Raw genomic sequence first — 144,179 nt, forward strand, 5'->3', positions numbered from 1 at the left:
CAATGAGAACCGTTCCCATTATTATCTTCTAAGTTCATAATAATATTCTTTGTATGTTTCGGCACATTTGTTAATTCATCTCTCATACAAATAACCACATTATGAATTTTTAATTTCTTACAATATTTAACAAGTTGCAAATTTGATGTTGTATTCTTTCCAAATTCTTTCAACCACTCATCAATGCTCATTTATTTATTAGAAAGATATAATCCATTACCTCTTTTCGTTAATTTTACACCTGCTTGTGCTATAGAAGAAAGCATATCTCCAACTAACAATCTCGCTTTATCAGGCAGACCTTCAAGTTTTATCAGCAAAATCTACAATTACACCACTTCCACTAATTTGTTTCTCCAACTCTTTGTTATGTCTTTCCAATTATTTTTGAGCCTGGAGTTGAGCCTTCCTTTCGTTGGCAGTTTTCACCGCTGTTGAAATACCACCCGTCAATGCTCCAACCGCACTTAAACCAGCAAATAAAGGAATTAGAAATGGGAGAAATCCTCCACTCGTCTCTCTTATTAAATATTTCTTCAACATTGGTTTTGTCATTTTAATTTTAAGTGAGCCAGTGTCATTCAAGATTTTAACCTGTTCTCTTGTGAGCAAAACATCAATTCTTACTGCTCCTTTTCTCTGAATTGTATTAACGTTAATCGTACAAGGCTTTTGATTTTGAACACAAGATGATAGTTTATGAAGATTGATTTGATTAACATATACCCCAGTTGGTACTTTGCCACTCATTTATTTAACAAAAAATTATGTGAGACTAATCATCACACCATTATCTGTATTAATCTGCAATTCTGTTTCTTCCAAAAGCAAACAATATGTATCAACTTCTTCACTCTCTCCTCTTTCAATGTATAGGGAAGTATCCACTCGATTAGACTTTATAGTTTCCTTTTGAGCGCTCAGGTCAAACGCATAGATTGTATACAAACTTTTAAATGCTGTCATATCCAAAATAGGTTCTTTATTTCCATTACTTTCACACACCTTTTGGTAAGACTTGTATGCTTCAGCAAAATCATTTTTTTCCCAATTAATTTCCAATCTATCTCGTGGATAAAATGTTCCATCTAGAGAAACGCGAAGTTGTTTCACCTTAGCATTATCACTCAATGCATTATTCTTATCAGTCGCAGTATCACCATCTGGCTTTTTAAAAATCATCCACAGATATCGTGGCTTTCCTTCCAGAACACCCAAATTCCACGTGTAAGTAGTTTGGTTGAGTTTAACGTGTTGACATCTTCTTTTGAGGTATGATACACTGAGTGGTTTCTTTGAGTTAAGTCTTCGATTCAACATCTCTTCTGTTTTAAGATTAGGAGTATATTCACTGATATACCAACTCATCTCCTCAATTACAAATTTATTCTGTTCACCAAAAGCACTACCAACACCAAAAAGCAATCTATTTTCATTATCATTCCTTTGTAGTTGAAATCTAATTTTAAGACCATACAGAACTTTATCATGATCACAAAATCCAAATATACCTTTAAGACGAACTGCCACAGTAAAACTATTTTCTGCTTTTGTATCGTCATACATTCCTTTCCTTTGAGTATATCCAGGGTCTGTGTTTGTTCCCGTTGACATATCAGGAATAAAACCTTCGACAGACCCCTTTCCCATTCTATCACTGAATGTATAGAGTGTAAATTTCATCATTTCAGATACAGCAGAGACATAATCAACCGCTTCAACTTCTTGTGTTCCAATATACAAACGCACACTATCAAACATTTTCCAGAAGAAATCATTTACAAGTGTAGCGTTTGTGTTATTCCCAGCTTTATTGAATTTAAATTTACACAACAAGAAACTTTCGGAGAGATTCAAATAGGTTTGTTGATTATTTATTTCAAAACTTTTTGTACCATTCGTATTCCAGTCTGTTCCAGTTATTGCATTTACCTTGAAGTAATCTTCTTTTTTAGTGGAGTTTGAGATAATAATAGTATCATCCAAATCATAGATACTATCAATTGCTTCCATACTTGTATTTATTTAGGAAAAAATATGTTAAACCTTTTGAAACCCTGATCCAAGTATTTGAATTATTTTCTGTCGTTCTTGGGGGGACAACTGAGTTTTGCCTTTCTTAATTTCTTTTATAGCTTGTAATTTATGAGATTCCTTCTGGGCATCTTTTATGCTCTTTACAGCACCTGCTACAATTCCCACAGCAGAAGCAGTTGAACCAATTATATCTTTATGTTTAAGAATAGTTGAACCAATACCCATTAGAGTATCAATTATCCCATCTCCTCTAAATTGATGTCCAACACCCCTTTGTCTCTTAGGTTTATAGTATCCTCTACCAAGATGCATACCTTCACCCTTGTAGTATGGGGAAAGGAACATCCCATCCCCTGTAATTATTTTATATTTTCCCAACTCGTGTTTCCTCACAATAACCATCGTATTTATTTATTGGAAAACTTCACGTAGGTGAATTCTGATGGATATAACTTCTCCATTAAAAGAAATCACACGATTATCTTGGTCGGTTATCCTAAAATTTACTCTGTGTGTGGTTTTTCCTGACACAGGTAGATAAACCAAATTTTTAGGTTCCATATTGAATTTATAACCAATTGGGGTTGAGTATGCGCTGAATGAAAATATTGTATTTGTTTTTTTTCCATCATTATAAGCACCATCAATCAAATCACAGTGAATTAACACTGAATTTATTCCTGAGGATATTTGAATGACATTATCACTGTAAAACGTCCCATTAGTTTCAATCTTTTTTGAGGAGAAACCCAATAACTCTCTAAATGAATTATCAATTGTGAAATCAACCTTGTAGTTATTTTTAACTTTAATCGTTGATTTTGAAGTATGTTTTTGAATGTCTATAACAATATTTTTTGGTTCATCACCCTGTTCTTTCATAAGACGAGCAATTTCGGAAGATATTTGAGAAATCTCATATGCTCCGGGTGAGACTGTTATCGTTTTGTATCCACTTCCCGGATTATAACTAAACTTGTCATTTTTCTTGCTTATATTAAATAAGGTATTATAAGTTTCCATGGACAATAAAGATGCCTCATATTCTTTTGTTGTGTCAAGTTGTAGTGGGTATGGGAATGAAGATGTGTGGTCGCTTGTTGTGAAATTCAAACTCAGGATTGTGCTTCTCATTTTATTTAATATGAGATAAAATGTCTTTATATTGAGATTTATTAATTATTTTCATGTTCATCAACTGGTCTAAAATGGCTGATGCTTCATTAAAACAATTGTTATTTCCAGCCTTCTTACTACCTAACAACAATAACAGTCTATTAACTAATTGCGATGGGTCATTTGGAAGAAAACTAACACCTGAACCAAGGATACTTAAAGCCTGAATAATGTGTTTCTCCTTCTCATTCTTCCTACTTTTACCAGAAAGAATAACCTTATAATTTAGAGTGTTCAGCAGATCAATATATACTCTATCATCATTATTTTCCATATCCAATGGTTTATCAATATACTTTGATTCATCCCTCACAGTTGAACCTTGTCTTCCATCTTTTGTGAGAAGAAACATTAATCTCGGAGTTAGTTTAACAGGGGGTTGAGCAGAACCCAAGAACCTTAATTCATCATTAAATATCAATACCTTTTCTTGAAGAAGATGAAATATTGCTGGTTGTTCTGTTGGAATGAGTCCTGCTTTGGTTTGTGAATCCTCTGAATATTTATTGTTTTGAACAGCATTCACAATATAATCAGGGGGTTGATTAATCTCTTCCAGTTGTTGAAATAAACCTTCATCATCATATTCTAATTCTCCGAAATGCTCTAATTCTTCCTCCGTCATTTGATCAAAATCTTTTAACATTTTAAGTTTTTTAGGAGTATATTCTACTGTGGGAACTGTGGAAACATCTTTCATTTTTTATTGGGAAGTTTTTAAAAGTGGTTTAAAAAATTTCTCTTGTTTTCTTTCAAATGCTTCTTCGCCCGTTAGTTTCTGTCTGCGTTTCTTCTTTATGTCTTCCTGTTGTTTTACAACTTTTGAAACCAACTCTTGATGTTCCTTAAATCTTCTTGCTCTTTCTTTTGCATCCATTTATTTATTGTAAAATATAATTTAATGAATTGTAAAGATCAACAGGGAAATTTTCCTTTTCTTCATCATTCAAGTAGATGTGTTCAAATAAATCCTTTTCTTTAAATATTTCATCAAATTCTTTATTAACATTAATGCGAGTTGTAATTTCTTCTTCACTAATACTTGCATCTCTGCTTTTCATACGTTTGCGTTGAGTTTCTTCATCAACATCAAAACCGAATGATAAAATCTTCACTCCACTCAGATGTTTAATAATTTGTCTCGTTCCTTCTGGATTAGTTTCTAATATCCCAACACCACCAGATTTTAGTTTCCTTAACTCACTCTTACAATGTGAATATTTTGTTGTACCAAGAGAAACCTCCTCAAACATTTGACCTTCATTCCTCAATCGCATATGTTCCTCCACTGAAATATAGTGATAATCTTCACCTTTTACTTCTCCAGGTCTTATTGCTCTAGTTGTTGTTGATACAATGCGTATCACGGGGTGTTTTTCAAGTAAATTTACAATATTCTCATTTGTACTACACAAGAACCTTGATTTATGAAAGTTTTTTCCAGAAGCAGATTTACCCACAAGATTTACAATCATAGTTGTCATTTATATCATGCTTCCTCCTCGGTGGGTTGAGTTATTTTCTGTAATACCACCAATCTTTTTTGAATCTCACTGGTTTCCATATTTTGACATTTATTTTGTCTCGCTCTTTCCTCCCTCTCCTCCCTCTCTCTCCTCTCTTTCCTCCCTCTCTCTCTCTTCTCTCTCTTCTCCCTTTCATCCCTCTCTCTCTCTTCTCTCTATGTTTTTGTAATTAGGGCTTCAAGCATGGCTGAAGCCCTATTGAATTCGTTAGTATTATTATTATTATTATTATTATTATTATTATTATTATTATTATAACGGGTTTTTATGTTCTCCTGACCGATTTTGTGGCGGATCTGGAGGGAAAACTGTCAGATGAAATTCAACGAAACTTAACAGGATTATTACTCACCACCTGAAGTTTATACTATGAAACATTTGATGACGTAGGTCACGTGGTATGGCAGCCATATTTGATTTTATCCAAAACCTAAAAACATCTTCTTCTCCAGAAGGGATAATCAGACAGCCTCAATCTTTTGCACACATTTGCTAAGTTCGATGCTAATGTGAATTTGTTAATTTGGTCGAAATCGTTACATAATTAATATGATTTAAAATGATGCCGATTCGCCTCATTAAATATGCAAAATATGCAAATGAGAGTTGAAAAAATTTAATGACAGATTTCGATAGTACCGAAACAGGGGACTCCCAATATAGTTATACTATGTCTGTATTTGACCCCAGTGAGCCCCCAGCGCCCCCCAAAGTTGAAAATGACCCATTTTTGAAATGTCATAAAATGAAAACAACGCTTGGAGTAAATTCAATGAAACTTATCCATTAAATTAATCTCCACCTGAAGTTTATACTTTAAAAATTTTGATGACGTAGGTCACGTGGTATGGTGGCCATATTGGATTTTATCCAAAACCTAAAAACATCTTCTTCTCCAGAAGGGATAATCTGACAGCCTCAATCTTTTGCACACATTTGCTAAGTTCCATGCTAATGTTAATTTGTTAATTTGGTCGAAATCGTTATTTAATTTATATGATTTTAAATGATGCCGATTTGCCTCATTAAATATGCAAAATATGCAAATGATAGTTGAAAAAATGTAATGACAAATTTAGATAGCACATAAACAGGGGACTCCCAATATATTTATACTATGTCTGTATTTGACCCCAGTGAGCCCCCAGAGCCCCCCAAAGTTGAAAATGACCAATTTTTGAAATGTCATAAAATGAAAACAACGCTTGGATGAAATTCAATGAAACTTATCCATTGAATAACTCTCCACCTGAAGTTTATACTTTGAAAATTTTGATGACGTAGGTCACGTGGTCTGGCGGCCATATTGGATTTTCTCCAAAACCTAAAAACATCTTCTTCTCCAGAAGGGGTAATACGACAGCCTCAAACTTTTGCACACATTTGCAAGGTTCCATTGGAATGTTAAGTTGTTAATTTCGTCAAAATCGTTGCATAATTTATATGATTAAAATGATGCCGATTCGTCTCATTAAATATGCCAAATATGCAAATGAGAGTTGAAAAAATTTAATGACAGATTCTGATAGGCCTTGAAGAGGGGACTCCAAATATGTTTACGCTATTTCTGTATTTTACCCCAGTGAGGCCCCAGAGCCCCCCAAAATTTAAAATCACCCATTTTTGACATGTCGTAAAATGAAAACCAAAGAAGACAGACAAAAAGTGACCACAAATTCTGGAAGATATTTTAACGTTCTACAAGTTCGCCATTTACATTAATATGCAAATGTGGAGTTATTGGACTTTTTTGAGGACTTGAAAATTTGTCCAGCCTCGATTTGTCCAACGTGAAGTTTCTTTCTCTATCATGTATTGCTATGGGCTTTTCAATCCTTCATTGAGATAACATGAGGGACCCCGTAGCTGGGCCACATTGCAGATTTGAACTAACTTTCTAACTCGGAAAACCCACATCATGTGACAGGGTGATGGTGTTGAAATTTGTTAAAATGGAGGCACGCCTTGAAGCCCGGGATTACTGGTTTACCAGTTTTAATTATATATGTAATTATATATGTAATTGTTTATAAAACAAAATATATCCCTTAATATCTCATCTTGTTTCACAACAATATATTTATATTTTTCAGTCGTGTGCTTCATGTAATCCTCAAATTTCTTTTTACTACATAATGTAGAACAATTATCTCTCCAAAAATTATTGATATCTATTGAATTTCACTTGAATAAATTAAAAGTATTAGCATTGTTTCTGATGGAACGACGAGGAAGTTGAAAGTACGATTGACTAAGATAAATACAATTACAAGAAGAATGTCTCCCTCTTGTGTAGTAGCTGTCCATTACCGTTTGGTTTCTCTCATTAACACAATCATCAAAGATAACGAGGTTCTTTTTTGATTTATCCAAATCTTGGGGAGACGGTATATCATCCGTATTATCACTAAGAATACAAGTTATCGGATTTGATTTATTTTTACATCTCTGTGTATCACAAAATAGTTGAATTATATCTTCAATGTTATAATCATTTCGGTTTTTTTGACGTTTAAATAAACCGATTATATCTTCTTTTTGAAGACCAGCATTAAAACCTTGTGAGAGTAGTTGATACTCTGGTTGAAAACTCGACTTTGTGAAAATTATTAAATTATCATAATCTAAAAAGTTGGGAGTGAGGAGCATTTTTAAAAGTAAGCAGGTTTTTCCACATCCACTTGAACCAACTATGAGACATCTTAATGAATTTGGGAGATTTTTATGGTTGTTAAATTTTATCTTATTTTCCCAAATGGGTAAAAAATCATTCATTTATATATTTGGAAAACAGGTTATTTAATTTATTATTGGCTTTTTTAGAAACTCTATATTTTATCCTAAGTTCAGGTTTAATTTCAAGATAATCCATTATTTTATTTATACAATATCTTGTGTTGATATTTCCCTGAAAATTACATCCATGAATAATATATAACAACAATCCTTTGAACATTTCTCTTATACGTTCAGTTTCTTCCCTTGTAAGGAAAGGTGTGTTATCACCCTCATACTTTACATTCATTTCTCTAATCAATCTTGTAAAGTAATTCATTTTTGGTGTAAATCTAAAATAATTATTTTCCTTTTTATATTTTTTATTATCATTAATTAGAAGATAATCACAGAATATACATTGTTTATAAGCTTTTGACTCTGTGTTTAATCCTCGTCTTTCACACGCAGGACAATTCTCAAATTTGTCATATGGAGAATCAGGAAAGTCTAGCATATTTATAAAGTAAAACTTTACTTAAACTGAAATTCATCTATACTTTCAGTTGTATATTGGCTCATATTTAATAATATTACCATCGATATCGATATACTTTTTTTCATTATCAGATTCAACGACAATATTTTTTATATTAAAGGTAATTTTAAAATGATCGTGAACTACTATTGAACGAAATGTCATTTCACCTGATATATTAACATCCTTTATTTCATCAGGATTTACATCTTTAAGGTTGTTGAAAAAAATACAAATTTCTCCTTGCATATTACAGATGGTCTTATCTTTTCTTTCTAAAGCTTCATCCATAAGGTTTTTGTTTTTTGATACTTTTTCTTGTTTCATTGCTTTTTCTAGTTTTGAATATATTACCAGAAGGAGAGGAGAAACTTTTGTTTGAGATACTTTAATTGATGTTCTACCAGGTATACTAAAAGCCCTTCCACTGAAGGAAATTGAAGAACTCATATTATTTACCATAATAGTTTTTATCCAATAGTTGTCATATTTATCTTTGTTCAATTTTACATCCTTGACATATTTCTCAGTATCTTTAACAAATGAAGAGATTGATTGAAACTTGTCTTTTGTGTCTTGAAACATTGTATTTATTAAGTATGCCTGGTGTTGGCTTAATGGTTAGGGTGGTGGGCTTAGGATCCGAGAATCCTGAGTTCAAATTCCACTCGACTGTTGAATTAATACCAGGTGGGGTTGACTCTGCCTGTCATCCTTCCGAGGTCGGCAAAATGAGTGCCAGCATGCTGGTATCCTGTGTCGGAGTGGCGACCCGTCCAGGATTGTACCCAATAGCCAAGGAGACTGCTTCGGCAGCACCAACGCTCTGCACAGAGTATGGTCCCAGTGGATGGATTAAGTGAAAAAGTTGGAGGATAAAATGGTTTTAAGCACAGATTCACCTATAAATTAAACGAAATTTTCATCAAGAAAATTTTAGTTTAAGCAAAGTTTTATTATATAAATATGGTGAATACAACGTACTGCGATGTTTGTAATCACGAATATAAACATTATAAAAAACACGTTCGAACCAACAAACACACATTTAATCTATTTCATCAAATATCTCCTCTTGAGTTGGAAAGAAAACATTGTGATATCTGTTCAAAGGATGTTTTGAAGAGGAGTTATAATAAACATCTTCAATCACAAAAACACAAGAAAAATGAGTTTAAAGTAAAGGGAGACTATTATATTGAAAACACTGATGGGGCATTTAAAGGGCATATAAAAATAAGGATTTTTCAATTTGGAGAACCCGGTCCATCATCAATAGCTGAATCAATTGAAATAGTGAAACCCGATGTTGAAAAATTTATTAAAAAGACATTAAAAGAAATGAAAACTTTAAAGTTTTATATGGGAGTGAAAATGAATATGAAAAGACAAGATGAAGAACATACTCCTTATATGAGAACAGATCTTCATTTTATAACATCATTTCAAGATTTTTTGAATAGTGGGGTTTATGAAGAACTATCAAGACAAGAGGAGGATGTTGATAATACAGTGGTAGGAAGTGGATTCAATATTTAAAAAATCATCTTTTTAGATATACACATTCTAAAATCAAACCCTCCTAAAGCTTCTTCTTATATTGAATTACCAAAAGAAATAAAACTAAAGAAGGCAGTTGTTAATATTAAGAACAATGATAATAAATGTTTTCTCTGGTCTGTTCTTGCTCACTTTCATCCACCAAAATGTAATTCAGAAAGAGTAAAACAATATATGAAATATGAGAATACCTTGGACATTAAAGATTTTAAATTCCCAATGCCACTAACAGATATTCCTAAATTTGAGAAAAAGAATAATCTTTCTATTAATGTATATGGATTAACGGATACAAACAAAGTTCAAATATTAAAAATTTCAAACAACTATAAAAATGAAGAAACACACATTGACCTTTTATATTTTAGTGTTGGAAAGAATTCACATTACACATACATCAATAATTTATCAAGATTAATCTCTTCTCAGGTATTCAGAACAGCAAACAAAATATATCCTTGTAAGCGATGTCTTAATTCATTTCATACAAAAGAATGATTAGAACAACATTCAAAATATTGTAGTAATCATAAATCAGCTGTAATTACAATGCCTAAACCTGGTGAAAAGATTTCTTTTGAAGATTATAATAAATCTATCATGCACCCATTTGTGATATACACTGATTTTGAGTGTATCCTTAAAAAGATAAATACTGCTTCTCCTAATCCAAAAGAATCACATGCAAATAAATATCAAAAACATATTCCTTGTGGTTTCTGTTATTATATCAAATCATCTGTTGGAGAAAAGTATAACAAACTTGAACATTATCGTGGAAAAAAAGCTTCACAAGAGTTTGTAAAACGATTAGAAAAGGATTGTATAAGACTCACTAAATTAATGAAAGAAACAAATGAACCGATGAAATTAACCAAAGAAGAAAAATTAGAATTTAGAAAGAACAATATCTGTCATATTTGTGAGGGGGAAATTAAGGAGTCTAAAGTTAGGGATCATTGTCATCTTACTGGTAAATATAGAGGTCCCGCTCATTCCTGTTGTAATCTTAATTATAAATTACCTTCTTTTATTCCAGTCTTTCTTCACAACAGCGCCAACTATGATACACATCTATTTATAAATGAACGTTCAAAAACACCAGGGAATATTTCTGCCATAACAAACACAAGTCAAAAGTATATTTCATTTACAAAAATGATATTCACAAAACCTTTAACTCGTATTAGGTTTCTAGATTCTTACAAGTTTATGGGAACACCACTAGCCTACCTCGCATCAAATCTAAGCTCCACGGACTCTTTTCCAAATCTTAATTCATTCTTTCCAAAAGAGGAAATTCTCACTAAAGAGGAAATTCAGATTAAAGAGAGGATTCAAAGTAAAGAGGAAATTCTAATTAATGAGGAAATTAATGAAGAAATTCTAACTGAAGATGAAATTCTAATTATGAAGAAAATTCGAACAATGAATGAAATTCTAACTAAAGAGGAAATTCTGATTAAAGATGAAATTCTGATTAAAGAAGGAATTCTTACGAGAGAGGAAATTCAAACAAGGAATGAAATTCAAAGTAAAGAGAAAATTCTTACAAGTAAGGGAATTTATCCTTATGATTATATGGATTCATTTATGAGATTTAAAGAAACACAACTTCCATCAAAAGAAAGTTTCTATAATAACCTTTATGAAGAAGAGATAAGTGATAAGGAATATAAACACGCACAAGAAATATGGAAAATATTTAAGATAAAGAACCTTGGAGAATATCACGATTTATATCTAAAAACAGATGTTTTATTGTTAGCTGATGTGTTTGAAGCTTTTAGATCACTCTGTCATAATAAAAATTGTTATGGATTAGATCCTGCCCACTATTTCACAGCTCCTGGTTTAGCTTGGAGTGCAATGTTGAAAATGACAAAACAAGACATAGATTTAATCAGTGATGTTGATATGCTTTTGATGATTGAGAAGTCTAAGAGAGGTGGAATATCACAAGTATGTTCAAAAAGATATGCTAAAGCAAATAATAAATATCTTCCAAATTATGATAGTGAAAATTGATGTATTTTGATGCTAATAATTTGTATGGATGGGCAATGTCTCAATCTCTGCCTTATGGTAAATTAGAGTCGGTGGAAGAAAAGGATTATGAAAAGGCTTTGATGAATATTGTTATTTCTTCTCAAGAGGAATTGAATGACGAAGAAGAAGGTTATTATTTTGAAGTTGATTTGAGGTACCCGAGTGATCTTCATAATAAGCATAAAGATCTTCCTTTTGCATGTGAGAAAGAAACTCCAAAGAAAGAATGGTTAAGTGATTATCATAAAAGTTTTAATATTAAAGGTAAATCAACAGAAAAGTTATTAACAACATTCTATGATAAAGAGGGATATGTTTTGCATCAGAGAAGCTTAAAACAGTTTTTGAGAGAAGGATTGAGAGTAGCTAAAATTCATAGAGTTTTAAAATTTAAACAAAGTCCTTGGGTGAAAAAGTATATTCAATTCAATACAGATATGAGAGCAAATACAAAAGTAAAATTTTAAGGGGACTTTTATAAATTAATGAATAATGCTGTATTTGGAAAGACTATGGAAAATGTTAGAAACAGGCAAAACATTAGATTCGCAACATCTTGGAAAGAAGCTTCGAGATTGATAAATAAACCAAGTTTTGAGAGAGAAGAGGTTTTTTCAGAGAACTTTTCTGCAATTCATATGAAAAAGAAAAGTATTGTAATGGATAAACCAATTTATATTGGAACAGCAGTTCTTGATTTATCAAAGATATTGATGTATGATTATTTGTATAAGACTTAAAGAAAGAGTATGGTGAAAATGTTTCATTGTTGTATATGGACACTGATAGTTTTATCCTAGATATAAAAACTGATGATGTTTATGAAGATATGAAGAAAAATATTGGAGTATATGATACAAGTAATTTCAGCAAGAAGAGTGAGTTATTTTCCAAAAAGAATGAAAAGGTTATTGGTAAGTTTAAGGATGAGTTGGGTGGAAAAGTAATGAGTGAGTTTATTGGATTGAGAGCAAAGGCATATGCTTATAAGTATGGTGATCAGATTGATAAGAGGTTAAAGGGAATAAAGAAATATGTAATAAAGAAATCAATAACTTTTAGAAATTACTATAATTGTTTGATGAATAAGAAAGAAGAATATAGGAAAATGAATACAATAAGAAGTTATAAACATAACATATATAGTGAAGAAGTAAATAAAAAGGCATTAGGAGCCTTTGATGATAAGAGATTTATTTTAGATAATGGAATAGATTGTGTTCCATATGGATATTGAATGATAGAGTGTATAAAATAGATTGCGTTTTAACGATGGGAAGATGGGTTAGGGTTTTTTTAAGGGCTACCGCCGCGTTTTTTCGCAATATATAAATGGTTAAACCAAGTATTAATCAAACTAAAGAGTGGAGAAAATCTCAGTCTTGGTATATAAATGGAAAACATAATGAATATGAAAAATATCAAATAAGTCTTATTGAAAAAATAACTAAAACAAAGGTAAATAAAACAAATAAGCGAATCAATTTAAAAAGTAGTAAGTTAGAGGATGTAAAGAAAAAAATGAATATCCTTGAATGGACTGAAAACTTTGATGGTTATCAATTGAACAATGAAAAAACAATTTACTATAATCTCAAAATGATATGTGGCTCAGGAGGTGGTCAGTTGAGATCATTAAGAGAAGTTTATCATTTCGTAATAGCACAAAAAGGGGTATCTTAAAAAAATATAAAGATTCAAATGTTTTGTTTGTCAATATTTTAGATGGGGATTATTGTGCAAAGAAAATTAAACTATTGAAGGAATTTGAGAATGAACAAATCTTTATAGGTTCAATGAGTGAGCTGTTCAACCCCCAGCTTAAAAGGGGAGACAAATAAATATACCTTGGGATAGCCTGGTTATATATATAATATAATAACTTGTATATATATATATATATATATATATATGTATATATATATATATATATATATATATATATATATATATATATATATATATATATATACCTGTATGTATGTATATATATATACCTACAAAGCCTGGTGTTGGCTTAGTGGTTAGGGTGGCAGCTTGGGATCCCAGTGTCCTGAGTTCAAGCCCCGTTGGCTGCTGAATTAACACCAGGGGGTTGACTCAGCCTGTCATCCTTCCGAGGTTGGCGAAATGAGTGCCAGTGTACTGGTCCCGGTGTATGCCCCGGTTAGAATAGGTGTACCATATCTCTGTGTGTCGTAAGAGGCGACCAGGAAGGGCATCCGGCTATAAAACATTGCCTCCCAAAAAGCTAAACCCCTGCACAGCAGGGAAAAACGGATAAAAAGGGGGTTTCTTTTTAGGGGAAAAAAAGGGAATCGCTGAAAATCCCCCATTCATTTACATGGGGAAAAGTGAGCCAGAACCAGTAAATCCACCCTACTCTTATCAAATCTCATCCAGTTCCATCTACTGATAACTACTCGGTATCCATTTGAATGAAAAGTACCGAAAATGCGGTTTGAAATCGGAAATCCCCAAAATTCGAGGGGGTGCTGTGGGTGAACAAAGATCTAAATCGAAAATCCAGCTCAATAGTTTGTGCACAATGTATTCCAGATGATTAGTGTGAACTTTCATGTCCATCCGACCATAACCCTAGGAGGAGTTGCATTTGGCGCGAAGGCACCTCCAGCTCTCGCATATTATCGATTTTTGCACTAATTGACCTTTGACCCCTGACCTAAGCGAAATCGGTCAATATGTCCTGAGGCAAAGTTGTAGAACTCGTTGAGTACCATGAACCTGCAAAGTTTCATTCGTATCGATGCACTCACCTGGTCGCTAGGGGGCCTTCAATTTTCGCCAATTTTCACGCATATCCTAAATGTAGGGGGTGATGCGGGTAAAGTATTCCGTATATCACAAAAAACTGGAATATATTTGATCATCACCTGTAGATCATTCGTGCCAAATTTCATAACCCTACGTAGGATAATGGCTTTCGGAATTGATTTCGCGTGAACGGTACCGATTTTGAAGGTTTTTCGGTTGTTGCTAGCGTCCCGAGCAACCATCACAATTTCCAAAGCACTAGGTCATAAGATGTACCTACCACCCGAGTTTGGTCAAAATCCGCCCACGTTTACTACCAATTATGCTGATGACAAAAAAACAAACATCCAAACAAACATCCAAACAAACAGACAGAATTACTGACAATAAGGGTCACCTATTTCGGCGACCGAATTACTGACAATAAGGGTCACCTATTTCGGCGACCGAATTACTGACAATAAGGGTCACCTATTTCGGCGACCCAATTACTGACAATAAGGGTCACCTATTTCGGCGACCCAATTACTGACAATAAGAGTCACCTATTTCGGTGACCCAACAAGAAAACAAGCACAGTAAAAACTGAGTACTCCCTTCCTTCGGCACCCGGCGATGACGTCATGCATCACCAGCATATGGAATTTGGAAGGAGCGGTGTACAACAAATCCTCGAGCACCTGACATTGCCGTGGCCAAGTGAGCCTATCAGAAAAATTTCTGCAAGAATTCACTTCTCCTTAGAGAGACCTTTTTAAAAAAATATATACATTGTCGAGGCTCGTATGAGAGGTAACACGCAACACACAACAAGGGGGCAGGAGACGAGAGGGGCGGGAGAGGGAAGGACAAAACAGTGGGAAACAGAGACATTAGGAGATCTGTGGAAGGGAGAGGGATGGGGTGGGGAAAACGGGGTAAACGAGATGGACATTACAGGGACTTTTAGGAAGGAAAGCAGGGAATTTGAGAGAGGTGGGTTTGGGGCAGATTAACGGGGGTAGAAAAGATCGAGGATTTGGATGGGGGATGATAAGAGGTGAACAGCTGTTTTGAATGCCTGGATGGAAGAGTGAGATTGAAGAGAGTGTGGAACTTGGTTCTAAAGGTGGAAAAAAAGAGAACTGAAAGAGTGAAGGTGAGCAATGATTCATGATTTTGGTAGTTTTACCAGAAGGGGATTGCTGGCGGACCTTGAGCGCCCTGTGGAAATGTGGGGGTAGACATATCGCCGACAGAGCGATATGGGGGGGGGAGGGGGGCGAGACCAGAGAGGAGATGGTGGAAGACAGAAATGAAACAGAAGACCAGGAAGGAACTGATGATGATGAAGTAGAGGAGCCAAGTGAATATGTTGAAGAAGAAACAACAACAAATGAGGAAATTCTTGATTTTATGAAAAAGGCATCAAGGATTTATGATGGAAAATCAGTCAATATTGGAGAAAGACAAAAACTAAATGCAAACATAAACTCCTTAAGCAACAACGTAAAATATTTGATGACTTGATAGGGATGCCAGATGATAAACAGTTAAGCTTGTACATCAGTGGTGATCTTGGGACTCGAAAAACATTCCTGATCAATACACTCATTCAAGCACTGTGGACCAAACCACATGAAATCAGGTGGAGATGTAAACAAGGAGCTCCTCTTGGTAATGTTGCCAACAGCTTCTGCAACCAAACACCTGAAATTGGGGGATACAATCCGTGGGAAGTTGAAAATGATGGGTGGTGAAGACTTTGAGAAACCTCTGAACTTTTCAAGTGATGTTAAGCTTCCAAATTACTTCATGCAAGTAAAGATCATAATTCTTGATGAAATAAGTATGGTGGGACGTAAACATTATGTCATTATGTCCCACATTATGGGACATTAATTTTTCAACATAAACCAAAGGTTAGAACAGATTCTAGGAAAACAAGACAGACCGTTTGTAGGTTTGAGCATAATAACAACTGTCTATTTATTTTAAATGCCACCTGTTCCAGACAAGCAAATGTTTGAAACACCCAAAATAAGAAGTACAAATTTCACAGCTGTGAATACATGGAAATGATACATCAAAATGTACATCAGGTCAGGTATGGGAGCATGTGCCAGAACAGCACGTCGCTGCGTCCACTTTCCGCCGGTACTCCAGGGGCCTCCGTCTGGCCATCCCCCAGGCAGATGCCAGGCCCATCCCCATCTCCTTGAGATGATGTTCAACCTGTTGCAACCATGAGGCACGTGGTCGACCCACTGGCCTCCTCCACTCATGAGACTCCCTCGCTGAGAGAATCTGGTGAGCAGGATCAGAGTCAGGAAAACGAGCCACATGTCCATACAGCCGCAACTGACGCTCACGGACTATGCAGGTAACGAATCTCATCAGAGTCTCTCTCAGCAACCGCTCGTTGGACACAAAATCCGACCAGCGATAGCCAAGGATTCTCCGAAGAGACCTGGTACCAAAGGAATTAAGTCTCCGTCTCAGATCCTTGGTCAGAGTCCAAGTCTCGCACCCATAGAGCAAGACTGGAAGTACCAAGGACCTGAAGACTCGGACTTTCGTCCTCCCGCACAGGTACCAGCAGCGCCACACCCCATGATCCAGTGAATCCATGACTCCCCAGGCCCGACCCAGATGTCTATTGACCTCTGACTCGCAGCCAGCAGAGACATGAATATCACTGCCAAGGTAAGTGAATCTCTCCACGACCTCAACATCCTCACCACAAACAGACACAGACAGGACAGCAGCATCCAAGATGTCACCGAAAGCCTGGATCTTAGTTTTGACCCAAGAAACCCGTAATCCCAACGGCTCCGACTCCTCATTCAGCACCTCGAGGGCCCCCAAGAGGATGTCTAAAGTCTCCGCAAAGATGACTGCATCATCTGCAAAGTCAAGGTCCGAGATCTTGACATTCCCAAATGACGCACCGCAACTTGATCTCTCCGACATCCTCCCTAGAATCCAGTCCATACAAGTGCTGAAAAGTGTGGGGGCAAGTACACATCCCTGACGAACTCCAGTAACAACTGGAAATAAGTCAGAGATGGTACCACCACACTTCACAGCACTCTCAGTACCAGAGTAGAGTTCAGACATCAGATCGATCAGTTTTGGTGGCACCCCACGAAGACCAAGAATCCTCCAGAGGACATCCCGATTCACTGAATCGAACGCTTTACAGAGATCAACATAGGCTGCAAGCAGCCCCTGCCGAAACTCTCGTCTGTGTTCGGTGAGGAAACAAAGTGCAAGGATATGGTCAATCGTTGACCTCTTTGGTGTAAAGCCTGACTGCTCTGGACGCTGGTGCTCAAGCAGATGGTGGCGAACCCTATCGAGAATTATCCGAGCAAAGACCTTGCCCGGCACTGAGAGCAGCGTCACCCCTCGGTAGTTGTTGCAGTCTTGGCGATCACCCTTCCCTTTCCATAGAGGGACAACAAGGCCCCTCTTCCAGTCAGTTGGGATGATGCCTGTGTTCCAGGCAGAGCACAAAACTGCATGCAACGACACGAGTGCAGCATTTCCACCAGCCTTGAGAAGTTCGGCATGGATGCCACAGATCCCTGGAGCTTTGCCCCGTTTCAACTGGTTCACCGCAGCCCGTGTTTCCACAAGCGTAGGTGGACCACAGTTGATTCGAGGGTCAGCAACAGGGATTGTAACATCCTTGACGTCCAACTCGACAGTTGGGGGATCAGCCTGGTATAACCGCTCAAAGTAACCGGCCCAGTGGGCCTTCACTTCAGACTCCTCTGTCAAGAGCCTACCACTCTCTGCTCGAACTGTAGTGCTCCGAGGGATGGGCTTGGATGAACGTAATGCGCGAATTCCCCTGTAAGCGGGACGAGAATCACCTGTCCACAGGTGATACCTCTACAGATTCCTCGCACATAGGCCTCCTTGTCCACCCTCAGTGTACAGTTTTACGCCTCAGCTCCCTGAACAGCTCAGCTCTGCCATTTAGCCTGGCCCTGCGACTCTAGTCAATGGTATCCAGTGTCCCTTGAGAGACAAAATTCTTCTTTGCCCTGCGGTGAGCTCCAAGGCATCCACCGGCAACATCAAGGACGGTGGTCTTGAAGGCGCTCCACAACTCTTCAGGACCCCCCAAAGCACCCAGACCCCCCAAGTGTCCACTCAGCCTGTTCGCAAACTCCTCAGCTACTCTCTCATTCCTGAGCTTGGCAACATCCAGCCTCGGCTGGGATGGTACCATTCTCCAGGATTTAAGGTGCAGCTTTAGAGTTGCTACAACAAGCCTGTGGTCAGTATTGAGGAACTGAGCACTCCGGTAGACCCTGCAGTTCTGGATCATCCTCCAACGACCGTCAATGAGGACATGGTCAATCTCCTTTGCCACACCGCCAGCGTTGGAATACCAAGTCCAGCGATGAGCTTGTGGGCGCTGAAACCATGAACCAGCCACCCTAAGTCCATGACTTCTTGCAAAGTCAAGGAACTTAGTGCCATTCTGGTTCATAGTTCCTGACCCATGGGGACCAACACACACCTCATAACCGTCCCTATCAGTTCCAGTCGATGCATTGAAATCCCCCAAGACTAGAAGTGTATCTCGTCTGGGGCACTGGTCAACCACAGACTCGAGTGTGGCGTAGAATGCATCCTTCACGGTGAGATCACTCGCCTCAGTCGGAGCATAAACAGAGATCAGGGAAATGACACCTAAGGAGTGACGAATCCTTAATCTCATAATACGCTCGTTGACCGGTGTTACCTCAATTATCATTGGGGTCAGCTTATTGGACACAGCTACAGCAACTCCTTGGGTATGGTAACCATCAGAGCGACCAGACCAATAGTAGGTGTAACCACCCACCATTATCTCGCCGCAATCCGGTCTCCGAACCTCAGAGAGAGCTGCAATCCCGATGTCCAAACGCTTGAGCTCAGATGATAACAGAGACAGGTGATCATCCTCTCTTAGGGATAGGACATTCCAGGCACCCACCCGAAGGGACCGCCTCAGGTTAACCCAAGGAGACCGCCGTCTGGTGGACGACACCTCAGCACCACTCCGACGCACTCTCCCGCAATCTGACCCAGGGATGTTACCCCGTGGTTTCCCTCCTATCAAAGATTGGGGGTCCCGAAGGCTTTGCCCCAATCCCGTCATCCGGTGAGCTGCCCTGCGAAGGGAAGCTGCACAGGAGGTACTCCCACGGAATGGGTTTTCAGATTTTTTTGCGTTTTTGCGTTTTGCGGAATGAAGGGTTTTACAGTGGCCGGAGTGCAAATCCTGCCACCAACCTCCTAATAAGAAGTGACCCAACTGCAGGAGGACGTCCGCAGACACAGTTGGGCACTAGCTATGGATGGCCGTTGGCTCACAAGGAGCTCCTCCGCCCTTTGACAGGTTTTGTTTTTAATCCTGCTCAGTCATATAAATAATAATCAAAATGTACATGTTAACTCAGAAAATGAGATCTAAGGACGACATTGCTTTCTCTGAACATCAGACACGTATAGGTCGGGACAGAGTATCATTTGAAGACATAGAAGTCCTCAGGTCTCGAGTTAAGGAATGTCCAACGAGAAATGAAAATGATTGGTACAAAGATAAGCAGCAAGTACTGATTGCAAAAACACATGAGGTCAAGGATGCCTTTAATGATGAACATGTTCAGAGGCTACATGGAGATTCATATATTTTACTGGAAAAATATATTGTCGTACCCAATGAGTTTACCCCTATCTGGACGGGTAGCCAAACAGTTCTCCCTTGGAGGCTTGCCGCCAAGATTCTCGGCGATTCTGACATGCATGGGACGGGAGGGCAGCAAATGCACACAGCAGATGGAAGCACAACACAGGGGTACCCACAACAAATCGACAAAAAAAGCAACTTAAATAAATACGAGGTTGAATGAAAATAAATCAAATATTTACAATGGTAATCATTGAAAGGGTAATAATCAAAACGGAACACGAGACAAACGAAATCTAATTTTGAGGCGCCACCACACATATTTAAATACAGACAAGTGGGACAGATAAAACAAAGGAAAAATCCTCCCTTCCTCCCGGCACTTAGCTGGGGGTCCAGAAGTAAGTTTCAGTAGCTTCAAGGTCACCAAACCGCTTGGTTACTGCACGGGAAAATGCACCCAAAATCGCGTGCAGCCTCCTCTGGGTGGGCATACGTAAAGGAGGCAATTCGGGCAGCGATACTCGACACCAGGGCTCAGGAACCGCCGTACAACTTCTTTTGTCGATCGTGCTTGCCAATGCCGCTGCCCTGCAAATTGGCGCCATCTCTTTCCCCGATGGCACAACCCAAAGCTTTGAGGCTGTTCTCACGCGATCCAGCCAACAGTCAATGGCCAGCGTCTTGCTCTATCATGCGAGCCAATTCGCTTCAGCATGAACACAGGAATTGGGCAGCCTTCTTCACTGTGCTGAGGGAAAGCCAGCCATAATGCCCTTCTCTTTCAACCGCCATCTTCTGCCTCTCTCGCTTCTGTTCCGCTCCAAACCTTCATCTCGACTGCCCTCTTTGTCGCCCAACATGAAACTCTCTGACTAACCTTACTCTCCTCTCGGCTCTGACGTCATTCCCATCAATCATCCACTCCGGGAGTGTGGTTTTTCTCACTGTATCCCTGGAGGTGGGGCTTTCTGCCTCCTTGGACATGTAGCTCAGTTGTTGTTTTAAGGACATAATTCCTTTTATCGCCGGTCTTGAAATACAAAACATGGAAAAAGGTCACAGGAGGAAATTACATACTGAGAGAAATTATCCTTAACCCTTACTTAATTAACACAGCACCAACCCCATGTGGTGACATGTAACACTTAAGTTCACAGTTTCCCGACTCCATTTGCATTGAGATGTCTTCTACAAGTCCACAGACCAAGCTACTCTATGCAATCCTATCTTTAGAATGAAATTCCTCCATCTACCCCACAAACATAACAATATGCTGAGGAAGAAAAGTTCTGTTATGCCTGATCTTAGCAAAACCAACAAAACACAGCTCAAGGGTCTTTCAAATCTTCTTCACCTAATGAGTGGTGCACCTATTAAAATTACAAGCAACATCAATAAAGTAGACAAGCTAACTAACGGCGCATTTGGTTATGTAGTTGATGTGAATACCAAAAATAGTGTAGCATTGTTTGGTGTAGGTTAGATGATGAAACTGGTGACTGTTATATTTCACGTACTCCTCTTCCTTTCTCCTTCGGTCTCTATTTATAACCGTTTTTTATCCCCATACTCCCAAGGCCCCAACTGACTTCACGCTAAACTTATCATAAGGCTTCTCCTTGCTTCTTTCAATAAGCTAACTCAACTACCTGCTAAAACTAATGACTTTGTGTGTGACTTTTAACCAACTTTCGAAATCTGAATTTTCTTTATTCTCAATTCAGCTGATAGATATTGCCTCAGGTTTCATTGGTGTAATACATACTTGGCTTTATCATATAATGCAGTTGAAAGCTTTTCTGTTGGTGTACATGCTCTAGAAGAGCCAGTAAAAAATGATTGTTGATAATTGCTGAGGCATTGTTTTTTTTAGTTTTCCTTTATCGGGAGCATATGTTGTCTTTGTGAGCATTGTGGAGTTCTCCACGATATTTTAAATCCACTTCAAAGTAATATCCAACTTTTGCTTCATCCAATTCTTTCTGGATAGAGATAATGATTTTTTTTTAATATTCGTTCATAATTCTTCTCCTGGACCCATTTAAAGCCTCCACCACTATAGTAATAAGCTCTCCGTCTCAAGCTCAAGCTTTGTCTCAAGATTGATGTCTCAAGCTCTCTATGGTAGAGCTAGAGACATCGCCCATCCATAGAGATTGTTAGCATCATAATACATCAAATAAGAACTATCTTTCGAAGTATCATAATAAGAGAGATATTTATTATTTGCTTTGGCATATCTTTTTGAACAGACCTATTCATTTACACAATCAGCAAGATGAATTTTCTGGGACCTATTTATGTGCTATATTTTTGTGTTTAAAATAAAATTTTCTTGGTGCAATCTTTTACTAATTCATAGATACTTTTGTCTTTAAAATAAAATCTTGGTGAAATCTCATATGGATCACTCAAAAGATTTTATTTTGAACACAAAAATCTATACATTACTAAAACTCTCATCTTGTGTGTGTATATATATATATATATATATATATATATATATATATATATATATATATATATATATATATATATATATGTATGTATGTCTGTATGTTCCTGAAATACAGCCAAAACGGTACACGATAGCACAAAAAATTTATGGCCACCTTCCTCACCATTCGCCTATGGTGTGCAGTATCAAGTTTCGTTCAAATCGGGCAAAGAAAAAAATATTTAAAAAATCAATTCCCGATTCAGTCAAGTACTCTTCGGGAGTATTTGATCAATGCAAACAACCTTAGCGGTATAGTTCGCTGGAGCCATCTTTTTTTTTCTTGAAATGATTTTTTTCATCAACCGCTGTCACAACGGGAACCCAATGGGTTCACGGGTCGTCTAGTATAATACAGGGTGAGTCAGAAGTAGTGCCCGATTTCTGTCAGTTGATTGTTTGTTTGCCATTTGTATTACAGTGTACAAGAAGGTAGAAAAAAATGAATGACATGTTTATCTAACCATTTATTCATTAAAAAATATTACGGAACTGTACCAAGCTGTTTTACTTGCAATTTCAGCCTTAGCTACATTCGTTGCCGTTTTCGGATGACCGGACTTCTTTGCAGTGGCTACCGACCCTGTTGCTTCAAGTTTCTCGACAATCAATCGTATGTTTCTTCCCTGAGGTGGGTTAATATCGAATTCCTGTGCCAAACGGCATGCCGCCATCGTTGGTTGTTCATTACATTTGTAGTAATGTTTCACGGCCGCAATGCGTTGATTCATTGAAAGGTAATTCATGGTTCAATTTGGTGCAAATTCAGTAACTTTCCAAACTCGCAGCAATAACCTGCAAAACAAAATCAAAATTAAATGAATTACGAAAATTAATAATCTGCAAGACAATTATTAACAACATGACTTCCCAGAAAGAATCTGACAGCCGAAAAAAACAGAAATCGGGCGCTACTTTTGACTCACCCTATATATAAATCAGCAAGAAATTTCACCAAAACATTATATTTTAAAGATAAAAGTATTTATAAATCAGTTAGAGATTTCACTCAGAAAATTTTATTTTTAACACAAGAGTATATTTCAATAGGTCCTAGAAAATCATATTTTTTGGAATTTAAATATGGTGAATATAACTCATTGTAAGTGTTTGTTGTAAGTTGTAAGTATTTGTAGTCCTTATTGCAAACACCACAATGAGTTATATTCACCATATTTATTTTACAAAAAAGATGATTTTCTAGGACCGATGTGTATATCTACTTTTGTGTTTAAAATAAAATGTTCTGAGTGAAATCGCTAACTGATTCTATAGATACTTTGTCTTTAAAATAACAACTTGGTAAAATATCTTTCTGATTTATATACTACATTTTTGTGTTCAAAATAAATTATAATGGTGAAATCTCTTTCTGATCACTCAGAAGATTATATTTTAAGCAGAAAAGTATCTATAAATCAGGAAAAAATGATTTTTCTCGGACCCATTTATATATTATATTTTTGTGTTTAAAATACCTTTTTCTTGATGAAATTTCTAACTATTTATAGATACTTTTGTCTTTAAAATAAAATCTTGGTGAAATCTTTGCTGATTGAGATATGATATTTTTGTGTTTAAAATAAAATTTTGTTCAGATTTAAAAATGAATTCAACAAGGCTACTGATTAATATTTGTTGGGTTTGGAGTTTATTCAAAAACCTTTTCTTATAACTTTCATCACCATCGAAAATGTTGATAAATAATATGTTGGGGTTTGGTTCTTGGGCTAAATATCTTTGTTGAGTTGAGACAAAATGATAAACCTCCCTCGGTGTTCTGCTCTGAGTTCCTCCTGAACCACATATCATTTAAAAATTGTAGTAAATTACTCTTCCATTGTTTTGTTGACATCCATTAAATCTTTTTAAACCTCTCAGTCTGTGTGTTTTAGTGACAGTTGTCTTGGTTATTCCTTTGATGATACTGACAACATTCATTGTTTTCCATTTCAACACAAAAATTGTGATTTTCTCTACTCTTTGGTTTGGTTTTTGCTTGGCTCTACTTTTCCAGAGTTTTGAGGTCATTTATATGGAAGTAATTTTGCTTAAACTGATATTGTTAATGGATGAGATATCTGAAATACATAATTTTAAATATAAAGTTTTATAGCACAAGTGAGTATTATTACAAGGAAAGTGTGCAAAGGAGGAGGCCATTTGGCCCACCATGCTTGCGCCACACCAATACCAGATTTAATAAATCTGTTGATACCCCTTCCCTTCGTGTACAGCCTTTTGACTGCTGGTTGCATCATTGGTTAGGGGCACGGATATGCCGCTTATTGGTTGCATCATCGGTTAGGGGCACGGATATGCCGCCTCTATTACCAGTTCACTGGTACTCATTTCACCGACCTCAGAAGGATGACAGGCTGAGTCAACCCCCTGGTGTTAATTCAGCGGAAAAACGGGGCTTGAACTCAGGACCCTAGGATCCCAAGCCACCACCCTAACCACTAAACCAACACCAGGCTTCAAGCTATAACTATTCATGGAATATAACTATTCATAAGCCAACACCAACTATAATTATTCATAGTTAGGGATATAAAGGGACGGAATCTCTGTTCAAATGGGGGTATAACTGGATAAGAGATAGAGGGTGGGGGGTGAGTGGTCATGGGTGAGGGGTGGGGGTAAAATAAAATGGGGGGTGGGGGTTAAAAACAGTTTTTGATGCATAGTCAAGGCTGATGGAAGAGCTTAGTCCGAGAAACAATTTAATGCGGAGAAGCTGGTGCAGTATGAGTGGAAGAAGTGTGGGAGGAGAAGGAGAAGTTGGTGCTGGAGATGATCTGATTGTGAGAAAGAAAAATACACTCCTTTTATTGACAGGGTCAAATAGTCCCCCCCCCCCCAAAGTTTACATTGAAATCAATGGGGGGAATGGGATCGTGCAGAACCAACAAAATTCCCCCACTTACTATTCACATGCTCTACTAGTGAACATTTCAGCCATTTTGCAATACATTGAAAATGTGAATAATTTGCCAATAAATTTCATTGAATGTATTACCAAATCGTTATGGTCTTATTTTGTACACTGCTCCCTCCCGATTCTGTCTCCATGTGCTGCATGGTGGCATCACCAGATGTCAAAGGTGCCCCGGCGATGTCAGACGCTGGAGGGTGTTGTTTATTTATTTATTTAGCAAGGGAGCGGTGTACTTTGAATGTACTTGTTCTTGTTTGTGGTTGAATTCAATAACCAAATATGCAACTCTTCTTCAAATCTCATCAATTGGATGAAAATTGACAAAATGAGAAATTCGGCCTATGTTGATATTTTGGCCGGTGTTGACCTCAAAAATAATTTGTGGTTGGATTCAGTAAGTGGATGTGCAAATCTTCTTCAAATTTCAAGTCAATGGGATGAAAATTGAGGATTTTAGAGATTTTAGCTTCAATGTTGACCTTTAGCCTACGGTGACCTTTTGGTCTATGTTGACTTCAAAACCTCAAAATTAATTCGCTGGTTGAACTCAGTGACCTGAAATATATATATACTCTTCAAATTTCAATTCAATCGGATGAGAATTGAGGATTTTAGAAATCTCACTCAAGTTGTCGACCTTTGGCCGAAGTTGACTCAAAAGCACATGGTGGTTGAATTCAGTGAACTGATACGACAATCCTGTTCAGATTTCAAGTTAATCGGATGAAAATTGACAATTTTAGAAATTCTGGGCAATGTGATGTCAAAAGTAGTTGGTGGTTGAATTTAGTGACCTGATGGGCAAATCCTGTTCAAATTTCAAGTCAATCGGATGAAAACTGAGGATTTTTGAAATTCTGGCCAATGTGACTTCAAAAATCGTCGGTGGTTGAATGTAGTGACCTGATGGGCAAATCCTGTTCAAATTTCAAGTCAATCGGATGAAAATTGAGGATTTTAGAAATTCTGGCCAATGTGACCTTAAAAATAGTTGGTGGTTGAACTTAGTGACCCGATGTGCAAATCCTGTTCAAATTTCAAGTCAATCGGATGAAAATTGAGGATTTTAGAAATCCCACTCAAGTTGTTGACCTTTGGCCGAAGTTGACTCAAAAATACTTGGTGGTTGAATTTAGTGAACTGATACGACAATCCTGTTCAGATTTCAAGTCAATCGGATGAAAATTGACAATTTTAGAAATATTGGCCAATGTGACCTCAAAAGTAGTTGGTGGTTGAATTTAGTGACCTGATGGGCAAATCCTGTTCAAATTTCAAGTCAATCGGATGAAAATTGAGGATTTTAGAAATTCTGGCCAATGTGACTTCAAAAATAGTCGGTGGTTGAATGTAGTGACCTGATGGGCAAATCCTGTTCAAATTGCAAGTCAATTGGATGAAAATTGAGGATTTTAGAAATTCTGGCCAATGTTAACCATTGACCTATGTTGACCTCAAAAGTGTGACGACAATATCTCACGGTCACGTCACATGTGGTAAAGTTTTAATATCCGCCACAGAACAGTTTTCGATGTATGCTCTCAACAAAATGCAGATACGCACGGACGGACGCACGCACGCACGCACGAGTTAACCCCTTGCTGGCCAACAAGGATTGATGCTTTTAATTGAGGGCCGTGGAGGGTCGTGGGGGCCGTGGAGGATCGTGGGGTGTTCGTCCCACATTTCAAAACCCCCTTCGGCTCCGGCAAGCCGTTTTCAACGGAAAAAAACAATGTATAATTAATGAAACACAAAACGTTTTGTTTATCAACATAGCGTACAGGTACAGGTACAGGTACAGGTACACATGGTCATGTGCATATTTAATACATGTTGGAACAGCAGTAAATCGCAATTACCTCTGGATTCATGAATCCACGGCCAGACCCATCACGAATGTAATAAATAGATGGTTTAACTCAGAGATCAACGAACATCATGAATGAATGAATGAATGAATGAATGAATGAATGAATGAATGAATGAATGAATGAATGAATGAATGAATGAATGAATGAATGAATGAATGAATGAATGAATGAATGAATGAATGAATGAATGAATGAATGAATGAATGAATGAATGAATGAATGAATGAATGAATGAATGAATGAATGAATGAATGAATGAATGAATGAATGAATGAATGAATGAACAAACAAACAAACAAACAAGTAAATAAATAAATAAATAAATAAAAAACACAAATGAACGTTCGTAGAAGGAAACACTTGTCTGTACTTATCAGGTGTGGGGGAGGGGGGGTTAACAAGCACATGGTCACAGTTGTTTAATAGTTAATGAGGAGTTGATTGAACACGCACAGCACGGACCCAGCACAGCCGTACGTCGTCTCGATGGGGATAAATCATTCGAAGTGACGTCACCCAAATAACAATGCTTTGTGTCCTTCATCGCGGGTCACCAGCCGAGCGAGGTCGGGGGGGGTCACCGGTTATTATTGTGCTAACACCCTCGAGGCGTGACCCATTTCCATTCGACAAAAACCCTTTGTCTGCTCTGGGGAAACGTCCATCGCGCCCAGTGGAGCGATCCCATGGAGGACTTCGCGTGCCATCCGTGCTGTTACTTTCCGGGTAAAGTGCCCTGGAGGCGTCGCGGCGATGCCCGGGGGGCGGTGGGTACTTGGGTCACTCCACCGTGGGCTAGTCCTCCGTGGGTGACCGCGCCCTGGATTACCCCCCCTTGGGCTCCCCCGTTTCCAGGATTATGGAGACCTCCCCTTGAGAGGGGTAAGGATGTTGGAGTGCAGGTACGTGTCCTGATGAGGTTTTATTGGGCGACCTCGGTACTCGGACCCCCCCCCCCCCAGAAACCCATTTCCCATTGGAGGTGTTAATGTATTTTATAATATTCACGAGTTTCCTGACAAAAGGCACTTCAATCGAGTGACGAGCCATTGGCCATTGCGTCCAATAAGCCCGCACACACCTGTTGCCCACCTGTGGCTGCTTGTCTCCTTTAATTGTCTTACAATGTTGATGGTTGAGCAAGGAAGCAGCACGAACTGTTTTAACGTCTTTGGTATGACGTGGCTGGGGATTTGAACCACTGACCTCCCAGACTCGGAGTGGACCCGTTAACCATGACTATTCCGTGTGTGGTTGACTGAGTTGAGTGCATTTCGTCACGCACAGCTATTTTGTTTACCTTCTAATTAGTTGCTCAACATTCCTTCCTACCCAGTGAGTGTGGGGCTTTTATTTATTTATTTCCATTTCTTCTCCTCTTCTCCCCCTCCCCCCCCAAAAAAACCCTTTAACATTTTTAACTGAAACTTGGTACGTGGCTTCAGCCCGAGCTCGTGAAGCTTGTGCATATCCACGTTTTGGTATCCCTTTTGTCTGGAGCTGCTTGTCAGATTGACACCATTTTCACAATAGCTGAGACTACTTGTGTGGAATGTTTTGATTATGACGTCATGTGGTGTGGCAGCCATATTGGAAAAAAATTTTTGGAGCTATATCTGGAACTGCTTTATTGTGGGTGGGGGAATTGTAACTTGGCACCTGTCAAGTACCCCCCATTGGGAATATTATTATTATTATTATTATTATTATTTTTTTTTTTTTTTTGGTCATAGGTCCTTGTGATATTGTGTATGCAGAATGCCATGTCTGGTCAAGGGATAAATTTTAACAAAAAATTGTCCTTTATTCAACATAAAACTGTTTATATTTATTTTATAAAACTTCAAAAATCTTAAACAGCTGAACAGATCGAGGAGAAACTTTGCTGTTATGACCTATCCCTGAACAAAAACTTCTCAGCTATGACATCATAGGTCATCTGGTTTGGCAGCCATATTGCATTTAATCTGAAGACCTTTTAAAAATCTTCAGGAGCGGCTGGAGACTGATCGAGGGGAAACTTCGCATGTTCCCCCAAACCTTGCGGATATCAAGTTGTTCATGAATAATTGATGGGTGATGTAGTTTGGCAGCCATATTGGATTGAAGGAAAATTATTTTAATTTTCTTGAGCCACTGCGTCGATAAACGTGAAACTTCACAATTGTGGTCTCATCGTGATGGGGCATGTATCGTTCAAATTTTAACCTGATTGGACATGAAATCTGGAAGCCAGTATTTAATAATTTTTTATTTATTTTGAACAAGTTTCACTTGGCTGTGCCTGGATGTGTTTGAGGATAAAGTTTCCGTTGAAACCTGAGTCTTATCCAAATTCCTCCTGATGACGTCATCTTTGCGTTTTTTTTTTTATTTTTTTATTTTTTATTTTTGGCTTATTCCGGTTCCTTCTGATTATTCCAATGCTGTACCGAATTTTATTTGGTCTTCCATTTGATTATATATAGTTAATATCACGAACTTGCCACCAGAATTTTCTTGCACCAAGTCCTCAAGACTTGGGCAGGTATTCTTTGAATACCATCTAGTTTGGGAGTGAATTTGGAGAACCAAGAACAGAATGCAATGCAGAGGCATCCTTTGGGGGTTTGCTATTTCAGATTGTTCTCAAATCGAGTTGAACAGGTGATTGTCAGATGGGTTTCTGTGATGGCTTGATAGGGGAGAAGAAAACGTTATAAATTCTGCTGTTTGGGTGTGGGAATGCCTGTTTGCTTTTGAGTGTGGGGAGGGGGTTTATGCCTTAGGGTTGGGAGGCGAAGTGTGTGGTGGGAGAGTAAAGATCAGACAGCTGGGAGGCTGAGGCCTTTTTGTTGTCAGAATTGCATGTGTGCGTTTCCTCGCAGTAAAAATCAAATTCACGATGAGGTGGAGGTGGAGGGGGTGGGACGCAATCGCCCTACGGGTCATGTGCTCGTGCCTCTTGATAATGCCAACGTTTTGGTACATGTTAAACATTATCTAATTGAAGAAGAAAAAAAATCTATGTTGACCAACACTTTTAATTGTATGTCTTGGAATGACATGAACACAATGCAAAAAATTCATTCTGGCATTCCAGAAACGATGCAGCACTTTGCTCATTTGTAAATTTGTTATGGTCATGTATATTTAGCCTTTAAACTTTACATACATGAGCTCATCATTCAAATGAAACTTCATTGCTTTTGTTGTAATTCAACAACTTAGCAATCCATTACTCCTCATATTGTTGTGGGCTGGGGTTCGGTGATAAACAATCATGAGGTGGAGCAGTAGAGCTGTCTCGTACCGAACACCTGGAATTTAGGTCGTGACGCTTGGATAAGTCTGAAAGGTCACGGGTCACTTGAAGGACCGTGGTCGCCAATATTTAGACTGCGTGAGGTAGGGTTAATTACCTAAGTACCCACACTGTCTAACTACCGGGGAAGCTACACTCTTGGCCGACTTTGTCTGAACTGAGTTGCTGTTACCGACTCGGATCCGGCGTAACCGAGCCGGAGTTAGCAAAACCGTGCCGGGCCAATGACAACTTACGGTCTCACTAATTCTCAATACACACCGTGCTGGGTCAATGAAAGAAAGTGACAGACAACGAGCTGGTACATTGAACAATTGGGGGTTTTTATCGGGGTAAGGGGAGCACAAAGAGCAGAGTTATCTGAAGATGCAGGAAAATGTACAATGAAGAAAAACACTTACTTTCTACGCACACCCCCCCCCCCACACACACACACACACACACACACACACACACACACACACACACACACACACACACACACACACACACACACACACACACACACACACACACACACACACACACACACACACACACACACACACACACACACACACACACACACACACACACACACACACACACACACACACACACACACACACACACACACACACACACACACACACACACACACACACACACAATGGACCCCGTGGGGTCTTTACTCGGTCCCTCAGCCCAGGAGGGAAAGGCAAGCTGGAGACCAGGGTCTTGTCGGGTACCTCTCCGCCTCGTGCGGTCACATTGGACTCTAACCACCATGGTGAATTTCAAGTCCACAGGCCCACGATCCTGGCTGCTCGGTCACCACCACCATGAGCCACCGCAAAGGGCCACAGACGAAAAGCTACAATGACTAAGACCAAGCCAATCGCCATGATGACTGCAGAACACTGGTCCCGCCAACCACTCTACTCTCCTTGCCAGGTCCGAGGGATGTCTTCCCCTCCCACTCACCTCCTGATTGGACTAGGGGTTGTAGGGCGATCAGTGGCCTTCCCTCATTGGTCGAGGCTGCTCGCCCATTGGCTGGAGGAAACGCTCCATACCCTTCCTCGGAGCAGAGCCTCGATCTGAAGTGATGGAGGCTCCACCCACGCCTTCAGCCAAAAACGCGTGGGCAATGGAGTCGGTGGTGCGGAGAGATGGAGGATTGATGTAAAAAAAAAAAAAAAAAAAAACTATAAAACTTCGCAGCGCACACATGTAATTCCCATTACAGAAGGATGGGACCCTGACTATAAACACATACTTGTCGAAATAACTGCGGGGGCTGCTGTCTGTTTGTGTGAAAATGGCTTCCAGATTCGTAACAATATTACCCCTTACCTCGCTTTGGTTTACTCCTGATAATTTAAGCATTTTAGTCTGCCCACACGCCTGAACAGTGCGGCATTGGGCCGAGTTGCGAATGCTGTCATACTATCTTTTGTCAAGAAAAATATTTAATTTTAACCATTCAAATTTAAATTGTTTAAAAACAATTTAAACCTAATCAGGGATTCCCAAAGCGCTGGAAATCAGACAAACATGTGCTCACCTTCAAATAATTGTTTAATAAATTGACACATGGAATGAGTAGATGAAAACCAAAACAACCTTGTGAGGATGTATAGTGTGCAGTCCCTTCAGGACGTATTGACCCCTTGACCTTTTCACATTTTGTTGTTACAGCCTGAATTTAAAATTGATGAAATTTAATATATATATATATATATATATATATATATATATATATATATATATATATATATATATATATATATATATACACGATATTTTTTGTCACTGATCTACATGAAACTCATGACAAATGATGTGTTTTTAGAAATTTTTACAAAGAGGCAGAAATGTTCAGTCAAGTCTTCAACCCCTTGAGTCTGTTTTGTAGACGTGCCTTTTGCCAGCGATTTACAGCTTCAAGTCTTGGATATAATCTGTAACAGCTTTGCACATCTGGTTTTGGGGATTTTTCATCTCATTCTTCCTTGCAGATTTGGATGGGGAGAGTCAGTGAAAAGGAATCTTGAAGTCTTTCCCCAGATTCTCAATGGTTCAAGTCAGGCCTTTGGATAGGCCACACAAGAACTTTCGTGTTGTGTTGCTTTGGCTGTATGCTTAGGGTCATTGTCCTGTTGGAACATAGGTCTTTCACACTCTGAAGCAGCACCTCAAGGATTTGCCCATATTTGGCTCGATTCATTGTGCCTTTTTATCCTTGCAACTCTCCCAGTCCCTGCTGCTGCAAAGCATCCCCACAGCATGATGCTGCCACCACACTTAATGGTAGGGATGGTGTTAGATGGGTGATGAGCTATGCTAGGTTTCCACCAGATGTAGCACTTTGCATTCAGCCCAAAGTTCAATTTTTGCCTCATCACAGCATAATCTTTTGCCTCATGCTCTGTCATTCATGTCCATTTTTGCAAACTCCAGGCTTGCTGTCATGCACCTTTTATCTTGGGAGTTTCTTCTGTATGGCCACTCCACCACAAAGCCTAGATTTGTTTAGTGCTGCAGAGACTGTTCTTCCATCTCAGCCAAGGAACTTTGCAGTTCTGTCAATGGTCATTGGGTCCTTGGTCACCTTCCTGACTAAGGTCCTCCTTGCTGAGTTGCTGTTTGGTCAGACAGCTTGCTCTGGGTAGTTCCATATTCTCTCCATTTAAATTTTTTTTTAATGATGGAGCTCACTGTGCTTGACTCTACACTCATTGTTTTGTACCTTTTGCAGATCTATAGGTCTTCACAATTATCTCTGAGTTCTACAGACAGTTGCTTGGACTTGATGGTCATTTCTGCTCTGGCATGCACTGTCAACTGCGGGACCTTGTATCGAAAGGTGTTTTTTCTCAATCATGTCCAATCAATCGAATTGGCTACAGGTGGACTCAAATTAAGTTGTAGACATCTCAAGGATGGTCAAAGGAAATCGGAAGCACCTGAGCTCAATTTGGTGTCGTAGCAAAAGGGGTTGAATACTTATTAATGGAAGACATTTCAGTTTTCCCTTTTTTTTAAAAATTAATCTCTAAAAGTTTCTCAAAACATGTTTTCACTGTCGTTGTGGGTCCTTCGTGCAGATTGGTGACAACCGTTTAAATTTAATCCCTTTTGTAGTCTGGCTGTAACACAAGTTAAGGGGTGTGAATACTTTCTGAAGGCATGTAAAGTGCAAAGAAATATGCAATGTCTGAATTTGGATAAATTGCTTGCAATTGATCAGCTCTGATTTAATTTGTGAACTTCTCCAATAGGTTTGTCAAGCTTGATACTCTTCAAATGAGAGCAAAGGTGCACACATTCATCAGCTCGGGCCTTTTCCAAATCTGTGAACTGATAAGCGCTTCAGAGCCTGAGCTTTCAAATTGGAATCAGGACGAGTAATTTTTTTTCTCAAAGAAACATGTTATGCACCAGTTGGTAAGATCCAAGACTGAGGAATGTGTTCACTAAACTCGTCTCTGGCATTCAGCTGTTTGTCCTTGCTGGCTGACATTGAACAGCAGTTTCCTCCTCCGACACCTGGCTGTAGCAGTGTTGTAATTCTCGAGTCCAGATAGCTATTTAGCATCTGTCTTTCAAACCTGTCATCATTTCTCGATTCCTGAATGAACTTTCCAAGAGCTCCATCGAGTCTAACAATCCCAATTTCTATATTGACACACCAGAAGTTTGGTTTCATCCTTCTGACGGGCAGCAACCCCCTTCTCATGAAACTGCCAAAATCCAGAACCACTGCTCACCTCCACTCATTTGTTCCAATTTTTTATTTATTTGTTTTTATTCTTCCATTTCCACCTGTGGAACCAACTTCCACACTCTTCAATCTCATTCTTCCCTCCAGGTCTCCAAGATGGCAGTTCACCACAATCTCAAGTCGCTCCTCCTCCCCCCCCCAAATCCAAAACTATGATTTATACATCTGTTAAACCATCCCCCCCCCCTTGAAAAACTTTGCTTCTGTATCCATATTGTCTCCTTGTGTTCTCCCCAACCCCCTCAGTTACCCACATCCCTTTGTCTGTCTTTCTCCCTCTACCCTTTTGTTGGCATCTCCCCCTTCTCCTGCTGTTCCTTTTGTGTCCTGATTTGTTGTGTTCTTGTTCTTCATGAGCCGTGTGTGTGTGTGTGTGTGTGTGTGTGTGTGTGTGTGTGTGTGTGTGTGTGTGTGTGTGTGTGTGTGTGTGTGTGTGTGTGTGTGTGTGTGTGTGTGTGTGTGTGTGTGTGTGTGTGTGTGTGTGTGTGTGTGTATATATATATTTTAATCTATCTGCATGGTTTTTTCCACAGAATGTGGCATGTTTCATCTTGTGTTGGACAAATTTTTGCCACTAGATTTGGAGTGCAAGTAAGAGGATAACACTTCCGACTTGTTCGTGGACCCAGAGAAAATGTATTGCTGTTGAATGATCCCAAAGAAAGAAATTGCTTCCACACAACATCCACCAGTTTACGTTCCCACAAGATTCAGTAAATGTGCTGACCAAGGGATAGACACGACTAAGGGGTTTCTCGTTGATCCGAGCTTGAATACCAGAAGAAAGACCAGACATGTCACAAGTCTGTCCTGACATTCTCGTCAGGTTGGTAAAAGTCCAGTGTATCGATGATTGCTTTGAATAAAACTGCAGCTTTTTTTTCCTGGAATAAATTTAACAAAGCATTCCACAAGGATTGACATATCTACTAATGAAGGATAATATTTGTCCATGTGCGATGTATCTGGTTGAGTCCATGCTAGTGGAACAAGGAGAAAATATATAACATGTTTCAGCCCCTGTGGTTTTTGTAAGTCTTTATATATACTGAAATGCAAAAGAAACTTACCACTTGTTTGAAATGTAATAAAATTGTAACAGTTCAAAATAAAACAAACCAACAATTGCTAATTGAAACATTAGCATTTTATTGACATGTCAAGTTTTTGACCAAGATACACCATCTCATAAGTTTGTTCTACAGAACAGCACAGGGTGCAACGTCAGTCTCCTTTCAATAGCGTGTGTGGCCCCCATTGTTTTGGATACGGGCAGTGCATCGTCGGCGCATACTGCCTACCAGTCTTTGGATGGATTGCCGCTGGATTCTGTCCCACTCAGTCCTTAATGTCTGAAGCCATCTGCCTGTCCTGCCTTGCAGTGGTGACTCTTGGCCTCCCTGATTGAGGTCTGTCATCTGCAGAGTTGTGGAGGGTGTCTCTGTCCACCAGGGCCAATATCGTCTGGTGTGAACAGCCAAGGTGACGTGCCACCTCACGGTAGCTCAATCCGCTTTGCATTATGCCCAAGGCACACTGCTGTTTATCCCTTGACAATCGTGGCATATTGATTGAAATGCCCATTTCGCACTGGCCTTTTTAAAGCCAATATAGACATCAAGTGCAGCTCATTAAAATCATCCCATACCCCTTGGCTAATCATTGACAGTCAAAACGGCTGTTCAACAGCTGTGATATGAAGTGACCATCCATGACCGTTTTGTCTGACAGTGAGGACACTATTATTCACACATTTACTGCACGCAGTTATTGTTGATATTTGAAGGTTTAAAAGGTGGTTTCTTTTGCGTTTCAGTACATATATATATATTTTTTTTTAATTTATTTATTTTTACACACACACGAGGTCCGTCTCAAAAGTAACGGGACTGACTTCACAAATTTTATTCCAAAAAAATATATTAATCACAACTTGTCCCCTTCAAAATTGTTTCCCTCCAGTCTCACACACTTGTCCATCCTCTTCCACGCTTCGATGCACCCCCTGGAAGGCTTCATCTGGAATCCTCCGGAGCTCCGTCACGGCCATTTTGATGGTCTCCACATCAGGAAGTCGGGTCCCCTTGATCACCCCCTTTGAGCTTGGGGAATAGGAAAAAAAATCACAAGGGGCCAAGTCCATATCTAGTGCCCAACTGTGTCTGCGGACGTCTTCCTGCAGTTGGGTCACTTCTTATTAGGAGGTTGGTGGCAGGATTTGCACTCCGGCCACCGTAAAACCCTTCATTCCGCAAAACGCAAAAAAATCTGAAAACCCACTCCGTGGGAGTACCTCCTGTGCAGCTTCCCTTCGCAGGGCAGCTCACCGGATGACGGGATTGGGGCAAAGCCTTCGGGACCCCCAATCTTTGATAGGAGGGAAACCACGGGGTAACATCCCTGGGTCAGATTGCGGGAGAGTGTGTCGGAGTGGTGCTGAGGTGTCGTCCACCAGACGGCGGTCTCCTTGGGTTAACCTGAGGCGGTCCCTTCGGGTGGGTGCCTGGAATGTCCTATCCCTAAGAGAGGATTATCACCTGTCTCTGTTATCTGGGCTCAAGCGTTTGGACATCGGGATTGCAGCTCTCTCTGAGGTTCGGAGACCGGATTGCGGCGAGATAATGGTGGGTGGTTACACCTACTATTGGTATGGTCGCTCTGATGGTTACCATACCCAAGGAGTTGCTGTAGCTGTGTCCAATAAGCTGACCCCAATAATAATTGAGGTAACACCGGTCAACGAGCGTATTATGAGATTAAGGATTCATCACTCCTTAGGTGTCATTTCCCTGGTCTCTGTTTATGCTCCGACTGAGGCGAGTGATCACACCGTGAAGGATGCATTCTACGCCACACTAGAGTCTGTGGTTGATCAGTGCCCCAGACGAGATACACTTCTAGTCTTGGGGGATTTCAATGCATCGACTGGAACTGATAGGGACGGTTATGAGGTGTGTGTTGGTCCCCATGGGTCAGGAACTATGAACCAGAATAGCACTAAGTTCCTTGACTTTGCAAGAAGTCATGGACTTAGGGTGGCTGGTTCATGGTTTCAGCGCCCACAAGCTCATCGCTGGACTTGGTATTCCAACGCTGCCGGTGTGGCAAAGGAGATTGACCATGTCCTCATTGACGGTCGTTGGAGGATGATCCAGAACTGCAGGGTCTACCGGAGTGTTCAGTTCCTCAATCCTGACCACAGGCTTGTTGTAGCAACTCTAAAGCTGCACCTTAAATCCTGGAGAATGGTACCATCCCAGCTGAGACTGGATGTTGCGAAGCTCAGGGATGAGAGTAGCTGAGGAGTTTGCGAACAGGCTGAGTGGACACTTGGGGGGGGGGGGTCTGGGTGCTTTGGGGGGTCCTGAAGAGTTGTGGAGCGCCTTCAAGACCACCGTCCTTGATGTTGCCGGTGGATGCCTTGGAGCTCACCGCAGGGCAAAGAAGAATTTTGTCTCTCAAGGGACACTGGATACCATTGACCAGAGTCGCAGGGCCAGGCTGAATGGCAGAGCTGAGCTGTTCAGGGAGCTGAGGCGTAAAACTGTACGTGCACTGAGGGTGGACAAGGAGGCCTATGTGCGAGGAATCTGTGAGGGGGTAGAGCATCACCTATGGACAGGTGATTCTCGTTCATTCGCGCATTACGTTCATCCAAGCCCATCCCTCGGAGCACTACAGTTCGAGCAGAGAGTGGTAGGCTCTTGACAGAGGAGTCTGAAGTGAAGGCCCGCTGGGCCGGTTACTTTGAGCGGTTGTACCAGGCTGATCCCCCCAACTGTCGAGTTGGACGTCAAGGGTGTTACAATCCCTGTTGCTGACCCTCGAATCAACTGTGGTCCACCTACGCTTGTGGAAACACGTGCTGCGGTGAACCAGTTGAAATGGGGCAAAGCTCCAGGGATCTGTGGCATCCATGCTGAACTTCTCAAGGCTGGTGGAAATGCTGCACTCGTGTCGTTGCATGCAGTTTTGTGCTCTGCCTGGAACACAGGCATCATCCCAACTGACTGGAAGAGGGGCCTTGTTGTCCCTCTCTGGAAAGGGAAGGGTGATCGCCAAGACTGCAACAACTACCGAGGGGTGATGCTGCTCTCAGTGCCGGGCAAGGTCTTTGCTCTGATAATTCTTGATAGGGTTCGCCACCATCTGCTTGAGCACCAGCGTCCAGAGCAGTCAGGCTTTACACCAAAGAGGTCAACGATTGACCGTATCCTTGCACTTCGTGTCCTCACCGAACGCAGACGAGAGTTTCGGCAGGGGCTGCTTGCAGCCTATGTTGATCTCTGTAAAGCGTTCGATTCAGTGAATCGGGATGTCCTCTGGAGGATTCTTGGTCTTCGTGTGGTGCCACCAAAACTGATCGATCTGATGTCTGAACTCTACTCTGGTACTGAGAGTGCTGTGAAGTGTGGTGGTACCATCTCTGACTTATTTCCAGTTGTTACGGGAGTTCGTCAGGGATGTGTACTTGCCCCCACACTTTTCAGCACTTGTGTGGACTGGATTCTAGGGAGGATGTCGGAGAGATCAAGTTGCGGTGCGTCATTTGGGAAAGTCAAGATCTCGGACCTTGACTTTGCAGATGATGCAGTCATCTTTGCGGAGACTTTAGACATCCTCTTGGGGGTCCTCAAGGTGCTGAATGAGGAGTCGGAGCCGTTGGGATTACGGGTTTCTTGGGTCAAAACTAAGATCCAGGCTTTCGGTGACATCTCGGATGCTGCTGTCCTGTCTGTGTCTGTTTGTGGTGAGGATGTTGAGGTCGTGGAGAGATTCACTTACCTTGGCAGTGATATTCATGTCTCTGCTGGCTGCGAGTCAGAGGTGAATAGACGTCTGGGTCGGGCCTGGTGAGTCATGGATTCACTGGATCATGGGGTGTGGCACTGCCGGTACCTGTTCCGAAGAGCATGAGCTGCTCTATGGGTGCGAGACTTGGACTCTGACCAAGGATCTGAGACTGAGACTTAATTCCTTTGGTACCAGGTCTCTTCGGAGAATCCTTGGCTATTGCTGGTCGGATTTTGTGTCCAACGAGCGGTTGCTGAGAGAGACTCGGATGAGATTTGTTACCTGCATAGTCCGTGAGCGTCAGTTGCGGCTGTATGGACATGTGGCTCATTTTCCTGACTCTGATCCTGCTCACCAGATTCTCTTAGCGAGGGAGTCTCATGAGTGGAGGAGGCCAGTGGGTCGACCACGTGCCTCATGGTTGCAACAGGTTGACCATCTCAAGGAGATGGGGATGGGCCTGGCATCTGCCTGGGGGATGGCCAGACGGAGGCCCCTGGAGTACCGGCGGAAAGTGGACGCAGCGACGCGCTGTTCTGGCACATGCTCCCATACCTGCCCTGGGCCAAGTCTGAATACAGGGGTTGCACACAGATGGCACATTCCTCTCTGCCAGAAACTTAGATGCTCAGGGTACTGTGAGCAGGGGCGTTGTCATGGTGGAGCACCCAGGCGTCATTCTCCCACAGATCCCTACTCTTGTCCCGGACTGATCTCATGAGGTGCCGGAGGATCTCATTGTACATGTATTGATCCACTGTTTGACTCTGTGGTAGAAACTCGAAGTGGACGATGCCCTTGATGTCAAAAAACACGATGAGCTACACCTTGACCTTTGACTTCGACATCCTTGCTTTATTTGGTCTTTGTGTTGCAGGACTTTTCCACTGACGACTCTGCCGTTTGGTCTCGATCGTATTCGAATATCCACGATTCATCGCCAGTAATGACTCTCCTGAGAAGGTCTGGATCGTCCTCGAGGTGCTCGATAATGTCTTGACAGACAGTGACTTTGCTGTTTCTGGTCCTCTGCCAACAGCTTGGAGACCATCTTTGCGCATTTCGAGATTTTCAGTGATGATGCTCCAGACAGTGTCCTTGTTGATGGAAAGTTCCTCTGTAATCATCTGCGTGCACCATCTGCTTCACACGCTCAATGTTGTCTGCCGTTCTGCTCATTGAAGGTCTTCCAGACTATAGATAATCTTCAACGTCCTTCTTTGAGGCTCTTGTGCCATTCAAATGCACGTGTACGTGACATCGTTTCTTCTCCGTTGACTTGCTGCAGCATTGCAAAGGATTCGGAAGGTGTTTTGGCAAGAAACTTCAGATTTGCTTTCTGCTCACTACTCGTAGCACGACGACTCGGACTAGACAAAGTGTCAAGCACGACTTGTAATAAAATAAATTACACAATGAGCGCATTCAACCATCACCAATCGTATTGCTGAAATGTTGCGAATGACTGACGCAACCCGTTCATTCAAGGTGTGTGTGTGTGTGTGTGTGTGTGTGTGTGTGTGTGTGTGTGTGTGTGTGTGTGTGTGTGTGTGTGTGTGTGTGTGTGTGTGTGTGTGTGTGTGTGTTAGTAATAGCAGGATGTCTCAGTTGTGGATCGATTTAGATGAGAAAAAAAGCTAAAATTTTAGTTCAAGACCGAATCCAGATCCGGCCCATCAGTGGGGTACAAAACTTGTTCGAATCGGTCTGGTGGAGGTATGTACTCTCCCAGGTGCCCTTGTTTGTATTGATATATATATATATATATAATATTTTGCATGCACTTCCTTAACTTACAAGATCAAGTTCATTGTACCGCTGTTGATGTAAATAGGCCTCGTAGCAGTTTTAACCAAGATGCCAAAGCTCTCATACAAAATTATTTGGGCAAGGCAGTAATAACGGTCATCATCTCGAGCGAAGTTATTCTAAAACTGCAATGCAAAGGCTTGAAGAAGCCTTTAACACTTATTGTACTGCATAAACAGGAATTGTCCAAAGAGCAAAGCTGGGTACTTCAGTTTCCTCATCAGTGAGTTGAACACTGCTCCACTTGGATTTCTTCACCTTTTGGGACTCGAAAAGCAAAACGTATGCAATACGTATATGTTCAAGAAATGGCTGCTTCATGATCAATCTTCAAAGGATTTTTTTTGCACCTTTCTCTAAACCTGCTTACCTTGGTGATCATTTTGTTCCGAAGAGCATGAGCGTGGGCCTCTGTGAAGCATGTGCATTCCCAAGGTCCATGGCCTCAAACTGTGCCTCACAATCAGTCAACTCCAACTGACATCCTGGAGATCAAGAACAGCCTTATGGGATGTGGATGGGTGAAGAGATTCGCAAGATAACGAAAGCCTGAGCCACTGCGAAGCGCATAATTCCAAGGCCTACGCGTTATGGAGACCGTGTTTTGCGGTTGGTCCCCTCTGCAGTAGACTGGCTGAAACTCCAGGAACATGACCCTGGAAAAGTGACGAAGACTTGCTGAAGAAAAGCATCAAGGGATGTTGAGGTGAAAGCTGCTGCAAGGAATTTATGACCCTGTAGCACGAATAATCGGCTGCCAACATCTGTGCATTAATTTTGCACTGAAATCCACAGCTGCTTACGTCTGGACTAAAGTAAGGTCTTTATCCACCAAGTCTTGGAAATGCTTTTCTCAGTACAATTTTTGTGTGTGAACACAGGAAATTTTCACAAGTTGTGAAATCACACACATGGCCAATTCACCATCTCTGCTGTCCTTGCATCAGTTGCTACCCTCGGCTGGGGCCTCAGCCGGTGACGATCCAACTCTGAGTCCAGCCTCGTGCAAGTGATGCATTTGAGGTTTGTCTTTTGGAATAATTAGTTTTGTACATGTGATAATTCCTGAATTATTATCATCATCATTTGGAATGCAGCAGGGCAAGGGGCTGATGCTAAACCATATGGAACTCCGCAGTATCAGGAAAGTACCTTGTGTGCAGTTAATAGCCATAAATTTCCAGCTGTCATTGTACATGGTAAGTGCTGGCAAGGTCGATCATTGAAAAGATGAGCACCTCTCAGCAAAGCCAAAAGTTCTTCCATTTTAAGCAATTGATGATTGTCCATGATCATTGCTTTGTTGGCTCCCACAGATCGATATTCATGCAAATCCCCCCCCCCCCTGATTTATTTTGAGTGGCGATGCCTGGGGAGATGTCGACTTTCTCAAGAATGACCATTTCCAGCAGTTGTTTCAGTTCGTCTCGGTGGAGGCAGTCATCATTTGTGACTAGATAATACATAGATTTAATATGTATTAATAATTAACAGTAGTCTGACCAGGTTGTACAGTAGCTGTATCATTTTGGTCTTAACTTGACTGCCTTTGTGCACCCTATGGGTGTTAAATAATCTGCATACAGTTCTAGCGGAGGAATGGTTCACTCCGTCAGTATAGAATCTCCTCAATGTGGCATCACAAAGCTTTGTCAATTCCCAGCAGTGGTGAGCCAGACTTGACGATGTAGAATGTGGCCGCCATGAAAAAAAAAAAAACCGGTGGCATGCAGGCATCTCTGGAGAGTTGAATCATCTTTTGTGCACGTGACCAATTTAACACTACTCTCAAAGGGCAGTCTGCAGAGTATACTTGAGGAATCGGTGTCGACGATGAGCTCCAAATTGCAGTTCTGCCCATTTGTACATTTGAGAATTTTGTCTTTTGTAGCGATGGCATCATTCAGTTAAGTCGCTTCAGGAAGTATAGCATTCTGGGCAGAGCTGCAGATTTTTTGAAGTGTCCCACTTTCCCACATGCATTACATTTTTACCTTTAACTGTCAAGTTGCACAGGATTCGAAGCGGGGTAGGGATGGATGGACGCTGCAAAGATCCAAGTGGCATCTTCTGTCATTGAGCCAACGAGCTCGGAGCAACAATTTGCATTTATTGCCGCATCTGATGCAATTTAAATTCTCTCGTGGTGGTAAGGTGCTCCATGTGAAACCGTTTGTTCAACATGATCTAGCTTTTAGCTTTGGGTCCATAATGAAAATTTGTATTTGTCAAAGCCAGTGACCAATTTCAGATTTAATACAAGAAGGCACATTTGTCCGGTGGTTTTGAGACCCACACCTGCAGCAGGAATGGGTTTTTCTCATTTTTTTTTTTTATTTTGTTGTTTATTGAAGTCCATGGCATGGGTTGAAGGTTGAGTAATTGCATTTTTTTGGCTTTGATCGCTCGGACCGATGCTGGATCAAATAGATTTGCATTCAGCAATGCTGATTGACTTGTTTTTTTTTGTTAAAGTAACGAATCCTGATATTTGAAACTCATTCCACCAGTTAATCCTGTCGCAGCTGTTCCTGCTTGTCTCCAAAACGTAAAGGCAGAAGACTGTCTATGAATATGTTGCATCCTTGCACGAACTGTCTCATCAGGCCTCTGAGCTCTGGCAGAATTTGTGATGTTGAGCAACCAGGACTTTTGGTACAGAATGCTTTTCTGAAGCAGTAACAGCAGAATCGATAGCATCTGTGTCCGGTGAGGTGTAGTAAAGCCTGCGTCTCCAAACAGAATGGCTCTCCTTTCTCTCAGGCCAGGCTCTTGAGTAATTTGTTCTAAAACACTTTCTTCCATGTAGAGAATGAAATGGCAGGTTCCACCATCCAGACCCAAAACTCAATGGGTAAGTGAACGGAAGCCACTTGTGTTGCTTAGCCAATTCTCTGGACAATGGGAGTGAGTAAATGGCCTTTGTTCGATCCACCGTTTCCTTCTCTCCACTCTGCTTTTCTCCACCCCCTTTTTACGAGTCCCCGCTCATGTCCAAAATCGCACGGGCCTTCACATAGTCAATGTAACAGGACAAAATGCCTTTTATCTGCTCTGTCCAAGCTGGAATGCCCCCAAGGCAGTGTTCTCGGTCCCATCTTGTTCCTAATCTTCAATGATCTGTCTTTGGTACACTTTATCTTTGCTAATGACTCCACCCTCTGCCATGACATTCCTCTTCCTCCAACAGAGCTTCACAAGATCAAACTGGTCAAACGATTGGAATTTGTGTATCTTGAGAAATCCCACTGATGGGTCCGTACGGTAAACGTGCCCATATAACCTGCCAACTCTAAGTTGTCACTCAGCCATGATTTCTTGGGCAAACCACATTTCAAAGTTTTTGTGTCCTCCATTCTGCAAAGTCCTTCCTTGGCGAACCTGAACTCCTGTCCACCTACAAGGCTTTCACCTGCAGCTTGATGGAATGCTGGTGCCCGGCTTCACACCTTGCCCGGCTTGATGTTGTGGAAACGAGACCTTCAATATCATTTGAATCTCCCAAGACGCAGCTGAGTTATCACTTTGCCATCGCCGACAGGTTGGTGGTCCTTTTTATTTATATATTTCCTCCCACGATGATTGTCAGAATGCTTGTAATAGCCACCAGTAGGACTGAGGGAGAAAGACCGGCAGGCAAACTAGGGATGCAAGTAAGAGTGTTGGAGGTGAATGAGAAGGATGCAGAATCAAAATCTGAAAGGGGTGGGGGAGTTTTAACTGGTGTAGAAAAGATCATGGCTTTTGATTGGGATGGTGGTGACATGGAGGAAAGAATCAGATTGGGGGGGGGGGGTGGAGACTGACAAAGAGCAATTGGATTGCAGACCTAACTGTAGTTTTATGTGGTTTGTGCTGGTGTTACATAATTAATGAGACTTTATTATAACTGCTGGCAGTGATGACCGGGTTCTGAGACGTCCCACTTTGATCAGACACTTGACCCTGACCCATAACGTTTCTTATTCAATTCAGAATAGGATTAAAATCTCTTCAAATAAAATGGAAGACCAAATATGTACAAATACATTTGAGTAACCAGAAGGAACCTAAACAAAGAAAGATGTCATCAGGAGGAACCTGGAGAGGATTAGCATGTTGGCTGCTGCTGCTGCTCTCTCCTCAAACACAGCAATTTAATTCTGGTTGCCAGACCATGCGTCCGACCAGGTTGAAATTTAAAACTTGTATTCCCATCACTACCAGATCATTGTGAAGTTTCATGTTTATGAATCTATTCAAGAGATAATATTATTATTGTATATTTTATTTTGAAAGACTTTTACTCAATCCAACATGGCTGCCACACCGTGTGACCTAACGCATAATTATCATCAAAACGTTCTACATGAGTTGCTCCTATGGTAAAATTGTCGCTCCAAGCAGTTGCAGAGAACTCCCCCCCCCCCCCTCCAAGAGTGATCACTGAAGATTTGGAATCTGAGGCCTAGAACACTGCCTTGAAGCACTAAAAAATTTCATTCTTGGGAAGTTCCAAAGATTGGCTTGACTTATTTTCCACTTTGAGGCATGAAATGCCAACTTGTGGCAGTGTGACGTCAAGCATCAAGATTAAACTCGAATAGAAGTAAAAATGAGTATGTGGGGAGGCGGTTTAAATGTTACTTTGTGCATGGTAACTTTGAAATGTTTGTCACCAATAATGCGACCATTTGTTCAAGGTCAGTCCCAAGAGAGAAGCTGGCACGCAGTGCACCCTTGGCCCACGCACACTAGCTCAGCTGCGGAAGCTTGGTGTGGCACCATGGTGGGCTGCAAATTCGAGTTCAGTGCTGCCCTCACTTCCACGCACGCTGGCTGTTTACAGCCCGTTGACGCCGCGATTGTTCCCCACATTGTCACGTGGAATGCAAAATGCCAATCTGCAGCAAGATGTTGAACGCCTGGATTCCATTCCACCATCAAAGGAAAATGCTGGGAAGAAAGACGATGCAAGTATTCGTGTTTGTTCATAAATATTACTGTAATTATTATTTTTATGTTGAAGTTTTTTAAGCATTTTATTTATTTATTTTCAGTGTGTACAGGCAGGAACTGGATTTCTTGAAATTTCAAGTGAGGAGAGTAAAACTGACTGGGAGGTGGAGGAGAATGAGGTGTGCTGAATGGGCAGGTGGAGCTATCTGATTATGGAGGGATGTAGGCCTGTGGGTAATATTGAAGGTTTTTATTATTCTTTTTTCTTTTTTTTTTTCTTTTTTTTTTGTGAGAGTGGGTGAACAACATTGGAATCCTTAATTTTCTGTTTGTGGTGGGAATGGTGAAATTCCAAATTTGTGAAAATTGGTCCACAGTTGGGATTCTTCCAGTGTGCTTGTAACGGTACAGTACGTAACCTGAATTCTGGTTTGAGGAACTGAAAAGGCAGTGGAGTGCGAGATCTGCCAGCACATTATTTGTATTTTGAATGCCAAGGTTTTTTATTTATTATTAATAAATCTCAGCTTGGAGATAAATGATAAAAAAAAAAAATGGAATGTTAACAAGCAGCTAATGGAATGGTGGAAAATGGGTGATGTGGTATGCAATGGGGGCACAAGTGTTCCTCGATCGATGGCGCATTTCCATTGTGTGGAAATTGAACCATTTACCAGCTCTAATAAAATGCCATGGGGTGTGCTTGTTGAATGCTGAGCAACTCTTCTCGAATGTGCTCGACTGCTTATCCTATTGCGGTGTTCTTGCTGACCTCTTGCCTTGTAATTGCGGAACGTGAATGGCCATTGTGATTTTTTTTTTTTTAGGTTGTGAAGGAGACAACAAAGTGTGAATCGCAAGCGCGGCCAAGTGGAGAAAATAAGGCAAAAGAAGGTGGTGAAGCTTTGCAATTTAATGTGTATATATTTTTTAATCATTATTATTATTATTATTATTTAACCTGGTGCAAGCTTTCCTTTCCTTTTGAAGGGATACCCACCTGTTTTCGATTACTTCGCATACTTTTGTGATTGAAACAGGCTGAATTTGATCGCTTGAAGCAAAAGAGGGATAATACCACTTCAAACACTTGTTCAATGTCATCTGTGGTTAAAACTAAAAATGGAGGTCTGAAATTGATTTTGGACTGTGGTGTTTTCTAAATTTCAGTTTGTGGACAGTAAATATGTTCGAGTTTAGCAGCTGACCTCCTTTTGCTCATTTTTAGCTTGTACACCCCTGGAGTTTTTATTTTTTTTATTATTTTTTTCTCCTTTTCTTTCAAATCATGTTTGAATGTTCAAAGGAGCTGATTAATTTTAGAAGCTCAAAATTTATTCACTTGAATGGCCAACTTTGGTGTTGGGTTGGAGTGGTGCAAGGAAGGATACAAGAGTGCCTCTAATTTCTTCTCCAATTCCACATTGATTTTTTTTTTTTTTGAAGCAGATAATAGTGCAGTGGACGCACTGGGTGATGCGGAGAAACCTGAGGATGTAAAGATGGATTCGGCAGAGAAACCTGAGGATGTAAAGATGGATTCGGTGGAGAAACTCGATGTGGCGGAGAAACCTGAGGATGTAAAGAAGGATTCGGCGGAGAAACCTGAGGATGTCAAGAAGGATTCGGTGGAGAAACTCGATGTGGCGGAGAAACCTGAGGATGTCAAGAAGGATTCGGTGGAGAAACTCGATCTGGCGGAGAAACCTGAGGATGTCAAGAAGGATTCGGTGGAGAAACCTGAGGATGTCATGAAGGATTCGGTGGAGAAACTCGATGTGGTGGAGAAACTTGAGGACTTAAAGGAGAAGGATTTGTTGGAGAAATATGAAGGCATTGCAAACCAATTGCCAGGAGAAATCCGTTTTCAGGTTTGTGCTTTTATTTACCATTTCTTCAGTTCATCATTGCCTTTGATCATCTTAAATGAACAGTTTGTAAATGGAGTTCTAGATTTTCCTGGTCTTATTGGTTGCACTTCACAAGCTGCTGCTACTTCAGTTTTTATTTTTTTATTTGGCCTTTAGATTCACCAGCAGGTGGGAGTACCCTACTCAGACCATCCTCTGGGCAATGTGTTGACGCACTTTTGAAAATTCACTTTAGAATTTTGGGAAAATTTTTATTGATCATGACGTATTGTTTGTGGGGTAGATGGAGGAACTTGATAAAAGCAGGATTGCTTAGAGTGGTAGGGTCCATGGACGTGTGGGAGACATCTCGATGTAAATGAAGTTGGGAAACTGCTTAAGTGTTGCATGTCACCACATGGAGGGGGGGGGTGGTTCTGTGTTAAATTAGGTAGGGTCTCAGGCTAATTTCTCCCAGTATGTGATTGCCCCATGACCTTTTCCTTTTATTAATTTTTTTTTTGCATTTCAAGACCGAAAAAAGGAACCGCGTCCTTTGAATAACTGAGATGGACATTTCCAAGGAGGTGAAAATCTCACCTTCAGGAATGACAACAGCGAAACCACACCCCTGGGGTGGATGATGGATTGTAAGGATAGAGGAAGGATCAGTGGTTGGGATTTAAAGGGAGGCTCTGTGAGGAATGCGATCGAGACTGAGGCTCTGGCAGACCACCGTTGACACTATGGAAAAGGCAGTTTGAATCCTGTTCGTTGGTGAATTTGCATGTGTGATGGAGCAAGATCCTTGCCATTGACTGTTCGGCTGGGTTGTGTGAGACTGGGCCAATGGGGAAGAAGGCGAAGCCATTTTGCAGAGTGATGTTGGCAAGTTCGATCCTGAAGACTGCTAGGCAGTTTCTGAGCCCTGGTGTTTAATATTACCGCTTGAACTACCCCCTCCCCCCCCCCCCCGTATGCTTCCTGCCCAGAGTGGCTGCACGCCATTTTGTGAGCTTGCAGTGCCAGATGACACTGGTTTGATCACCCAAGCTCCCAAGAGACCACTTCTGGGCACGAACCGAAGTGCCAGAATAAAGGAGGGATATTTATTTTGTTCTATATTTCCCCTTGTCCATTTTTAACTGTCTGGAGGTGCCTCAAAATTTGGTTTAGTTCACAAAGTTTTATTATCCCCTTTTGATTTTTGTTGTCAAACACCAATTAAGATTGCTTGTCTGTCTTTGTGGGTTTGAGTATAGACCCTTGTCCTCCGTCCGGGTGAACGCATCTGGTGAGCCCTTACCGTTCCGCATGCGTACCATAATCTCCAAGGGTCTCGTGTTCGCCTCCAAGATAGAACTGTTTGGCTATCCATCCAGGTCAGTCAACCCCCTGGGCATGACAATATAATTTTGAAAACGTTCCATTATATTAAAAGGAAGATTGGTAATACCAGCTGCCACCAAACAGCCAATGTTCCACTAACCCTAACAGCTCAGAACTGTTGGAGGAGCAGCCTGACAAACACCTGTCCACGAATTGGTGTGATCAATTTCTTCCCCTCTTTCATTGGGACCGACGTAAGCCTGCCACCTTGCTTCTGGTGAGAGGCCACAAATGCCTCGAACTTAATTCTCTTCTCTACCTTGTCTCCCTGGGATGACCGAGGTACCTGTGTTGTAGAAACTGACCAAGTGATTGCATAAGATTGGGCTTCTGTGCCAGGAGTAAGAGCTCTTCTGCTATGACGCTGCTTGTTGTTGACATTGGTTTCTCTAACTGCCTGATTGTCACCTTCCATTGGTTAGAACAATGTGTGTTACTCGTGATTGAGTTCAGGCCCACTGTTTTGTGGTTTGTCATTGGCCAATGTTCCACTTGAAGCATTGTTCAGCCATCTGATTAATAATGGTGGAGAATTGAGAACACAGCACTCCATCTGGGGTTTTAATTTGCTGGAAAGGTGAAGCGGAGTTGGATGCTGAAACCTGCTTAAATTGAATGTCTTTGTCTGTGGTTGCTTAGCAACTTGCCATGCCACGGAGTTGCCCTTTATTTGTCAGGTTGCAGGATCTTTGGCTAGTTGGAGAATCCGATAAACCCCCGCGTGATCCTCGCTGACCATATCTGCCACAATATATCTATCATTTTAAATTTTTTTATGTATTTAAATAACATGTGCCGGTGTGCATCACCACATGTCACAACAGACGCATAGGAGTCTTTGACCATGCTTGCTTTCTCTGGGAGTGGGGGGAGGGGAGGAATTGTGGTGGAGGTTGGCCAAATATATTTTGTGCAACGTATGTACGTGTATGTATAATATTTGTAAATTTGTCAGAACCCAACATGTATAAATAAAAAGGAACGGAGCACAAATGTTTTATTTAAAAAAAAAAAAAAAAAAATTTTTTTTAATTCAGTTGTAGCTGGACAGCAGAGACACGATCAAAAACTGGGAAGGTCTAACTTCATTCTCTTCTCTCACGACCTCATTTCCCTGGAATGTAGCATTGGGATTCTCATGCATGTACCATTTGTGAACATCTTTACGTCTGTGGAGGAACTCTGGAAAGGGTTTGCAACCGCAAAGGGCTCAACTTGGGGAGCCTTTCAATGTTGCTTTATGCAGCTTTCTTTGGAAAGAAGAGCATTGGAGTCCATTGTAATCCTAGCTACCTGGGGTTTATGTTAGAGCTCATTGATTACTCCCTCCATTTACTGGTGAGGTGTGGTTGGGGCTATTTTTTCATATATTTGTCATCCATAAACTCCAAAACCATGAAACTGAGCAGCCTGAAACTGCATGCATACTCTAACTCCAATGATGTGCATGAATGAAATTGGGTGTTTGGGTTAATTTAAACACCCATTATGAAGATGATTAACTGCGTAATTTAATTGTATCCTTTATCAGGTGCACCCTCAGCCACCACTCTATGGGGTCTCAAGGTATATCTTGGATTACCTTGCAGGGGTCTGAAGCCATGTTTTTGTCCTGAGCCGCACCTTGATTTGGAACAGGCCACAATGATTAATGATTGTGTTTATTATTACTATTACCATTTTTTTTTTCTTTCACTTTCCTTGCTCACGATCCAACCCCTGTTCATCATATCTATGAATCGCTTGGTACATTGGGATGCTAATCAATGCCTGGAGATGCCAGAGTTTGTGCTTTTATTTCATGTCTGCACATGCAACAACCTTGAATCTCTTGAATTGTGCTAAATTACCAAATTTAAGCTCCAGAATTGAACTTGGCAGCATTTCCAACTCCTTAAAAAAAAAAAAATAATTCATTTCTCCAATTTGGGCATTTCTGGGTGCATGAGTTTATCAATGGCAATTAATGTTCTCTTGGAAAGATGGACGTTCTGTTGAAGTGCTTGAGCCACTTGATGAGCACCCCAGAGTCGATAGCCGTACATGTCCTGATCGGGATGTACAGTCGACAGTAACTTCAAGATGGTTACGTATGCAGCACACGGACGTGGTTCGTATGGGTATATTTGGATTTGTCGCGACTCTCCGTGGACGTGTCATTTTTGGTACGGGCAAAGTTTCATCCCGTATCTTATGGAGGTTTTATCAGGGTTTCCTTTGCCCTTGTGACTTTCATGAGCATGGTTATTGGGTGTGATTTACAAAGGTTATATGTATGTGTGTTTGTGAATTTCAAAGCAAAATATATTTGATAAACCGATTTCCGAGCCATTTGCCGTATTAACGCGTTTTCTAAATTACTGAGCCAATTTTTTTTTTTTGTTCTTCTCCCCCCCCCCCCCCCAACTCGTCACACAGCTGTTTATAAAAATAGCTTGTGCACATCTCACTGAAATGTCTATAAAATGCAACATTGTTTTTTGGTGAAAGCTACTCAAGGTTTCTGGGTTGTATACAGTATGTACTGTAGTTGGTAATCACTGACTCTATCTACTGATTACTGAAAAATTGCTGTCTTCATAAAGCAGAACACATTCTTTGCTAACTCCCCTACCCACACCTCCTCCCCCATCCCTCTTTGTCACATCCTTGCTCTACCCCCTCCCAATACAGTGCAGCACCCTCCTTGCACGTGTTTAGACTGTTCATCTCAGGACATGTCTGGGTGGTGTTTGTCTCTGGGCCATGTTTATAAGTATGACCGGCAGAAAATGGATTTCAGATGTTATTTCATTTGCATCTTCACTGTTATTCTAAGGAGAATCATTTTGATGAAACAGTATGAATCTTGACACTCCACCGCATATCTGCCTTCCCTTCCTCTCGCCTCGCACTGCTTTCCCTCCCCCCCCCCCCCACTTCCTCGTACTCCCATCAGCGAAGTGACTCGTGGTATTAGCTCATCTATACATTTCCATTGTTGCAGATATGGCTCCTCGGGATTAAAATGTTTAATATAAAAGTCATTCCCATGTTGAGTCTTAAAATAAGCAGACATTAAATGTCATTTGCAGATAGATATGAGAAGCACCTTCCCCCTCCAGGAGTGGCCAGGGGGATGTTTTTAATTAATCATTACCTCTGCCACCGAAGGTGAAAAGTTTTCACCGCTTTGTCATTGTTTGGCTGTGTGCAGGATATCTGAACAAGTTGTGGGCAGATTGGGTGTGTGACCAGGATGAACTGATTCGATTTTAATGAAGATCTGGATCGGACAACTACAATTTAAGTGATTCTTCACCATTGAGATGGGGCTAAACCGATGATTTAGCATGATGTCTCAAAAAGGACAAAACTTGGTGGACACTTTTTTTGGGGTGGGAGGCAAGACCGAATGTATTCTGTTTTGGTGAAGATTCAAATCTGGATCAAGATACGAGAATTGTTCTTTTTTGTTCTTTTTTTTTTTAATGTGATGATTCAATGTTGGGAGATGGGGCAAAAAAACGATACAGCACTATCGCATGATATTTCAAAAATGTGTTGGGCCAGATATGTTCTCGTGGATTATGCATTGCATGGTGGAGTATGCACTCAACTGAGTGCCCTTCTAGTTCAAATATGTAATTCAAAATACCTCTTGCTGCACTGGAGCATGTGGCCAGGAACACTGTAAAAAGTGGGGAATTGTAACATCCTTTCCCACCTGGAGCGATGCTGCGCGACACATTTTAAAAATAATTTGTATGATGTCTGGATGCAGTCTGCCCAGAAGTGCAGGAGTGCACATATGGCACTTGTACAATATCGTCTGTTCCTAAAATATAAAATAACTCGAAGGATTGCTGTAAACGATGTTAATTTCACAACATCCTATATTCAACTTTATTTCAATTGTAAATCTTAAAACATGGTTCCCTTCCCTAAAGCATGAATCTTGACCTGTAAGTAATTGAATGGTTTCCTGACTGCACGGATCAGCTGGGCACCTTCTTCCTTGAGGTTTTGACTTTGATCCTTTAAGCCCAGAATCTCTGAACTGTGGATTCACAACCTTAATCATGGATCCACATCAGTAGATTACCTACACATGGTAGATCCACATTTTCAGTTGTCCCTGCAGTTGGTCAACCCATCAATGCAACATTGCTAATCGGACTCCACTTGTTCGGGGATTTAAAGTATGACAGTTACAACTCGTCACACATTCTATTATATGATGCATTAAATTGTGCATATCTCACCTTGAATATCAACACATCCACCAACAAGCATGACCACCCCACTCACCTTTGGATCAAACTTATTGCCCACCGTTCTCGAAGCAAAGCAAGGTTTAGCGATCCATAGTGTATGTATGTCATGTCTGCATTTTAAGAGTGTACGTCAAACCATTCAGCAGAGGAAATTGAAACTTTACCACATGCTATATGATCATATGATGTAGCAGTGACCCTTTGTCATGTGTGCGTGCGTCCGTGTCATTTTTATTTATTTATTTGGAATCTATCCTCAAATGGATTCTCCAGTCTTGCTCCTGATGTTCAGACGTCCAACCCTGAAAAACTCCAGGATGTTTGTGTTCTTTCAGTCACCTCTTCCTTGTTAGCCTGGCTTTGGGAAGTTTGTCTGCATACCTTTTTTGTTCCTTGCTTTCCCCATATATGGAATTGCACAGATGCTGTTCTATCTTTTTAATTCCTGGCTCAAGCAAGCAGTGTACCACCATCCCCAATTCTGACCCATGATCTTTATTGCCTCCATTCACCTTTCCTCGCCCAACCTTGCGACTTTCCGTATTTCTTTTCTTCCTCGTAAAGTTCATTCATTTCCCTTGATTGTCCCATTATCATTTCCACCTCATTCTTCCATGAGCATGACTCGTGCAAACAATAAAAAAATTGATAAATGCAAACATCAGTCGACTTAATTTTGTGCTGCTGTTGCACCTTCCTTACAGACTGTTCAGCAAGTGTGGGAATCTGCACTGGACTTGTCCATTAATGCGTACTTTTGAAGTTTGTATGTGGCTGTGATCAATTGTCCACATTTTAATGTGGATTGGTGGTATGGGCTGCTTTTTCAACTATCCACTTTCATCATGTTTGCAAATGCTGCTTCATTTTGTCATTTAGAAAGCAATTGTCTGAACCTGCTGTGAGGTCAAAGTGCTTGTCTCATCTGTGACGAGATCCTGGGTATCTGCCAATGTGACCATGCGGTGCAATTGTAATTGGATTAATGTGTGTGTGTGTGTGTGTGTGTGTGTGTGTGTGTGTATTGTAAACGTCAATCACCCTTCACTAAGGTATGAAGGCAGATGTACTTGAGAGAAAGCTGTTTATTATCCACCAAGGTACGTGTACACGGAGCATGGCAAACACCAGGAACATATTGTTGCAGAAATGGCCCTTTGTGTGTTAAATATAGGATTAGCCCAGATCCCCCATTAAATGCATGTTAAGCCAGTTGTTCGGTAATTGGACGTTACATGTGTCGGGAGGTGTACCAGGCTGTTATTTGTTCGTGCAGTGATGGTGTACCGGGAGGTTCTTCCTTCCCCTCTCCGGACAATAGTCTCCGCCCAGCACTCTGAGTAGCAGTCTGTTTCGAGGTGAGCGAGCGCCGGAAAGGCAGCGAGAGGAACTGCCTGAGCCACGATACGGGCGATCGGTAGTAAGAGTGACTGCCTGCTTTGTAGAGTCTGGGATCGGCTTTCGTGAAGGAGGCAGGAGAAACGACTAGTGGGAGTCTGCGATCGACTTTTATGAGGAGGTCCTTGAAAGGTTCATCCGGAGCCCAGTGATGGAGCCTCTGACTGTCCCTACTGACTACACGTTTCAACACATCTTGAAATCCCGTCGATCCGCCTGCAGAGCTAACACCCAGATTTGGCCTTGTCTGGTGAACAGACCAGGCCTGGACTTGTATGCTGGACCTTGTGAAAAGCCAGCTGGAGCATATCGTAGATCTTTCGTCTTGGGCCGGCGACCTCACGAGGTCTGGACGTGCCGAGGCTGTGTGCGCAAGCGGTGCCGGGAGAAGAAAAAGGATGACTCCGCCATTTTACCACGCTGCATGCTCGAGCCGGGCGCTCAAATCTATGGACATCGGCTTGTCACAAGCCACATTCGTGCCTTCGACACTTTTTCTCTCGTTCATGAAGCATCACCAAGTACTCTGTCTTGTCTGCATGTTGTCTAAGATTGATCTCGCTCAGGATCCTTTCGAAACCCGTAATCCATAGCTCCCTAGTTAAGAACGGGTTATAGATTAATTATAACATTGTCATGAATGCTTTGCTTGTGTTGTGTCCCCAATAAATCTGGCTGAGTTATAAGATATTTGCCGCCTTGAATTTATTCGTGCCGCGCTGAGGAACGATCCGCTCGATTTGGATATAAAACCAAAATGGTTACAGACTGAGACTCCACTCGGTCTCTGACAAATCTAGTCTGTAACCGGGGTCTATTCCCCCAGCTGGCAAGGCACAGGTGTATTTTGGTACCATGATCTGAGGCGCGTAACCTGAGAATTGTACCGAACCAGCCGGCGTTATAACCCCGGAGACGGCGGTGCTGTTAAGTGACGCCGAATCTTCAACATTTGGCTGTCAAGAGTGGGGTGATTGACATCACTTGTCCGAATCCTTAACACTGGGGTCAAGAGTCTGGTGAGAGCCCCGCCACCGCTGAATCTGTAACAATATGCTCGTAGGGAGCCGTCACTGTAAGACTGTTTTATCACCCCCCTTATGTGCTCAGTTTTATGTTTGGACAAATGTTTATCTCTCAATTTGTCCTTTCAACTGAAGCAGTTGGCTCATTTCATTACAAGAATGGTGAAACATAAGTAGAGATAAGAGGAAATGGTTCACTCCCTAGCCCTTCTCCCATAGCACTCCTCTGGATTACGCAAGGTTAATGAAATCATATTTTCTACATAGACTGTTCCAATTGTCCTTTTCCCAAGCAGCCAGCCAAGAGTATATAGTTTGATTAACACCAAGCCTGCAAAAACATATAATGACTTGGAAGAGCAAAGCTAATAGAAAAAGGTACGATTCCTGATGTCTCCCTCCTAATGTTACTTTAAGAAAATTTTATTAAATCACAACCAAGCATCTTCTTGATTCAGGCCAGCAGATGATCCAGCTCCTTGGGAGGAGTCTATCCTTTGGGGTAGCGCCAGATGGTCCCCATGGCGGTTGAAGGGCTCCACCTGCACCCTTCTCACCCAGGAAGAGGGCAAGCCGCCCCACAAAGATGGAATCACATGCCAACTTTTCTGTTTAACAAATCTCAGTAAAAATCTTCATCCAAAAACTGGTCCAAACCCATGAGCATTTGGTGCACAACCATTTCAAATTCCATTTTAACATTTTCGTCTTTCTCAAATTATATATATATATATATATATATATATATATATATATATATATATATATATATATATATATATATATATATATATATATATATATATATATATATAATACACACACATATACGAATCATAAATCGCAGGTATTCGGCACATAGAAGTACACATTACAGGCAAGTGATGTAGGGGAAGAGGGGGGTTTACAAGTGGTTGTGGGGAACAGGTCAGGTCAGGTATGGGAGCATGTGCCAGAACAGCGCGTCACTGTGTCCACTTTCCGCTGGTACTCCAGGGGCCTCCGTCTGGCCATCCCCCAGGCAGATGCCAGGCCCATCCCCATCTCCTTGAGATGATGGTCAACCTGCTGCAACCACGAGGAATGTGGTCGGCCCACTGGCCTCCTCCACTCATGAGACTCCCTCGCTGAGAGAATCTGGTGGGCAGGATCAGCGTCAGGAAAACGAGCCACATGTCCATACAGCCGCAACTGACGCTCACGGACTATGCAGGTAACAAATCTCATCCGAGTTTCTCTCAGCAACCGCTCGTTGGACACAAAATCCGACCAGCGATGGCCAAGAATTCTCCGAAGAGACCTGGTACCAAAGGAATTAAGTGTCCGTCTCAGATCCTTGGTCAGAGTCCAAGTCTCGCATCCATAGATCAAGACTGGAAGTACCAAGGACCTGAAGACTCGGACTTTCGTCCTCCCGCACAGGTACCGGCAGCGCCACACCCCATGATCCAGTGAATCCATGACTCCCCAGGCCCGACCCAGACGTCTATTGACCTCTGACTCGCAGCCAGCAGAGACATGAATATCGCTGCCAAGGTAAGTGAATCTCTCCACGACCTCAACATCCTCACCACAAACAGACACAGACAGGACAGCAGCATCCAAGATGTCACCGAAAGCCTGGATCTTAGTTTTGACCCAAGAAACCCGTAATCCCAGCGGCTCCGACTCCTCATTCAGCACCTCGAGGGCCCCCAAAAGGATGTCTAAAGTCTCCGCAAAGATGACTGCATCATCTGCAAAGTCAAGGTCCGAGATCTTGACATTCCCAAATGACACACCGCAACTTGATCTCTCCGACATCCTCCCTAGAATCCAGTCCATACAAGTGCTGAAAAGTGTGGGGGCAAGTACACATCCCTGACGAACTCCAGTAACAACTGGAAATAAGTCAGAGATGGTACCACCACACTTCACAGCACTCTCTCAGTACCAGAGTAGAGTTCAGACATCAGATCGATCAGTTTTGGTGGCACCCCACGAAGACCAAGAATCCTCCAGAGGACATCCCGATTCACTGAATCGAACGCTTTACAGAGATCAACATAGGCTGCAAGCAGCCCCTGCCGAAACTCTCGTCTGCATTCGGTGAGGACACGAAGGGCAAGGATACGGTCAATCGTTGACCTCTTTGGTGTAAAGCCTGACTGCTCAAGCAGATGGTGGCGAACCCTATCAAGAATTATCAGAGCAAAGACCTTGCCCGGCACTGAGAGCAGCGTCACCCCTCGGTAGTTGTTGCAGTCTTGGCGATCACCCTTCCCTTTCCAGAGAGGGACAACAAGGCCCCTCTTCCAGTCAGTTGGGATGATGCCTGTGTTCCAGGCAGAGCACAAAAATGCATGCAACGACACGAGTACAGCATTTCCACCAGCCTTGAGAAGTTCAGCATGGATGCCACAGATCCCTGGAGCTTTGCCCTGTTTCAACTGGTTCACCGCAGCCCGTGTTTCCCCAAGCGAAGGTGGACCACAGTTGATTCGAGGGTCAGCAACAGGGATTGTAACACCCTTGACGTCCAACTCAACAGCTGGGGGATCAGCCTGGTACAACTGCTCAAAGTAACCGGCCCAGCGGGCCTTCACTTCAGACTCCTCTGTCAAGAGCCTACCACTCTCCGCTCGAACTGCATTGCTCCGAGGGATGGGCTTGGATGAACGCAATGCACGAATTCCCCTGTAAGCGGGACGAGAATCACCTGTCCACAGGTGATGCTCTACCAACTCACAGATTCCTCGCACATAGGCCTCCTTGTCCACCCTCAGTGCACGTACAGTTTTACGCCTCAGCACCCTGAACAGCTCAGCTCTGCCATTCAGCCTGGCCCTGCGACTCTGGTCAATGGTATCCAGTGTCCCTTGAGAGACAAAATTCTTCTTTGCCCTGCGGTGAGCTCCAAGGCATCCACCGGCAACATCAAGGACGGTGGTCTTGAAGGCGCTCCACAACTCTTCAGGACCCCCCAAAGCACCCAGACCCCCCCCCCCAAGTGTCCACTCAGCCTGTCCGCAAACTCCTCAGCTGCACTCTCATCCCTGAGCTTGCCAACATCCAGCCTAGGCTGGGATGGTACCATTCTCCAGGATTTAAGGTGCAGCTTTAGAGTTGCTACAACAAGCCTGTGGTCAGTATTGAGGAACTGAGCACTCCGGTAGACCCTGCAGTTCTGGATCATCCTCCAACGACCGTCAATGAGGACATGGTCAATCTCCTTTGCCACACTGCCAGCGTTGGAATACCAAGTCCAGCGATGAGCTTGTGGGCGCTGAAACCATGAACCAGCCACCCTAAGTCCATGACTTCTTGCAAAGTCAAGGAACTTGGTGCTATTCTGGTTCATAGTTCCTGACCCATGGGGACCAACAAACACCTCATAACCATCCCTATCAGTTCCAGTCGATGCATTGAAATCCCCCAAGACTAGAAGTGTATCTCGTCTGGGGCACTGATCAACCACAGACTCGAGTGTGGCGTATAATGCATCCTTCACGGTGAGATCACTCGCCTCAGTCGGAGCATAAACAGAGACCAGGGAAATGACACCTAAGGAGTGACGAATCCTTAATCTCATAATATGCTCGTTGACCGGTGTTACCTCAATTATCATTGGGGTCAGCTTATTGGACACAGCTACAGCAACTCCTTGGGTATGGTAACCATCAGAGCGACCAGACCAATAGTAGGTGTAACCACCCACCATTATCTCGCCGCAATCCGGTCTCCGAACCTCAGAGTGCTGCAATACCAATGTCCAAACGCTTGAGCTCAGATGATAAGACAGGTGATCATCCTCTCTTAGGGATCGGACATTCCAGGCAACCACCTGAAGGGACCACCTCAGGTTAACCCAAGGAGACAGCCGTCTGGTGGACGACACCTCAGCACCACTCCGACACACTCTCCCACAATCTGACCCAGGGATGTTACCCCGTGGTTTCCCTCCTATCATCAAAGATCGGGGGTCCCAAAGGCTTTGTCCCAATCTCGTCATCCGGTGAGCTGCCCTGCGAAGGGAAGCTTCACTCCCACGGAGTGGGTTTTCAGATTTTTTTTTTTGCGTTTTTGAGTTTTGCGGAATGAAGGGTTTTATGGTGGCCGGAGTGCAAATCCTGCCACCAACCTCCTAATGAAAGTAACCCAACTGCAGGAGGACGTCCGCAGACACAGTTGGGCACTGTTGTGGGGAACCCAGGAAAATTATCCCATTTATTGAAGTGTCCTTTTCCCTTTTCTTGCTCATAGGGCCATCTCGGGTTCGGGTATGGCTTCGGGCTTCTTGAGCATTGTCTTTGTATTCCATCCTGTAACACACTTTCGCAAGCCAGCCATAATGGTTGCTTTGATTAGAGATAATATGATTAATATTCCAATCAATATGGCCAATCCTGTCAATAGGAATCTGAGAATAGCGTTAACCCCCAACCTCAACAATCCTTGCAACCATGTTCCGAACTTCCACCCTGGATTGTAATCATGATATTTTGCAGCTTCCTTCGTTTTATGTCCTGCTAGATCATAGAAATATACCATTTAATGAAGTATGGGGTTCTACGAGATTACTCGTTCGTATCCTTGTACAGTATCTATTCTTGTCCCACTTATCCCTTCATGTAACACTCTGCCTCGTTTCAGGCGTACAGTGCCTCTGTCCCCTTCATCCCGTGTCACACGAGGTGCATAATTATATGTAAGGGTCCCATAAGTTTTTCCCATACGCGCCTTTCTCATGCAATTGGTCCAAATGTTTACCTTCTTCTGCCCTGCGTACCCTGTCACAACCCATTCCTTGTTTCCCCTACTGTCGACCTACCAAAACATTCTGCTCTCTGACATTCCCATAATGCCCTCACTATCTGTTATTGTCCATATTATCACGATTATGCACATGCAAATCAAAAGCACTGCTAAATCTGTCATGAACCTTCAGTAACATTTTTTTTTTTTTTCCAACTTGCAGATTTACTTTTTTTTTCTCTTTTCGACTTTGTGTATACTCTTGCAAAGACATGCGTGAGTCCATGATTGGCTTCCCTTCTCACTTGACAGCGATGTGGGTAACCAGGAATACCTGGAAGGGTCTGGTCCAACGTGTCTTCAGGACGCCCCTCCACCTGAATACCCCGTTGTCCACCCAGTCGCCGGGCCGGACGCTGCGATGGTCCTCCGCAGCTGGGTCTGGTCACACTTGTTTGACCTACGAGTCAAATTCTTTCACAACCTTTGTTAGCACAAGAGTTAATCTTCATGTACATAGGTCCATTGATTTTACAGACATTTTACCAATATTACAATCTAGTGTTGGCTTATCACTTAGAGTGGTGGCCTGGGATCCCAGAGTCCTGAGCTCAAATCCCATTGACCACCAAACCAAACCCAGAGGGCCGACTCAGCCCGTAACTAGGGGCACCGCATCGGCGGCACAGCCATGCCCCAACCAATGATGCAACAAACAGCCAAAAAAGGCAGCACATCTTCTACATCCCCCTTTTGCTCGTATGGCCACTTTTGTGAGCCAGACGAGCAAGCACCTTTTTTTCTCTTAGTCCTCCACAACCCACCCAATATATCTCAATCCCATTTTCCTCATGCATATGTATTATGTAGATGGTTAGAAGTTCAGCTGCATCTTTTGAATTGGCTTGTAAATTAGTGTGGCAGCAGTATTAATCTTGGTGTAATTATGGTGACCAAATACCTTCTGATGAAGGTACTATCACCCAACCCTCCTGCTGTTTGTAAATCGATAGATCTGAGATGTTGACCAAGCCATCTCGTACAATGCAATGACTGCTACTAACAGTTTGAAAATGAATACCGTATACAAATTAATCCATCCATCCATCAACCTTCAAAACCTCTCTGCTGTCCATCTTTGAAAAAAAATCCTTGCACATTCCATCCAACTTACTCCGACCATCGAAGCAATTGCATAAACCCACTTTAAATAAAATCCGTTCCTTGCTCAAAACAAATAAAAATACAGTTTAAACCTCTGTTTTAAACAGGTGTACAAAAATTGTCGAGTGACCAGGCGAACAGCATTTAACTCCCCCTTGAGTACATTCCTCCAATCTCGCCCAAACACCCCCACGGTCTATCATTGTGACAACAAATAAAATTGTCCAATTAAATCTGATGTATTTACCCTGACAGATAGAGGCCCATATAAAGACAACAGATGTTTTTCTGTCTGTTTCCCACACAAAGCTATGCAATGAATTTTAACGTATGAGGAGGCAATTAGGCCCATCAATCCTGTATAATCGGGGTACTCCCCATGCTCACCACCTATATCCTTCGTCCCTTGACTATCCATCCCGAATCCCTCAATCCTCCGCGCCTCGGTCCCGCGTCCATCTGGGGGATGATTAATCATCTGTGAATCGCCCTTTGTGCTAAACATCAAATCACTTTAAAATCATTCCAAATCACATCTCCACATTTTGACAACATCTTTATGCACAAATCAAATCTAATTTTGGAAACGTTTCTCGCACGTCACTGGGCACTGCATGCGCATGTTGACACAATAACCGCCAAGCCCCCACCCCCCCCCTTTTGAATCCGCACATGAACCGAATCGAGGGCTCAGCACCCACAAATCTCCTCCAGCTGCCCAGCACTTAAACCTTGCCGGGTTGAGCAACCAGAGGATTACCCTCACAATGCCAGCGATAGCGAGCCTCCCAAATGGACTTCACTTTCATATCATCCTCGAGCTAAGCTGAGATTCAAACACACTCAGTGGACAGGGTTGGCCCATCACACCATTACCTTCACCACTGATGCATATGCTTACCTGCACCCACCATTTGCTCACCTGAACAAGGCTTGCCCTAAACACGAAAACAAACCCAATTCTGATTTATGACTCGTGTCCCATCGAAGACCTGCACCAAGGACTCATGAGACACGCATGTCTGCTGATAAATCCTTGACCACACTCCACTTGCACACCTGTTCTTGAAATACACTTTGCCATTTCAGATCTTATCAAACAAAGCAAATACATATTTTCACACGCCTCTCTAATTAACTATAAACCATGGAGGTTCAGAATGTAATAATATGAACACAAAACCTCCCTACAGCAATTAACACCAGGAGCTCCACAATCATCACCCACCCGGTTCGCCAACCAGCATGGCCACCAAAGCAAGACCAGTCCACATTCTACAGTGTAATTTTAAAACACCTCCACAACATCCTCCTCACTGTGCATCCCTCCATTCACATACCATGCTTGCAAATATGTGGAGCAAGGATACAGTCTCCATGGCCGGCTCGGTTACGCATGCATTATGTCCACAGCCAACAGGCATCGCACACAGAAGATGCTTCTCACCATCGTGAGTGGTTTTTAAATCATTCTCAGCTAATTCGCATTAACTCATTCATCATTCAAAACATGCCATGGTACAAACTGCCACAGCCAAACTAACCATTCACATTGATGCCATAATATCTTTGTTTTGCTCAAAGAATTGTCGTTTTCACCATTGATTACTGTGCACTTGTAATCAACTAAATAAAAATCAACCAATTCCTTGAGCTTAAACCGTTTTCCCCAACACGCATTGCCATCACAATCCTTACCTGGGATCTTAGGACATAGTTGTACGGCCGCCCAGACGACGGGTTAAACAGCTGATATTGTGTAGCTGGCTGAGATAGTCCCAGCGGTTGGTATGCCGAGGTTTGGGGTGTGAATGATACTTCCCCGGTATTGGAGCACTCCTGCCTCGGCACTGCAGACCCCGGGGCATTAGAATACTCCTACCCCGATGTTTCGCACACTGGGAAATTGGTGAGCTATGTTCTATTATTTGGCTCGGTGCCGGCGCTGATGCAGCCGCATCCTTAATTCGCCGCTCCGCACCTTCGAGTTGACCATGAAGCTGAAGCACTCTACCCGCCAGTGTTGCTTGCTTGGCTGTGCTTGATCTTTTAATTGCCTCCTCTTGCCATATTCTGAACGCCAGCCAGTTTACTGGAGTTTCCTTCCTCGACAGTTTATTGCATCTCATAAACTCTTCCCGCAGATTCTGCACTACCGGTAGGTCAAACGACCCGCTATTTGGCCATGGTAAGTCATCCATTTTGCCCAGCAATCATTTTGCTCCACTGCCACCCTCCCATGTAACTTAAACATTTGGTAAGCAGGTGTATCCCGAGGGGGTTCATTCCCCTCCTCTCGTTTTCCAGATTTGTTTCCCATTGCTATTGCTGAGCTGAAGTTGTTCTCAGGTCCGACTAGGCAGCCTTAGCCATATGCCCTCGGCCCTCAAACTCCCAGTTCAGGACCTTAAGTAACCTACCCCCCCACCTCCTTGATAAACAATAAACAGTTCTCTCTCCAAACATTTATCTTTACCGGTTATTTTGGGCGAGGACAAGGGCAGAGGCAGGGATGAGCGAAACCTGGGGTGGGAAAGAGTATCTAATTTATAAACTCCCCAGCACAAAGGTTTACCTTATTCAAATTGGTCACCGGTGCCAGCTTTCTCTCTTTGATCACCAAAGGTTTATCCCCACCTCCGCTTCCACTTGTCTTAGCCCCCTGCTTCGCTGCGCCAATTGTCGTAAACGTCGATCACCCTTCACCAAGGTATGAAGACAGATTATGTACTTGAGAGAAAGCTGTTTATTATCCACCAAGGTACGTGTACACGGAGCACGGCAAACACCAGGAACATATGCTCAGAGGGAGCCGTCACTGTCTGATACGGTTTTATCACCCCCTTATGTACTCTGTTTTATCTTTGGACAAATGTTTATCTCAATTTGTCCTTTCAACCTAACCAGCTGCAAACAATTGGCTCATTTCATCACAAGAATGGTGAAACATAAGTAGAGATGAGAGGAAATAACTGTTCACTCCCGAGCCCTGCTCCCACAGCGCTCCTCTGGATTCCTCAAGGTAAATCACAATTGTATTTTCTGCATACACTGTTCCAATTGTCCTTTTTCCCAAGCAGCCAGCCAAGAGCATAGTTTGATTAACACGAAGCCTGCAAAAACATATAATGACTTGGAAAAGCAATGCTAATAGAAAAAGGTACAATTCCCGATATATATATATATATATATATATATATATATATATATATATATATATATATATATATATATATATATATATAAATATATATATATATATATATATATATATATATATATATATATATATATATATATATATATATATATATATATATATATATATATATATATATAGTAAATACGTTGAGCCTGGTGTTGGCGCAGTGGTTAGGGCAGCGGCTTGGGATCCAAGAGGTCCTGAGTTCAAGCCCCGTTGGGCCACTGAATTAATACACCAGGGGGTTGACTCAGGCTGTCATCCTTCCGAGGTCGGCGAAATGAGTACCAGTATACTGGGCCGGTGTATACCCCGGTTCAAATTGGTGTACCATATCCCTGTGTTGTAAGAGGCGACCAGGGTTGCATCAGGAAGGGCATCCGGCGTAAAACGTGTGCCAAATCACTATGCAGATCATGCGGATGATCCGCTGTGGCGACCCCTAACTGGAGCAGCCGAAAGAAGAAGAATATATAGTAAATAAGTATTATATTATAAGAAGGTGTGTGTGTGTATGTATGTGTGTATGTATGTGTATGTGTATGTATGTGTGTGTGTGTATGTATATATGTATATATATTCTTCTTCTTCCTCTTTCGGCTTGCTCCCGTTAGGGGTTGCCACAGCGGATCAACCGTCTCCATTTCGTTCTATCCTCCACATCTTCCATTGACACTCCAACCACCCGCATGTCCGCCCTCACCGCATCCATGAACCTCTTTGGCCTTCCTCTTCTCCTCCTGCCTGGCGGCTCCATCTTCAACATCCTTCTCCCGATATACTCCGTTTCCCTCCTGTGCACATGGCCAAACCATCTCAATCTCTCCTCTCTCACTTTGTCTCCAAACCGTCCAACCTGCGCTGTCCCTCTAATATACTCATTTCTTATCCTATCCATCCTCGTCACTCCCAACGAGAATCGCAGCATCTTTAACTCTGCCACCTCCAGCTCCGCTTCCTGTCTTATTGTTGGTGCCACCACCTCCAAACCATACAACATACCTGGTCTCACTACCGTCTTGTATACTTTCCCCTTCACTCTTGCAGCTACCCTTCTGTCAGAAATCGCTCCTGCAACTCTTCTCCACCCACTCCATCCTGCCTGCACTCTCTTTTTCACTTCTCTCCCACACTCTCCGTTACTTTGGACAGTTGATCCCAAGTATTTAAACCAATCCACCTTCCCCACCTCAACTCCTTGCAACTGCACCATACCACCACCCTCCCTCTCATTTACGCACATGTACTCCGTCTTACTCCTACTGACTAACATTCTCCTTCTCTCCAGTGCGTACCTCCACCTCTCAAGGCTCGATTCAGCCTGCTCCCTACTCTCCCTACAGATCATGATGTGATCCGTGAACATCATAGTCCATGGAGACTCCAGTCTGATCTCGTCCATCACCATTGCAAACAGGAAAGGGCTCAGAGTCGATCCTTGGTGCAATCCCACTTTAACCTTAAACCGGTCCATCATTCCGACCGCACACCTCACCGCTGTCACACTGTCCTCATACATATCCTGCACGATCCTCACAAACTTCTCCACCACTCCCGACTTCCTCAAACAATACCACAACTCCTCTCTTGGCACTCCATCATAAGCTTTCTCTAAATCCACAAACACACAATGTAACTATTTCTGGCCTTCCCTATACTTCTCCATTAACATTCTCAAAGCAAACATCACATCAGTGGTGCTCTTTCCTGGCATAAACCCATATTGCTGCTCACAGATCGTCACCTCTCCTCTCAACCGAGCTTCCATTACTTTCCCACAACTTCATGGTGTGGCTTAACAACTCTATCCCTCTGTAATTTCCACAGCTCTGCACATCATCCTTATTCTTGAAAATCGGAACCAGTACACTTAATCTCCACTCCTCCGGCATCCTCTCACTTTCCAAGACTTTATTAAACAATCTGGTTAACAACCCCACTGCCATCTCTCCGAAGCACTTCCATGCCTCCACTGGTATACCATCTGGGCCAACCGCCTTTCCACTTTTCATCCTCTTCATAGCTGTCCTCACTTCATCCTTACTGATCCACCCCACTTCCAGATTCACTATCTCCACCTCTTCCAACCTTCTCTCTCTCATTTTCTTAATTCATCCGCTCCTCAAAGTACTCCATCCACCTTCTCAACACACTCTCCTCGCTCGTCAGCACATTCCCATTTGCGTCCTTTATCACCCTAACCTGCAGCACATCCTTCCCAGCTCGGTCCCTCTGTCTTGCCAATCGGTATAAATCCTTTTCCCCTTCTTTTGTATCCAAGTTCTCATACAGCTCGTCATATGCCTTTTCCTTGGCCTTTGCCACCTCTTTTTGCCTTTCGCCGCCACTCCTTGTACTCCTGCCTACTTTCTTCATCTCTCTGACTATCCCACTTCCTTTTCGCCAACCCCTTCTTCCTTATACTTTCCTGTACTTCCTCATTCCACCACCAAGTCTCCTTATCTTCCTTCCTCTGTCCAGATGTCACACCAAGTACCTTCCTAGCTATCTCCCTCACCACTTCTGCTGTAGTTGCCCAATCATCCCACCCATCTTTACCACCATCCAACACCTGTCTCACCTCCTCCCTAAATTTCACACAACAGTCTTCCTCCTTCAGCTTCCACCATCTGGTCCTTGGTTCAGCCCTCACTCTCTTCCTCAACCTCACCTCTAAAGTCATCCTACAGACCACCAATCGATGCTGTCGAGCTGCACTCTCCCCTGCCACCACCTTGGTCTCTAATCTCTTTCAGATTGCATCTCCTACTGAAGATGTAATCCACCTGTGTGCACTTTCCTCCACTCTTGTATGTCACCCTGTGTTCCTCCTTCTTCTTGAAATACGTGTTTACCACTGCCATTTCCACTCTTTTTGCAAACTCTACCACCATTTGCCCTTCCACATTTCTCTTGTTGAGACCGTACCGACCCATCACCTCCTCATCCTCTTTATTCCCTTCCCCAACATGCCCATTTAAATCTGCTCCAATTACCACTCTTTCATCCTTGGATACACTCTCCACCACTTCATCTAACTCACTCCAGAAATCTTCTTTATATTCCATCTCACACCCCATATGTGGGGCATATGCACTGATGACATTCATCATCACCCCTTCAATTTCCAACTTCACACTCATCACTCAGTCAGACACTCTCCTCACCTCCAATACCCTCTTGACATAATCTTCCTTCAGGATTACCCCGACACCATTTCTCCTCCCATCCACACCATGGAAGAACAGTTTGAAACTACCTCCAATGCTCCGAGCCTAACTCCCCATCCACTTGGTCTCTTGTCCACACAGTATGTCCACCTTTCTTCTCTCCATCATATCAGCCAACTCTCGCCCTTTGCCAGTCATCGTCCCAGCATTCAGAGTTCCAACTCTCATCTGCACACTTCTACTCTTCCCCCTCTCCCACTGCCTCCGGACTCGCCTTCCCCGTCTCCTTCTCCTCCTTCGCCCAGCAGTAGCACAATTTCCACTGGTACCCTGCTGACCACCGATACCGGTGGCGGTCATTGGTAACCCGGGCCTTGACCGATCCGGTATGGAAATTAGTTTTGTTGTCCGTATAATGATTTGGCAGAGGTTTTTACGCCGGATGCCCTTCCTGATGCAACCCTGGTTGCCTCTTATGACACACAGGAATTTGGTACACCTATTCTAACCTGGGCATACACTGGCTGGTGTATGAGGACCAACAATATATGTCGTACCGATGAGCCAAAACATTACAATCACCTGCCTAATGTGCTGCTAAAATGGCGCCGAGACATGGACTCTACAAGACCTCTGAAGGTGTCCTGTCGTCTCTGGCACCATAACATTAGCAGCAGATCCTTCAACTCCTTTATGTTACAAGGTGGAGCCGCCGTGGATTGGACTCATCAGTCCAGAAAATCCCATGGATGCTCAATCGGATTGAGATCTGGAGAATTTGGAGGCCAGGGCATAATCCTCAACACTTCATCATGTTCCTCAAACCATTCCCGAACAATGTGTGCAGTGTGGCAGGGCACATGATCCAGCTGAAAGAGGCCACTGTCATCAGGGAATACCATTGCCATAAAGGGGTGTATCTGGTCTGCAACGATGTTTAGGTGGGTGACTCGTGTCAAATTGACGTCCACATGAATGGCCGGACCCAGGGTTTCCCAGCAGAACACTGCCCAGAGCATCACACTCCCTCTTCCGGCTTGTCGTCTTCCTGCAGTGCATCCTGGTGCCATCACTTCCCCAGGTACACGGCCATCCAAGTGATCTAAAAGAAAACCGGACTCGTCGGACCAGGTGACCTTCCACTGCTCCAAGTTCCAGTTCCGATGCTCGCTTGCTCATTGAAGGTGCTTTTGATGGTGGACAGGGGTCATCATGGGCACTCTGACCGGTCTGCGGCTACGCAGCCCCAAATGTGGCAGGGTGCGATGCACTGTGGATTGTGACATTCTTCCCGTAACCATTCAAATTTTCTGTGACTTGTGCCACAGTAGACCTTCTGTCGGTTTGGACTAGATGGGATAGCCTTCGTTGCCCTCGCACATCGATGAGCCTTGGGCGCCCAACATTCTGTCGCCGGTTTGTGGTTTATCCCTCCTCGGATCACTGTCGGTAGGTACTCACCACTGCTGACCGGGAACACCCCACAAGTCTTGTCGTTTCAGAGATGCTCTGAGCCAGTCGTCTGGCCATAACAATTTGGCCCTTGTCAGTCACTCAGGTCTTTACTCCTGCCCATTTCTCTTGCATCCAACACATCAACTTCAAGAACTAACTATTCACCTGCTGCCTAATATATCCCACCCCTTGACAGGTGCCATTGTAACAAGATTATCAATGTTATTCACGTCACCTGTCAGTGGTCATGTTTTGGCTCGTGTGTGTGTGTGTGTGTGTGTGTGTGTGTGTGTGTGTGTGTGTGTGTGTGTGTGTGTGTGTGTGTGTGTGTGTGTGTGTGTGTGTGTGTGTGTGTGTGTGTGTGTGTGTGTGTGTGTGTGTGTGTAATATATATCTATATATTTATTTATTTATTACCTCTATTACCAAAGGTGGAAAGATTGTTTTCACCAGTCTGTCGATGATATTCCCAAAAGTTATGTACGATTTGGATTGGTGACGAAAACAAGCTGATTTTTATTTTGGTTCAGGTCCGGATCTGAATCCGGACCATCAGTGGGATACAAAATGTAAACTTGTCTGCCTGGTGGAGGTATCTGCTTTGCTGAGTGCTGGTGTGATGTAATTGTATAAAAATAATGAATATGCATGCAGAATGTTTGAGTTTTAGCCGTTTTGGAAGTGTTTGTGCGTGTCCTCCATAACTGGAAAACCTTGCAGCCTGAAACTTTGCATGCATCCAAAGAGAACTCCAAGGAAGTGAAAATTGGGTGTTTGTGTTAAATTATCTTCAAAAGGGGTGTTTTAATTAATGGCCTTATCGGCCACCTCGCTGGTCTGGGGTCTTAAGGAGTTTCCTGGGTAACCTCGCTGGGGTCTGAAGCCGCCATGTTATTTGACCTGCTCAACCTTGTGCCTTACCTTGATTTGGAACAAGCTGTTCATCATGGCGACGAATCGCTCGGTCCATTGCAATGCTTATAAATGCTCGGAGACATCGACGTTCGTTTTTATTTCATTTCCGCAAATGCGTTCGCCATGAGTATCTCTTAAACTAAAACGAATTGCAAAATTTTATCTCCACAATCGAACTTACAAGCAGTTCCAACTGAGAAAAATGTTTTGTTCAATTTGGACGTCTCTTTTTGACATCTGACTTTGACATCTGCATGTTAAAAAATAAAAATAAAAACAAGGTCCATCTGACCAGGTGTTCGCCATGTTTGTTCTCGCTGTGAAGGCGTAAAGAATTGATCGACATTTTGTGTTCTGTTGTTTGATACATTTTTTTTTTAATCTAATTTCACGAATTACCCACTTTAAATCCTCTTTCAAAGAATGCTGGTTTAAGGTAAATATTGGTGTTTGTCGTTTCTTTATTTAGTTGATGAATGTGTTCGTGTACATCAACTGTATTACCACAATGGCATTTGGCATGTGTGTTGTGGTTGGTTATTTCCATATGGGGGTTTCATAAAGTGGAACGGAGCCCTACGAGGTCTCAAAATATCCACCTCCGTTTGAGTGTTTGTTTGTTTGTGTGCGTGCGTATGTCCATGCAAGTTACTGTTATCTGCTGGCTCCACCTGTGGGTGGGTTTCAGGAAGTGAAACTTAGACTGGTGTTTTTGTATTTATTTATTTGGTATCTTCATATGTGGGTTTCAGAATGTGGAATGGAGTCCCTCCCAGGGCAGGCTCAAAGTATCCACCTTCATTTCAGTAAGGGGTCACGATTCATGGACCAAGCTGTGAAGTTTTTTTCTGTTCTCAAAGTTTTGTGCCGAGGGCTCTCTTCAGGATCGTTACTGAGCCCCGGACGGCTTCCAATTGTTGTTTGTAGTGATATTCCCAGGGAGGTTTTTAAATCTGAGGTTGTCATTCTTGTAGCTCCAACTATAAACTGGGACAACTTTGGCATTCTTCAGCTTCCAGGATCTTTTCATTTCATTCTTGAGGTCTTTGTATTTGGTCATTTTCTTGATTTCTGCATTTAGTCCAAAACCACTGTTATTCACACCTCAATTAGCAATGTCTTTTTTTTTTTTTTTTAAGCAAAATGTCTGGTTGCAATGCTTTGTTTTCGATGTTCACGCCTGATGGGATCATTGGATTGCACGTCAGCGGTACTTCAACGTTTTCAGTGATTGCTTTTGGTTCATTTTTCCCACATTTTCTGGAATTGGAATATCAATATTTTTTTTCCAGATGTGACAGATTACTTTACAAACTTGTGTGTACAACCGTTCTGACTTTCTTTTCTTCCCCACTCTTTTGTCACCCTGTCCCCTCTCAAAATGCAGCACTCTCCTCCCACACCTGTTGTTTTCTGTCTTTCTCCCCTCCCCCTCCCCCCACACTACATTGACCCATAAGCGAAGCGACAGGTTGTATTTGCTAGTTACAATATAAATTTTAAAAATGTAATGTTGTCATGAAGCATATATTAATACTAATATTTAAAATAAGAATTGTATCATATGGCAATAATAACGTATAATCCCTGTGCTGGGCTTGGTGAAAGGCAGGCTTATGCTCGAGCAATAAAGCAGGCTGGTATGCAACAAAACTGGAGACCAATGAAAATTTGGTCCAATGGGCCAACTAATCTTTACAAAATGGTGATTCAAAAAAGTGCAAGTGGAGCCCAGAACTGCTAAAAACCATAACAGGCAATTTTGGTGGTGGTTCACTGGTTTAACAAATTAAACGGGATGATAACTTTTGCCTATCTCAATTTAAAAATAATAATAAACAAAGATTAAAAACACAATGCATGGAGGGACAAAGCATCATGGTAATTTGTTTGAACAAGGTAGAATAGTGGTCATAGATCATAATTGCCTTGTGATCCTTGGTGTTCATTTTGTGGTTTTAACTCCTGGAGACTTTTTGGCCTTGTCCTCAACTCCTGCCATGATTGTTGTTCAAGCTTTAATCATGTTTTATATATATATATATATATATATATATATATATATATATATATATATATATATATATATATATATATATATATATATATATATATATATATATATATATATGTATATATATATATATATATATATATATATATATATATATACATGTTGTGGTGACCAAATGTCAGTTTGTGTTTTCTGGAAAAGTTCCTTTTGATGATAGACAACCTGGTGACGTGTTCACTTCACTTCATTGGGTGAATATACAGTGAGATGAATTCCTTCCTTTTCTCTTCTCTGCTTCAAACTGGTTTAAGCTGTGGTGCAGTCAGCATTCCATAAATGAAACTTGTTGCACCACAAGGATGTCAAGCGAGCAGTACTGTATCGGCATCTGCTTGTATGTTTTTGGGGATTTTTTTTTAAGTTTCCATGCAAACGAGGAGATCACAGCCACACCTTAAACAAAACTTACTTTTAGATGTAAATCCCTCTCCCTTGTATCATGTAATGCACATTGGAAAGTTGTCTCCATGATTTAATGCGATGCTGCCTGAGCATCCTCGGTGGTTAAAGCTTTGAAAACAAAGCGAATGCTTCCAATTCCAGCTTGGTACAAGGTAGGGTTAGGAATTTGCACGTGCTGCACAATTCATGTTTCACCTGTAGTTTGTAAGTTACATACTTGTAGTTTACATTTTTCTTTTTAAACTGAACAATCTTGTTCCAATTACTGGATTTCACACCATTGGACTGACTTTGCCAGAAGAGTTTGAGCACAATGAAAAACTGACTAATGCTCATTAACTTTTAAGTGAATTACTCATTGCAAGATTGCATGCCTTTTTTTTTTTCATGGTTGATAAAATTACAATACCTAGGGCTTAAAGGAAAACTTTTCAAAGATACCAGAATAAATATTTCAATTGTAGACATCACTGACCGGGAGGAGTAATGTTGATACATTTGCCATCTCTGATTGTATGCAAGTACTCCCCCTCTTTCTCATGCGTATACGTGCGAGAAACAATTCTCAAACTTTAAAGCTGTGTTTTCAAGGTTGAATTATGTGTCGTGAACATTTTTGGATTTTGAGGCAGGTGACCCTGGGGTCCGTCTGCCATGAAGCTATAACAAGGATTTGATGCAGGAGGAGGTCATTCGGCCCATCATGCCCTCCCTACACCAACATGAGATTTAAATCTATCAAGCTAATGACTAATTGGGAAGATTGAGGAGAAGTGGGGATGAAGTGTGGTAGATTCCCACCGCTTTCCAAATGCAAAAATTTCCCTACACCCTCACCACTGCCTGTACTCACTACCCTCACGTAAGGTGTACAAATGGAGGGGGTGCCCATTTGGGGCCGGTTAAGTCTGGATATTTCCCTCGTGTTGATCCCATCTGCGCACGCTTCCTGCGGTGCTATGCCTCAAATGTTTCAATGTTATAAATTTGTCTCCCTCCCCTTTGACCAGATGAGACCGGGGACATGAAAATGAGCTCCATTCAACTGACAGATCGGTCCATGTACTTTTGTGTCCGCAATATTTCAAGAAGCGTTTAACATTTACCTTTCATATTGCAGATGTGTATTCCTCACAACATTATCTCAACCTGATTATATCAGAGCTATGATTGACTGAATTGTGTTGCCATGGCAGCCATCTTGGTAACCTGGCTTGTGTGCATGATATTTTGAAAAACATTCAAGATTTAGCTTTCATAATTCCAGATCTGTTCATGCCACCAAAAAAAGTGGGGTGCTCCTTGTCGATATCAATATAAAACTTTTTTCTTTATTATTATTATTATTATTAATACCTGAATGATTAAAAAAAAATTTTTTTTTAATCTCTGCCACCAAAAGTGAAGGAGGTTGTTTTCACCCGTTTGTCCTTTTTTTGGGGGGGGGGGGGTTGTTTGTGTACAGGACATCTCAAATTTGTGGATGGATCCGGATGAAATTGTGGACAGCTTCGGTGTGACAAGGATGGACTGATTAGATTTTGGTGAAGATCCAGATCCAACGAATTTTTTTTTAAGTGATTCTTCACCATTGAGAGGGCCAAAAACTATATGTGGCATCATATCTCAAAAAGCTGTGGATGAATTCAAACAAAACTTGGTGGACATGTTGGGTGTGAAAAGGAAGAATTTATTCGGTTTTCTGAAGATCTGATAATTCTAAGTGATTCTTCACCATTGAGAGTGCTAAACCGATATGTTGCACGATGTCTCAAAGTTGTGAATAGATTCGGACGAAACTTGGTGGACAGGTTGGGTGTGTGGCAAGGACGAAATGATTCGATTTTGGTGAAGATCTGGATCCGATAATTATTTAATTTTTAAAGTGATTCTTCACCATTCAGGGCCAAATACGATGTAGTGATGTATAGCACATTTCAAAATTGTATTGGGCCAGATATATGTTCTCGTGGATCAGGCATTACATGGCGGAGGTATCTGCTCCACAGAGCGCTCTTCGAGTTTGAACCTTCAAGTCGTGCAACTTTAAAAAATAATTAATTAATTTTGGTAGGCTTTTCTTTTAAAACTGGAAATGTAAAAATTGGCTTTTTTCAGTTTACAGATCATGATGCTGGGACTCCAGATTTGTACATTACAATGTGCCTACACCCTTGGCTGATTAGCAACCCTTCCAGTATTGTAACAAGCCAATGAAACCTTATCTTTGCCAGAATTGCCACTACGTAGAGCATTGGACAAGGCAAGATATTGTCTCCTGTCCTTGCAATTCTAATGTAATTGTACTTTCTAATCTCCCTGTTCTGTGTGATCATTTTCAAAGTCCTCCAAGAGCCCTGGCCATGGAGTGGGAACCCTCTAAAAATCTTGTGTAGAGTTTTGACAACTTTGCATTTGTTTGACATTCACTTGTAAGTTTCATATGTTTGCTTTGGATGAGCAGCTGCTTGTTCTTCCATCTCCCAGTTTTATTTGCTCGGTCAAGTTCACTATATTTTTGTTCAAATTTTATGGAGATGAGCAAACCAGCACATTTTTAAAGAAGCTTATGACATCAGGAATATGAAAATCAATGTTTACATTTGCACAGATCCCTGCATTGCTGCCATCTCGGATTTTCAAAATAGCCACCATAAAATAAGGATTTCCGAATATCTTGGCTTGTAATTCACATAGAAACTTCATTCCAAATGCCAACCTTGTTTCCAGGCCCAAAGAATCCAAAGCTTGTGTCAAATTAGTGATTATGAACATCAAAAATGAAGTATGTGAAATTGTTTGTATTTTCATGGAAAAAAAAAAAATAATGCACGTTCAAATTGTTGGTGGTGACACCAGCATAGGTATCGACGTATTTCCTATTTCAGTTTGACGACACATTACACATCATCACTGTCATATTCAATATTGGACTGCATCATTTTTGCATTCTGTGCCACACAAACATAGTTCTTCTGGTGGCAGTTGCAACAGTATTTTGAAGTCCTGATGCTGCAATAGTTTTGCAGTATTTTTACAGTAGTTTTGCAATATTTAATTTTATCCTGTAAAAATTTATGTTAACACGACTACGACACAATTGTTTTGGTCTTGGTTAATATCGTGATGGCTTTCTTTTCAGTGCCCGAGTCATTGAGTGAAGACACAGGAACCAGCAAGTTGAGCTTATTGAAGTCTTCCATGGACACTAGACTGGAAGCGGTGCATTCTTTGGGAGCCTACTGTCGGCAAAGGAACACTTGTTCAACATCCCAGAACAGAATCGTAGCAGAAACTACTTGAGGGAGTGGAAGAAAGATCCAGCTTTCAGGACTGAAAATGTGTTGACATCCAAAGGAAATATTGCATACTCTGATGCCACAAATGCAATATCCATACAGCGAGCGAGAAACTGCTTGCGGCATGCCATGTCTACAGAAACCTATGCTGTGAAACAACAGCATAAAAGAACAAGCTCTGAAATCCAGCAATCGGCAACCTCAGGCACCTCAGCGCTATTGACGAGGGATCACTGCTTACGTGAAGAAGACGACTAGCGTCTCTTCACCTTGTGAACTGAAAATGTGGGGAAGGCACTTCGATGAGCTGCGGAAATTTTCCATGATCCAGAATTGATGACAAGACCAAGCAATGCACTCTCACCAAGTGATGCCCAGCAATAGATGTAAGATGCCACAAACCAAGCTGGACATGACATGTCTTCCATGTCTTGGATGATGCCAGCAACTGGGCCAAGTCTACAAAGCAAGTACCATGCTTGATTGAGCTGATCAATCCCATTGAATATCAAACCCCAAATGAGGCTCAGCAACCCGTGGATGCCGTCGGAAAAAGCCTACATATCTATGCCTGGTGGTCTGGATGAAGCACAAACACACTCTGACACTGACACGACAGTGGCTATAGGACAAAATACTTGCAGAGTTGCCAAGTGTGAAGTTTGCGAGGCAGAAAGAAGAAAATCTTTTCTTTACTGTCTTGAATCCTGCAAAGAAGATATGGTCCACACTTCCTTGATTCAAGATACCACAAGTGAAATGGACAACACAATGATGAAATACAAGACTGCTCAGCTAATACGCAACAGCATTGCCAATTTCATTGAGAAGGAAGTACGCAATTACAGTATGCAGCACAAGAGAGGATGTCCCAACCAAGCTGTAGAGCCTTGTATGGTGGATTTTGGTGGGATCTCAGGAGGGGATGCAAAAAGATGAGCAGGGCAGTTGACATGTCAGCATTGATCAGAAGTCGCAATCTCATGTATGCTTTCAAAACCAGGAGATGACTGCACCATGTGCCCAAGAAAGCCACTGACGTATTTCGGACACCACACACACCAGAAAACCCAGATTGTAGGGTTGGCACTCGGTGTACATCATGACACCAGGAACAAGGGCGTTGATGGACCTCCTCCATATACAGAACTAATGCATATCATGCAGACATGCCTTGCTCCTAGAAACAGCAATTGCCAATGCTGTTATGGAAAAACTCAAAACGATTTGATGGATTGTGTACCACCTTTCCACAAAGGTACATTCGTCTCCTTCGCTGTTAATACAGATTTTGCAAAGGCACCGCACATGGCACAATCACCGCAGTGTATTAGAAGGCAGATGTGCCTGGAGAAGCAATCGCACCCAATTTGGAAGTTGGTGAGGCAAAAAAAAAAAAAAATTCGGTTGTCCCTTATCTACCCATTGAGCCTTGCAGCAAATCAAAACCTGGGCCAGTCAAAAGCAAAAAAAAATTCAAGGCATGTTCCACAGGTATTGCTGAATCCGAGAAAACTAACCAATCTTAGTTGGATGCTCATATCTGCTTTGTCTTGATCAACCGACAGTGAATCACAAATCAGTATCCCAGGTTGGGCAACCTACAAATCGCTTGTCATCTCGTCAGTCACTGACTTGCCTCTACTTACAGAGGTCGCACATGAGTGGTCTACCATGCTGACTGATGTCGGAAGCGTCTCGGTTGAAGAGCTTGGCAGTTGTTGAAAACCACCCAACCGTCATAACCTTTGACATAGCCCTGTAAGAGAAGGCAGTACAGTTGCTTGGTGCAAGACTTAACTTGAAAAGAGAAGTTGTTCTGAGACTTGGGGAGCTGCATGCTGTGATGGCTCCACTGAGGGCACAAGAAGCCTCAATAGAAAATTCTGGCATAGATGCTGCATCAATTGAGGCAGATGTACATGGGCCTGCTCCGAGACGGATCCTCAAGTGCAGCCACTACAAGAAAGCACTCGGTGCACACGTCCACACGTACATGGCTCTGTATGAACTTGCTCTAAAACGGTTCAGAGATGCCACAACTAAAATTAATCTGCTTGAAACAAGCAAATTAATTGGAGGAAGCCTGCAGAAATACCTTCTGGGGCAAGTGATGGAGCAGAATGCATCAGAATTGCTAACTCACCTGCTTCAAGTCTTGACCAACTAAGATGTCATTCAATAGCTGAATAAGTGGGAAGCTCAGAAATGGTCTGACACAGTCTTCTTCTTTTATTGCTTTTTGGTGTTCACAATTACTAATTTGACAAAAGCTTTGGATTATTTGGGCATTTAGACATAGGATTAGTATTGAGAATGAAGTTTCAATGTCGATTCTAGGGCGTAGCCAGGCTGAAGCAGACGAGGCAGTAGCTTCGTCCCTCATTTCCTGAAATGTGATCTGGCCTGAGCCCTCTGGCCATCTGAGCTCCCTGGGGAGTAAACTATCAAAGCTACCCGGCAGTGCTTGGAATGCTCTTATCTCCTCCTATCACAATACCTAAAATAGGACAATGCCCCCCTAATATTACACAGGAAAATAAAATTATCCCTGTTTACTTTATTATTGCGCTACGCGCACCGCCACATCAACCAAGTTCACCTCTTTTTGCCTCATCGCTTTTGGACCTCTGGCTACGCCCTTGCAATTACAAGCTGAGATGTTCAGAAATTCTTATTTTAATGTCGACCATTTTGAAAACCCAAAATGGCAGTTTTGCAGGTGTCTACACAAATGTAAACATTGATTTTTTTTTCATATTCCTGATGCCCTAAACTTCTCAAAAAATGTACTGGTTTGCTAATCTCCATAAAATTTGAACGAAAGCGTTTTTATTGACATGGTGAACGAGGCAATCAAAGGTGTTGAAGGTAATTCCAGATTCGGTGCATTTGTCTTTACTGTTGGTTTTTTTTGGGGTTTTTTTTTTAATGCAAATCCTCAAAGGGTGGTGTGATATTTGTAAATGAATGCACAGAATAATGCCAGGTGTGTTTTCTGTATTGCAGTTTTTGGAGCAAAAGTATGGTTTCTACCACTGTCGTAATTGCAATGTACGGTGGGAAAGTGCGTATGTGTGGTGCATTGCAGGAACAAACAAGGTTTGTCTTTCTTTGACTCGAACAATATTTGTCACGTTTCACCTTGCTTGTGTATGAATGGCCTCGTCTGTCTTGCCTTCAGGTTTATTTTAAACAGCTCTGTCGTTCTTGTCAAAAGGAATACAATCCTTATCGTGTTGAGGACATCGTCTGCAAGGTGAAAGGCTTGCATTTTGGTTGTTTGAACTGTCTCCTTCAGTTGAACTTGGATCTTTTTTTGCCTGAACTTGACCTTTCATTGATGTCGACCTTAGGCTTGCGGAGCATCTCGCTGCGAATGCGAGATGAAGCGCCGTCATGTCGATCTTCGTCGGCCACATCGCCAAGAATTGTGTTGTCGCTGTCGAGGTCGACGCCTGTCCTGTGACAATACTTTCAGTTTCAAGTATATTCTTTAAACATTTTGTTTGTTTTGAACTTGTATTCGATTCTAATGGTTTTAATTTTAATTATAGAAAAAGATGCGAAGTATGTTATTTTTGTGATAAAAGTTGTGTAGAATTGTTTGTTTGTTTGTTTTCTATAAAGTGAATGCAGAGATGTATATGCTGACTGTGCTGTTCTCTCTGGTGCATGCAGTTGCCATACTGCCTTTTGACAAAGCTTTATCCTTGAGGACTCTGATAATGTGATTAGGTGTAAATTTATATATTCATGCTTTTATCATTTGATATTTGGTTTTGTGTTCTTGCTTTTGCTTTGAAATGCTCTGCATCAGTTTATGGTTTCAAGGAAGTTTGTCAAAATGCGATTTCCCTTCGTATCTACTTTGGAGAGCTGCTATTTGATTTGAAAGCCAAGATGCTTTGGAAATGTGCAACAAAATTTGATGGTTTATTTTTCTGTTTCTGGGAGGAGGAAAAGGGTGGAGGAGGGGTGAGTAGATGGCTTTGCTTTCTGCTGCTGATTTTTTTTTTTTTTCACTGTTCAGTTTGAACATGAGTCTAAAGTTGAAATCAAAAGAGTTTTGCTCTGCAAATCAAATCAGTTTGATTTGTAAGCAAAAATTGATTTTGTAAAACATGTCTCTGGAGAGCAATGTTTCCTTTGCTGCTTTTTTTTTTTTTTTTTTTTTTTTTTTTTTTTTTTGCAAGTTGTTGAATCAGATGGTCTTGGATGTTTCCTTGACCTGTTTTGCTTTCTCAGTGGAAAGGCAGGCCTAATTCTTGTTTTGTTTGATGTATTTTCTCTGTTGCAAAAAAAAAAAAGACATTGTGGCTTTTTTTTGGCTTGTTTGAATTTGGACAGATATGTTGAGCAAAATGGTGGCTGTGATTTGATGGAAACTCTTTTTCTCTTTGATTCTTGGTTGGTTTCTTTCCACCCTTCAAAGTATGCTCTCGCATCACATTTTGGCAACAATGCCCCATTGCATTAATTTTCAAAATCTAACGTGCATAAAAATAAACCAGTTGGAGTTGCTGGTTGAAAAAAAAAAAACTTACATTGCCTGATAAATTTGGATCTTGTTTATCTTGCTTTAACCTCCTCTCCAATTGCTTTGATGTAACATTGCTAATGGCAGATGGGGTGCCTCTGCTTAATCTTTCTTCCAGCTACCTGATGGCATTTGATTTTTTTTTTTTTTTTTTTTGGTTATGACTTGACAAAAGCAGACTTCTGCAATGCCCTGATGCACTCATATTTTTCACATGCAGAGATCTTCAAAGTTTGTGTTTGAACCATGACATTTTGCTTAACTCACTGATTGTTTTCGGTAATTTGATCTCGCTGTCTGTTCCCCTCCTTTTCTCCTCTCCTCCCCCAAACCAGTATGAATGGTGTAACCAGTGAGTGCATGGCAGTTTGATGAAACTTGGGGCAATATAGGGACGTTTGAGAAGTCTTCAAATGAAATGATTGCTGTCGTGGCAGCTGTGGTTTGGGGTGTTGTTTTGTTTTGTTTTTTTTCCTCCTGAATTTCTGGCTATTTTGAACTGTTTTTTGCAGATGTGTTAACACTGCTATGGTATGTCAACAAATTAGTGATGAAGCAAATGCATGTTAAAATTCATTCTGACAGGTCACTGGTCCAAATTCTAAACATTGCTGAACAATAAAGATTGAAGCTAATCGTTTTTTATTTTTTGTTTTTAATTATTTTGCAAGTTTTGCTGACATGCCAAACCCTAAACCACTGACAAAAACGGTTGTATGCACACAGCTAATTGGCCACCTAAATAGCAATTTACGAAGGGAGATGAACAGCCGATTAGCCTGTGAAACCATATCTCCAACATACAATTAAAATGATACACTTGCATAGAATCGCACAGAATAGTGAACAATTAGAGGGGATTCAACACATTGCTGCTCATCCTAAGTTGATCCACGCAATCTTGCATGAGATTCAGCAGCCAACAAATCGATTACTGAAGGTCTCATGCCAGAAAATGATATCTTCATACTTCTCCAGAGGATTGCATCTATCCTTGAAGATTCTAAATGCATGTTGATCTGCTTCCTCTTGAGTGAATTCAAGCGCTCCTAACTCATCTATATTCACCATCCCATGTAAACTATCAAATTGCAATTCTTGTATGTCCCTTTTGTAGAGTTCTCTGCAGGTGACTAATCGCTTCATTTACTGGCAATCCTTATTGCAGTACATAAAACACAATGGTGGAACCATTAATGATTATATTTGATTGGTTGTTTTTGGAGTTTTTTCTGCCCCCCCCTCCCCCTCCCACCCATATTTGATCTTTGAAATCGTTTTAAAATTTAATTGCAGTATCATCTTCAACACTGGTCTTGGGTTCTATGAACTCTTGTTTTTGTATGCAGGAGGATGCTATTTGGTCCATGCTTTCACCACCTCAAGACCAATTTCATTGGGGAATGAGACTGTGGCATTCCCAAGGGTGGCAAATAATAATAAAAATAATTATTAATAGTCACACTGTCCTCAGCAAAAGTCGGGAGTGATAGAGAAGTATGTGAGGGTGGTGCAGGATATGTGTGAGGTGTGCGGTAGGAATGATGGACCGGTTTAAGGTAATAGTGGGATTGCATCAAGGATCTGCTTTGAGCCCTTTCCTGTTTGCAATGGTGATTGACAGGTTGACGGACAAGATCAGACGGGTGTCTCCATGGACTATGATGTTCGCGGATGACATCGTGATCTGTAGTGAGAGTAGGGAGCAGGCTGAGGTGGAGGTACGCACTGGAGAGAAGGGGAATGAGTCAGGAGTAAGACTGAGTACATGTGCATAAATGAGAGGGAGGGTGGTGGAATGGTGCAGTTGCAAAGAGTTGAGGTGGTGAAGGTGGATGGGTTTAAATACTTGGGATAAACTGTCCAAAGTAACAGTGTGGTAGACAAGTGAAGAAGAGCGTGCAGGATGGAGTGGGTGGAGAAGTTTTTTGGAAGTGATTTGTGATAGAAGAGTATCTGCAAGAGTGAAGGGGAAAGTATACAAGACTGTCGTGAGACCAGCTGTGTTGTATGGTTTTGGAGGCAGTGGTGCTGACAGGCAGGAGGTGGCAGAGTTAAAGATGCAGCGATTCTCGTTGGTGATGAGGATGGACAGGATAAGAAATGAGTATATTGGAGGGACAGCGCAGGTTGGATGGTTTGGAGACAAAGTGAGAGGCGAGATTGAGATGGTTTGGACATGTGCACAGGACGGATGCGGGGTATATCGGGAGAAGGATGCTGAGGATTGAGCCACCAGGTGGAAGAAGAGGAAGGCCAAAGAGGTTTATGCATGTGGTGAGGGCGGACATGCGGGTGGTTGGTGTGATTTGAAGTTGTGGAGGACAGTGTGAAATGGAGACGGATGTTCTGCTGTGGTGACCCTTAACGGGAGCAGCCAAAAGAAGAAGAAGATTATTTTTTGGGGGGGGGGGAGGGACGGGAGTGGGTGAGAAATGCACAGCTTCAACCACACCACCCCTTGACGAGACCCCAACAGGCGCTCCACACATGCACACAATCACACAATCACCCATGACTACAAAAGTCATGCCAAGATCCTGAAAACCCCTCTCTCCAATGATACAACCTTTCCAGGGAGGCCATTCCATACATTAACTACTCTGAGTGAAGGACCCCTGCCTTATTACTGTCTTAACTCTCCTCCTCTTTATTCTCAGGCTATGGCCCCTGGTTCTATCACTGTCTATTGTGCTGAATAATTAATCCGCACTTATTTTGTTTACCCTTCATTATCTTGAACATCTCGATCATATCTCCTCATAACCCCCTCCTCTAGTGAATAAGGCCCTATCTCCTCATAGCCAAGTCTAGCTAGGACCGGAATCTGTCTCGTAGCCCTACGCTGAACTCTCTTTATGCCATCCATGTCCTTCCTGAACTGTGGTGTCCAAAACTGCACACAATATTCTAAATGTGGCCCTCAATAAATTCCTGTACAATGTTAACACCACCTCCGAATACAACCAAAAACCCTATTTCCTTTGCTTATAGCTGCCTGGCACTGTGACCTGCTTACCTCCTGTATCGATTACCACCCCCAGATCCTTCTCCAAAATTACCCCTTGCATCATGTAATCTCTTTTGATTGTTCTTTCCCATCCCCAACACCTTACACTTGCTCAGGTTAAATTACATCTGCCAATCTTTTGCCTAACCCATACAAGTATCAATACTTTCCTAAATCTGATCACCCTCTGTTATCTACCTTCCCGGCCAAGCTTTGTCAGCTGCAAATTTGGAAAGCCTACTCTCTTCACCCATCCAAATCGTTGATGTAAATCTATAATGATGGTCTGTATGTCTCAACTCCAAAGCCATGAAACCTTGCAGCCTAAAACTTTGCATGCAGACTAATATCAGGGATGCATGAATGAAAGTTGGGTGTTTGGGTTAAATGCCCCTTTTGAAGATAATTAACGTCCTTATTTAATTTTATCCTTTATCAAAGTGTCGTCCTTGGTCACCTCATTCTCCCTCGCTGGGGTCTTAATTGGGGTACCCTGTCATTCTGACAGGGAACCCTATTTTTCTTCTGTTTATTTCCTTATTTTTTTATTTTTTATATCTTATTTATTCTTTTTCCGCCGACAATTTGCGAGTTCTTTCGCTTTAAAAATCATTTTCTTGGGAACGGTAAGTCCGATCGACACGAAATTTTCACCATAGTATGTATTTTTTTTTTGATAAACTTAATTGATAATTGTGACGTCATAGGTCACGTGGTAGGGCGCCATCTTGAAAAAACCGATAAACTATGGACCTCTATCTCTGAAACGGTGCATTGGAAAAAATTTTCGCTTCATACATTTGAAAAAGCTCCTCAAGGGGAATGGGAGTGATTTTTCGTGAGGTCATCGGTCAAGAGGTGTGCCGGTCAAAATTTGTTTGGTACAACGCTGCTTAGGAAAAATCTGAAATTTCTTGAGCCTCATCTGCACAACAATTCACCGTAGAAAAAATATATTATGACGTCATAGGTCACTTGGTTCGGCAGCCATCTTGTTTTGGGAATTTAAAAAAAAAAAAATCTTCTCCAGAACGGCTAAACAGATTGAGGCGAAACTTTACACACGCATTCCCCATGAGGTCCTTTATCAAGTTTGTAAATTTCTTATAGATCGGTCATACGGTTGGGCAGCAATCTTGAATTTACCTATACCTTCAAACATCTTCTCCAGAACGGCTCATCAGATCAAGGGGAAACTCCACAAACCTATTGCCCACAAGTAGGGAATATAAGTTTGTTAATTTCTAATTGATAGGTCACATGGTTTAGCAGCCATGTTGGATTCAAGAACAATATTAAATATAGTTTTCTCTGGAATCACATAACCTATCGAAGCAAAAATTTGCAGCAATCATCCTCCCATGATGTCTGCATTCATAGTAAAAATTATGACGTCACAAGTCACAGTGTTTGGTGGCCATCTTGGATAGAAAAACGCATGTTATCCGATGAACACGAAACTTCACACAGGTATTTCACTACGGGATAGGAGACAGGATGTAAACTTATGATGTCATAAGTCATATGGTTCGTCAGCCATCTTGGATTGAAAATTGATAACTTTTAAAAATTCTCTTCTCCAGAACGGCTAAACAGATTGAGGCAACTTTACACACACATTCCCCATGAGGTCCTTTATCAAGTTTGTTAATTTCTTATTGATTGGTCATACGGTTTGGTGGCCATCTTGAATTTACCCTAAACCTTCAAACATCATCTTCTCCAGAACGGCTTGTCAGATCAAGGGGAAACTTCACAAACGTATTGCCCATGAGTAGGGAATACAAGTTTGTTAATTTCTAATTGATAGGTCACATGGTTTAGCTGCCATGTTGGATTTAAGAACAATATTAAATATCGTTTTCTCTGGAACCACTTATCCTATCGACACAAAACTTTGCGACTATCATTTAAGTCTCATGTCGTATCAAAAGCGGAGGTCTGGGTACCCAGTCATCACTGCCAGCAGTTGTAAAGTGGCAGTTCTAGTTTTCCATTGTTATTGGTCTGTTAATGCCTGGATTTCGAACAGGCCGCAATGGTTTAACGATAAAGAACTTTTTTTGGTCCCTCCCCCACTTTCCTTGCTCATATCGAATACCTCGTATGCGTCCTTATGAATGGCTGTATACATTGCTTTTGTGAATGCGATATGATGCCTTTTTTTTTTTCCTACAATCTACTTGGATAAATTCAAGTAATATTATCGAAATATAAGCTTGGAGGATTGGATCAGGTCAATGAAATAACTTGATCTCGAGTGCAATGTGAAGAATTTGATGTTTTCGTTTTTGCTGGTACATGCCATTACCAATCAGCTTGCCAAGCCAGCTGTTCCTTATCAAATATTTCATTGGAGTGTTTGTTTGTGTGCTTAAGCCACTTGGTGAGTACCCTACAATCTCGCAGTATTACGCATGCAGTTCATGTCCTGATCAGGAGGTGCAGTTGCTACATGGTGGAGGTATGTCGACGCCACCGATGTGGTAGAAATGGGTAGATTTGGTGTGCATGGTTACATGTATGAATCAGACCAAACTCTCACTTTGGTCCATGATGGAGGTGATATGGCTGTCTTACAAAACATATTCCAGAATGCGGGGAGCGGACATGCTGTGGCTTCGGCACCACGCGGGACGGGCCATGCACTGCGGATGTGGGTAAAAATAAGTGTGCTGGTGGGAATCTGTGCAAGTGAAAGGATGAGTACACAAGTGCACAGATAGCATGGACTGCGAGGAGGTTGGAGGAATACGTAATGGGAAGAGGAGGGAGAGTGGCTATTCAGGGCTGACTCGTTTTGAAATTAAAACTACTTCCCCAGAGTGTAGCATGTACGAATTGGAGTGAAAATTTGTTTGTTTTTTTTGTTGTTTTTTTAATACAAAATCAAGGTTCTTGGAAGAATGCATGTATTCTTAAATGAGGAAGTGCTGAAAAAAAATCAGAAGCATGCAGAATAGAGGTTTACATTGAGAAGTCTTAAACCTGTATGATAAAGCAGCAAACCACATAGTTTTACTTTCTTGCCTTGTGGATTATATAGAACAATGGGGAGGTTCCATCCATCTTTTGGGACCATACTCTGTGCAGATCACTGGTGCTGCCTCGGCAGTCTTCTGGGCTATTGGGCACAATCCTGGACAGGTCGCCACTCCGACGCAGTATACACAAATGGTTTGATCATCCCAACATGCTGGTACTCATTTTTGTTGGTTACTCAACTTATTTGGTACTCAACCTCAGAAGGATGACGGGCTGAGTCAATCCCACCTGGTATTAATTGAACTCGGGATCCTTGGATCCCAAGCCCACTACTCCAGCCATTAAGTCAACACCAGGCATGATTTGCTTTGTGGAGAGCCAGCCTCGTTATGCATCTTGACCGTCTCGACTTGGGTTGTCCAGGTTTTCACTTTCCTTGCATTTCCCTGCATACTCCTTTTCCAAACTGTCACCTGCTACTTTGTTATGTGTCCAAATTGGTGAACCATATATTAATGTAGATAATGTTGACTAGCGTTTGTTGTACGGTATTCCATCTTTCTCACACTTTTGTAAGTCTGGTATTCTTAGAATGTTATTGCCAGCAACGCATCTGAAATGCTTTAAAATGTTTCCTATCTTCATTCAACTCCATGTTTCACAAGCCCTGGCCAAATTCCTGCCCTGCCAATACTCAGCAACAGCAAATAGCTCAGCATAATCCTTGTTTTTAAAGCTTTGGTAACACTGATGCTGGAAAATAAGGTACAATGTTTTGCAAGCAGAACTTGCAATTGGATACACATTTGTCCCAAGTAACTATTTTTGTCATAATGCCCCAATTAGTTTTAAACGTATGCAGTCTTTTTTTTTTGTCATGACTGGCATTACCACCTGTGTAAGAGTGCCGAGGTAGTTAACCTGGGGAAACTCACTTTTCTATTTATGCATGTCTGTTTCTACCTTATCGTTGTATTAATCAGCCTTGTCTTGTCATCAATATTGACAAAGCCCCATCATTTCACATACATATTAACAGACTCGGTGAGGGGCTGCATTCCTGTTGGACTCTTTCCATTCCCAATCACTCTTTCAGTTCAGTCACTTGTGGATCTTTTGAAGGAAAGAGTTAAAAGCCTGATGTTGGCTTCGTGGTTCATGTAGTTGGTTTGGGATCTTAGGGGGGGGGGGAGGGCAATTTACATAAGTCTTTGTAATGAACCCAATTAAATGAGTACCTCTTTTCCAGGAAACTGTTGCACTTTAAGTATAAAGATACTTGCAATTTTATTGTTTTTCCCTTGAAATCCCACTTGCTCTTTTGGCTATTCTCTTCTCAAATGTCTTCAGTCTATTTATTAGATAATGGAAAATCTTGAGTGTGGAATGAACACTTGTTCTGATTATATATTTTATATCACTTTCAGTGATGGTGTATAAATATTGACCTTTTCCAGCTTTGTGACCATATTTGGCACTTGAGGTTGATCAAATTCTTATTAGCATGCAACTGAATTGGCTCTCGATGCAGGAATATTGTCCACACTCGGCGATTTGTTTGGCTTCAGGTTCTGGACTCCTTGGCTGACTTCTGGTAAGATAACATCAGGTTTCCTCTTCAGGTGTGACCTCACTTGCATCATCCGTGCCTTCTTGTGGGACATACAAACCCTCACAATGATGTTCCCATCTCTCCAAGATATCTGCACCTTCTGTTGGAATCTGGCCATTCTCATCTTTAATCACACTGAAGTTTGCAGTGAATTCTCTGTCTTCTCTACAATTTTGGAATATCTTTAAGACTGGCTGAGTCAACCCACCTCGTGTTCTTCCAACTTCACGACCCTAAGATCTTGGTTAACACCAGGCTCTTGTTTTTACAAGTGATCGTTATGTTTTCAAATTACATTTTTAGTTCGCCTGTTCGAGGAACAGAGAGCTACAGCGATACCCCTGGCGTCAGCGTCAGCGTGAGCGTGAAAATGTTAGTTTTTGGTGCAAGTTATTTCCTTTCTCATGCTTTTATCTACCACTATTTTTTTACTGATTACAATATACAAATACATATATTGCTTTAAAATTATCTGGATCAGACTTCACTGCAATGCTTTATAAAAAAGATTATTAGACGAGTTTTTTTTAAAAACGATAAATGTACAAACAGGCGAGCATTGGGTGGCTTTGACACCAACTCTCTGGTTGTTATACCTATGATAATCCTTTTTGCTTTTGCTACATTTCTTCAGGCCTAACTGCTTATAATGGCACTCGAAAGTTATTTACTTCTCGTGTGGCTCCTCAATACAATTTGGATCAAGATTAATGGGTATGTTGTCCTTAATTGCCAAGTACCCAGCTAGTGCAGGGTTAAGAAAACCAGAGAGTTGGTGTCAAAGCCACCCAACGCTCGCCTGTTTATACATTTATCGGACTAGTGTAATATATATTTTTTTTTTATAAAGCATTGCAGTGAAGTCTGATCCAAATAATTTTAAAGCAATATATGTATTTGTATATTGTAATCAGTAAAAAATAGTGGTAGATATAAACATTAGAAAGGAAATAACTTGCACCAAAAACTTTAACATTTTCACGCTCACACCGGGGATATCACAATAGCTCTCTGTTCTTCGAACAGGCCAGCTAAAAATGATTTGGACAAAAACTTTTTTTGTTATTCACATTGATGGGCCCAGACAAAGTGAGCGTGAATTACATTTATCATTGCTTGGTGACTAGATGTGAGAAGGTGCACTATAATTGGCTCCTGGCAAGTGACAATACATTCTTGTTCTACCTCTTTCCCTTAAGAATCCCCCCCCCCCAAAATGGAGCTACAACCAGCATTAAAGTGGGCCTGGGGGCCACTGCCGTGGTAATGGATAAATAATAAAGTAATTTTGTATGCAGCCTTTGGCTGCTGGTTGCATCATTGCTGGGAGGACAGCACTGTTGATGCAGTGCTCCTTGTAGGTTATGGCTGGACTTTGGCCAGGGTGCCAGAAATTTGGCCAGACAAACATGAGGCAGACAAGCATCCAGTTCTGCACATTGCTGTCATGTCAGCTGAAGGAATAACTGGCAACTTCAATTCCCTGATGAAGGACCCTGAGATCTGTAATGTCGACCAAATAATGCTGCAAGATGAGATGCCCAGTTTAACATCCATCCAACAGATGGCGCACACCGATTCCTTGCCTGCAAGACACCAGGATGACAGTTTATAGCTGGGCCTCGATTTGAATGCAGCAATCCAAATCGGAGGCAAGTGTGCATACCTTAAGGGCTCCAGGTGAATTGATTCCAGTTTGAATATCTGAGCCGGATACAAGAATTTTTAAGTGTTTCTTCACCAATGAATAATATGGCCAAAATGACATGCAGCACGATATCTCAAAACTATGGACGGATTCGGAAAAACACATTTTCTTCTATCTTAAGACATGATGAAAAAACAAAGGGCAGGCGGTCGAGTGCATACCTCCGCCGCGCAATGCCTGATCCACGAGAACATATCGGTCCTCATACATTTTTGAGATATTGTGCTGTATATTGTTTTTGGCCCGATCTCTCAATGGTGGAGAATCGCTTTAAAAATTAAATAATTATCGTGTTTGGATCTTTACCGAAATTGAATCAATTTTTCCTTGTCCACCAAGTTTCGGCCGAATCCGTCCAACTTTTTTGAGATATCGTGCTACGTATCATTTTTGGCACAATCACTCAACTCCTCGTAGCCGGATCCGGATGTGGATTTTCACCAAAATTTAATCAGTTCATCCTTGTCACACACCGAACCTGCCCACAAACTTTCATCCGAATCGGTCTACAACTTTCTGAGATATCCTGTAAGCAAACAGAGAGGGGGGTGAAAGCATAACCACCTTCACTTTTGCTGGTGGAGGTCATCATGGTTTCTACCCGTTTTCATGCAGTCTACATCTCTTAAAAAGTCTGACCTCCTTGAGCTGTTTTCATTTGTGGTACAATCTGAAGCGATAGTCCAGAGTCCTTGATGGAGCTGCAGTTGTCAACATGGTGAAACCCGCTGGTGCCGATGCCTTCGATTGTATGCAGTGAAGTTCATCGTACTGTCCATCCAGGGCCGAATCGAATGGACACGGTGTGGAATTATCTCCAACAGCCTGAAATCACAGACGAGGAAGCATGGAAAATAAACCAGAATAAGAGTGTAAGGGTTCAATTGCTGACCAACAAAACTGGCAGCAGTTTCTTCAAGTCAATGACTTTGCCTTTCTTGCAAGGCATGCTGCACAGATTGCAACAGACAGGCTGATAGTGATCTGTGTAGCCACCGACGAGATACAAGCCAGCTTTCTCCTTCCAGCCATGATATGTACTCTCAATTGGCCAGCGCATGTGCACAAGATCCTCTCCGCTTTGAGCAGCCCATCAAGTGAATCAAGGTACGGAACTTGGTGATGGAGTGAAAAACCGACGGGCTGTTCACCGTAAGATTGCCAATCTGGAATGTGCATGTGATCTCAGGGGTAGGCTTGTGATTGTCGCCAGCAAGGAAGCGGTTGGCCAATAGTATGTGCTATCATTCCTTCTCACACCCATCCCCCTGTTCTTCTGCACCACTGATGATGCAATGGTTAAAATAATAATAATAATAATAATAATAATAATAATAATAATGAAAAACAGCTACATGTAAGCTCGTATGCTGCCTCAAAGGATACATTACATCTAACGCCCCATCATGAGTTGATGTATGTGTGATTGACCGTCATTTCTCTCCGCACGCATTCCCATCCAACTCACCAAGAATGGACAGAGGCCTTGCTCGCAGCATCCTTATTCAGGCTACAACCCTCACTCAAGGTTGCATTGACATCCTATTTGACAAATATGATGCACTGTCAATAAAAGGTGTGGTGAGAACAAGCTCAGGCACTGCTCGGGGACATCATCATAGGCCCTGAGCATGCCAAGCCAAGCCAAGGCAAACCAAACCTCCTGGCTGCCCTGAAATCGACCTCTGGACGAAGGAAGCATATGGCTCCATAATTGGTGGACGTGACCTCTTCATTGGACATAATGATGGGTGTGTGCATATATCGAACCTCGATGGACTTGCCAGAGGAGAAGTCAATTCGTTGATGACGAACATCATGAGGCACATGTGCATACAGTTCTGCACATTGCTCCCATGTCAGCTGAAGGAATAACTGGCAACATTGTGGGGACAGCATCCGATGCTGACATTTGTGTAATCCTTCACCACTGGCAAAAATTCTCGGCTAAAATGCGGATGGATTCTGACACTGGAAAGAATTGAAGAAACGTCTTGATATTTCAGCCACAGCACATCAATTATGACCAGAGATTTATGCTGCACTTCCTCATTTGCACGCACACACCAGATGCGACTACATTTTGGCGTTTACAATGATGGGGATAGTACGTCCAGCAGCAAATGTTGAGAGAAGTGAACACTTCAAAGAAGCCCTCTTTAGTTTGTCCTGTGATGGATGCAAGATATACATTCAGCAGATTATCGAAGCGTTCACTTGTTCCATGTACGGATCTCACTGCCACATGTACGATATCGAGCATTCGAAAAAGCTTGTATTGTCCTTTTGGTGAGGTGAATGAAAGGTATGGAAGCTAGTAGCCTGCCCCATTGCAGAGCTGAGGTCCTGTCATCTTCAACAAGCAACATTTGTACCCAGATTGTGGTGCAGTGCTAACCAGGCCATAATGCAACAAAGTCTGGATAAGGGTTGGGAGTTGAAGGACAAGCACAAAATCATCTGGTTTGAGGGTCTACAGATCCTGGAGAAACTTCAAATAGGTTGAACCTCATCACATTCTTAACTTCGATATTCTGAAAGGGTCTCACAAGAGGATGCCATACACCATGAATTACATTTGTGCACAAACTGTAAAGAGGGGTGATTTTTTTTTTAAATATATACAATATATATATATTTGTATGTATATATATATATATATTATATAATGTATGTATATATATATATATTTTTAACTATTTTTGAAAGTTGTTTGTTTTTTTTTCAATTTTGAAAAACTTAAATTAAATAAATGTATGGTTTTACTGGCTTTAAATCTTCTCCAGCATGTGATCTTTCCAACAGCCCAATTTGGTGATCATCAGATTAGGGGTAGATGGGTATTTTTATTTATTTATTTTTATTTTTGGATATTCAGGCGTTCAGTGTCACCTCGTGTTGGGGGCATGGTTGAACACCTACCAAGTGATATTCAAAGTATTTCCTTAATCATTGACGAAAACCAGAAAAAGAACAGGGCCTTGAACGCTGCCTTGAGGAAGGAGCGTGGACATGAAGAGGGGATGAGAGAACTCTTAAGGGTCACACATTGGCTGTGACGGGAGAGGAAATCTGCGAGCCATGAGTGGAGATAATTTGGTGAGCAGGACAGGGTGCCAGACTGTAGCAAAAGCACATGATGTATCTAGGGATATGGCTCTGATTTCATGTCTGGCATTGCAGACCTCCATCCATTGTTGGGAGAGCAGAAGCAGCATATCCAGGTACTGTCCTGGTCTGAATCAAAATTGATGCTCGGAAATCAAGCCATTGAAGAAGACGAAGGATTTAATGTCTGAAGCGATGATGGATTCCATAACCTTGCTGATTATTGGGCAAAGGCTGATTTTGTCTGGAGTTGCAGGGATCTGTTTTTGCACCTCTTTTATGCAGAACGGTAATGTTTGCTGATTTTCCAAGCAGAAAATTTTCCATGCCCGAGTCGACGGCGCTGAGGTGCTTCTCTAATCACAGCCAGAGAGACATCTACTTTGACAAACATGTGGTCAGATGATCCCATTGGAGTGGAGGAAAAACAGCAGATGTTTTCAGGGGAATTGGTCAAAATCAGATCCAGAAGGGATGGAGTACCATTGGTTGACATCTGGGTCGGGAAGTTGACAGATTGAGTCAGTCTTTGCTGAAGTGCCATGACAGGTGAGAGAGGTACCCACACCTAGCCAACTGGCATGATGACAGTCAAAGTCACCACATTTGATGAAGAGAGAGATGAAGAGAGATCGCAGATGACCTTGAGCAAATGAGTGACTAGAATCAGACAAATTGCGAGCAAGAGCAGCAGAGCAGGATTTTAGGACATGTGGGCTGATGTCATCTTGGACCGGTTGCTGCAGCAGTCGAGGTTTGACAGCAAGCTCTCCACCTTATCAGGAGAAAAGGACACAGAGTCCAGGAACAGCTGGGTGTTACTGGTTAAGGTGGGTACAGAAAGCGACGGGTTTGGAGCACAAGATTTAGAAGCAAACAAGGAGTTTAGGCATTCAGCCTTTTCATGTTTAGTGTCAGCTGTGTGGCCATTTAAGGTAAGGGAGGGGATGGGGGGGGGACTTACACCAGAAAGACAACTAGACATCACCAGGATTTGATTGAGGGAAACAGGTTTGAGAGTTCAGATTTGAGATTAAAAGTGTTTTCTGGCTCTCAGGGTAGACACACACTTGTTGCGAACTTTGTGGAAGGAACTGAGATTATATTCAGTTGGGTTTGCCTTCCATGAGGTGAAGGCAAGTTGTTTCAGGACAACTGCCTCGCCACAAGCTTCAGTGTAGCATGGGTGGGAGGAAAGGTCGTCCAACTGAAGACGAGAGGGGATAAATCTGCATGAGAGAACATTTTTCTTTGAAAGAATTCCAAGGAAGAATTGCTGTTGGAGAAAGTAGAGATAGCAGACTAGTCTCGAAGTTTGATGGCTGCTTGAAGTCCTTGCCAGTCGGCCTTCGTGAAATGCCCGAGTCGACGGCGCTGAGGTGCTTCTCTAATCACAGCCAGAGAGACATCTACTTTGACAAACATGTGGTCAGATGATCCCATTGGAGTGGAGGAAAAACAGCAGATGTTTTCAGGGGAATTGGTCAAAATCAGATCCAGAAGGGATGGAGTACCATTGGTTGACATCTGGGTCGGGAAGTTGACAGATTGAGTCAGTCTTTGCTGAAGTGCCATGACAGGTGAGAGAGGTACCCACACCTAGCCAACTGGCATGATGACAGTCAAAGTCACCACATTTGATGAAGAGAGAGTTGGCATGAGAGGATAGAAGTTCGTCCATGTTTTTGGAGCGTGAGATGTAAATGGAGTCCTCACTGTTTGGTAGATGGTGCAACACACATATAAACATGAGTTTGGAGTGGAGGGAAGCAAGAGGTATTCCTGGGGGTGTGGGGGAGAGAGAGCAGTGCATGGAGAGTGAGGAATAAATTTTTTAATAGATAGCAACTCCACCACCGGGACGAGGCTCAGTTCTGTCATACCAGAGGAGGGAGTATCCAGGAAGAGATACTAGGAAGTCAGAAACGTCTTGAAGGAGGAAAGTTTTCTTTTGAGCAGATTATGTCTGATTTGTCTGTGGCAACCTGTATGGAAAGATCAGTCAGATTTGAGTGAAGGTCTCAGATGTTTGAGCTCCACACTGTTAAAGAAGAGTGAGGGGAGGCTTTGGGTGCAGGGGAGGGGGAGGGTAGGACGAGGGAGGAAGTGGGGGGGGGGAGGTAAGGAAAGTTGTTGAAAGAGTGTGGGGGATTGTAGAAGAGCTTGGGGAGAGGGCCAGATGAGGAGGAAAGAAGCTCCATGGTTGTGGGTTGAGGTGCAATGGGGAATAATAAAAGAGGGGGCAGAGGGCAGTTGAAGATTGGAGGTGGTGGAGTGATGAGATGGAAGAGAGAGTGGGGGAAAGAAGCAGCTTTGTGGATGTGAGCGTTGGCAACTTTGAGGAGGGGAGAGTTGAAGGAGAAGGGTGAGAGGGGAGAGTGTGAAGGTTGCTTTGAGAGGGACGGGAGCCGATGAGAGCAGACACGGTCAAGGCGCAGGAGGGTGATGGGAGAGGGGAAGGATGAGACTTGGTAGAGTTTTGGTGAATAAGGGAGCAGGCAGGGGGAGGTACAAGATTTGAGGGGTTGGGAAGAGTGGGAGGTGTGCTGAGAGGAAGGAAGGAGCATGTTTGTGGTGATGAGTGTGCTGACTCTCGCTATCGAGTGCAGCCTGTGGCTGCTGGTTGCATCATTGGTTGGGACGCGGCTATGCCGCTGATGCGGTGTCCCCCTTACCAGTACACTGGTACTCATTTTGCCGACCTCGGAAGGATGAGAGGCTGAGTCAACCTCCTGGTGTATATTAATTCAGTGGCCAATGGGGCTTGAACACAAGACCCTAGGATCCCAAGCCGCCACCCTAGCCACTGAGCTAACACCAGGCTTAGTGTTCTGATTGAGAGAGTGAGATATGTTAGGTTAGAATGGAGCCCACAGATGTTAGAACACCACACAGTTTGGGACATCAAAGGAGGAGCTGAAACTGAAGCAGAAAACAGTGAAGAGGTGCTAAGAGTGGAGGTAGGATGAGGGGCAAGATGGGAGATGTAAGGAGAGGGGATAACAAGTGAGGGGTGAAAGGAGGTATATTTAAAGAGGTGGGGTGAATTGGCACTAAAGTTGGGGGGGAAAAAGGACGATTGATGGAACACGAACATTCATTGCGAATTGGGATTTAAAATTTTCAAGTCAGAGATGCGATTGAAGACTTTATGTGATGGCTGCAATAAAGGTGAATGGAGAAAAACGTCGTAACAGTGGGCTGTTTTAGACACAGGACGAAGGAAAGATCGAATTGAAAACACCATTTTAAAGAAGAAGAAGAAGAAGAGTGGTGAATTATGATGCATTACTGAGAACCACCCGTGTGAAAGAGGAAGTTGGAACATTTTAAGAGACCGTTGTTTTTATTTTTATTTTTTTGATGAAGATTACGTAGGATTCGGAAAAGGAAAGGTTGAATAAAACTCGTGTCGGTGTTGGTGAATTTGGATTGACAAATGCAGCAAATGGAAGCTGGGAGGATGACAAAAGGTACAAGAAGAAGAAGAACAGTAGAGAAACGTGGTTCTGGGAGGTCTTCGGTGAGAAGGTAAAAGAATAAAGAAATTATGATTTTTATTTTTCGGCAGGATTGGTAAGAGGAGGAGGAGGAGGAAGTCAGTGCAGGAAGTCACGTGGTTACGTGGGATACAATGCGAGGAGGGAAAAGTATTTATTTTTTGTTTTTATATTTTAAGACGTGGAATTGAGGGATAGAAGGAGGGTGGAGGGAAAAGTGGAGAAAATAAAAAACTGAGGGTAATAAGGAGAAAATACAACACACAAATGGGAATAAAGGCATTCCTCAAGGAAACCTTGTGGTTTCGTGCCTTATGAGAGCAATTCAGATGAAGATGGTGACAATGGAGGTGTTGGTGAAGATGAAAATGTCACTTGCATGTTCATCACAGATTGGTTGGTTTTGTTTTTTCTGTTCAATAGATATTTGTATTCATTGATAAATCAGTTGTGTGACTCCAGCAGAAGCATGGACAAGGCACGGACACTGCCCAGGCACACTTGGGCACTTCTACGAAAATGGCTGACAAATGCGTTGTCCCACCATCACAGGCTGACCAGGTGTCCTGTATATTACAGGATCACGTTTCATATTTTTTCCGGGACAATTTGTGTCTGTGGTCATGCTGTCATGAAGTATCCCACCTCAGTGGATGGAGGAGGGGTGGTAGTGGGTATTGTTGTGGAGGGGGGAGTGGTCACCCATGCACATATGCTGGTAGCTGGGTCGAGATGGTGTTACAATTTTGAGCGACGACTGTTTCTTCCACTTGATCATGGTGGATAAGAAGGTCCAACCATCTCTGTTTCATAACAGTGCTCTGTCTGATGTTCCGAGCACAAATGCAAACATTTTCTCAGCCCAATCCACACTCCGGTATTTTGGACAAACTTCTCCCAATTTCTGGCAAACTTCGGGTCTTTTGGCCATTTGTGTAGCGGGAAACCATCTTGGATTGTTACTCCAACCGCCAAGGACGGACACATTGGCTCAGCATATTTGTGGAAAATCGAAAATTGTTCATCGTTTGAGTTGAATCGTACAGCGGATATGGTGGTTGAGTGCTGGGTGCAATGTCAAGACGAAGGGTGAAGAAGAAGATTTTGACTAATGGCGGAATAAGTGATAACGATACTTATGCCATAGCATGCTTGGGTATGTTCTGTTAGCAAGCAGCTGCCATCGCTTTCCAAGCCATTCTGTATCAACTACTTTGGAAGCCGCTCGCCAAGCCATGCGGGGAGTGGAGCGAATGATTGAGATTTTCATTTTGTTATCGAAAATGGCCACCATAGTCTGATTCAAAACGATACTACGACCAATGATATGTTAAGAAACATACCCTTGTTAAATGTATATTCATCATATTGTTGCGGTTCTGTAAAACTGCATGCCTCCTGAGACAATGGCACACAACATACAGCAATCCCAAGGTAGTTATTTCAATAGTGTGTGTATAAGTTACTCCTTTCCGTATGTGTAGTGGGTAAATAGGAAAGATACGTCCCGTACAGCTTTGAGTTCAGTATCCAATCTTCAACACTTGCACTTCTTCCACTCCTTTGCCCCATTTTGTGTCTCTCACGAAGCATGCACGCATACAAACCAATAGGAACCAAGCGAGCAGCACAGTGAGTGCCGCGTATGCATTTGCGCGCCATTTTCCATTCAAAACTGCGTGCCAATTCTCAACTGCCATCTCACCTCAGACCTTCATTCTGCCCACCATACTGTACCATGCTCACCACGACCACTTCATACGACTACCTAAAATCCCCGCAACAACCCACGCTTGCATTTTAGTTACAAACGTGACCGTTATTTACGACATCGTTACAAAGAATTTCCACCTCTTTGCCACAACGCCGCATTACAATCACTTCACTACAGATGCCACAACGTACTCCTACTTCTCTACAACTGCCTCAACTGCCACATATTCATGGAACACTCACTGCAGCCTCGAGGAACACCGAGGAGGCAACGGTCGGATTATTTTGGGGCATAACTCGAAGCATGAACGTGCGCTGGAGCTCGTTGGAGGACCTACGGGTATCGCTGGGATTTCCCTAAAATCACACATTTGAATGGAGGCCAGAGATGTTCAGGGCCAGAGAACACCTCTAAAAACCATGGCCCCATGTTAAAGTTGGAGCTCCTACGCGGGGCCCTGTCGGCGAGTGACTGAACCATGTTTCGGTTTCAGGGCCTGGTGGGGCATGGCTATGACTGCTAAGGACCAATGAGGAAGCTTGATTTCACCAAGAGCCTCGTTTGATCCGACTTTTGGTGCCTCCTCTAACCCGAGGATCATAAAAAGAGCGAACACGGCTCATTTAGGGACAGAATCACCTTCAGACAGAATCCCCAGGGGGACAGAACGAGCCGGCAGCAGAAGATGCCAGAGCTTGCCAGACATTGGACCTCACGGGGGAAACAAATGGCGCAGGAGGACAAGTGTCGGCGCTGAGTGAGGGGCGCTGTGAGTCAGCATGATCAAGCATGGGATTACGAGCTACGGCTGCAAACCGGGGCTGTTCTTCTATCGACGCTCGGTTAGGCTGCATCCCGCAGCAACGCTTACACGGAGAGATCCTCACACTACTACGATTGGGTCTTTTCTCTTGCACATCTTTCTCTACCATCTATCTCTTGTCTCCTGTGGATGCAAAAGAGCAATCAACACGGGCAGGCTCCGGCCAACAGTTATTTTCAGAACGAACTCGAGGGTGAACCATAATGACCTGCACCTCATATTCTTCCTTTTACGCCAGACTGCACCTCACATTGCGTTTCACTAGCACCTCTCACTCACGCACATTAGACACCCTCAATTTCTCCCTCCTCCCCTTTCATGAGTGTTTTGGATCACGCAGGTCCACCGACCATGCCAGGTATTGAGAGGTCGCTCATCCTCAACTGCTTCTATCTCACTGGGCTATCTCTAATTTTCCTCGGGTTTGTGCATGTGATAGCACCTGTTGTAGCAAAAGTTAAGATTGTTTAAAAGAATATTCAGGATAACTTTACACTGTGTCTTCTTCTTGTTTTGTAAGTATTCTATGCCTTTGGCCGTACCCCATAAATTTCTTGCTTTCCCTGCTGAACATTTGCAGTAAACCCCATTACTGTGCCACATAACTTTCCTCGCTCTTGTTTTAATAAATGTGCCTGTAAGAAATTAACCCAGCTCGTTTTTGTCTTTTCCTCCATTGGTCTAGCATGGCCCGCACCCCAGTTTAGCTGGGATGTTATTCCCCCAAAATCTGTTAAATAACCAGTGCGTACTTGGCAGCTCCGCTCGGTTGCACCTGATATGGTAAGTAACTTGAGTAACGCAAGTACATACCGAGGGCACGATTCCCCGATAAGGAGGTCATGTGTTCTTAGGTAAACGGTTGTCAGACGGAGGACCCTGTCACGTCATCAAGTTGTTGCCGTACGACGGCCTGCGATTCCTGGTGAGTCCGGAGAAGAACCAGGAACAGCCCCACCCTTGCGGTTCCCTCATGACGCCGGGGCTACCACGATATTATGCAGGTCTGCGTCTGGAAAAATTAAGTTACATTATACATACTTCAGTCTCTTATACGTGCTGTTTGAATGTCAATTGCAGCATGGCATCGTTGATTAGACCCGTTTGGACCATTTAGAGCCTACAACGGCTCTTGATACGCAATACATACCTGTTAGAGTTTAGACCATTAGAACCCTCAACACCCTTTGGACCCCTTTGACCTTTTCGACTATTTACACCCTTTGGACAATTCACACTCCTTTACACATATGTTACCCTTTAGACCTGTAGACCTTTCGACCCATTAGACCCAACAAACACTTAATGTCCAAAAGTCTTCTTGCAATAGACAAACTATCATTGTGCTTTTTTCAGCAAGTAATGCGCAAACACTCCCCACCCTCTGCTGGTGTTACTGAAATGTGCATTTCATACTTTTATTGTTACTTCAACTTTTCATCCTAAATTCATCAAGATCTCCAAACATGAAAAACCTTTACCCAAAATACACTGCGGTGGGGTGTATAGATAAGCTTGGCAGGTACTCCTCCTTCTGATTCCCCATTTATTGGGTAGTCGCTAGAATACCGTTGTTGGGTGGTCGCAAGACTACTGTTATTCTCAGGTTTTCTGTCTGTCTGTTTGTATGTAATGGACAGCTCTGGAGGCCAGAGGAGTCAACCGATTTTGATAAAATTTGACTGGTAGGTTCATACCAGGATCTAGTTGTATGCTTTTGAGCACCGTTGCTATGGACGCCACCGTTGCCGAGCAACGGGACTTTGAAATTTTTGAAAAAAATCCGAAAAATATTTAAATATATTTTTTTTTCGAAAAATCAAAAATCTGCTTCCACACTTTTATGCGCACTGTAATCAACCTCTTTGTCAAAAAATTTCAGCCCGATCCGTCAAATACTGTATGACTCGAATGCAATTATGTAGCGACCACCCACGTCGCCTACCGGCTTGTTTATCTTTCTTTCCCTCTTCCTCGTACTCTGTAGTCGCTGCTGTGCGAACACAGTAAATTAGTTTAGCCGTCGTCACAAGAGGCTCGAATAAAACTGAAAACGACGGCCCACACAACATTTGTTTTGAGTACCACGGTAGCATGGTTTACAATTTACGGGGAGACTCGTTGTTTAGGCTTAAGCGCTGCCGAGCACTCCGTTCCGTTGGAATGCTTGCTTAAGCATTTTGAATTGATGCATGCTGCTTGCTAACGGAACACATCCTGGCCCAGTTGCTCAAAACTCGGATATATTATAATTTACCCCCGGTAATGGTTAACGAACCGACCGTCGATCGTCAAGTGAAGAAGCAGTCCCGTTTTACATGACGTAAAAGTTCGTATGACGTCATCAGCACAGGAAACTTTCAGACCACCCTGAACGGAAAACCTTTTGAACGTTATCCACCGGATATTGAAGTAACTTATCGACACCGCCCAAATTTTTATCGAGTTTTCCGGAACTCGCCGACTCCTCCATTGCCTGTCAACATGTTCATGTGCGTGGCGTATATAGAGCCACGAATTGCCATTTCCCGTTACCCTTTCCTTGGAGAACTTGCTCGAGTACGTACTTAAGCCGCTTGGCGAGCGCTCTTCAAGCTTATTGCTGATTGTTCTCGTCGTGGGCTTGGTTCGCCAAGCCAGGTTCAAATCCCACGTACCGTATGTATTTGTCTTTGTTAACTAGTCAGTGATTTGTCACCCAGTTAATCCATCGTCTGCCGTCTCTGTGATTCGTGTTGGGGTTCGTCCACGATCGTGTCGACTGACCCGTCCTTGTTATTCGTATTTATATGCATCGATGCCCTCGTCCTGTACGTAATTTATGTACAAGCTCCACGACGAGGCTGAAAATTGTTTAAAACGTGCTGGAAGACACGTGGGGTCGTTGACTGTAAATTTGGCTGTCAACTTTTACAGGGGCACTGCATCGGTGGCACAGCCGTGTGTTCCCAGCAATGGTGCAAACCAGCAGCCAGGTGCCACACACGAAGGGAATGATTAATCTCTCATATAAATGTCTCTTTCCCAGTTCCCATTGCCAGCGTCATGGTGTCTATTCTAATATGGAACAGGCAAAGCCCAGAAGGGAACGTAGAATTCTTCTGACATTCGATTCTGCATTCTCCGGTTACTTCGGCCTGGATTCGGGATCAGCGATCAAATAATGTAAATCACGATTTGAAATTATTTTTTGATGATGCGGGAGATATCTTTATTAAAATCAGTGGAGGAAATATACACCATGTCTGATATTTGGGTCTTTCATGTCTTCGACGATGCCTTTATCTCCCGGCATGCATCATTCCCCATGCCAAAAACATCGGAAGCAAAAAATACCAGAAGCAAAAAAAAAAAAAAACCGGAAGCAAAAGCGTCAGAGCCAACAACACGGATTCCAAATTGCCAGGGTATTGTGTTGTTGTTGTTGTTGTTGTTTCCTATTCTCATGTTCACGCGTTGAGTATGAAGCTCACTACGTTTGCTAATAATGTTGAGATAATGTTTATTTTTTTTATGTGAGATCCTGTTCTAGGCGGTGTAGTTGTTGTTGTTGTGAAGGTAATGTTGAGGTAATATATTTTTTTTTTCTGATGAGATCCCGTTCTCGGCGGTGTCATTGTCGTTGTGAAGGTAATGTTGAGGTAATATTAATTTTTTTTCGATGAGAATCTGTTCTAGGCGGTGTAGTTGTTGTGAAGGTAATGTTGAGGTAATATTAATTTTTTCAGATGAGATCCTGTTCTCGGCGGTGTAGTTGTTGTGAACGTAATGTTGAGGTAATATTAATTTTTTTTAGATGAGATCCTGTTCCAGGCGGTGTAGTTGTTGTGAAGGTAATGTTGAGGTAATATTAATTTTTTTTAGATGAGATCCTGTTCCAGGCGGTGTAGTTGTTGTGAAGGTAATGTTGAGGTAATATTAATTTTTTTTTAGATGAGATCCTGTTCCAGGCGGTGTAGTTGTTGTGAAGGTAATGTTGAGGTAATATTAATTTTTTCAGATGAGATCCTGTTCTCGGCGGTGTAGTTGTTGTTGTGAAGGTAATGTTTAGGCAATATTAATTTTTTTTAGATGAGATCCTGTTCCAAGCGGTGTAGTTGTTGTGAAGGTAATGTTGAGGTAATATTAATTTTTTCAGATGAGATCCTGTTCTTGGCGGTGTAGTTGTTGTTGTGAAGGTAATGTTGAGGTAATATTAATTTTTTTTAGATGAGATCCTGTTCCAGGCGGTGTAGTTGTTGTGAAGGTAATGTTGAGGTAATATTAATTTTTTTTAGATGAGATCCTGTTCCAGGCGGTGTAGTTGTTGTGAAGGTAATGTTGAGGTAATATTAATTTTTTTTAGATGAGATCCTGTTCCAGGCGGTGTAGTTGTTGTGAAGGTAATGTTGAGGTAATATTAATTTTTTCAGATGAGATCCTGTTCTCGGCGGTGTAGTTGTTGTTGTGAAGGTAATGTTTAGGTAACATTAATTTTTTTTAGATGAGATCCTGTTCCAGGCGGTGTAGTTGTTGTGAAGGTAATGTTGAGGTAATATTAATTTTTTCAGATGAGATCCTGTTCTAGGCGGTGTAGTTGTTGTGAAGGTAATGTTGAGGTAATATTAATTTTTTCAGATGAGATCCTGTTCTCGGCGGTGTAGTTGTTGTTGTGAAGGTAATGTTGAGGTAATATTAATTTTTTTTTAGATGAGATCCTGTTCCAGGCGGTGTAGTTGTTGTGAAGGTAATGTTGAGGTAATATTAATTTTTTTTAGATGAGATCCTGTTCCAGGCGGTGTAGTTGTTGTGAAGGTAATGTTGAGGTAATATTAATTTTTTTTAGATGAGATCCTGTTCCAGGCGGTGAAGGTAATGTTGAGGTAATATTAATTTTTTTTAGATGAGATCCTGTTCCAGGCGGTGTAGTTGTTGTGAAGGTAATGTTGAGGTAATATTAATTTTTTCAGATGAGATCCTGTTCTCGGCGGTGTAGTTGTTGTGAAGGTAATGTTGAGGTAATATTAATTTTTTCAGATGAGATCCTGTTCTAGGCGGTGTAGTTGTTGTGAAGGTAATGTTGAGGTAATATTAATTTTTTCAGATGAGAACCTGTTCTAGGCGGTGTAGTTGTTGTGAAGGTAATGTTGAGGTAATATTAATTTTTTCAGATGAGATCCTGTTCTCGGCGGTGTAGTTGTTGTTGTGAAGGTAATGTTGAGGTAATATTAATTTTTTTTAGATGAGATCCTGTTCCAGGCGGTGTAGTTGTTGTGAAGGTAATGTTGAGGTAATATTAATTTTTTTTAGATGAGATCCTGTTCCAGGCGGTGAAGTTAATGTTGAGGTAATCTTTATTTTTTTAGATGAGATCCTGTTCCAGGCGGTGTAGTTGTTGTGAAGGTAATGTTGAGGTAATATTTATTTTTTTCAGATGAGATCCTGTTCTCGCCGGTGTAGTTGTTGTGAAGGTAATGTTGAGGTAATATTTATTTTTTTCAGATGAGATCCTGTTCTAGGCGGTGTAGTTGTTGTGAAGGTAATGTTGAGGTAATATTAATTTTTTCAGATGAGATCCTGTTCTAGGCGGTGTAGTTGTTGTGAAGGTAATGTTTAGGTAATATTATTTTTTTAGATGAGATAGTGTTCTTGGCGGTGTAGTTGGAGTTGTGAAAGTAATGTTGAGGTAATATTTATTTTTTTTAAATGAGATCCTGTTCTAAGCGGTGTAGTTGTCGTTGTGAAGGTAATGTTGAGGATTTTTTTTTCAGAAGAGATCCTGTTCTAGGCGGTGTAGTTGTTGTTGTGAAGGTAATGTTGAGGTAAAATTATTAAATTAAATTAAATTAAATTAATCAAGACATTTCTATTTTACAAATGTGATCGATAAGGGATCGATGGTTCGACTTCTCTACAAATATTATGATGCAACAAAAGGTTGTAATTTTGGTATTTGAAGAATCCAGTCTTTCTTTGAACTGTTGTGATAATTATAGCTTCTGTCAACTGAAATACCAATTCATGGAATAATAATTAAAAAAAAAAATTTTTTTTTAAACTTCCAATTCGAAGTTCTTCGTAATTTGTTGTGTTCTTGTGTCGGTTTTCATTATAATGTCCAAGATTATGTTGCTTGATCGTCCATTAATGCTCGTACTCTAATCAATAGGGTTCCCGAGTGTGTCTGTGGTTATATTGTAACGGATTTGGCAGCCATTTGCACACAGGCAGCCAGAGTCCCCGCAGTTCAGTTATTTCAATAAGTATGCGTTTATAGTTAGAATCCATCCCCTGTGTCTAAAGGGAATTTCATGTGTGCGCTGCGGGTTTCTTTTTTAGTAAGCTTTTTAGCAACTACAACAACAGTGGACCGTCACCTCGCTCCACCGTCGCCATTACGCACGTGGTCTGAGGTGATGAGGTAGGCGGAGCTACAATCGCCTCAGCTCCGACTCCGCCCCAGAAAGGTGGGAGTTGCCCCGCCTACCGTGGGCCTGTCCAATGAGGGACGGCCAGCGAATCGCGCGATGCAACCGTCCAATCAGGAGGCGAGTGGCAAGGAAAGAAAAAGAAATCCCTCCCACCTCAAGAGAGGCAGAGGTTCGGTGCGTTCTGTCTGGCAATCTGGGTCTGCCTCACCTGGTGTCGCCTGATCAGGGGAAGCTTTTTGGGGCTTGATCGCCGGTCGCCTCGTCATCTCTCGCCTCGTCCACCTTCGTGCTGGCTGGCGTCCGTCACTCTTTCCCTCGTCCCTGGTGCTACGTACTGCGTTGAGGCGGTGGGTTCGAGTCCTGCCACCGGACAAGCTCAACCAGACCGCACGAGGCGGACAGGTGCAAGTGTAGGCTCTTGCCCTCAGCTCGCCTTCCACTAAGGCTAAGGGACCTGTGACCTTTTGAACTTATCCGAGAATCACGACCTAAATTCCGGGGTGTTCGGTGGAGACCACCCTACTGCTCCCCCTGGTGGTCGTTTATCGCCGCCGAATCCTGGCCCACAACAATATTACCTGCTGGGAGAAAAATTATTGAGATCCCACATCCAAGCTCAAAATTACTTTCACGTATCAAAATGAAGTTTTTATTTGCTAACAAAGGCGAGGTTAACGGAAGAGCGAAGTCACGGTGAAGAAGGCAACACTCTGGCAATGGGGGCAGTGAGGGTAACAAATTGAAACAACAAGAGAGTGAAGAACCAGGAAGAGGGGGAGAAATAAGAGCAATCTCTAAATAAATGAGAAGAGGTAATGGAGGTTTGTAATGAGGATAGAAAAGAATGAAGAGAGAAAAGATTCAAGAGAAGGGCTGGAGGAGGACCTGACACTGGTGTACTGTTAATGTCAAGCCATGGAGGGAAGTGTGTGATTGACACTGAGACTCGAATATAGTTTATGATTTACTGTATTGGGATTTAAAAAATACCAGAGTGGAAAATGTTCCTCCTTACTATGTTCGGAATGCGGTTGTTGACCAGTTATGCAGCAACAGCCTCGTTCCTCCATTGAGGAGGAACGCCTTGTGGGGGTTCTCTTGCTATTTTGCAACTATTTAACATAGGTGTACACAAATCACAATATTCAAACACAGGTTTTTATATAAAAATGTGGGTTCATTTTTTTCAAAAGTAAACTTTTTTTTAACATGTGGAGCACCCCGCGCATGCGAAGCTAAAAGCGGGTTAAGCAATTTCTTAACTTCATTTCTGGCTGTCGACAAAAGTCAGTTTATGATCGAGGAACAACCTGATTTTAATTGAACGTTATATTTTTAACACAAATGAACCGGAACAGTAACATGAATCGGAAAATAAATCTACAATTTAGCAGTACTTTGCCTCTGAATTTGTCACGATCGCACATGCGCAGAGGAGTGAGATTAATTTTTTTAATCGGTATTATTTTTTACTCCATCTGCTTATCTGAAGGCCAAACAAAATTGAAAATCATTTCAAACGGGAAGCGTCATGTTTTTTTAGGACGTCATAAAGGACACAAACAACAGGCGTGAATAACTAATGTAACTTGTTAAACAAGGTGGTGTGAAAGAAGCTGCATCAACAGTGGTAAACTTCCAGGGGGGGAATTTCTACCACCTTTAAAATCTTTATTTTATTTCACTTGAATTATATACTTTAATACTGGAGAACACAAATTGCCTGTTTGGCACTTTCAAAATCCTTCCATTTAGCAGTACTTGGACAAAATATTACAGAATTTGATGTCATCATGACCAATCAAATTATCACTAGTAGACTCTGCCCATGTCCTTGTTTCTCAAGACAGCGTGGGGTAAGGTGTTCTAAACTCTCTCGTTTACAAGTAATTTGCCACTGTTTTCATTATCTATCAATGCTATTGTAAATATAATCTATGACTACCAGCACCCTGGTGTTGGCTTAAAGGTCCCATGACACCCAAAAGCACTGAAATTGCATATATATATATATATATATATATATATATATATATATATATATATATATATATATATATATATATATATATATATATATATATATGTCCTATAGGAGTTTTTCATCGTGATTTCAGATCTGACAATTTTTTTTTCACAATACTCGTTCTGTAAAATGTAAAATAAAAAATAAAAAAAACTTTTAGGGAACGCCCCTAAAAATTCTGCCGAAATCTACTGAACGACGCGTAACCCACATGACGTCATCTTCAGAACAACAAAGGCTGCATGCAAATTACTCGGGTGGGTGGTCTACGTGATTGTATTAGCTTTCTGTGTGTTTCCACATTTGATTGATCGACTCAAACGCTTCATTCATTTCTGCTTTAAAAAATCAAACATTTGGTTTTGAATAATGGATGACATGGACTTTCATTTGTCTGGTAGCAACAGTGAGTGTGAGAGAAATGAAGGATTTTGGTCTGAATCAGATGGAGAATTGTCGGATAACGTAGTCGCGGGAGGTGAAGTTCAGGCAGCTGGAAATGGAATACGGCCTTACCAGTTCGAGCCTGAAGCAGGACAAGCAGAGGAAACTGGCGATGAAATTCCCGGTGTTCATGATTGGGAGGACATCAAAGGAAGACTTGGCAGTAACAACTGGTTAGACTAAATCTTATTCGTAATTCAATAATGTAAATTGGACTTGCATACTGCTCGATATCAGAAATATTTTTGTGAGGTGACATGACCAGCGCAGCAGACATGTTGCTCCGCGGCAAATGAATCACAAGCAAGGCCAGCCCATGTCATCAGCCGTATCTCTCCGCGCATGAAACGAAGTAATCTCGCTGTCCGGATACGATGAAAACTTATGTGCAGAACACACCTTGCGACACAATTGTCTGGAGTAGTCCGATAAATCTGATGTTCTGTTGCATTTTTATTTATTTTATTCCTACTGTCGTCGTGTAGCGCCAGTAGAAAACAATGAAGAAAAGAGAATAATAAAAGAAAGCTACAGCACGTCAGATTTATCGGACTAGTCGGACGGACGACAGATTTATCCGACTCGTCTGGACTCTGGAGTTGACTAGTAACTTGTATAAGTCAATGCGTAAGAGTCCTGAGGCTATGAGGCCGTGTAATAGGACAGATACATTTGTCTTTCATAGTTGTGCCAACATATTTTTCCCTGTTCATTTATTGCAGCATTTTGACTAAATGTTAATGAATAGCAAGCCAATGGAAGCAGTACCTTCACTTTAGAATAAACCCATGTATGTCGAGTGCAGCCATACCTGGCTTGCATGTATGTGGAATCGTACCTATCCCAGCAGGCTGGTTTCAACGAACAATTAAATAAGCTGCAAAATGTGGGTGCAGGTTTTTCACATTGTTTGCTTTTAAAATTATCTCCTTGTGCCTTGAAATGATGCAATATTAATCTTTAATATTTTACTTGTATGTCCCTGGAAGTTTCTTTTTTAATGGATAGGTTCAACAGTCACATTTTATATTTTGTGAACATGGTATTGCCCTTTATTGTGCATACATGTATTGGATTTGTACACGACTACGACAAGGTAGTAAAGGGATAACTAATTGCCTCGTGATTGTTGTGCATACACGGCTCAGAAGCAGAATTTATATTCCGCGAAACAATCACAGGAATTAAGACGATCAGTGAGACAGCAAACAAATGTGCACAATGCAAATGTACGTACTTTATACGGTGCGCGACGTCTAATCAATCCACTCTGAGCGAGTCGCGTTCTGGAGATGACGTCAACGGTCACGTGACCTGCGGTTAGCTGAACTCCACTTTTTTGAGGGGTGGGGCATAGCAAGTTGTGAAAAGCACTACAAATGTTCGAAATATTGGTCTAATTATCCCATTGTTGATTTTAAAAAAGAAACATGGGCGATTTCTTCACTAGGAAGGTCAAGTTAATATATAAATAACCAGAAACTTTTGAGTGCCATGGGACCTTTTAATGTTAAGGTGGCTGGCTTTGGATCTTGAGTTTGAATAACATCAGGTGGTTGACTTAGCCTTGTCATCCTTCTGAGGTTAGCAAAATTAGTACCAGCTAAACAGGGGGCACTGCATTAGTGGCACAGCCACACCCCCAGCAATGATGTCACCAGCAGCCACAGGCTGCATACGAAATTATGATAACCAATACTCCGATTACTATTACTACTAATTCTTAATGACTCCATGCATTTCCCTGCACCTTCTTGTGGGGTCGGTCTGGGAACTTTTAGTCTAAGTCTTTCACAAACCTGTTGTCCAGGCTTCATGTTTGATCTGAGGTGGCAGTGGTTTTGGAATTTATTCAGGGTGCTGCTGATGACTCGCCCACTCTTCACGAAAGACACAGCAGGATCTTCAGCATCCACTATCAATCGGTGCCGGAAATGGATTCTTTGGATCAATGTCCATCCAATGTCCGGTGCATACACTGATGCATCATCCTTTGCATACGAAACACCAGGGTGACAGTTTATATCTGGATCAAGATTTGAACCCAACCTAAACAGCTCGGTCAAATGCACATGCCGCAAAGCTATCCTGCCAGGCCATTATATAGATTAGACATCACAAAAACAGCTGCTGATTGAATCCTGCTGAAGGGGCTATCTTTTTTATGACACTAGAAACACCCATTCCCTCTGGGAGCAGCATGAGGAGGTGGAAGAGGATGTCAAGTATTTTTTGTGCCTGAGAGTGTCTCCAGCAGGGAAGTAAACCACTTGTACTGTGCCACATTCAACCACATTTACAGGCAAATATTGTCATTTTTCTCCCTCATTGTGGGGAGTGGGAATATATATATATATATATATATATATATATATATATATATATATATATATATATATATATATATACATATATATATATATGAAAAAGAGGCTTGCTTGGGCCATGAAGCACCGCCAGTGGACAACTGAAAACTGGAAGAAGGTCTTATGGACCGATGAATCAATTAATCAAAATTTGAAATCTTCGGTTCATCACGCAGGGTTTTTGTACGCCGTCGAGTAGGCGAAAGGATGGTTCCTCAGTGTGTGACACCAACTGTCAAATATGAATGAGGAAGGGTGTTGATCTGGGGCTCTTTTGCTGGATCCAGAGTCGGTGACTTGCACAGAGTGACTAGCACCCTGAACCAAAAGGGCTCCCACAGCATGTTGCAGCGCCATGCAATACCCTCTGGTCTACACCGAGTTGGTCAGGGGTTCATCCTACAGCAAGATAACGACCCAAAACATACCTCCAGGCTATGTCAGAACTATCTTACAAGAAAAGAACAAGACTGTAGGCTTCAAATCATGGAATGGGCAGCACAGTCTCCAGACTTAAACCCCATCGAGCCGGTTTGGGATGAACTGGACAGAAGGGTGAAAGCAAAGCAACCTACAAGTGAAACACATTTGTGGGAACTTCTACAACAGTGTTGGGAAGAACTTTCCGAACAATATTTGATTTCCATTGTAGAAAGAATGCCACAAGTATGTTTGGCTGTTATATCTGCAAAAGGTGGCTACTTTTGATGAGTCAAAAATTTAGCTTAAATTTTGTTCAACAAAACTATTCCATAATTTCTTTTTTATCTGCAATAGTTTATTTGTTCTTTACTTTAATTTTAGAGTACATTGAAACATTAAACTGCTTAAATTTCAGGAAAAAATGGAAATGGGATGTGGAGAAAATTAGATCTGTGGGCATGTCTAACCCGAGTTTGAATATCCACGCATCTCTAAGCTGTCTAACCTGGGTTTGAATCTCAACTCGGCTAAAAACTGTTACCCGACGTTAAACTGGGCATCCCGTATGCTGGCATTGGTGAGTGAACGTTAAAGATCCTATAGTGTCCTTTGCAAAAAGTAGGTGAGCTATTGCCAGCACCTTGGCAAAATTCTAAATCCCTGGACTCAGTGGAGGATCTTACGTCAGAGTAACGACCTGTCCAGGATTGTAACCCCTAGCCAATAAAACTGCCATGGCAGCCTTATGCATCAAACATTGCGAGAAAGATAAACTAACTAAAGTAAGCTAAATATCTCGTAGTGTCCTTTGCAATGAGTCGGTGAGTTATAACCAAAACTTCGAACAAATTCCACATTCCTGCCTGGATTGTGGATGGCAAGTGTTCTGGTCTTCTTGGAAGTTCCTTGACACCACGTTGCACTGCTTGCTATCTTCGAGTGTGGTTGTTGTCTGGGCAACAGCCTATGCACGATAAACAAGTTCACCCGTTTGTTTGCATGTTCCATATGAACCAACTATGAATACGAAGGACAACTTAATACACACTTGGATTGCTTGCTCAATGATCTGATTTTTAAAAATAATTATTTCATCAACCTGTACTGTTGAGCAACAGTGTACCAATTTCAAATTTGAACTGTGCCAGTGAAATGCAGAAAAAACTTATTGCACACATGTAAAATTGTATAGTAAATATGATAAACTTGTGTTTATTTTTCCAACTCATCCCTAAGGCCTTAAAAACCTCAAAGATGTCTGAATGGCCAAAAAGTAACAAAGGACGAGTTTGCAAGGACAGAGTAGTGAGTGGTGATGATGCGAGTGAAACCACATACCAAAATGAAGACTCCATGGGCAGTGGAAGAGAAGGAAGACAAGCAACCCTTGTTGCAGCTGCCCAAATGACTAGCACATTGGACAAGTATCACAACATGGCGATCTGTGACCGGATGGCTCGACGTGCGGCTCATAGAGGGGCTTTGATGCTTTTCTTACCTGAGTGCTGTGATTTTATAGGCTCTTCGGCTGCAGAGAGTAGCTTCCATGCTGAAGATCTTGATGGAGAACTGATGAAGGCCTTCAGCAAAATTGCCAGGTCTCAACTTCTTCTTTCTGACAGAATTTTATTCATTGTCAAATCGTACTAAAATTTGGAAATTCTCTGTATGCGTTTGTGTACGTATATGTGTGAACCTTTTAGAACCAAGCTGCTTGACCAATTTCCCTCAAATATACGAGGTGTGTTCAAAAAGTATCCAACCTGAATTTTTCGTGCGTAAACAAATGAAGCTAGGGAGGCGTGGTTTGGTGCACGTATGTAGGCGATCCTAATCCGTATGCGTGAATATTTTCCCGCCTGCAGAAGCTGTCAGTCGCCGACAGACCGCCGATGAGTGAGGAAGTGTAAGTGAGCGCCGTCGGATTTTCGTTTTTGACAAAATGACGGAAAAACTTGAACAACGCTACTGCATCAAATTTTGTGTAAAGCTTGGCGATTCCCAAGTGGAAACGATCCTTACGATTCAACAGGCCTCCGGGAACGAAGCAATGGGCATCACACAGATAAAAGAGTGGTACAACCGCTTAAAAGATGGTCGCACATCAGTGGAAAGTGAAGCACGTTCTGGTAGGACCTCAGCATCCCGAAATGAGATTGTTGTTGACCAAGTAAGGACCCTGCTGATGAAGGATCATCGAATCACGATCAGAGAACTTGCAGATGAGGCAGGCGTCAGCATTGGATCCGTTCATTCGATTGTGACTGAGGATTTGGGCTTAAGGAGAATCTCAGCGAAGTTCGTGCCAAAGCTGCTAACGATCGAGCAGAAGCAACTCCGTTTGGAGATCGCACAGGGCATGCTGGAGACTGTGAACACTGATCCCAACTTCTTCAACACAGTGATCACTGGCGATGAGACCACAGTGATCCGTCATTTTGTCAAAAACGAAAATCCGGCGGCGCTCACTTTCACTTCCTCACTCATCGGCGGTCTGTCGGCGACTGACAGCTTCTGCAGGCGGGAAAATATTCACGCATACGGATTAGGATCGCCTACATACGTGCACCAAACACGCCTCCTTAGCTTCATTTGTTTACGCACGAAAAATTAAGGTTGGATACTTTTTGAACACACCTCGTATATATGTGCTTGGCGTACCCAGGGTCACGTCATGAGCATGAACTATCACATGTCTAAAACTACCTCGAGTAGTAATGCTAGTTGGTCGTAAAAATGATCATACTTCATCCGAAAAGATGGCAATGTATGTATATATTTATTTATCCATAAAAGCAAGCAGATTGACGTCTGCTTTCCTTTTCTACATTTTTAACTCAAGACATTGCAAAGTGCAAGTTATTCGCTGACACCCTATTTCATTTCCGAAGGGATCGGGTGTTATCAGTAAAGGCAAAATGGTAACGTCAAAGTGTTTCTAAAACCTACATACAGGTAGTGGACAAAAATACGGAAACACCAATAGAATGTCACTTATATGGTGTTGAGCCATCATGTGCATCCAGGAAGGCATAGATACTGTCGTATGGAGTCAAGAATGGTGTGGAACTGTTCTGCAGGAATATGGCACCATTCTTCCACAAGGAAGTCCTCCAATTCACGGTGGTTTGATGGAGACGGAAACCGCTGTTTTCGGCACCTCTCCACACATTTCCCACAAATGCGCTATGGGATTGATGTCCGGGAGAGCCATGAAAGATGAGTAACTTCGTCCTCATGCTCCTCAAACAACGTTGTGACAAGTGCCCTGTAGATAGAGCATTGTCATCCTGAAAGACACCGCTCCCAGTAGGGAAGAAATTGTGCATCATGGTATACAGATGATCGCTCAGGACAGTAATGTACAGCGCTGCATCAACCCTACCTTCTAATGGAATGGGTGGACCCAGGCCATGCCAGGAGAACGTGCCACCACCATTATGGAAACGCCAGAACCTTTTACTGCTGGAACCAGGTAGTAAGGGCTGAAGAGCTCCTTGGGCTGTCACCAAACGTGCACACATTCATTCGTCGAGAACATGGTGAAGGATGACTCATCAGCCCACGTCACATCCCTCCACTGCTCGGCAGTCAATTTCCTATGTTCCTTGCACCACAGGAGCCAAAAAACGGACGTTGCCAGGTGTTATGAGAAGTTTGTGAATAGCATATGGAATCCCACCTGATGAAGTTCTCTTCTTACTGTTTTGATGAGACAGGTTGCTTACGATCTACGTTGAATTGCATACACAGTTTGTCTGCCATTGCTCCACTGTTTAGCCGTACAGTTTGGACTTACGCCAGTGTTGTTGAGTATGCGCTTCTGCCCACTGTTGCCTTTCGATGATGACGTCTTTCTTTCTTTTTCCCAAGCTGACATCACCTTGGAGACAGTTCCTCATGACACGTTAGCAATTACCACAGCATATGTTACTGAAGCGCCTGCCAAACTTGCACCAACAATTACCACCCCATTCTAAGTCATTGAGGTCTCCTCTTGCAGCCACGCTGGCTCTTCATACTGGACTCGAGCAGTTGCCTAATTTAATATACACGACGACGATAGGACTGCCGGGAAGAGATTTGCATATTTCACGCGCCGGTCACGTGTGATACTTAGTGTGGTGGCCACATACTTTGCATATATGTTTTACAGCTAGTGTACCCTGGTGTTTCCATTTTTTTTTTGTCCACTCTGCATGTAGCAGAGAAATGGATACTTAATACATGGTTGGTTATCGTCATTGAGTTTAGTCCGTACAATCCATAAGCAAATAAAGTTTACATCTTGCAAGTTTAACATCAGTGGGCAGATGTGGATCTGTAAATGGATGAACAAATATTTTTGTGTTCTTTGCTCCAAATTTAATTTGATCATGGCTTGGATTGCATTTTTAAAAAATGGTTTAAGGAAGTTATAATTCTAACATGAAAATGGTTTCATCCAAATGCAGTGATGAAGTCCAGTTTGACGAAGAGCTGGGGTTTTTGTTTGTTTGTTTGTTTGTTTGTCCCCATACTTGTTTCATTTCTCCTGATTTAGATTTAGAAATTAAATTTGTCCGAGATAAACCTCATCCTAATTTTGTTCGAGATTTTCTCAGTCAGTCGTGTTAATGGTTATCGATCTGAAAGCTAATTTACGATACTGAGACAAACTCGTACAGAGTTTGAGCATTATATTGTAGCTCTGCTGTTACAGGACACTAATGTAGTAGATAAGTGGCTCAACAGATATTGAATAACTGATGTCCTCCATGCAATTTGTAAGTATCCAATTAATGTGCAGTTGGAGTGCAAAAGTACTGTTCAGGGTCACCTTTTGTCATTTATATTTTTTATCTTTTTTTGTCATTTTTACTGAAGCGCTGCTTGCACTTGCTTAAGGATGTTAAAGATTCCCTGGTACCCAATGACCTGGCCAAGTTGAAAATTACTGCCCCCAGAGATGCTCTAAAGACAAGCAAACTACTCATTGCATCTCCTGCATGTAGTTGAACTTTGTCTCTCACCCTTTGCTTCTTTTCTAGGGAAACTGGTCTGTGGTTATCACTTGGTGGCATACATGAGAGAGGGCCAAACTGGAAGATCGATAAGAGATACTACAACTCGCATGTCATTTTAAACTCAGACGGTTAGTATTATTCACAGCACTGCCCATTGCTCTAGGTTCTCCAACAAACTAAGCACAACACGTTTTTGATTGGTGGGTGAGGTACTATTTTACAGGTCTTTACCACTGTTCATATATGAAAATTAAAAGGGAGGTTGGGATGGCTTGGGAGAGAAAGTGGTTCTCCAAGTAGGCATGTCACTTTTATCCAAATTTATTATTTTCTTCCTTTTTGAATACATGGTGATGGCGACAACAAACGTGGATGCAAGCAATTTGCTCAAGATACTTTGCATATTAATTAGGAAAGAAGGGAACGAGCTCACTAAAAGCATTTCATCTAAAACATACCTTGAATGAAACTCGTATTTTATTTATTCACCCTGCCTCAAAACATTTCCCGCTTTCTTTCTTCTCAATACAACCACAAATAAATAATAAAAAGTCATTTATAATTTTCACTCGTTCTAAGTCATTCTGACCCAAACTCATACTTTCCTCATCTCCCCTGATTTTTACTCCTCCCCTTTCTCTCCGTCAATACAAGCCACACCATATTAAACTAGAAGGGCACTTGGTAGAGTGCATACCTCCGCCACGCAATGCCTGATCCACGAGAACATATCGGGCCCATTACATTTTTGAAATATCATCGCGTATATCGTTTTTGAGCCCTATCTCTTAATGGTGAAGAAACACTTAAAAAAAAAACATGGTTTTCCCCATTTCATGCCATGGAGCATTCTTTCAGTACTTTCTTGACGTTGCTTTTGTAACTGGAAGGGCTTCCTCAGTCCCGTGGAGCGTTGTTTTGTTGCCTTTTTTCTTTTCTTCACAGTTCAGCCATTTCTCGACAAACCATTTCTGTGTGCACCTAGCTTTGTGCACGGGGGCATTGTCATTCTGAAACAGGAAAGGACCTTCCCGAAACTGTTGCCACAAAATTGGAAACACAGAATCATCTAGAATGCCATTGTATGCTGTATCATTAAGATTTCCCTTCACTGAAACTAAGGGCCTAGCCCAAACCATGAAAAACAGTCCCAGACCATTATTCCTCCTCCACCAAACTTTGCAGTTGGCACTATGCATTCGGGCAGGTTGCCTTCTTCTGGTATCTGCCAAACCCAGATTCGTCCGTCGGACTGCCAGATGATGAAGCGTGCGTGATTTTTCACTCCAGATAACGCATTTCCACTGCTCCAGAGTTCAATGGCAGTGAGATTTACACCGCTCCAGCCGATGCTTGGCATTACTCATGGTGATCTTAGACTTGTGTGTGGCTGCTCGGCCATGAAAACACATTTCATGAAGCTCTCGATGAATGGTGCTTGTGACGACGTTGCTTCCAGAGTTGGTTTGGAACTCGGTCGTGTGTTGCAAATTGCCCTACAGGCAATTTTTTCACGCTACACACTTCAGCACTTGGTGGTCCCGTTCTGTGAGCTTGTGTGGCCTACCACTTCGCGGCTGAGCTGTTGTTGCTCCGAGACGTTTCCACTTCACAACAACAGCACTTACACTTGACTGGGGCAGCTCTAGCAGGGCAGAAATTTGATGAACTGACTTGTTGGAAAAGTGGCATCCGATGACGGTGCCACGTTGAAAATCACTGAGCTCCTCAATATGGCCCGTTCTACTGCCAATGTTTGTCTATGGAGATTGCATGGCTGTGTGCTTGAATTTTTACACCTGTCGGCAATGGGTGTGGCTGAAATAGCCAAATCCACTAATTAGAAGGGGTGTCCGCATTACATAGTTTTGTCCATGTATCGTAGATATAGATAGATGGAGTCCCTTCCTTACTGAACACAGAGTTGGGGGGTAGGGGGTCAATTTAACAACCCAATTTACTACGGGGATAATTATACTCGTGTTTATTTATGTGTCTTGGTATGTGTTTCCACGGGGTCTCCGAAAAACGTCACACTACCCCATCCCCTGTACCAGACTCATCCCGAGTCTGCCGAGCTCCAGTGCATTTTAGGTATATTCTTAAGCACCTTTCACCTGCCCTATCGGATCTCTGAGTGCGACATTTTGTACAAGAAAAACTATCTACATGTCCCCACAAAGGAAAATCGTGAAACCTAATGCGTTGTGTAACTATTCCTGTGCATTCACTCACAGAGCATTTAACTTGTACTTGAAATTCAATCTTTTATCAAAACATTTATGACCAGGTAGGTTGAAACACTATACACAATCATGGCTGGTCCTCTGCAATGTCTGACAGCAGGTCGGCACAACCACAAAATTCTCTCTGGTCAGTAGCACAAATGACGAGTGATGCCAAAATTATAATTACTAGTGTATGCCCGTACATGCGTGCCCGTACGTGTGGCCATACGTGCAAAGAAAAAAAAACGTTCAAACCGCGTGCCAGAAACAACAAACACACAGGCCGTTCCTTCGCTCTTGTGTGCCCATACGTGCATGGCCGTACGTGCGTGGCCGTACGTGGGGAAAAAAAAACTTTCAAACAACTACACAGGCCGTTCCTTCGCTCTCGGAAACGACGACTGGATTGGGCCATTGTGTTTATCTATAAATGCGCATAAGAAATGGAGAAATTATTAGAATACAATAAGTCATCACTATCCGGAAGCCCGTATGTTGTAACCCGTAATGGGGAACGCGGCTGAGGATCTCTTCAATAACGGCCACGCCTACGCAGCACCGTGTCCTGTCATTGATTTGGTAAATAAATGACCATAACTTGGGAAGCACTTGTCCGATTAATATCAAACCTTGAAAAGGCACATCCACAGGTCCCCAGCAATATTCCTGGCAAGTTTCAATTAGATCGGACCAGTGGTTGTCGAGAAACAGCGGTCACAGACACACACACACACACACACACACACACACACACACACACACACACACACACACACACACACACACACACACACACACACACACACACACAGATTGCTAGAATTATAGATAGACTAGTGCATGCCCGTACGTGCGTGGCCGTACGTGCAAAAAAAAAAAAAACTTTCAAACCGCGTGCCAGAAACATCAATCACACAAGCTGTTCGCTCTCACGTGCGTGGCCGTACGTGCAAAAAAAAAAAAATTTTTCAAACCACATGCCAGAAACAACAACCTCACAGGCCGTTCCTTCGCTCTCGCATGCCCGTACGTGCGTGCCCGTACGTGCGTGGCCGTATGTGCAAAAAAAAAAACTTTCAAACCGCGTGCCAGAAACAACAACCACACATGCCGTTCCTTCGCTCTCGCGTGCCTGTATGTGCGGGCCCGTACTTGCGTGACCGTACGTGCGTGCCCATACGTGCGTGGCCGTACATGCTAAAAAAAGAAAAAGAAAAAAAAAAGAATTGTGACATCAATCGTGATGTCATAGCACCGTGTCCTGTCATTGGTTGGCAAATAAATGGCCGTAAATTGGGAACCGCTTGTCCGATTAATATCAAACCTTGAAAAGGCACATCCACAGGTCCCCAGCAATATTCCTGGCAAGTTTCAATTAGATCGGACCAGTGGTTGTCGAGAAACAGCGGTCGCACACACACACACACACACACACACACACACACACACACACACACACACACACACACACACACACACACACACACACACACTGCTGGAATTATAGATAGATGATGGTGACCTTTGTTCTCCAATCGTGGCATGTTGAGCAGTTCTTGGGGAGGGCGGGGGGGGGGGCGCATGACAAGGGTGATGGCAAACAGGCAATGCATACTGGCATGGCAAGTCATATACGCAAATACAAGGCAAACTGGACCTGATTTAAATCTTGCAGTGTGGATGGTCCTACCTCACTCCCAAACCAACCAGTTGAGATCTAGTCTCTGGAACAACCAGTTTAATTCGGTACTGACGCGAGTGGACTGTCGGTTCATTTATATAATTAAATTATCCCATTTATGTCTCCTCCAGGGACAAATTAACTGCCTAAACTGTTTCTTACATGCGGGAGATGGAACGAGATGGCAGACATGCCATCATAAATAAAATGGTTTATTCAAAGGAATAAGACAAGCCTGGTGTTGGCTTAGTGGTTCGGATGGTGGCTTGGGATCCCAGGGTCCTGAGTTCAAGCCCTATTGGCTGCTGAATTAACACCAGGGGGTTGACTCAGCCTGTCATCCTTCCGAGGTCGTCGAAATGAGTACCAGTGTACTGGTCTCGGTGTATGCCCCGGTTAGAATAGGTGTACCATATCCCTGTGTGTCGTAAGAGGCGACCAGGGTTGGCGTCTGGAAGGGCATTCGGCCATAAAAGATTGCCTCAAGAAAAAGCCCAACCCCTGCACAGCAGGGAAAAATGGCTGTAAAAACGGTCATTCAAAGGAATAAGACAAGCAGTTGAGGCACGATAACTCGGAATGGATGCCACGCACAATGATAACAAATAAGGGAAGGAATGACAACCTATTGTACAAATAAACTAAAACCCTTATGGTGTCAATCAAACACACACACACACACACACACACACACACACACACACACACACACACACACACACACACACACACACACACACACACACACACACACACACACTCTCTGAAACAATGGGGCCTCCACTGTCTGTTTCTCATTAAGAACTCTCTTGGTCTCTTCCGTGCATGCGCGCAATCCAGTTTTGTCCCTTTGCGTGGACCCGTCCCCGAATTCATGCTCGGCATGGTGATTGGCCACCCGATGCCCCGGATGTGGCGTCAACACAGCCCCCAGTTTGGCTTCACTGCCAATTGTATGCAGCCTTCCTCAGCACAAACCAATACCCATGTTCAGGCATGGTGCCACTGTTTGTAGACTGATTTGGCTTTATCTTTACCAGGACAGGTCCAGCAGGACTTCTAAACAGTTCATGCATGAAGTGCTAATGAGTCCTGCGCTCACTTGCCGCCCATCCCTGTCTAACCTTGCCTCACAGGAAGGTGCATACAATTCACAATATTCGCCCTATGATCACGGAGCGGCCCTAATAAAAATATAACTCCGACTCTTCTGGGCCATATAGCACATCTCGCTGCCATGGCTTGCATACACCGGCAAGACTGATCATGATCGGTCATTGGAAAGCACGTCGCGCTTTACTATGTGCCTTTTTGTGATGGGAAGTCCTCACCCTGCCCCGCTCACAAACTAGAGGTGTTTACACATACAATATTACACTGACGATGCTGTATAAATTACATACACTGCCTCCTCAGCATCCTCAGATGACTTACTCTGACATGTCTCCGATGCATGGCAATCTAAATTACTCAGCACATGCACCATGTTACACTTCCCACAGTGTAGCTGTAGATCCCTCCACCCCCCCCCCCCCATTCCACTCTTTTGTTACTTGCGCACCGACATGAGCCTCAATTTTGTTCAGAAATTTTTTTTCTACCGCAGTATGTTGTATTTAAACTTTGCATACCCAACACATTTGCTCAGATGGGAATTCTGCACAGGCTGGCCCACTTATTTTCTCATTCTGTGCTCTTTCTGCAAACACTTAAGGTCTAATCAGTAATCACATAGCTTTGTAATATAAACAGCCAAGCAATGATGAAATCACTTTTAGAGGGATGCTTCTCATTCGCTGACGATGTGTTGTTTAACTGACATTTTCAGAATTGTTCTGTTGTGACAGGCGTCGCCTCTAGATAACTCTAAGAGGACGGCGTGTTTTCAGTGACCTTGATTGCCAGTTGCCTTGGAACTTCCCACGGGGTCCCCAGCTCAGTCGTGTGAGTGGGTACCATGTCGACGGTTATGCAACAGACCTTAGTCAGCCGAGTGAAACTGACGTTGCATAACCACATCTGAGATCTAACTTTGATAATTATCAATCAGTGCTGGCCAAACACCTCAGTAGTCTTATGCTGCCAGAGAACGTGGCTATCGGGTCGCTCCAGAGTCAATAATGTAAAGTGCTTAAAAGCCTGAAAGAAAGTGCTCATGACAGCCTTGATGAAATTCTCTATGTAGTGTAATTGTGTGTCGTGTAACGCTGCTCCAGGTAAGAGAGGTCCCACCCTTTACAGGACAGTATTGCTGTCCCCACGTTTTCCAGGGCAGTGAGGTGTCTTGAATTACGCAGCGAGAGGTATTTTGGAGAGTTATTTGAAATTACACGTTTGAGGTTGGAGATTAAATGTTTCGTGTTTAAGTAGTCAAAGTGCCTTCCTATCCTGAAAATAGTGTTTTGTCTTGGATAAGAATTTATCATCTTCATGTTTCGCTGGAAGGAAACTGTGTTTGTTGGATTGATGCAAAGTTATGCTTTCTCAGGAGAAATGGAAAACTGTGCTTAATTGGATAACCAGTGTGCTGTGCCCACAGGGCAGTTGGTCTCTGTGTACAGAAAGCTTCACCTGTTTGATGCGGATTTGCCTGGAGGAGAGAGTTTGAGGGAAAGTGAATTCACACTGCCTGGGAAGAGCATAACAGATCCAGTGTCAACTCCATTGGGAAAGGTGATTTTTTTTTTTTAAAACTCTCAACTTTATCATGGCATAATGTTGTTGTTTTCCATTGTTGCACATATTTCCTATTTATTGTCTTTAATTTGGAGTCAAAATCTAGGTTCATACAAGAGCAAGGTGACAATTGGGGGGGGGGGGGACCACATCATGGCAGTAGAGCAGTGAGGCAACAAGTTCGTACAAATTTCTCACCACATGATGAGTCATAATTCGAAGAGTGTCACATGGTTTGACACCTTCACTCAACAAAAACCTAATAACTTCTTGTTGCTCCATAACGGTGCACTCTTGTAGAGGGGCAGCCATTGTTGCAGTACGACCACCCGTGTTACACACTGGGACGTCAGGTACTAAGTGTTCCACAAGTGACTCACCACTGGCCTTCTGAAATATCACATATAATACAATTGTATTATGCACAATTTGCACATGTACTGAGTTTTTATTTATTTGTATGCAGCCTGTGGCTGCTTGACTGCATCATTTTCTGGGGGAGTGGCTGTGCCACTGATGCAATGACCCCCGTTTCCAGTAAACTGGTACTCATTTCACCAACCTTGGAAGGATGACAGGCTGAGTCAATCCACCTGGTGTTTATTCAATCTTTTGACAGGGGCTTGAACTCAAGACCCTATGATCTTAAGTCAGCCACCCAAGCCGTTTTAAGCCAACACCAGCTTATGTACTACAATTATGAAAGCTCGTTAAAATGACGGGTTGGAATTATTTTATTTGAAATATTTATTGAAAGACTGGAAGATATGTTTTTCGTAGCAAGAAGCATTATTTTAAAACACAACATGTACAAATGTGATCCTAATTTCTTTATCTTCTGGGACATTTCATTTTGACGGTCCAGCCTCGTTCGCGTGCCAAAGTCTGAAGCCTCGGCCTAGCGTTAGGTGTGCTTCTATATTCTTCATTTATTGGACATCCTGCAGACCTAAATGAACACTCGTTTTACTCTACGCGTGTTATGCATCGTGTGCAGCAAAGTTCACCTCCCTGTGCCTCGTATTTATTCTTATTTTTAGATGCTTCTGTACACCGCCTTTGAGGCCCGGTTGCAAGTCACCGTCTACATTTCCAAGAGAAGAGACGTAATTACTCTTTTATGAAAAATGTTTTTCGAGTTTTTTTTTTAATCCTGAAAAAAATAGATCGTAGTGAACACACATTCATGTTAAAAGACTGGCCTTTAAACCCCTTCTTAAATTATCCTTATGAAGGGGGACAGACAAATACACAAACACACATTGTGTTTTGTAAAGGTAGATGAGTGACAGTAAAATTCACTTTTCATTGACTCACCTTGTATACATAAATTAAAGGATTTTTATGGAATAGCTCCAGTAAGCTTTATTAAGTACTGGCATAACCTTGCACCTATCTCTGAAGCTAACCTTTCAAGCGTTTTTAAAATATAGCGAGCTGAAGGTGAAGTTGAGGTTCACATGGGGAAGGAGGAGGGATTAAATGAAGAGAAGAAAATGAATACACGGGCAATATGTGGATGTTCTATATCGGCAGTCTGGAGTTTACTCCTATATTGATATAATTTAGCCTTGTGTTGAATTTGTTTATTATATTGCAGGTGGGTTTGGCTGTTTGCTATGACCTGCGTTTCCCTCATCTGTCATGGAAGCTGAGAGAGATGGGGGCAGAGATTCTCACTTTCCCTGCTGCGTTTTCCACCCCAACTGGCCCTGCCCACTGGGAGGTGCAGCTCAATTCTAGTTTGTTTATTTGTTTATTTATTAATTTTTTCCCCGCTTCTATTACAAGCTTATGTAGGAGTTCTGCACTACATCATATAGTTCTCCCTAAAAGATGTCGACCAGCAGTTTACGTACACCTACTGAGTTTTCCAGCTGTCTTAGCCACTGTTTCAAAATACAATTTGGAAATTTTGCTAAATTATGAATTTCAATGGAGAAAATGAGTCATTCTGCTGTTTTGTGTCACTGTGTGTACTGCAAAGAGCATGGAGAAAAGAAAGAAAAGCAGAGAATTGTCTGAGGAGGGCAGACACAAGATTGTAACCAAGCATGGACAATCTCAAGGCGACAAGTCTATCTCCAGTGACCTTGATGTTCCTGTGTCCGCCGTACATAATGTTATCAGGAAGTTTAAGGCCCACGGCACTGAAGCCAATCTCCCTGGACGTGGCCGCAAGAGAAAACTTGATCGAAGATTGCAGCGAAGGATTGCTCGAATGGTGGAGAAAGCACCTCGATAAACTCAAACAGATTCAAGCTGAACTTCAGACACAAGGTACGACAGTTTCAACTCGCAACATCCGTCGCCAACTTCATGAAAGGGGGTTCTATAGTAGGAGATCCAGGAGGACCCCACTGCTGAGAAAGATACATAAGAAAGCCTGACTGGAGTTTAAACACACCTGAACAAGCAAAATCCTTCTGGGAGAATGTCCTGTGGACAGATGAGACCAAATTAGGGCTTTTTGGTAAAGCACATCATCTCTATGTTTACAGAAAACAAAATGAAGCCTTCAAAGAAAAGAACACCTTCCCTACAGTCAAACATGGAGGAGGTTCAGTGATGTTTTGGGGTTGCTGTGCTGCCTCTGGCACTGGGTGCCTTGAATGTGTGCAAGGCATCATGAAATCAGATTACCATAGCATTTTGGAGTGCAATGTTCAACCCAGTGTCAAAAAGATTGGTCTCTGTTGAATGTCATGGGTCTTGCAGCAGGACAATGACCCCAAATACACTTCAAAAAGCGCCCAGGAATGGTTCCAGACAAAACACTGGACTGTTCTGAAGTGGCCAGCACTGGCAAGCCAGCAATCAAATATAATGTCTTCCCAGATCTAAGTCCCATTGATCACCTGTTGGGAGATCTGAAAACAGCAGTTGGGAGAAGGCACCCATCAAATCTGGGAGAACTGGAGCAGTTTGCACAAGAAGAGTGGGTCAAACTACCAGTGGAGAGGTGGAGGAAGCTCATTCATGGCTATAGGAAGTGCTTGACTGCAGTTATTTTGTCCAAAGGTTGTGCTACCAAATATTAAGTCGAGGGTGTCAATAATTTTGTCAATGCTATTTCTTTTTATTTTCATATTTACAAGGAGATATTAAGTTCTGAATCAAAAACAAAGGTTCTGCAATATTAACAGTGAAATATAGAATTGTGGAGACCAAATACTTTTGTCAATTTCAACTTATTTTTAGAGAAAATTGTGAGTTATTTGAAAAAAAGTGCAAGGGTGCCAATATTTTTGGCCGTGACTGTACAAGAATAGAGATGATAAAAATTATATGTAATTTATGGAAGTACCAAATATAATCTCTTCCCTCTGATAGGTCCTCCTACGTGCCCGGGCTATTGAGACACAATGTTGGGTCGTGGGTGCAGCTCAGATTGGACGGCACAACCCTTGTCGCGCCTCGTATGGAGATGCCCTCATTGCCGACCCCTGGGGTAGGGTCATTGCCCGTTGTGGAGATGGAGATGACATCTGCATTGCTGAACTCCGACCTGAAACACTGCATCGTGTGCGAAGAGGCATGCTCGTTTTGCAGCATCAACGAAAAGATATTGATTCATAAACAGAAAGTATGAGGTTGATCTGTCGGTGGTTTTGAGAGCGAGCAGGATAGCTTAGATGCATATGCACTCACCTCTCAGTGTTTTTGCCAATTTATGAATTTCAGCCCAGCTATAAATGGCCACCCTAGCATTTTGCAAGAAGGGCAGTACTTCAATTTGTGGACATGAAGCTGGGTGTTCGATCTGCTAGCATTAGTTGGTGGATATTAAAGATCCCACAGGGTCCTTCGTGAAGAGGCAGCATGTTAAGCGGCACCCTGAACAAATTATCTTGTCAGACGTCAGGCCGAATTGGGCCACAAACGTTCTCCAGCCGACCACACACGAAGTTTGGAACAATTTGGTCCATTAAAGAGGTCATATGATTTTAAGGCTGTATTAAAGATTCCAGATAATTTCAAATGATACACAGGATACATTACAATTAATATATTTTCCAGAGTTTAAATGATGCAATTTACTGTTGTTCTATCACACTTATTGATTAAAGCATCAACTACGAATGCACAAAGAATATTCATGACAAACTGATGAAAGTTTGAACAGATATTTCTGGCTGAACATATCTGTGTATGCAAAGACTGCAAATTAATTTCGTTGTGGGGAAAGAATGTGGAAGGAAAGACAAAGTTGAACAGGTGCTCGGCCTAAATTGGGGCATGTTTTGGTGCTCAACAATATTGTGTGTATTGGATTAACATTCCCTGCCCCCCCCACCACCCTCCCACCCCACAAGGAAACTATTGAAATAGAAAGTGACAAACACTTCTTTTTTCTTTTCAGGAGCAAAGCTCATGAAAGAGCAAGGTAGAACTGATGGTGGTACAAACATCAAGAGAATGAAAGAACATGAAAAGAGAAGAGGGAGGATAGGTGCAAACACTTAAACTAGCAAGCTTCATTCATTCATTCAAAATCCATCCATCCATCCATCCATCCATCCATCGGGACCATACTCTGCAGAGCGTTGGTGCTGCCTAAGCAGTCTCCTTGGCTATTGGACACAATCAACTAAATCCAGGTGGCTCGGATTATATATATATATATATATATATATATATATATATATATATATATATATATATATATATTTTGACACCTCCCATGCTCCTCCAGCTGAAACTTCTGCGTAAAGCAACCAAAAAGGCTGACTGACACAAGGTAAATGCTGTGCTGTCTCAAACCATTCCCAGAGTTCCTTCACAGCTATAAAGACATTCACAAATAGTACACATATGAGAATCCCAATGCTGCACACCTCCTCAGCTGCCGGACCGATTTCATCGCTTATTGGCGAATCGTGGTATTGTTGGGTGTGCTGGAGTTCAATCTTGAGGATTTTTAGTGCCTCCTTTCCTTGGCCTGTGGGTTTGATGTGTCCTTCCAGACTTCTGGAAGGCTTGCTAAGTTTTGGGTGTGATGGACTCGGCCAGCTGGGTCTCTGGCTCATTGGGCGGTCGAGCCCCCTGACCATGAGAGGGTCGTAACGGTCCGCCTCTACAATGAGAGCATAACAGATTGTGATATTAAATATTGGTTGTCTCGTTATGATGATGTTATGACCCCACCATGGTTTATCCAAAATGGTCTGGATATATGGACTTGGGCTCAACAATATCGCGTCAAGTTCCGGGTCGAGGATGATGGCACGGTCACCCACATCCCTAATGGAATCGTTATTGGGATTGACCGTGGCCAGGTATTTTACAAGGGTCAGCCAAAAGTATGCTTGACCACCTTGTTTCTGGGTGCAAAGAACAGTTTTGCTCACAATGTGGCCAATTGGGACATTCGAGGGAGCATTGCACCGCACACATGCAGTGAAACCTCTGTGGTGCTCCAGGGCACACCTTCCGCTTCTGCCTGTAGGGATATGCTCGCAGGATGCGTACATCTGCATGCAGGGATGGGAGTGTTGCCCCAAAGATGTTTACAGGTGTGGTGTCTGCTATGCCTGCCGTATCTCCCCTTTCCACAGAGGAGGTATAGGAGGAGAGAGGGGGGATAGCAAGGAGCCTGCAGCCCCCTTACCCCCAGCAGCGTAGGACCTGGGTGTGGTTATGTCGGGGACCAGGCCCACTGAGGTGGGAGGGGAAAACATTGCGGCAAAGATGGTTGCTCTGGTGGTGAGGGAACAACTTCCATTGCCGCCAGGGGTTGAAAGTGATTGCTCCTCCTCCGAGGACACTAGTATTGACATGGGTGAATGGACAATGAAAAGCGCTGGAGGAGAGGCCATCAGTGTAAAAGACCTCCTCCCTTGGGCAAGGTTCCACAGGGAATTTATCGCCAGCAGATTGAAGCGATGAAGCCTGTGGGGCGTTGAGCTGCCCAGGCATTAGACATTCCTGGGCCGGGGCAGAAGGGGGACAGGACATGATTCCCCCCGCTATCCCTCCCTGGTTCCTTTCCGCTCCCGGAGAAGCTCCTCACACCTCATTTTTGTCCCCCGTTACGGGGCGGCCAAATTTAATGGGTGTCAGCCATCTGGGTGGAGGTTGAACTTTGATTTGCCATTATTTTGATTTTTTTTTTGAAATGATTTATGGCTGGACTTTTGTTCACCTCCGCCATCTTCGAAGATGGATGGAGATAACTGTTTTCACCCCTTTCTGTTTGTTTGTTTGTTTGTGAACAGTATTACGGAAAAACTCCTCGACGGATTTCGACGAAACTTGGTGGGGGGGGGGTTAGGTATGGTCCAAGGATCATGCCATTAAATTTTGGACTTGGTTTTTTTTTTTTTGCATTTCTACATGTTTAAAGTGATTTCCAACCCCCCCCCCCCAAAAAAATAGAGAATTTTTTTTTGCATTTCTACATGTTTTAAGTGATTTCCAACCCCCCCCCCCAAAAAAAAATTGTTAGAGAAAAAAAATTTTTTTTTTTTGCATTTTTATGTTTTAAGTGATTTCCAACCCCCAAAAATTTGTTACCCCCCCCAAAAGAAAAAAAAAATTTTTTTTGCATTTCGACATTATAAGTGATTTCCAACCCCCCCAAAAAAAATTGTTTGAGAAAAAAATTACCCCCCGCCCCCAAAAAAAAGAAAAAAAATTTTTTTTGCATTTCTACATGTTTTCAGTGATTTCCAACTCCCCAAAAAATTGTTCTCCCCCCAAAAAAAATTGAGAATCTTTTTTTTTTTTTTGCATTTCTACATGTTTTAAGTGATTTCCAACTCCCCCAGAAAATTGTTCTCCCCCCCCCCCCCAAAACAAATTGAGAATTTTTTTTTTTTTTGCATTTTCACGTTTTAAGTGATTTCCAACCCCCCAAAAAAAAATTGTGAGAGAAAAAAAAAAATTTGCAACTTTTTTTTCAACAAAATTTCTATATATATATATATATATATATATATATATATATATATATATATATATGTATATATATATATATATATATATATATTGCATTTTTTTTTGCATTTTTACATGTTTTAAGTGATTTCCAACCCCCCCCCCCCAAAAAAAAATTGTTTGAGAAAAAAAAATTGTTTTTGCATTTTCACATGTTTTAAGTGATTTCCAACCCCCCCCCCCCAAAAAAAAAATTATTAAACAAACTGATTAGATTTCAGTGAAGTTCCGGATCCGGATCCGACTACTAGAAGTTTGAAGTGATTCTTCACCATTGAGAGATGGGGCTAAACGAATATATAGCACGATATCTCAAAAAGTTGGGGACGGATTCGGACGAAACTTGATGGGCAGGTTGGGTGTGTGACAAGGACGAATTGATTTGATTTTGGTGAAGATCTGTATCTGGATGCGAGGATTATTTAATTTTTACATTGATTCTTCACCATTCAGAGATCGGGCCAAAAACTATATAGTACTGTACAGCACGATATTTCAAAAATGTATTGGGCCCGATGTGTTCTCGTGGATCAGGCATTGCGTGGCGGAGGTATGCGCTCTACCGAGTCAGGTCAGGTCAGGTATGGGAGCATGTGCCAGAACAGCGCGTCGCTGCGTCCACTTTCCGCCGGTACTCCAGGGGCCTCCGTCTGGCCATCCCTAGGCAGATGCCAGGCCCATCCCCATCTCCTTGAGATGATGGTCAACCTGCTGCAACCATGAGGCACGTGGTCGGCCCACTGGCCTCCTCCACTCATGAGACTCCCTCGCTGAGAGAATCTGGTGAGCAGGATCAGCGTCAGGAAAACGAGCCACATGTCCATACATCCGCAGCTGACGCTCACGGACTATGCAAGTGACAAATCTCATCCGAGTCTCTCTCAGCAACCGCTTGTTGGACACAAAATCCGACCAGCGATAGCCAAGGATTCTTCGAAGAGACCTGGTACCAAAGGAATTAAGTCTCCGTCTCAGATCCTTGGTCAAAGTCCAAGTCTCGCACCCATAGAGCAAGACTGGAAGTACCAAGGACCTGAAGACTCGGACTTTCGTCCTCCCGCACAGGTACCGGCAGCGCCACACCCCATGATCCAGTGAATCCATGACTCCCCAGGCCCGACCCAGACGCCTATTGACCTCCGGCTCACAACCTGCGGAGACATGAATATCACTGCCAAGGTAAGTGAATCTATCCACGACCTCAACATCCTCACCACAAACAAACACAGACAGGACAGCAGCATCCAAGATGTCACCGAAAGCCTGGATCTTAGTTTTGACCCAAGAAATCCGTAATCCCAATGGCTCCGACTCCTCATTCAGCACCTCGAGGGCCCCCAAGAGGATGTCTAAAGTCTCCGCAAAGATGACTGCATCATCTGCAAAATCAAGGTCCGAGATCTTGACATTGCCAAACGATGCACCGCAACTTGATCTCTCCGACATCCTCCCAAAAATCCAGTCCATACAAGTGCTGAAAAGTGTGGGGGCAAGTACACATCCCTGACGAACTCCAGTAACAACTGGAAATAAGTCAGAGATGGTACCACCACACTTCACAGCACTCTCAGTACCAGAGTAGAGTTCAGACATCAGATCGATCAGTTTCGGTGGCACCCCACGAAGACCAAGAATCCTCCAGAGGACATCCCGATTCACTGAATCGAACGCTTTACAGAGATCAACATAGGCTGCAAGCAGCCACTGCCGAAACTCTCGTCTGCGTTCGGTAAGGACACGAAGTGCAAGGATACGGTCAATCGTTGACCTCTTTGGTGTAAAGCCTGACTGCTCTGGACGCTGGTGCTCAAGCAGATGGTGGCGAACCCTATCAAGAATTATCCGAGCAAAGACCTTGCCCGGCACTGAGAGCAGCGTAACCCCTCGGTAGTTGTTGCAGTCTTGGCGATCACCCTTCCCTTTCCAGAGAGGGACAACAAGGCCCCTCTTCCAGTCAGTTGGGATGATGCCTGTGTTCCAGGCAGAGCACAAAACTGCATGCAACGACACGAGTGCAGCATTTCCACCAGCCTTGAGAAGTTCAGCATGGATGCCACAGATCCCTGGAGCTTTGCCCCGTTTCAACTGGTTCACCGAAGCACGTGTTTCCACAAGCGATGGTGGACCACAGTTGATTCGAGGGTCGGCAACAGGGATTGTAACACCCTTGACGTCCAACTCGACAGCTGGGGGATCAGCCTGGTACAACCGCTCAAAGTAACCGGCCCAGCGGGCCTTCACTTCAGACTCCTCTGTCAAGAGCCTACCACTCTCTGCTCGAACTGCAGTGCTCCGAGGGATGGGCTTGGATGAACGTAATGCGCGAATTCCCCTGTAAGCGGGACGAGAATCACCTGTCCACAGGTGATGCTCTACCCCCTCACAGATTCCTCGCACATAGGCCTCCTTGTCCACCCTCAGTGCACGTACAGTTTTACGCCTCAGCTCCCTGAACAGCTCAGCTCTGCCATTCAGCCTGGCCCTGCGACTCTGGTCAATGGTATCCAGTGTCCCTTGAGAGACAAAATTCTTCTTTGCCCTGCGGTGAACTCCAAGGCATCCACCAGCAACATCAAGGACGGTGGTCTTGAAGGTGCTCCACAACTCTTCAGGACCCCCCAAAGCACCCAGACCCCCCAAGTGTCCACTCAGCCTGTTCGCAAACTCCTCAGCTACTCTCTCATCCCTGAGCTTGGCAACATCCAGCCTAGGCTGGGATGGTACCATTCTCCAGGATTTAAGGTGCAGCTTTAGAGTTGCTACAACAAGCCTGTGGTCAGTATTGAGGAACTGAGCACTCCGGTAGACCCTGCAGTTCTGGATCATCCTCCAACGACCGTCAATGAGGACATGGTCAATCTCCTTTGCCACACCGTCAGCATTGGAATACCAAGTCCAGCGATGATCTTGCGGGCGCTGAAACCATGAACCAGCCACCCTAAGTCCATGACTTCTTGCAAAGTCAAGGAACTTAGTGCTATTCTGGTTCATAGTTCCTGACCCATGGGGACCAACACACACCTCATAACCATCCCTATCAGTTCCAGTCGATGCATTGAAATCCCCCAAGACTAGAAGTGTATCTCGTCTGGGGCACTGATCAACCACAGACTCGAGTGTGGCGTAGAATGTGTCCTTCACGGTGAGATCACTCGCCTCAGTCGGAGCATAAATAGAGACCAGGGAAATGACACCTAAGGAGTGGCGAATCCTTAATCTCATAATACGCTCGTTGACCGGTGTTACCTCAATTATCATTGGGGTCAGCTTATTGGACACAGCGACAGCAACTCCTTGGGTATGGTAACCATCAGAGTGACCAGACCAATAGTAGGTGTAACCACCCACCATTATCTCGCCGCAATCCGGTCTCCGAACCTCAGAGAGACCTGCAATCCCGATGTCCAAACGCTTGAGCTCAGATGATAACAGAGACAGGTGATCATCCTCTCTTAGGGATAGGACATTCCAGGCACCCACCCGAAGGGACCGCCTCAGGTTAACCCAAGGAGACCGCCGTCTGGTGGACGACACCTCAGCACCACTCCGACACACTCTCCCGCAATCTGACCCAGGGATGTTACCCCGTGGTTTCCCTCCTATCAAAGATTGGGGGTCCCGAAGGCTTTGCCCCAATCCTGTCATCCGGTGAGCTGCCCTGCGAAGGGAAGCTGCACAGGAGGTACTCCTTTTTTTTTTGAAACAAACACAGGAGGTACTCCTTTTTTTTTTGAAACAAACACAGGAGGTACTCCTTGAAAACGATAACAAATCGTTTTCAGATTTTTTTGCGTTTTTGCGTTTTGCGGAATGAAGCGTTTTACGGTGGCCGGAGTGCAAATCCTGCAAATTTGTAGAGTGCAAATGTGAGAGTGCAAATCCTCCTACCGAGTTATGTTATGTTGTTGATTTGTTATGGTGTTGATTTCTGGTTTGACAGTTGATGTTTTGTTGTTTTTTAACCCTTTGTTGATAAAAATAAAAAGGTTTGGGCCATTAAAACCCACAATACCCCCATCTACAGAGCACAGGTGGTTGCCCAATGTCTTGATGAGCATGACACTCGTATCCACATATCCTGGCCTTCTCAGTCACCAAATCTGAACCCAATCGAACATTTATGGTATATTCTGGAATGATGTCTGAGACAGCGTTTTCCATCTCCATGAAACAGATGCGAGTTGATTGACTTTCTCATGGAAGAATGGTTCCGCATCCCTCCTGCAGAATTCCAGATGCTGGTGGACTCTATGCCAAGGCACATTCAGGCCGTACTGACCAAACGTAGTGGCCCAATACCTTAGTTAAGTGACTTTACATTGGCGTTTCCATCTTTTTGGGGTCCACTACTTGTAGAATAAAGCTATTGTGGACTTTACACTTTTAATACTGGCAGACGCGCGTGTGCAGTTTGACCCTAACGTGAAAACAGAGATAAAATATCTTAAATGGTGATCGATCCGCTATGAATAAAAGTGAAGTTGTTTTGGACCTTACCCTTCATCGAAGCAAAAGGGGACCAACTCCTGGCTGAACACAAAAACTTTCAAACACTGAACCAACAAGGCAGTGATGCAGATAGTATTGAAACAACAAATACACAAGGCATCTTGAAATTCATAATCAAGAACACATTAAAGTGCACTTATAGCAATCTTACAAGACTGTATCACATCGTAGGGAGATGACAAATTTCTTCAGCTTCAGTTACAGCTGAGTGATCGTCCAGCAGGGTCAAACTTCTCAAGAATCATCGTCGCTCCAAAATGACTGGAGAATGATTTTCTGGCCTGACATTGCTCAGTATAGAATAGGATCTCGGTTCAAGAGTGGATATCGGTGATTGACACCTTTGCCAGAATACGCAAAAGGTGCAAATATTTCAGCTCAGCAGGGAGTGACAACAGATCGAAAGGGAGCGAACGTCTGTCGAGTGGTTGGTCCCAGAACCAACATTTCTCTCCTTTTGACCCCAAAGACCATTTAAACCCCTTAAGACCCTAACTACTATTGAAATGTACCCTTCATAGGTAGACTATCTAGACCCTTTAGACCAGTAGTTCTCAACCTTTTTTGCCCCATGCACCCTTTTCACCATATGTCAGAATGTCATTTCCACCTTTCCAAGATTGAATCAAAAGGTGCATTCCAAATAATATGCATATAACATTGAAAATCTTTTATTTTTATCTATATTAGTAGTTCGGGAATTTTAGCAAATTGTATTGACCATCTGTGAAAAAATTGCGAACCAAAAAATTTCTTCACTAACGTATTCATCTAGGTGTCTACTAACACCTATCAATTAGTGCAAACCCAAATCCTTATGGAAAATTCTGGGGAGCCAATCAAAGTTTGGGTGCTCAGAGGGCCTGCGCGAAAAAATCGGAAAATTAACTTTTGCCAATATTGACTTGTGGGATGTCTAACTCGGGGTTTTTGGGGGTGCTGAATTAATTCCAACCATTATTTTTGAGAAAAAAATACTCCTTGATCATATAAAATGTATTTTATTGACATTTTTAACAGAACTGTGCTCAATGGAAATGTTGCTTTGTCAGCTTTTACAACCTTATTCATCAAACTCCCCAGTATCTTCCTCACTCCTCTTGTCATCCAGATGGTTTATATTCAGGCAAGAGTTACCATGACAGATGCCGCAAGCAGAAATACACTTGACTCCTTGCTTTTTACAGCAGCACCTGAGTGAGCTGCAGTCCCCCGCACAGTTGCAGCTGGCAAACGTCAGGAGGTAGTCTGGTGCAATGGGGTCTGTAGAAGGGACTGGTGCATATCCTTGCTCAGTGAGTTGCCATCCATAGTCCCGGGCATCCAACGATGGACTTTGCAGCATCAGCCAGTCTCTAGTCTGGAAGTAAGCTCGGAGAGAGTGCTGTGCTGCAGCTCCTGTTGTCGGGGGGAGTTTCTCGGGTTTTATGCTCCCAGTAGTGGCTCGCTTGCTGAAGATGTCGAATCTCAAGTCTTCCAAGTCTTTGGAGGATTTCCCATGGAACATGAGCATGAAAAGATCACAGCCTGCTTTAATGATATCACCTTTCTCAGCTCGGATGTCCATAAACACGTCCATTGCCCTCTCTGCTTCATCAGTCTTGCAGAGCTTGCTTAGCAAAGTTGGTTTACTAAACCCAAAAATTGCAGACACTGTATCGCAGCCAGAGAAGCTGTGCAAGAAGATGAGATACCTCTGGTATATCTCTGAGAGGGCCTCCCGGATCTTTCCGACATCGTAAGATGTTTCTTTGGCTGTCGTGTGGAAGATCGGATGGTCTGCAACATGATGAATCAGCATAACCAGGACGTCTGTGTCCTCAGCCCTCACCTTGACAGGGGACTCTCTTGCCTCATCTAGAGCTGCGCGGACGATGGAGGTGTCGGCATCATCGGAGCATTGCTGTACACTGATTCCATTCCTACTAAATGTCTCAGCAAGGAGCAGAACGAGCTGGGCTTTGTTGTTCTTTTTATCGAGGAACTTTTCTCTTGCAATGATGATTTTGAGATCCAGACGAATCTGAATGTCACAGCATGCATTCTTTGTTCGTCTCAAGTAGTCATGGTCCTTGGTGGAGCTGCCATATCCGTCAAAGACCACCATTACCCGGAGGCGATGGCTCCCCATGGACTTCACAAACCGGAGGTAGCTCTCGGCAACATCCTTCCAAGTAAGGTTAGCCTCCCACTTGACATTGTGCAGGAACCTCCCACCATCAACCACAAGGCTTGTGCAGGGGGGTTGTTCGACAGGTGCCACACATGCCTTCAGGGACCTTGCTGGGGCAGCCTTGTCTGGCTTTCGCAACTTTTGATTTTTTTTCAAACAGAGACATCGGTTGTGGCGTCAACTCAAAGCGCAGAACTTCTTTGGTCTTGACTTCACGCTCACTGATGACAATGAGGCGGTTGAATAGCTTCAGTGAGTCAATAACCAGCTTCTCGCCATTGACTTTGGGTCCAGATCTAAGGCTTACAAGTGATTTGACCTTGTGTTTGGTTACCATTGCATCCACAACAGTTTTCCCATCCATCTTAGCCTGTATGGCTCTGCCAACTTCTTCTGCTTGATCAGCGTTGACTTGGTCTTCGGGAGTGCTGCTGAACCCAGTTGAGAAGAGCACCAGAGTCTTCTTGTCCTGTGTGGCATCGAAAGGGTTGACTTCCTCCAACCACCCAACTATGGTGTTGACAGCATCGTTATCTCTCTTCATTTGGGCTCTTTTAACGTCGGTGTGGACAGGTACCCCACATTTGACCATGCTTCTTTCTAGCTATTGGTGAATGAACGAGAAGTGGTTCAGAGTCTGAACCCTAGAGTTATGAGAAGACTAATTCCGAAAGCGGCCTCTGTTTAGACCACCAGAGGATTTTGCCTCATGCATGAGTGTGGTTTCTATCGTGATATCGGTCCATGTGCCGGACCATTCATGGTCTGAGAACCTGACTACATGGTTGCCGTACAAAGTGAACTTGGATAGAGTTTCCTGGAACATGGGACTCTCCTGTCGCTGATGCATCAGCTGTACATACAGCCTTGCTCCCTTTGCGTACTGATGGTGGCCCGCTAAAAGCTCTTAGCTAACGCCAGCTAACACAGAGAATTCTACTGAGCATGAGCACAAGTATAACCAACAATATAGCAGTGGTTTCAAAAATGTTGTATGCTGGTTTCAGAACAATTTGAACAATCTGAATCAATTGAGCCAAATTACCGCAAAACACAGTCTGAGATATCTAAAAATGTATCATATCAATATTTTATGGCCAGGGATTCATTTTTCCTCAAATCTAATGGTTGGAATCAATTGAGCACCCCAAAAAACCCCTAGTTAGACATCCCACAATTCAATATTGGCAAAAGTTAATTTTCCGTTTTTATTTTTTATTATTATTTTTATTTTATTTTACTTTTTTGCGCAGGCCCTCTGAGCACCCGAACTTTGATTGCCTCCCCAGAATTTTCCACAAGGATTTGGGTTTGCACTAATTGATAGGTGTTAGTAGACACCTAGATGAATACGTCAGTAAAGAAATTTTTTGGTAAGTAATTTTTTCACAGATGGTCAATACAATTTGTTAAAATTCCCTAACTATAGTACATATACTGTACATTTACTTGGATTATTTTTATAGTGGAGTTTTACAAATTTAATAGCAATAGAAAATGTTGATGGATTTGAAATCTTGAATTAAAGTAGTTTTTTTATATTCATAACTAATTACTTAACAGACTAAAGTTACTGAAGCATACTTCAATAAACAAAAAGTTCAATAGAATGCCAGGGATATTGTAATTCATTTTATTCTGATGAAGATTACAGTCAATGAGAAACCTGTGGTTGTTTTTTCCTTCGGCAATTCTTGGATATGAGGAGGAGTGCTTGAAAGGGCACAACGCAGGTCATTTTCAACCTCTTATCTACTTCGTTGCTTCATTTTCATTTGCAACAGAATTAAAAAGCCTGACTCGCAAAGATATGTCGACAAATAGAAGCAATTCATGGATAGCTCTTTCTTCCACTTTTGGGTAGGAATCGCACATCAAGGGCCAAAATTCTGTGATTGATTTCTCATTGAACATATCTCTTGCTCCCGAATCAGTCTTCAGCTCCAGAAATGCATCTTGACAATCAGAAACTTTTTCAACTGACAATTTAAATGGATTTCGCACTAAATATAACTCATCACTGAGTTCAGGAAAATATCGGCTGAATTCATTTTTCCAGTGCTGTCAAATGCTGCAAAATTTCATTTTTTGCAAATTCTGGAAGCACTTTGTCTTCACCACCAGCAACAAGAATTGATGACAGTTTCTCAAACATTGCAACATTTTTGATCTTGGCCTTTCTCTTCCATTTTTCCAGCTTGCTCATAAAAGCTTCCAAGGAATCCATGAATTTTATGATGATATATTCCTTCCTTGCATCTGAAGATTCAGTTTATTCAGCTGCTCAAAAATATCAACCAAATAGGCAAGGTGCATGATCCATTCCTCATCATCCAGCCAGGCAAAAAATTCCATCTTACCCTGAACTTCAAAAAATAATTTGAGCTCGTCTCTAAGCTCAAATACTCACTCAGCTACATTTCCTCTTGAAAGCCATCAAACATTTGTTGTAGAAAGAAGCAAATGATGGCCTGTATCCATATCAATACATAACTGCTTGAAAAGTCGTGAGTTGAGAGCTCCTCCTTTGAAAAAATTCACAATTTTAATTGTTTGATCCAAAACCTTCCCTTGTGGAGCTGGAAGTGTTTTTGAGGTCAGTGCCTCATGATGGATCATACAATGAATGCCTTTCACTTTTGGAGGTTGTTTTTTCACACAAAGTTGAAATCCAGATTTTGTCCCCAACATAGCTGGTGCTCCATCTGTACAGCACCCACAGACATTATCCCACAAAAGATTTTCTGATTCAAAGAAAGATGGAACCTTTTCGAAAATATCTGAGGCCTTGGTAGTTTTAAGAGGAGAACAAAAGAGAAACTCCTCTTTAAATGAACCTGAGTGAACATATCTTGCAAACACCAGCAACTGGGAAAACGATGCCACATCAGTCGATTCATCAAGTTGAATTGAAAATAAGCCAAATTCTGCAGACTTGATCTCCTGCACAACTTGATCCTTGATGTCAATGGCCATGTCGCTGATCCTCCTTTGAACAGTACTGTTTGATTGTGAAACTGTTGCAAGTTTTTTTCTCCAATCCATTTCCCAACACAATTTCCACCATTTTGAGAGCACAAGGTTTGATCAAAGTTTCCCCAATTGTATGTGGTTTTTTTCTGCTTTGCTATCTCCAGTGCTACGACATAAGAAGCTTCAATAACCTTTTGGTTCATTTGTTGGAATGCCCCTGTTGAATCCAACTTCATCTTTTTGAGAGCATTCCCATGACGTTCAAAAAAGCTTTTGTCCTTGTCCTTGTGTTGAGGATAAACATTCTGCAAATGTTGCTTCAACTTTGTTGGTTTCATCGAATAATTTGACAAAGCTTTGCTACAAATAACACATTGAGGCCTTTCTTCTCCATTGATGATGATGGATGTGAATCCATATTGAATATATGAATCATCGTACCCTCTTTTTTTGACACTCATGATAGGCTCCAAATTCTGTGAATAAAAAAACAAGAATAAGTCAAAGATAACTACAAATGGAATATTTCCACAGATAAAAAAGTGAAATATTTATCTTTATTTTTAATTTAATCTGAGACATTCAATACACTTTATTGAATGTCACAGATTAAATTAAAAACAAACTGCAATTCTACAGATTGTAAATCTACAGGACATCACACCTTATTCAATAAAGTGTGATGTCCTGTATATTATGTACAATTTGTAGAAAGATCAATATTCCAACAGTTTGAGTCTGCCAATCTGTGGTCCCAATTCCCCCCTGAAACCCAAAAATTCCCCCCTGGTTGAGAACCCCTGCTTTAGACCATCTCGTTGTAGTAATAGTTGCTTGTATCTGAAAAGTATTTATTTAGCTACTATGTATAATTGTAGCTTGTCTGTATGTGTGTTGACATAGGTATGGGTGTGTGAGCCATGAAGGGGATTGTTTCATTTTGGTGAGATGTGAAAGGCCGCTATTTTTGCCACCTTGCTGTTACTCAGGGACCCCATGGAAATGAACTGGACGAGTGCAGTGAAAACGGAAAGAAAGATAAGATTCAAGGATTACATCTGCTACCTCGGAGCTATGACACAAATCCCAGTTTTTATCGCAAAGTATAAAATGAAAATGAATCAAATCTATAAATACCTGAGATAAAATTTTCCATTCAATGCAACAATATTGTTTGAGAAAGTTATTGCCAAATAATTATAATTTTCTGAGCAGTTGCAGCAGCTTTTGAAAACAACTTTTGAGAATATCAACACAACTGAAATTTATTCTTCTTTTTAAAATGTATCAATTGTTAAAACATAAATAATTACTCGACACAACAAATAATCTTAAGATCTTGCCATGATTAAGTATTGGAAGCAAAAATATGACCAGGGGTCCTGAAGCTCACCTGGATAAGGAGCAACAGTCAATGACATCAAATATGGACATTTTGTTCATGCGCAGAATCTGGTCACGTGGTTTGGTTGACTGGAAACCCTCTCTGCTGTTTACAGCGATAGATGTTTACACGTCATGTATTTTGGCTGAAGGCATGGCTGTGCTGTTGATGCAACACCCTCTGTATGTTCGGTCAGGATTTTATTTTATTTTAATATTTTAGGCTTGATTTCAACCCGTTGATGAGCGTTGATGTGTTCAACATACTTTTGTTCGACATCAGATATGAAGCTTGTAGCCAAGTTTCATCAAAATCGTTTGTTTGGTTCAAGCGATGATGACTGAAGTGTTTACAGACTCACTCACTCACTGACCTACCAATGGATACTGCACGATAGCATAAGCTCACCGGACTAAAGTTCAGATGAGCTAAAAACCAGACAGGAAGAACCAAGTCTCGTTCCTGCGACGAGTATTCTGAGTGGCTACATATTAGTCAATTGCAAACTCTATCAGCAAATGTACCGTTAAGTCTTATGAGTGCCTAAATATTATCCAATCACAAACACAGTTAACAAATTCATTGTAATGACTATTCTTAGTTAATAAAAATCAGCCAATCACAAATGCGTTCAGCAAATCAAATCAAATCAATGTACAACTGAAAATGCCTGAGTTTAAGGCAAAGACAGAAATATAAACAATTTTTTGAAACACCATTGTAAGATAATTGTTGCATTGTTGGGTCTTCTTTTATCATTAATAATTAAGTTGTGATTGAGACATGTTCCTTGATTATCACATTTATTTTCAATTGGCTTCATTTGTAGATTTAATGCACAACTAAACAAACAATGAAAGGGCATTGTTACAGTGTTCATTTCATGGTTCAAGTTCATTTTCAAACGAAACAATTGTGAAGTATCCCGTGATGTGATTGATACAATTTGACACAAAAAGTTGAAAGGGAACAGATGTGTTTCTCGCGTTACACCCTGAACACCATCACAAGGTGTACAATAGTCTTCAGATTACCCCCATAATCGTTTTAAGCATTAGAGTCATGCTTCAAGTCATTGGAGCTACACTTTATAGTTGAGATTGAATTTGAGGCTTTGCTTTCAGTTCTCCCATTGAAAGATGCTTTAGTTTTGAGCGACCCCTGGTGGACCCCTAACACCACGTCTGTAAACGTCTTGATATTGGCTGAGGAAGACAAAGAGCTGCATGTATCTCATTATTACCCCACATGGCCCATGAAATGAAAATCAGGATTAAACAATTGGTTTACTTTGTCTACAAATGTCAGTCTATGCAGGGCTGGATTTAGGCATGGGCAAGCTGGGCAGTTGCCCAGGGGCCTCCACAACCAGGGGGCCTCCACATATTTCATGAAAAAAAAAAATTTGTAAGGAAAAATATATTTGTGAGTGCCTGAATGGTAGTTGGTAGTTAGTGGAACAGATATAAGATATTCATCTCTAACAGATATAAGATATTCATCTTATCTCATTCTCTATTTTATATAGAAGTTCAGATTCTTTGTTCTTGAAAAATATACTTTATGGATGACTGCAAATATGTCTTGTCACCTTTTTTAGTATTCTAAGGTAGGGTGGGCCTCCACATTTCTAAATCTGGCCCTGAGTCTATGATGAACAACTTTAATTTCAATTGAATGTTGTACTTTGAACACTCTATGACATGAATCAGAACACAGACTTGCAACTTTGCAGTACTTTTGGCAAATTGTACGGAATCTCATCCTGGTCGCACGTATGCAGAGAGGAGTGAGGTAGTTTTTTGGTTTTAGTCTTTCTGCCTGTCTGGCAGTAAAACTAAATTGAAAATCATTCGAAACAGGAAACTTACTGTTTTTAGGGACATCATTAAGTACGCAGACAGACACAAAGAAGAGATGTAACGTGTTAAACAAGAACAGCACTCGGTGGAGTGCATACCTCCGCCAGGCTGAACAGTTTATGCTTTGCATCCTACTGAAAGGCCGGATCTGGATCTAATCCGCTTGTTCTTGTCACCTAAGCAACTCATCTACCTACTTTTGTCATAACTCGTTCACAACTTTTTGAAATATTGTGCTATATATCGTTTTTGGCACCATCTCTCATTGCTGAAAAAAACACTTAAAAACTCTTCATATCCGGATCCGGATTCGGATCTTCACCAAATTGAATCCATTCTTCCTTGTCAAACACCCAAACCGTCCACCAAGTTTCACAAGGAATCTAGATGTAGGAGGCCATTTGGCCATCGTTCCTATACTACATCAACTACAGACCAATTTATATAAAAAAAGAAAATGCAAATTGTTTTTTGGGGGGGGAGGTTGTATTTTTTCCTGGGGTGGGGGCGGGCGTGAAATGGGTGAAGGCGGTTGTTTGGTGAGAAACACACAACATCAAACATACACCACCCCTTGACGAGACCTCAACAGACAACACTCCACACATGCACACAATCACCCATCCGTACTCAAGCAACCTAAAAGTCCTGCAAACATCCCTAACCCCCTCAATCTCCCATAATTCCAGCTACCTATCTAATGCCAATTTAAATTTATCTGCTGGGCTACCCTTCCAGGGAGGCCATTCCATGCATTAACTACTCTGAGTAAAACTCCCCTGCCTTACTACCATCTAAACTCTCCTCTTCTTTACTCTCAGGCTTTGGCCCCTGGTCCTATCACTCTCTACTCTGCAGAATAATTATTCTACACTTATTTTATCTCCCCTTCATTATCTTAAACATCATATCACCTCGTAACCACCTCCTTTCCAGTGTATAAAGCCCTGTCTCCTTCAGCCACTCCTCATAGCTGAGTCGAGTTAGGCCCGGAATCAATCTAGCAACCCTGCACTAAACCCACTCTCTTTGGCAGCGATGTCCTTCCTAACAATATTCTAGATGTGGCCTCACTAAATTCCTATACAATGTTAACACCACCTCTTTTTATTTATAATTGATCCCCCCCAGGAATGCAACTTGAAACCCTATTTGCTTTACCTGTAGCTGCCAAGCTGGCATTGGTCTATCCACTTACCTCCCATGTTTATTGTATATTACCATCCCAAGATACTTCTCCTGTGTGACACGCTTCATGTTTGCCCCTTGCATCCTGTAATCTCCATTTTCATTGTCCTTTCCCATCACCAACACCTTACACTTGCTCAGGTTAAATTGCATCTGCCAATCTTTTGCCCAATCTATGCAAGTATCAATACTTTCCTGAATCTGGTTACCACCCCCTCTGCTATCCACCTCCAAGCTTTGTGTCATCTGCAAAATTGGAAAACCTACTCTTCACCCCACTATCCAAAGAATTGATGTAAATAATGAATAGTAATGGTCTGAGTACTGATCCCTGAGGTACCCTGCGACTTACATCCTCCCAGCAAGACGCCCTCCCACTCACAGCCATTCCTTGATTCCTATCTCTAAGCCAGTTTGCAATCCAATTAGCTACCTGACTAGCCACTCCACAAGCCCTCACTTTGGCGAGCAACCTCCAATGTGGTTCCTTAGCAAATGCCTTCTTAAAGTCTAGATACACTATGTCCACTGCCTTTCCCTCATCCACCCAATCAGACACTGCTTCATGGAACTCTAAAAGATTTG

The 144,179-nt window shown here is 42.3% G+C and overlaps 2 protein-coding genes and 1 pseudogene across 9 annotated transcripts; 2 read left to right on the forward strand and 1 right to left on the reverse strand.

Moving 5' to 3' along the window:
- Positions 1-27,806: 27,806 nt before the first annotated feature.
- Positions 27,807-81,486, forward strand: LOC147028576 (uncharacterized). 6 transcript variants are annotated; one of them, XM_085879116.1, is made up of 9 exons: positions 27,828-28,264; positions 45,718-45,987; positions 46,075-46,152; positions 46,801-46,867; positions 47,420-47,844; positions 79,316-79,408; positions 79,491-79,565; positions 79,663-79,793; positions 81,182-81,486. In XM_085879116.1, exons 1-9 carry the CDS (start codon positions 28,049-28,051, stop codon positions 81,216-81,218), a joined length of 1,392 nt encoding a protein of 463 aa, XP_085735242.1. In that variant the 5' UTR covers positions 27,828-28,048; the 3' UTR covers positions 81,219-81,486. The 6 variants fall into 6 exon arrangements, with proteins under 6 accessions (XP_085735248.1, XP_085735242.1, XP_085735244.1 ...); XM_085879117.1 differs by having other exon boundaries at positions 27,831-28,264; positions 47,423-47,844; XM_085879118.1 differs by having other exon boundaries at positions 27,830-28,264; positions 79,663-81,486.
- Positions 81,487-91,164: 9,678 nt separating this feature from the next.
- NIT1 (nitrilase 1) lies at positions 91,165-126,673 on the forward strand. 3 transcript variants are annotated; one of them, XM_085879125.1, is made up of 6 exons: positions 91,165-91,268; positions 112,212-112,573; positions 116,006-116,109; positions 122,430-122,563; positions 124,167-124,292; positions 125,900-126,673. In XM_085879125.1, exons 2-6 carry the CDS (start codon positions 112,230-112,232, stop codon positions 126,143-126,145), a joined length of 954 nt encoding a protein of 317 aa, XP_085735251.1. In that variant the 5' UTR covers positions 91,165-91,268; positions 112,212-112,229; the 3' UTR covers positions 126,146-126,673. The 3 variants fall into 3 exon arrangements, with proteins under 3 accessions (XP_085735251.1, XP_085735249.1, XP_085735250.1); XM_085879123.1 differs by lacking the exon at positions 91,165-91,268 and adding an exon at positions 101,710-101,865; XM_085879124.1 differs by lacking the exon at positions 91,165-91,268 and adding an exon at positions 101,826-101,964.
- Positions 126,674-137,888: 11,215 nt separating this feature from the next.
- LOC147028578 (zinc finger BED domain-containing protein 5-like) lies at positions 137,889-139,710 on the reverse strand (annotated as a pseudogene).
- Between the last annotated feature and the right edge of the window lie 4,469 nt (positions 139,711-144,179).

The sequence above is a fragment of the Eptatretus burgeri genome, chromosome 4 (assembly GCF_056783735.1).
Source record: "Eptatretus burgeri isolate ZD-2024b chromosome 4, Ebu_testis_v1, whole genome shotgun sequence".
In the NCBI taxonomy this organism is placed as follows: Eukaryota; Metazoa; Chordata; class Myxini; order Myxiniformes; family Myxinidae; genus Eptatretus; species Eptatretus burgeri.

Bases quoted from the DNA above. Each gene is read 5' to 3' on its own strand.
- LOC147028576 (XM_085879116.1), top strand. From the start codon at position 28,049: ATGGAGGACTTCGCGTGCCATCCGTGCTGTTACTTTCCGGGTAAAGTG. The intron at 45,988-46,074 runs GCAAGTATTCGT...ATTTATTTTCAG, and splicing joins ATGCTGGGAAGAAAGACGAT to TGTGTACAGGCAGGAACTGG. The intron at 47,845-79,315 runs GTTTGTGCTTTT...TCTGTATTGCAG, and splicing joins CAGGAGAAATCCGTTTTCAG to TTTTTGGAGCAAAAGTATGG.
- NIT1 (XM_085879123.1), top strand. From the start codon at position 101,791: ATGTTCATGTGCGTGGCGTATATAGAGCCACGAATTGCCATTTCCCGT. The intron at 112,574-116,005 runs GTCTCAACTTCT...CTTCTTTTCTAG, and splicing joins GCCTTCAGCAAAATTGCCAG to GGAAACTGGTCTGTGGTTAT. The intron at 116,110-122,429 runs GTTAGTATTATT...CTGTGCCCACAG, and splicing joins TGTCATTTTAAACTCAGACG to GGCAGTTGGTCTCTGTGTAC.